At 48.3% G+C, this 121,231-nt stretch overlaps 3 protein-coding genes and 1 long non-coding RNA gene across 4 annotated transcripts; 3 read left to right on the top strand and 1 right to left on the bottom strand.

The window, feature by feature from the left end:
- Positions 1–7,574: 7,574 nt before the first annotated feature.
- On the top strand, positions 7,575–37,167 carry LOC140719904 (C-type lectin domain family 4 member A-like). Its single transcript, XM_073034829.1, has 8 exons — positions 7,575–7,614; positions 11,378–11,461; positions 12,218–12,286; positions 19,887–20,003; positions 20,890–21,021; positions 34,997–35,139; positions 35,862–35,926; positions 36,978–37,167. Exons 2-8 carry the CDS (start codon positions 11,401–11,403, stop codon positions 37,165–37,167), a joined length of 777 nt encoding a protein of 258 aa, XP_072890930.1. The 5' UTR covers positions 7,575–7,614; positions 11,378–11,400.
- A 6,951-nt stretch (positions 37,168–44,118) lies between these two features.
- On the top strand, positions 44,119–70,436 carry LOC140719902 (uncharacterized). Its single transcript, XM_073034828.1, has 10 exons — positions 44,119–44,257; positions 44,825–45,004; positions 47,055–47,123; positions 48,107–48,226; positions 54,379–54,498; positions 62,104–62,220; positions 63,792–64,163; positions 69,057–69,205; positions 69,652–69,713; positions 70,179–70,436. The coding sequence occupies exons 1-10, from the start codon at positions 44,119–44,121 to the stop codon at positions 70,372–70,374; spliced, it is 1,524 nt and encodes a 507-aa protein (XP_072890929.1). The 3' UTR covers positions 70,375–70,436.
- A 9,684-nt stretch (positions 70,437–80,120) lies between these two features.
- LOC140719901 (uncharacterized) lies at positions 80,121–97,006 on the top strand. The gene is made up of 5 exons (XM_073034827.1): positions 80,121–80,203; positions 92,591–92,806; positions 95,245–95,387; positions 95,752–95,816; positions 96,814–97,006. Exons 1-5 carry the CDS (start codon positions 80,200–80,202, stop codon positions 97,004–97,006), a joined length of 621 nt encoding a protein of 206 aa, XP_072890928.1. The 5' UTR covers positions 80,121–80,199.
- Positions 97,007–102,320: 5,314 nt separating this feature from the next.
- Positions 102,321–104,188, bottom strand: LOC140719869 (uncharacterized). The gene is made up of 3 exons (XR_012097033.1): positions 104,076–104,188; positions 103,392–103,456; positions 102,321–102,524 (listed from the first exon to the last, which is right to left on the bottom strand). It is a non-coding gene; the product is annotated as an uncharacterized lncRNA (long non-coding RNA).
- Positions 104,189–121,231: the final 17,043 nt, after the last annotated feature.

Here is a 121,231-nt window from a genome sequence, read left to right as displayed (position 1 = left end):
TTTCAGGTCATCTCCCCTTCCTTCCTCATCCCTCAGAACACTATTCCTCCCCTATGATTCATAAGAGGGTGTGTGAGCAGCCGGAAGGCCTGGACCGTATAGGTACCAATGACATCAGTATGAATATCATAGAAAATAGAGCATTGAATAGTACAGCACAGTACAGACCCTTCGCCCACAATGTTTGCCTACCATTAAACCCCTGCCTCCCGTATAACCCCCACCTTAAATTCCTCCATATACCTGTATTTTTGTCTCTTAAATCTCCTTAGTGGATCTGCCACCACCACTGAATCAGGCAGTGCATTCGGACCACCAATAACTCTCTGAGTGAAAAACCTTCTTCTAATATACCCCTTGAACTTTCCACCCCTTACCTTAATGCCTTGTCCTCTTTTATTGAGCCAGTGATGTCCTGGGGGAGAGGCGCTGGCTGTCCACTCCATCTATTCCTCTTAATATATTGTATACCTCTATCATGTCTCCTCTCATCCTCCGTCTCTCCAAAGAATATTACCCTATCTAACTTAATCTCTGATCATAATGCATACTCTGTAAACCAGGCAGCATCCTGGTAAATCTCCTCTGTACCATTTCCGATGTTTCCACATCCTTCCTATAATGAGGTGACCAGAACTGGCCAGGTGGTCTGACCAGAGCTTTATGAAGCTACATCGTTATCTCGCGAATCATTTTGTCCTTCTAAAGTGTACCACCCCACATTTCTCGTGGTTGAACTCCATCTGCCACTTCTCAGCCCACTTCGGCATCCTATCAATGTCTCTCTGCAATCTTCGACAATCCTCAACACTATCCACAACACCACCAACCTTTGTGTCGTCTGCATACTTGCCAACCCACCCTTCTACCCCCACATCCAGGTCGTTAGTAAAAATCACGAATAATAGAGGTCCCAGATATGATCCTTGTGGGACATCACTAGTCACAACCCTCCATTCCGAATGTACTTCCCCGACCACGACTCTCTGCTTTCTGCAGCCCTTACAATTCCGAAATTCCGAAATTAGCTGGTCAGCTTCCCTGGATCCCATGCCTTCTGACTTTCTGAATAGGCCTACCATGTGGAACCTTGTCAAATGCCTTACCTAACCCATGTAGATCACATCCACTGCACTAACCTCATCTATATGCCTGGCCGTCTTCTCAATGAACTCTATCAGGTTTGTTAGACACGATCTGCCCTTCACAAAGCCATGCTGACTGTCTCTGATCAGACCATGATTCTCTAAATGACCATAGATCCTATATCAAAGAATCTTTTCCAACAGCATTCCCACCACAGACGTCAGGCATAATTTAAAGAGCAAACACGAGGAAATCTGCAGATGCTGGAAAATCAAACAACACAGACAAAATGCTGGTGGAACACAGCGGGTCAGGCAGCATCTATAAGGAGAAGCACTGTCGATGTTTCTCCTTTAGATGCTGCCTGGCCTGCTGTGTTCCACCGGCATTATGTGTGTGTCGTCTGGTCTATAATTATCCAGACTATCCCTACTAACTTTTTTGAACAAGTGGACAACATTCGCCTCCCTCCAATCCTCCGGTATCTTTTCCGTTGACACCAAGGACATAAAGATCCTAGCCAAAGGCTCAGCAACCTCTTTCTTCGCTTCGTGGATCAGCCTGGGGAATATTCCGTCAGGCCCTGGGGAATTATCCGTCCTAATGCATTTTAACAACTCCAGCACCTCCTCTCCCTTAATATGAACATGCTCTGGAACATCTACCTTACTCATATTGTCCTCAGCGTCAACAATTTCCCTCTGATTGCTGAATACCGTAGAAAGGTATTCGCTAAGGACCTCGCTGAATTCCACAGAGTCCAGGCACACCTTCCCAACTTTATCTCTAATCGAACCTACACTCACTCCTGTCATCCTTTAGTTCTTCATATACTTGAAGAATGCCCTGGGATTTTTCTTTGCCCTACCCGCCAAGGCCATCTCATTCCCCTTCTTGCTCTTATCACCCCTTTCTGAAGCTCCTTTTTTGCTAATCTATATTCCTCTGTAGACCCATTTGCTTCTTGCTTCCTAAACCTCATGTATGCTGTCTTCTTCCACCTGACTAGATTTTTCGCCTCACTTCTCACCCACTGTTCCTTCACCGTGCCATTCTTTATCTTCCTCACCGGGACGAATTTATCCCTAATATCGTGCAAGAGATCTTTTCACATCGACTACATGTGCATAGTACATTTCCCTGCAGAAACATCATCCCGATTCACTGCCGAAAGTTCTAGCCTTCTAGCCTCATAATTTGCCCTTCCCCAATTAAAAACTTCCTGTCCTCTCCGATTCAATCCCTTTGCATGATAATACTAAATGCCAGGGAGCGGTGGTCACTGTCCCCCCAGAAGCTCACACTCTAACAGATCTACGACCTGACCTGATTCGTTACCTAATACTAGATCTAGTACGGCATCCCCCCCTACTCGGCCTGTCAACGTACTGGACACGAAGGAAACACGAGGAAATCTGCAGATGCTGGACATTCGACAACACTCACAAAATGCTGGTGGAACACAGCAGACCAGGTAGCATCTATAAGGAGAAGCACTGTCGACGTTTCTGGTCGAGACCTTTCGTCAGGACAGGTATATGTCCTGGACACACGTAACAAACTATACCCCGCCTAATCCATTGGAACTAATCAGGTGCCAATCAATATCAGGAAAGTTAAAGTCACCCATGATAACAACCCTGTTATTTTTACACCTTTCCAAAATCTGCCTTCTAATCTGCTCCTCGGTATCTCTACTGCAACTAGGGAGCCAATACTCCCAATAGAGTAACTACGTCCTTCCTGTTCTTGACTTCCACCCATACTGACTCAAAGGAGAATCCTACGACACTCCCCACCCACTTTGCAGTTGGAATAATATCCATGACCAGTAATGCCACCATCCAACCCCCCCCCACATCCTTTTTAAGCACTGAAATCCAGGAATATTGAGAATCCATTCCTGTCCTGGTGCCAGCCAAGTCTCCGTAATGGCCACTACATCATAATTCCATGTATGTATCCAAGCTCTCAGTTCCTCTTTGTTCCTGATGAATCCTGCATTGAAGTACACGCATTTTAGGCCTTCTACCTTGCGACCTTTACACCCTTTATTCTGCTACTCTTTCCTCAAAGCCTCTCTATATGTTAGATCTGGCTTTACTCCATGAACTTCGTCCACTGCTCTATCTCTCCGGTCCCATTCCCATTGCAAATTAGTTTAAACTCTCCCGGACCATGCTAGCAAACCTACCTGCAAGGATATTGCTCCCGCTCGAGTTCAGGTGAAATCCATCCAATCTGTACAGTTCCCACCTTCCCCAGAGGAGATCACAGTGATCCAAAAATCTAAAACCCTGCCCGCTGCACCAAATCCTCAGCCACGCATTCAACTGCCATCTCCTCCAATTCTTACCATCACTATCACGTAGCACTGGCAGCAATCCTGAGAACGCCACCTTTGAGGTCCTGTTCTTCAGCCTTCTGCCTAGTTCCCGAAACTCACACTTCAGGACCTGATCCCTCTTCCTGCCTATGTCGTTGGTACCAACATGTATCACGACTTCTGGTTGCTTTCCCTCTTGTACCAGGATGTCTTGGCACCTGGTCAGAGACATCCCGGATCCTGGCACCCGGGAGGCAACAAACCTTGTGGGCGTCCTTCGAACGTCCACAAAATCTGTCTGCTCACCGTCGCTCTCTCTCCTCTGACTGTCACCCAACGACCTGTTTCCGGTCCCTACCTCCCTGTAGCTCTCATCTATGACTACCTAATACTCCCTCATGAGTCGAAGGTTATGCAGCTGTTGCTCCAGATTCCTTACACTGTCTTCCAAATCGGCCAGCCGCAAGCACTTCTGGCAGATGTGACTGCGGGAGAGAGAAATCCGTCCAATAATGACACATCTCATGTGAGAGGCACATCACCGTCTCAGAAAGCATTGTAAAGCCTAACTAGGAGCAAGCTCGTCTTCAATCCTTCCCGCGAAAACGACTTGGGTCAGAGCCTCAAAGCACCACTGCTTCACTGGCCTGCTGACTCACTGGCCGATCAGCTAGGGCAAACCGTATATTTATTTCGAGCCATAGATCCATAAAACATTACAGCACAGAAACAGGCCTTTTGGCCTTCTTGGCTGTGCCGAACCATTTTTCTGCCGAGTCCCACTGACCTGCACCTGGACCATATCCTTCATCCATGTACCAGTCCCAGTCTTTTTTCTTAAATGTTAAAACTGAGCCCGCATTTACCACTTCATCTGGCTGCTCATTCCATACACCCACCACTCACCCTAATGCCCCCCAATATTCCCTTTAAACTTTACCCCCTTCAACCTTAACCCATGTCCTCTGTTCGTTTTCTCTCCCCTGGGCCTCGGTGGAAACACCTATTGTACATTATTGTATATACCTCTATCAAATCTCCCTTCATTCTTCTTCGCCCCAGGGAATAAAGCCCAAACCTGTTCAACCTTTCTCTGTAACTCTGTTTCGCAAGGTCTGGCAACATCCTTTTAAATCTTCTCTACACTTTTTCAAACTTAATACCCTTCCTGTAATTCGGTGACCAAAACTTCACATAATACTTCAAATGCGGCCTCAACATTACATTCCAACTCTTATACTCAGTACTTTGATTTATAAAGGCCAATGTACCAGAAGCTCTCTTTACGACCCTATCTACTTGTGAAGCCACTTTTCGTGAATTATGTCTCTGTACTCCCAGATTGCTCTGTTCTACTGGACTCCTCAGTGTCCTACCGTTTTCCTTGCATGTTCTACCTTGGTTTGTCCTTCCGAAGTGCAGTACCTCACACATGTCCGCATTAAACTCCATTTGCCATTTTTCAGCCCATTCCTCTAACTGGACCAAATCCCTCTGCAAGCTTTGAAAACCTTCCTCACTGTCAACTACACCTCCAATCTTTGTATCAACAGCAAATTTGCGGGACCAATCGGCCACATTATCATGCGGATCATTGATATAAATGACAAATATCAATGGACCCAGAACTTATTCCTGTGGCACACCACTAGTCACAGGTCTCCACTCAGAGAATCAATCCTCCACTACCACTCTCTGACTTCTCCCATTGAGCCAATGTCTAATCCAATTTACTACCTCACCATGTACACCTAGCGACTGAATCTACCTAACTATCCTCGCATGCGGGAGCTTGTCAAAGGACTTACTGAAGTCCATGTATACAACATGAACTGCTTTCATTTCATCCACTTTCTTGAAACCTCCTCGAAAAACGCTAATAGATTTGTTAAGCATGTAGAGGTGTTGACCTCTACGCAAAAAGACCTGTTGACTCTCCCTAATAAGTCACTGTCTATCTAAATACTTGTAGATCCTATCTCTTAGTACTCCTTCCAATAATTTACCTGCTACCGACGTCAAATTTACCGGCCTATAATTTCCCGGATTACTTTTAGGACCTTCTTTAAACAATGGAACAACATGAGCGATCCTCCAATCTTCCGGCACCTCATCCGCAGATACCGACACTTTAATTATACTTGCAGGGTCCCTGCAATTTCAACACAAGTCTCCTTTAACGTCCGAGAAAATACCCTGTCAGGTCCTGGGGCTTTATCTCCTCTGATTTGCCTCAAGATAGGAAACAGCTCCAGCTCTTCAATCTGTAAATGTTCCGTGACCTCATTACTCGTTTGCCTCATGTCCATTGACTCCGTGGTAGTTTCTTTCGTAACAACTGACGCAAAATAAAAAAAAAAAATAAGATCTCCTCCATTTATTTTGGTTCAATACATAGCCGACCACTCTGATCTTCAAAAGGAATAGTTTTAACCCTTACTATCCTTTTGCTCTTCATATACCTGTAGAATCTCTTTGGATTATCCTTCAGCTTGACTGCCAAAGCTCCCTCACGTCTTCTTTTAGCCCTCCTGAATTGGTTCTTAAGTTGTTGTTTTTTTTTGCACTTTTTACAGTCTTCGAGTAACTTCCTCCCTGTTTCCTATACTTGTCATACATCCTTCTCTTCTTTATCAGCGTTCCAATATCCCTAGAAAACCAAGTTTCCATATTCTTATTCACTTTTCCTTTAATCATGAATCCTTTAATTCAAAGTCTGTTCTCTCAAAATTTCTCCTTGGAAGGCCTTCCACGTACCAACGACATTCTTGCAAGAGAACAACCTGTCCCGTTCTACGGGTTTTATTTATTTTTTCTTATTTCTTCAAAATAGGCCTTTTTCAAGTTTAGAAACTCAACCCGAGCGCTTGATCTATCTTTATCAATGATCAAGTTAAAACTAATGTTGTTATAATCATTGGAACCAAAGTGTTCCCCTGTACACACTTTTTCACTTGGCATAACTCGTTTCTTAATAGGAAATCTAATATTGCATCCTCTCCAGTCAATACCTCTATATATTGATTCAGAAAACTTTCTTGAACGTATTTTACAAACACTAACCCGTCTAGAAATTTAACAGTATGGGAGTCCCAATCATTATGTAAAAATTAAAATTCCCCGTTATCACAACTTTATGTTTACTGCAGTTGTCTGCTATCTCTCTGCAGACCTGCTGCTCCAATTTTCGCTGACTGTTGGGTGGTCTATAATACAACCCTATTAATGTGGTTATACCATTCCTGTTTCTCAGCTCCACCCATATGGCCTCGGCAGACAAGCCCTCTAATCTGCGCTGCCTGAGCACTGCTGTAACATTTTCCCTGACTAGCAATGCCACGACTCCCCACCCTTGATCACTCTGCCTCTATTACAGCTGAAACATCGGAACCCTGAGACATTAAGCTGTCAGTCCTACCCCTCGTGCAGCAAGTTTCACTAATGGCTATAATGTCATGATACCATGTGTCAATCCACGCCCTCAGCTCGTCTGCCTTCCCCACAATACTCGTCGCATTGAAATAGACACTCCTCAGAAGTTTATTACCAAAACACACAACTCTTCTATTTGTGACGTTGCATGAACCTTTAACACCATTTATTTTCACTCCCGCTCCACTATCTACTCAGGCACTCTGGTTCCAATCCCCCTGTGAATATAGATTAAACGCCCACCAAAATCACTAACAAACCTCCCTTCAGTGGTATTGGTCCTCCTGTGGTTCAGGTGTACGCCTTAACTTTTGTACAGGTCCCACATTCCCAGTGAACCGGAAATCTGAAACTCTGCCCCAAATTCCAGTTCCTCAGACACGCGTTCATCCTTCAGAGCATCCTGTTCTTACCCGCACTGGCACATGGCACAGGTAGCAATCCTGAGATTACAACCTTTGAAGTCCTGCTTTTTAACTTCCTACCATGCTCTCTATACTCACTCTTCAGGACCTCCTCACTCCTTCTTCCTACTGTTGGTTCACCCTCTGGCCGTTCACCCTCCCAGTTCAGAATGCTGTGCACACGATCAGGGACATCCCTGACCCTGGCACCCGGGAGGAAACAAACCATCTGGGAGTCTCTGTCACGATTACAGAGCCTCCTGTCTGTACCTCTAACTATCGAGTCCCTTATCACTACCGCTCTCCTTTTCTTCACTGCAGAACCAGACTCAGTGCCAGAGATCATTCTGCCGAAACTTGTACCAGGTAAGTCACTATGCAAATCGGTATACGTGCTGTTGAGGACAATGGCGACAGGTGAGCCCTGCTTTGCCTGCCCTTTCCACTTCCCTGGCCTGACGGTAACCCAATTGCCTGTGCGCTGCTCCTTTGGCAAAGCTACCTCCCAGTAGTTACTATCTATAAACTTCTCATTCTCCGGAATGATCCAGAGGTCATCCAGCTCCTGCTCCAGTTCACAAACATGGTTTGACAGGAGCTGCAGCTGGATGCACCTCTTGCAGGTGTCGCTGTCAGGGACGCCAGAGGTCTCGCTGACTTCTCACTTCCTGCAAGAGGAGCATTCCAGCATCCTGCCTTGCATTGTCTCTACTCTAAACGAGCAAAATAAAATTTAACGGATTAAGGGAGCTAGGACATTACTCTCAGGGAAGAAGGAGGATGAGAGTAGACATGATAGAGGTGTACAAGATATTAAGAGGAATAGACAGTGTGCACAGCGGCGCCTCTTCCCCAGGGTACCACTGCTCAATACAAGAGGACCTGGCTTTAAGGTAAGGGGTGGAAAGTTAGAGTGGGATATTAGAGGAAGGTTTGTTTTACCCAGAGGGTGGTTGGTGCGTGTAATGCACTGCCTGAGTAAGTGGTGGAGACAGATACACTAGTGAAATTTATGAGACTACTAGACAGGTGTATGGAGGAAATTATGGTGGAGTGTTATATGGGAGGCAGAGTTTGAAGATCGGCACAACATTTTGGGCCGAATGTCATGCACTGTGCTATATTGTTCTTTGACTGAGGAGGACAGTGAGTTAGAAAAACATAGGAGTGATGGGTAGAGCGAGGGAGCTGGGGAAAGGAGCGAACCTGAACCATATTAGAGGCATCATGGAGGGTAGAGAGGGAGTGCGAAAGGGCAAATGGGCAGAGATGTACAGGGGGATAGCGGGGAAAAAGAGATGGGAGAGTGAAGACTAAGGTTGTTCGGAGAGAGAGAAAGGAGGCGATAGAAAGGGAGATGAGAGGAGGGGGGAAGAAACTTTTAGTGAGGTGGAAAAGCGTACATTGAGAGGGAAACGAAGATGTGCGGTAGGGATACTGGGAGGTGAGAGAGAGGAGGAAAGGTTGGGGAAGGGGAGAAGCAGGGGAGTAGGATGTGGGAAGAATGGAGGGCAGTGGTGGGGGCGAGAAGGTGAAGGCGACAGAGGGAGGGAGACAGATGAGGAAGGAGGACATCAACGGGACTGAGGCGGGGAAGGGGCAAGGAGGGGACAATAGAGATTTTGGAGGTGGAGGAGAGAGAAGACCGTAAGACCATAAGACTAAAAGCCAAAGGAGCCTAAGTCGGCCATTCGGCCCATCGAGTCTGCTCTGCCATTTCATCATGAGCTGATCCAATCTCCCCTTTAGTCCCACTCCCCCGCCTTCTCACCATAACCTTGGATGCATTGACTATTCAGATACCTATCAATCTCTGCCTTAAATACACCCAATGACAGCCTCCACTGCCGCCCGTGGCAACAAATTCCACAGATTCCGCACCCTCTGGCTAAAAAAACAAAATAGCAGGAGAGGTGAAAATAAGTGAAGGTGAGCCAGTGGGTCTGAGGAGTGAGGTCAGGACGTCCGTCACCTCCGGCCACCTCCGTAAATCATTCCCGCAACTCCCGTTCCGTAATTCCTCTCCTGTTCCTCGGTGCGCCGGAGGGATTACCCCATACCGTACGGTCATGGGAGTACCCTCTCCTCGTCCTTCTCCTCTTCCCCACTCGTCCCCCTCTAATATCATTCTCCACTCTGACCCTCCGCGACCTCTCCGGCGCTCTCTCCCTCACCTTAACTGTCCTGTGTGAAAGGCGGCGGCTCCCGCAGAGGGAAATCGGGAGGTGAAGGGGGTGCGAAAGGTGGGGGGTGAAAAAGAATTGGAACGCGAAAGGTGGAGGAAACTCGTCCTTGGAATCCCGGCTCCTGGGGAAGTCCGGAAAAGCTGCCTGGCCTTCGCAATTCCACTCGTCCTCCCACCCCGGAGGGAGGTGACTGCCCACCAGCGTGGTGCGATGCCCGAGTGGACAGGACGGGTGGGGCTCCCTCAACACAGCGCTCCGCAGTGCTGTACCCAGCACGACATCGGGAACTGAGGAGAGCCGTGTAGAGGGAAAGTGATGGAGGGGAATGGAGGAAGGGAGGAAGCGAGCGGGAGGGGAGAAGTAAGAATGACGGAGGTGCATGAGGAAAGGGGAGAGAAGCGGTGAAGGGAGGGCGGACAGGTGTGGGGAAGGGAAGGTAGGTGTTGGACGGGGTGTTGAGATGAGGGAAATGGAGAGGTTGAGAGGTGGTGGGGAGGGAGGAGAGGCAAGGAGGGAAGAAAGTGCAGATACGGGCGATGTTGGGACAGGGGAGAGAGGGAGTGAGTGTGGCAGACGTAAGTAGGAGAGAGGGCAAAAGGAAAAGAGGAACGATGTGGTACAAGAGAAGGGGAGGATTGGGTGGAGGATTTAGGAAGGGAGGGATGGATATTGGGCGACGGAGGGTGAGGGCGGGAATTGGGAAGAAGGGAGAGTGATTCCGGCAGACGGCTGTAAGTCCCGGGCTGAACTTTACCAAATTCACAAACACCACCCCCCACCCCCGAAAAAGCGGAATGGAGAGGGATTATGCAGGGAACTGTGATCGGGGTGCAAAAAGTGGATAGGCTGGGGGGGTATCTCCAGTTTGGGGGTGACACGGCTGGTGGAGAGGAGAAAGAGAAAGCCGCAGACAAATGGGGAAGTGGGTTGAGAGTGGGGGAAGGTGGGAGAGAAGGAAGAGAGGTATGGTGGAGACAAAGGTGTGTGAGAGCGAAGTGTCATGGAATAAAGAATGGAAGATAGAGTGCCCCACTGGAAGAGAAAGACGAGTACACCCCGTGGGGGACACGAGTTTCCAGGGGAGCTGTTCACGTTACTCGGAAGGAGGGGGAGCTCACTCACCTCGGTGGGGCATGGGTGTTTGTCCTGGGGCTGTGGTTTCTCGCAGACAGAGCGTCTGAAGTACCGACGATGAGCAGGAGCAGTGGGAGTGCCCTTTGCGCAAACCATGAACCAACCGGGAGATGTAAATCTCCTGAAGAATAGAGGCTCTGTATGAGTGAAACAAATCACATCGACTTTCCTTCCACCCGCCCTCCTTCTCTACCTCCCACCGTCTAATCGTTTCGTCTCTCTCCCCATTCGACTGCTCTCTCCATTATCGTCTACATTCCTTCTCCCTCATCCCTCCCTTTCCTGTACTCCTCTTTCTTCTCTCTACCAAACACTCTCTCCTTCCTATCCTCCTCTCCGCTCCTCTCATTCCATTCCTGCCTCTCTTCCTCCCGTTTACACATCCCCACATTTCTCCCTCTCTCTCCCAAACCCCTCTCCCTCTATTTCTCTACCCATCATCCTCTTCCTCCGTTTTCTCATCTCCATCGCTCTTATCTTCCCTTCACTTCCGCCTTACTCCCATCACTTCCCTCTCCCCCTCCACCCACTCACTCCACAATACCCACTTCTCTCTCCGCCAACACCCGATCACTCCCCCCTCTCCCTCCCCCTCTTTCAACCCACTCTCACTACTCTTCTCTGCGCCACTCTTATCTCCGTGGGCCACACTCTCGAACACTCTCAATCCCTCTCCACGGCACCTCCCCCACCGCCTGCTCTCGGTTCCTCTTTATCAGCTGCTCATCTCGTGTTTGTTGGCGTCGGTCTGACTCCCCTGTCAAAACAGGCTTCCTTTGACAACGGTTAATTCTCCTTCCTGAGCTCAGAGACGCAGAGGATCCTCGACGGGATGGACGACAGCGAGACTTACATGAATGTGAAGTTCACAAAAACACGCTCTTCTTCCCGAGGTGAGTGGGGCAGAGAGACGGAGGGAGGGAGATTCACTCTGTGGCTGACCCCGGGAGTGTGTGATGCGACGGTGTGGAGGGAGATTCACTCTGTGTCTGACCCCGGGAGAGTGTGATGGGACGGTGCGGAGGGAGCTTCACTCTGTGTCTGACCCCGGGAGTGTGTGATGGGACGGTGCGGAGGGAGCCCACTAAAATCTATTTTTTATCCCCTCTCGCCCCTTCGTTCTTCTCTCCCTTCTCTTACTCTGTACAATACTTATCTCTTCCCACATTTTCTCTCCCTTTCCCTCTCACGCTCATTCTTCTTGCCCTCTCTTCTCCGCTCTCTTGTCCTCACTCTGACCCTTGTCCACCATCACCCTCTCTCATTTCTCTGTCTCCCTTCTCCCCATGTTGTTCTCTTTCTCTCGCTCCCCTCTAACGCCCCCTCCTCTCTCTCCCTACTAAACCACAGACTCCCACCCTGCCCACTCTCCCCCGCCATGTCTCTCACGCTATTCCCTCTATTCCTTCTCTCCCACTCTCTCTTTTTCTCTTCCTCCCTCCCTTCTTTCCTGCCTCCATCTCGCTTACACATTCAGCCCGCTCGCTAACTATCTCCGAGCCTCTCTCTACTCCTTCTACACCGAGATGAACATTCGGAAAGCGAACGCCTCATCAATACAGAAACAGGTCTGTTACTCCACTGTGCACCTCACTGTCCCCGAATCTCTGCTGCGCTCTCACTCTTCCTTGTCTATCTTTCTCTCGCAGACCATCAGACCTCCACCAACACAAAGCTGAACATTCGGAAAGTCGAACCCCTCATCAATATACAAACAGGTCAGTGATGCAACAACGACGTCATTCTGGAGGGCTCACATGTCATACTCCGAAAGGCCCTAGAGTATAATGTATTCGTCTCCACCAATTCTCTGGCAGCTCCATCCGCAGACTGACCACCATCTGGGTAACAAACGGTTGTCAATCGGCTCACCAGTTGAATCTTTTTTCCCCTCTCTCCTCATACCAGTGCGCTCTGGCTCCCGATTGTCCAGATCTAGGGGATATAATTGCACCCATTCACTCTGTCTGTGCTCCTCATGGCTTTATATACCCCTGAAAGGTCATCCCTGCGCTACAAGGAATAAAGTCGCAATCACAACCTCTTTCCCGAACTCAGACCCTGGAGTCCCGGCAACGTCGTCGTGAATCTCCCCGTGCACTCATTTCCAGTTTGATGACATCTGTCCGGGAACAGGACGGCCAACACTGAACACCGTACTCCACGTGTATCGACGTCATGTACAACTGCAACATGGTCACCTGACTCCTGTACTCGGTGACACTCTGATGAAGGTCTGCGTTCAGACCCATTCTTCACCGCCCTGTCTACCTGTGACTTCACTTTCTGGGAACCGTGTTCCTGGACCGCGGGTACTTCTGTTCTCCAACACTCATCAGTGTTCCTCCGGAACTCTGTGAAAGTCCGACCCTGGGCTGTCTGACTGAAATACCATAACTCGCACTGATCCGACTTAAACTGCATTTGCTTCTGCTAGTGACGGATTCCCAGTCTGAGAAAGGAACTGCAACCTTAAACCTTCCCTCCTCACACCGCCCCAATTGTGTATCAGTCGGTCAATCGTGCCTGCACCGCGCCCATCTTCCAGCGCGGTATACCATCTGGGACATTGTTAAAATCTGGGTACATTACATCTACCATCCCGATTTGGTCGGTCCTCCGCAATCAAATAAGTCAGAAATATCTCCTGGGTTCCACATCATCATCCAGAGCAGGCAACCATCTAAGCACTTGTTCATATCGTGTTAAATACGATACATACGCTACCGGTGCTTGACATGTCATCTCCGGTAAAATCAGCCCGACAACTCACCCCGGGTCTCACAACATTCAGAATCTCCCTGCCTCTTCTATCTTCCACCATCCCTCTATTCCCTTCTCCCTCCCTCTGTCACTGCTCCGTTCCTCCTACGTCTCTCCCTACCTCCCTCTCTTCCATCTTCCAGAGCGATCAACTATCTGCGACCTTGTGAAGGGACTTGTCAAATTCAGCGTACATTATGCCTACCAATCTGCAGAAATCAGTCAGTAAACTCTCCCTGGTCCCCACACCATTCTACAGATTAGCTTACAACTGGAAACAATAAACGCCTTATTGAGTTCCCTACACATCAGGTCTACCACCCTGCTCTCATGAACCGTCCTGGTTCCTCAATCCTCATATTGAAACTGCAGAACACTGTGGACACAGCTGAGCACATCGCGGCAACCTGCCTCCCCTCCAGGAACTCTGTCCGCACCTCCTGCTGTCATCATCATCAAAGAACCAACCCCACTACCCGGTCACGCTGTCTTCTGCACCCAGCCCATGGGAAAGAAGATACGAAAGCATGTCTCACTAGAACATAGAACATAGAAATTTATAGCACATTACAGGCGCTTCGGCCCACAATGTTGTGCCGACCGATCACTCAACCTATTCTCATAATGTACGCTATCCAATCCAGGCAACTACCTTGTAAATCTCCTCTGTACTCTCGCTACAGTGTCCACATCCTTCATGTAGTGCGGTGAGCACAACTGAACACAGTGCTCCAAGTGGGATCTGACCACGGTCTTCTATAGATGTAACTAGGCTCAAGGAGGGTTTCTATCCAACTGTTATCAGGCTATCGAACAGTCCCATATTAGGAAATTAGGGACGCTGAACCTCACAATCGTCACCTCGTGGCTCTTCCACCTTACTGTCTGCCTGCATGCACTTTCTCTGTAACTGTGACACTTTATTCTGCATTCTGTGACTGATGCACCGCCTTATATTCCAGCGAAGTGATCTGTATCTCTGGAAGTTACTGGGACTTGTCTTGTTTCTGATGAAAATAAGTGATATGGTTGAAAACGTAGATGGGGGCTTCGTAGTTCTACACATGATACATGAAGTTAAATGGTGTTGTGGACCGTGTAGAAGATCTGCAAAGATTTCAGTAGGATGTGGATCAGTTTCTGATATGGGTTGGAGAAATGGCAGGATGAGCTTAACCCGGACAAACTCAGAAGTTGAACTTCGGTAAGTCAAATGGTAAGAGATGGCGCACTATTAACGACAAGAACCAATACAGTGTTGATTATCATAGTGATGCCGGGGTCCAGTTCCATTGTTCGTGGCCATGCTTACTGACAGGGACGTATGCAGGTACATAGCATTCCTGCCTGTATTACGCTGCATCACGCGTATTATATGAGGATTGGGAAACTTTTAGAAACTTGCAGGAGGAAACTAAGAAGGTCACTAGGAAGGAAAAGATGAATTATGAAAGGAAGCTGGCAGCGAATATCAAAGAAGATACTAAAATAATGGCATGTTGTAGAAAGCTAATGGCATGTTGTCCTTCATAACAAGCAGAGTTGAGTATATGAGCAAAGAGGTCGTTCTGCCGTTGAACAGGGCCCAGGTGACACCACTCGGAGTACTGTGTGCAGTTTTGGTCTCCAATTTTGAGGTTGGTCATTCTTGGTATTGAGGTAGTGCAGTGTAGGTTCACGAGGTTAATTCCCGGGTTGGCGACACTGTCATACATTGAAAGATTGGAGCGACTGGACTTGTATACACCAGGATTTGGAAAGATGAGAAGGCATCTGATTGAACCATATAAAGGTGTGAAGGGATTGTACACGCTAAAGGCAGTAAATATGTTCCCGAAGTTGGGGGAGTAGAGAACTAGAAGCCACCGTTGAAGAATAAGGGGTAGGCCATTTAGAGGATTTTTTTTTCACCCAGCGAATTGTGGAACTGTGGAATGCTCTGCCTCAGGGGGCAGTGCAGATCAGTTCTCGGGATGCTTTCAGGAAACAGTTAGATAGAGCTCTTAAAGATAGCGGAGTCAAGGGATACGGGGAAAATGCAAGAACGGGATACTGATTGTGGATGATCAGCCATGATCGCAGTAAATGGGCGCTGCTAGCTCGAAGGGCCGAATGGCCTTCTCCTGCACCTATTGTCTATCGTCTACTAAATGTTTTTTTTTAATGTATATGAAGGGTAAAAGAGAGTCAAGGGTAGATATTTGACAAACAGAAAACGTTGCTGGGGATATTGTAATGAGAGACCCAGAGAAGACACAGGAACTGAATGTATCCTTTGCACTGGATTTCACAGTGGAAGGTCTGCAGTATACCAGACATTCAAGAGTGTCAGGGAAATGAAGTCTCTGCAATGAAAGTTACGACTGAGAAGATGCTCAGGAAGCTTAATGGTCTGAGGGTGGGTAAATCTACTGGACCGACGGAATGCAGCCTCGGGTTCAGAAGAAAGTAGCTGGAGTGATTGCGGAGGCAATGATCTTCCAGGAATCGATAGATTCTGGCATTGTACCGGATGACTGGAAAATTGCAAATGTTACTCCGCTATTTAGGTAGGGTGTACGCAGCAGAAAGGAAACTATAGAACTGTTAGCCTGACAGCAGAGTTTGGAAAGTTGTTGGAATCCATTGATATAGACAAACTGTGCGCTCTAATCCTCGATTCTCCAAGTCTATGGAAAATGACTCTGCGCATTCACATTGTTTGTGCCCCACGTGGTTTTATAAACCTCTGTACGTCACCCATGAACTCCAAGGTATAAAATCCTAACCTCCCCGAATTATCTCTATAACTCGGTCCCTCGAGTCTCGGCAATATTCCCGTAAAGCTCCTTCTGCAATCTTTGCTGCTCAGTGGCATTTCTCCTAGCGCAGGTGGACAAACACTGTTCTCCAAGGGTGACCTACCCTACATCTTGTACAACTGCAAAGTCATCTCTCGACTCCTGTATTCAGAGCCCTGATTGATGAAGATGCAATCTTCACCGCCATATCCAACCTTGACCTCAATTTCTGGGAACCGTTTATCCGTAGCCGTGAGTGCATCTATTCTATAACACTTACCATTGTTCCTCCTGTTCACTGTGAATGCCCCACCCTAGCTTGTCTTTCTGAAATACAACAGTTCGCACTGATCTCAGTCCATAACCGCCCATTCCTTTCCTGTCCGCATACCTATCCAATTTTTTTTATTTAAATGACAATAACGAACCTGCCTCCACCACTACTCCTGGAATCTCGTTCCACACAGAGCTACCACTCTCTGTGTAAGAGGTCCACCCTCGTGTTACCCATAAACTTTCGCACCTTAACTCTCAACTCATGTCCTCTTGTTTGAACCTCCACTACTCTTAATGAAAAACGGCTATCCACGTCAACTCTATGTATCCCCCTCATAATTTTAAATACCTCTATCAAGACCCCCCTCAATCTTCTCTGCTCCAAAGAACAAAGAGCTAACATGTTCAACCTGTCTCTGTATCTCAGCTGTTGAAACCCAGGAAACATTCTAGTAAATGTCCTCCATACTCTCTGTATTTTGTTGAAATTTTTCCTATAATTCGGTGACCAGAACTGTACACAATAGTCCATATTTGGCCTGATCAATTCCTTGTACAATTTTAACATTACATCCCAACTCCTATACTCAATGCTCTAATTTGTAAAGGCCAGCATTCCAAAAGCTTTCTTCACCACCCTATACACATGGGATTACACCTTCAGGGAACAATGCACAATTATTCCTAGATCATTCTGTTCTACTGCATTCCTCAGTGCTCTCATATTGACCATGTATATCCTATTTTGATTTGTCCTACCAAAATGTAGCATCTCACACTTAACAGCATTAAACTCCATGTGCCATCTTTCAACCCATTCTTCTAACTCGCCTGAATCTCTCTGCAAGATTTGAAAACCTACTTCATTCCCCACAACGCCACCTATCTTAGTATCATCTGCATACTTAATAATCCAACTTAACACCCCAACATCCAGATAATTAATGTATATGACAAAAAAAAAATGGACCCAGTACAGATCCCTGAGGCACACCACTACTCACCGGCCTCCAACCTGACAAACAGTTATCCACCACTACTCTCTGGCGTCTCCCATCCAGCCATGTGAATCCATTTTACTTCTTCAATATCAATACCGACTGATCCTTCCTAACTGACCTTACGTGTGGTACTTTGTCAAAGGCCTTACTGAAATCCATATAGACAACATCCACTGCTTTACACTCGTCAACTTTCCTTGTAAACCCTACAAAAAATTCAATAAGATTTGTCAAACATGACCTTCCACGCATAAATCCATTTGACTGTTCCTAATCAGAGCGTGTCTATCCTGATAATTATATATACAATCTCTAAGAATACTATCCATTAATTTATACACCACTGACGTCAAACATACAGGCTGATAATTGCTCGGTTTAATCTTATAACTTTTTTTAAACAATGGATCCACATGAGCAATACGCCAATCCTACGGAACAATCCCCGTTTCTAATGTAATTTGAAATATTTTGTCAGTGCCTCTGATATTTCTGCACCAACTTCACTCAAGTTCCTAGGTAAATCCCAACTGGACCAGGAGACTTATCGACTTTTATAATTTTTAAAAGCGCTAGTATTTTTATAATCATAGTTTCCATAACTACCCTACTAGTTTCCCTTACCTTACACAAATCAATATCCTTCTCTTTAGTGAATACCGAAGAAAAGAAAACGTTCAAAATTTCCCCCCTCTCTTTTGACACCACACATGATTCTCTAAGGGACGAATTTTATCCGTCACTGTCATTTTGCTTTTCATATAACTGTAGAAATCATTTGGATTTACTTTCACCTTACTTGCCAAAGCAACCTCATAGCTTCTTTTAGCTTTTCTAATTTATTTCTTTAGATATTTTTTACATACTTTATATTCCTCGAGCACCACATTTACACCATGCTACCTATATTTATTATAGATATCTCTCCTTTATCCGAGCAAAGTTTCCAATATCCCATGAAAACCATAGCCCTCTAAAACCTTTAACCTTTCCTTTCAACCTAACAGGAACATAAAAATTCTGTACCCTCAAAATATCACATTTAAATGACCGCCATTTCTCTATAACATCCTTCCCCTAAAACAAATTGTCCCAATCCACTCCTCCTAAATCCTTTCGCATCTCCTCAAATTTAGCCATTCTCCGATCAAAAATCTCAACCCTGGGTCCAGTCCTATCCTGCTCCATAATTATATTGAAAGTAATGGCATTGTGATCACTGGATCCGAAGTGCTCCCCAACACAAACCTCCGTCACCTGACCTATTTCATTCCCTAACAGAAGATCCAACACGGCCCCTTCTCTCGTTTGTTCCCCAAGTATTGCTGCAAAAACTATCCTGCACACATTATACAGACTCCGAACTATCCATCCCTTTGACTGTATGGGCTTCATAGTCTATGTGTGGAAAATTCAAATCTCCCACAATCACAGCCTTGTGTTTACTACAAATATCTGCCACCTCCTTGCACATTTGTTCCTCCTATTCTCGTTCCCCGTTAGGTTGTCTATAATACACCCCTATAAATGTACTACACCTTTCCCATTCCCATTCCTTAATTCCACCCAGAAGCACGACGAGCCCTCTAATCTATCCTGCCAGAGCAACGTTGTAATATTTTCTATGACAAGCAAAGAAACACCTCCCCCTCTTGTCCCTCTGATTCTATCACACCTGAAGCAACGAAATCCAAGAATATTTAGTTGCCAATCACCCCGGTCCTGCAATCATGTTTCACTAATAGCTACAACATCGTATTTCCATGTATCAATCCATGCTCTAAGCTCATCCACATTTCTTACAATGCTCCCAGCATTAAAATAAATGCATTTAAGAAATTCCCAAACTCGTCCTCTCTGTTTATCTCTAACAGTACAAAGAACTTTACTGTCTTCTTTTTCTTCCTTCTCCCATACATCTGTTCCTACACTCTGGTTCCCCTCCCCCCTCATAGCTAGTTTAAATCCCGAGCCTCACCTGCCTCTGAGCAAACCTTACCCTGCAACAAGTCCCTGACCTCCCGCACCATTCCAGTAACTGTAAAATCCGATCCCTCAACTCCTGAAAGCCTCCTCAGCCATGTCTGCAGCCACGTGTTGATCAGCACTATCTTACTATTTCTAAACCCACCTGAACGTGGCACTAGTAGCAATCCTGAGATTGCTCTCCTGGAGGTCCTGTCCTTTAACTTAAATCGAGCCCAAGCTCTTAAGCCTTCACATTGCTCCCGGCTCACTCTTGTGCCTGCTGTACAAGTCTGTGTTCCTTTTAAATCTTCCGCTCTTCACTGCCCGACGTCACACGCCTGCGCAGTCCCGCATCTCTTACCCCAATGAGAAAAAAAAATCAAAATGGCTCCCTCTTCTCACGCCGCCATTCGCTCTCTCCCTTCTCTTTTCGTTTTCTTTCTCCCATTCTCTCACATTTTCCCGCCCATCGCTCCCCTCTCACCATAACCTTACTTCTACTTCTGTTCATCTGAATGGTCTCTCCACAGGTCCGCATAAACAGGAGCCGAACGAGAACTTCGGAAATAGACCGGACCGTAGAATCTGCATACTCTGCCTAGTTACGTCCATCCTCTTCACGATAGTGGTCGGGCTGTCGATCCATGGTGAGTCAAACGGACTCTGGTTGGAGTCAGACCGTAAACTAACAGTGTGGAATGAAACGTGAGTGTAAAACCTCACAGTGACACGGACTCACTGCTCAACGTGTCACAACACGTACCTCAGCATGACACCGACACTTACCTCACAGTGACACGGAGACACCACTCACTGTGACACGTACACGCTCCTCAATGTGGCCCGTCCGGCTCCGCACCGTGACAAAGACTCACACTACACTGTCACACCCCTTACTGAGACGGTATAACATAACACCGATGCACCACTCACAGAGGGAATTACCCACACCTCACCCTGACACAAGCAAACCCTTACCGCAATAGCGACACAGAAATTCACAGCGAAACCCACATAGTACACTCCGTGACATCGGCGCACACCTCAGCGTGACACCATCACACCTACCGTAGCGATGACATGCCTCTCACCGTGACAAAGACACACCCCACACCATGACACAGATACTCCAACACCGTCACACCACAAGGTCCCTCACACTGACATTTCTGTCGCCATGACATCGAGATGCACTTCATTGTGTCCCGGTATACCTCCCTCCGGGGCACAGGAACTCCTAGCACAGTGACAACGACACGATCCTCACAGGAACTCTGAGATACTCCGTACGATACTGACGCAGAACCCCATGGTAACAACAAAAACATCACCAGGACATTGATAAACCCTCAGCGTGACACAGACACGTCCCTCAACCTGGCGCCGACACCTCTCACTGTGCCCTTAGCACATCCTTCACTGTGACAACCTTCACCGTGGCACTGACACAACACTCTCTGTGACCCGTTCGGTAGCGTGACGCTGACTCACGTGTCACTGTAAACGCTAAACATCCTTCACCATCTCTCTCAGTATCGCAGATTCGTCAGTCTCTTAAACGAATGCACAGCGATCTCCATCACCAGTTCACTGAGATGGAAACGAAGTACAGATCTATCAACGAAACCAAGGCTCAAATCTGTGAATTTTTGATCAGCAGAAGAGGTGAGGCATCATCCCCCACTTTCACCCGCTCCTCATCACAGGGCAGGCATGGAGAGAGGAAGTGTGTGAACAGATGGTAATAGAGGGTGATTCACTATGTGTTTGACCCGGTGATAGGGTGATGGGGCTGCGTGGAGGAAGTTTCACTCTGTCACTGAATCCAGGAGAGTGTGATGGGACGGTGTGGAGGGAGATTTACTCTGTGTCTGACCCCGGGAGTGTGTGATGGGACGGTGTGGAGGGAGATTCACTCTGTGTCTGACGCCGGGAGTGTGTGATGGGACGGTGTGGATAGAGCTTCACTCTGTCTGACTCCGAGATTGCGTGATGGGACAGTGCAGAGGGACTTTCATTCTATTTGACACCGGTTTCTGTAATTGGATATTGTGGATGGAGTCTCACCCCGTGACTGTGCCATGGGAGGAGGTGGAGGTAGCATTGCTTTGTGTGAGAACTCAGGTGTGTGTGATAGGACGGTTCAGAGACAGCTTCACTCTGTGACTCGCCAGGAACTGTGTGATGGGAGGTAAGGAGTGAGATTCACACTGTGTTAAACTCGGGAATATGTGATCGGACCGTGTAGAGGCAGCTTCCCTCTGTTTCTGACACTTTGCTCTGTGGTGTGTTGAGAATCCTTAGAGGGACAATCTCTCTCATTCTCAGACAGCGGGTGAGCTAAAAACGCTATCAGGTAGAGAGGGGCATAGTCATATCTTCGGCAGTTTGAACAGGGCGTTCAAGCGCCTGAAGGTCCGCCTCGGAGACAGCAGGAGAGTTTAAGGAAAACGAACAGATTAACGGAGCGGGAGACAGAGTAGGAAGGCTTTCACTCCAGAGGCTTCGGTGAGCAGAGACTGAGGACGAGATTGCTCCCTGTGAGGTAAGGCCAGGTATGGTCCGTTAATTAATCTATTTAGTTTAGAATTAGGTATTGGAGGCAGCAGTTAGGGCAGCTGAGTGCTCAGTTTGCGGAATGTGGGAAATCAGGGCGAGCGCTTTTGTCCCTGATGACTACACCTGTAATAGGTGCATCCAGCTGCACCTTCTAACAAACCAGGTTAGGGAACTGGAGCTGGAGCTGGATCAACTTCGGATCATTCGTGACACAGAGGCAGAAATAGACAAGAGCTTCAGGGAGATAGTCACCCCTAAGAGTCAGGAGACTGGTAGATGGGTGACTGTCATGAGAGGGAAGGGGAAGAGACAGGAAGAGCAGAGCACCCCTGTGGCCGTTCCCATCAACAATAAATACACCGTTTTGGATGCTGTTAGTGGGGACGACCTACCAGGGACAAGATGCAGTGGTCACGTCTCTGGCACCGAGACTGGACCCTCAGCTCAGAAGGGAAGGAGGGAAAAGAGGAGAGCAGTAGTGGTAGGGGATTCAATAGTTGGGGGGGGGCAGATAAGAGGTTCTGTGGGAGAGATTGAGAATCTCGGATAGTCTGTTGCTTCCCTGGTGACAGGGTCCGCCATATCTCGATCGAGTTCTCAGTATTCTCAAGAGGGAGGGTGAGCAGCAAGATGTTGTTGTCTATATAGGGACCAGTGACGTGGATAGGAAGAAGGAGGAGGTCCTGCAAAAGGAGTTCAGGGTGTTAGGTGCAAGTTGAAACAGAGGACCGCCAGGGTTGGAATCTCAGGATTACTACCAGTGCCGCTTGCTAGTGAGGCGGGAAATAGGTGATAATGCAGCTAAATAGGTGGCTAAGGAGTTGGTGCAGGAGGGAGGGCTTCATGTATCTGGACAATTGGGTCTGGTACCTCTTCCGACGGGACTGGTTGCAACTGAACTGTAGCGGGACTAAACTCCTTGCGGGAAGTTTTGCCAGCGCTGCTCCGTGAGTTTTAAACTAGATTTGCAAGGGGAGGGGAACCAGAGTGTTAGAACAGATAGCGAGGTGGAGGAGGGTAAAAGTCATACGAGAACTGCAAGTACAGTACATGGAGTAAAACCAGATCTAGCATTTGAGGAAAGAGAAACAGAATAAAGGTTGTAAAGGTAGTTAGGTAGAAGGGCTAAAGTGCGTGTACTTCAATGCAAAAAACATCAGGAACAAAGGGGATGAATTGAGAGCTTGGATACATACATGGAATTATGATGTAGTGGCCATTACAGAGACTTGACTGGTACCAGGGCCGGATTGGATTCTCAATATTCCTGAATTTCAGTGCTTTAACAGGGATGGGCGGGGGCGGAGGGTGGAGTGGCGACATTACTGGTCAGGGATACTACGACAGCTACAGAAAAGTTGGGTAATGTTGCCGGATCCTCTTTTGAATCAGTATGGATGGAAGCCAGGAATAGGAAGGGAGCCGTTCCTCTGTTGGGAATATTCTATAGGCCCCTTGGTAGCAGCAGAGTGACCGAGGAGCAGATTGGGAGGCAGATTTTGGAAAGGTGCAAAAACAACAGGGTTGTTATCATAGGTGACTTTTACTTCCCTAATATTGATTGGCACTAAATTAGTTCCAATTGTTTAGATGGGCAGAGTTTGTTAAGTGTGTTTTCAGGACGGATTCTTGTCACAGTATGTTAAGAGGCCGACCGGGGGAATGTCATACTGGTTCTAATATAAGGTAACGAACCAAGTCAGGTCACAGATTTCAGTGGGTGAGCATCTGGGGGGCAGAGATCACTGCATTATCAAGGAAACGGACTGAATCAGAGAGGATCGTCTTTTTTTAATGGGGAACGGAAAACTATGAGGCTATAAGGCAAGAACTTGCGTGTGTATTGGGATGACGTTTTGCAGGGAAATGAACTGTGGACACGTGGTCGATATTTCGGGATCTCTTGCAGGATGTTAGGAATAAATTTGTCCCGGTGAGGAAAATAAAGAACGGTAGGGTGAAGGAACCATGAGTGACAAGTGAGGTGGGAAATCATTTCAGGTGGAAAAAGGCAGCCTGCATGAGGTTCAGGACGCGAGGATCAGATGTTTTTATTGAGGAATTTAGTGTAGCAAAAAAGGAGCTTAAGAAGCAAACTTTGAAGGGGTGAGGCAGGAACAAGCGAGAGAAAATTGGAAACAGATGTTCAAAGGGGAAAGCACAGAAGTAATGTGGGAGAAGTTTAGGGACCACTTGAGCTGGGTTCAGGATAGGTTTGCCCCACTGAGGCAAGGAAAAATGGTAGGAAAAGGGAAACGTGGCTGACGAAACATGTGAGGCAAGTCGTCAAGAGGCAAAAGGAAGCATAAGCTAGATATAACAAGAAGCAAGTAAGAGGGACTTATGAGAAATATAGCCAGGAAGGAGCTAAGGAAAGGACTTAGGAGAGCACGAAGGGGACATGAAAAGGCCTTGGCATGTAGGATTAAGGAGATCCCCAAGGCGTTCTATGCGTATGTGAAGAATAGGAGGATGACGAGAACGAAGATGGGACCGCAAAAGAATAAAGAGGGCAACATTTGCCAGGAAGTGGAGGAGGTTGGGGAGGTCCAACATTAATACTTTGTTTCAGTATTCACAAGAGAAAAGGATCTTGTTCAGGATGAATTGGAGGTACAGCGGGCCTGTGTGCTGGACAATGTGGAGATTAAGGAAGAAGAAGTGCTGGATCTTCTTAAATACATTCAGATTGATAAATCCCCAGGGCCGGTTATGATGCACATCAGGTTGTTGTGGGAAGAAAGAGAAGAGATCGCAAGGCCCTTCAGGAGAAACTCATCCAGAAAGTCATAAGGCATGGGATAAGTGGAGCCTTGGCTGTTTGGATAAAATAAAAACTGGCTTAAAGGAAGAAAGCAGAGGGTGGAAGGTAAGTGTTCTGCCTGGAGGTCGGTGACTAGTAGAGTGCCGCAGGGATCTGTCCATGAACCCATGCTATTTGAGATTTTTATTAATGATCTGGATGCAGAGGCGGAAGGATGCGTGAGTAAGTTTGCGGATGACACGAAAATTGGAGCAGTTGTGGATGAAGCTGCAGGTTGTCAAAGGTTACAAGAGGAAGCTGCAGGTTGTCAAAGGTTACAAGAGGATATAGACAGGCTGCAGAGTTGGGCAGAAAAATGGCAGTTGGAATTCAATCCGGGCAAGTGTGAGGTGATGCATTTTCGAAGGACAAACCAGAAGACTGAGTACAGGACTCATGATCAGTTACTTAAGAATGTAAATGAACAAAGGGATCTTGGGGTTCAAATCAATACATCCCTCTAGGTAGCTGCACAGGTTGATAGGGTATTTAAAAAGGCCTATGGGATGCTAGGCTTCATTAACAAGGGGATTGAGTTCAAGAGTAGAGAGATCATGTTGCAACTCTACAAATCTCTGGTGAGACCGCACTCTGAGTATCGTGTTCAATTCCGGTCACCTCATTATAGGAAGGATGTGGCAGCTATCGAGAGGGTGCAGAGGAGATTTACCAGGATGTTGCCTGGTTTGGTAGAGAAGTCATATGAAGCAAGGTTAGCAGAGCTGGGACTTTTCTCTTTGGAGCGTAGAAGAAAGAGAGGGATCTTGATAGAGGTCTACAAGAGGGATAGATACGGTGGATAATCAGTACCTGTTTCCCAGGGCGCCAATAGCAAACACCAGAGGGCATATCTTGTAGGGAGGTTTAGGGGAGACATCTGGGGTAAGTTTTTTACACAGAAGTTTGTTAGTGCCTGGAATGACTTGCCAGGAATGGTGGTGGAGGATAAAACAGTAGAGGTATTTAAGAACCTCCTGGACAGGCACATGGATGAAAGAAAAATTGAGGGTTATGGGGTTGTGTGGGTTTAATACTGTTTAAGAAATATATGGGTCGGCACAACATGGAGGGCTGAAGGGCCTGTACTCCACTGTAATGTTCTATATTTCTATGGTTCTAAGGTAGCTTAATGGCATGTAATGGTTAGGTTGTATAATACATCGCTGAGACCGAATTTGGAGTATTGTGTGCAGTTTCGGTCACCTAATTCCAGGAAGGATATTAATAAGGTTGAAAGAGTGCAGAGAAGGATGTTGCTGGGACTTGAGAAACTGAGTTACAGAGAAACGTTGAATAGGTTTGGACTTTATCCCTGGAGCACAGGAGAAAAAGGGGTGATTTGACAGAGGTGTATAAAATTATGTGGGTATAGATAGAGTGAATGCAAGCAGATTTTTCTTTCCACTGAGGCCAGGGGAGAAATAAAAGAAAAAAAAAACAGAGGTCGTCGGATAAGGGTGAAGGGGGAAAAGATTAAAGGGAACATTAGGTGGGGCTTCTTCACACAGAGAGTGGCGGGAGTGTGGAATGAGCTGCCAGATGAAGTGGTGAATGCGGGCTCACTTTTGACAGTTAAGAAAATCTTGGATAGGTACATGGATGAGAGGGGTTTGGAGGGATATGGCCCAGGTGCAGGTCTGTGGGACTCGGCAGAAAAATGGTTCGGCACAGCCAAGAAGGGCCAAAAAGCCTGTTTCTGTGCTGTAATGTTCTATAGTTCTATGTTTCTAAGGGGCTGAGGAGAGCAAGAAGGGGGTATGAGAAGGCGTTGGTGAATAGGGTAAAGGGAAACCCTAAGGCATTCTTTTATTATGTGTAGAACAAAGGGATGACAGGACTGAAAGTAGGACCGATTAGAGATAAAGGTGGGCAGATGTACATGGAGACTGTGGAATTGAGGGAGTTCCTCACAAATACTTGTTTCAGTATTCAGAAATGAGGGACAGCTTGATGACGGTGAGGACAATATGAGTGAGGTTGAAGATCTGGAGCATTTTTGATATTAAACGAGAAGAGGTGTAGGAGTTGTTAAAATGCACTAGCACGGATAAGTCCCCAGGGCCTGACTGAATATTCCCCAGGCTGCTCCAAGAGGCGAGGGAAGTGATTGCTGAGCTTCTGGCTAGGGTCTTTATGCCCTCGTAGTCCACGGGGATGGCACCAGTGGATTGGAGGGAGGCGGATATTATCCGCTTCTTCATAAAAGGTAGTAGAGATAGTCCGGGTAATTATAGACCAGCGAGCCTTTCGTCTGTGTTGGGAAAGCTGTTGGAAAAGATTCTTAGAGATAGGATCTATGGGCATTTAGTGATTTAGATGCATATCATATTTTTTACTGAGTTAAGTATTGTATGTAATTAGTTTTGCTACAACAAGTGTATGGGACATTGGAAAAAAGTTGAATTTCCCCATGGGGGTGAATAAAGTATCTATCTATCTATCTATCTATCTATCTATCTATCTATCTATCTATCTATCTATCTATCTATCTATCTATCTATCTATCTATCTATCTATCTATCTAATCATGGTCTGATCAGGGACAGTCAGCATGGCTTTGTGAAGAGCAGATTGTGCCTAACAAGCCTGAGAGAGTTCTTTGAGGAGGACAAGTCATATAGATGAGGGTAGTGCAGTGGATGTGCTCTCCATGGATTTTAGTAAGGCATTTGACAAGGATCCACATGGTAGGCTTATTCGGAAAGTCAGAAGGCATGGAATCCAGGGAAACTTGACCAGGTGGATTCAGAATTGGCTTGCCTGCAGAAAGCAGAGGGTCGTGGTGGAGGGAATACATTCAGACTGGACGGTTGTGAGCAGTGGTGTCCCACAAGGATCTGTTCTGGGACCTCTACTTTTCCTGATTTTTATTAACCACCTAGATGAGAGGTAGAATGGTGGCTTACCAAATTTGCAGACTACACAAAGGTTGGTGGTGTTGTGGATTGTGTAGAGAATTGTCAACGATTGCAGAGAGACATTGATAGGATTCAGAAGTGGGCTGAGATGGAGTTCAACCCGGAGTGCGAGGTGCTACACTTTGGAATGACAAATTCCAAGGCAGTGTTCAAAGTAAAAGGCAGGATACTTGGTAGTGTGGAGGAGCAGAGGGATCTGGGGGTACATGTCCACAGATCCATGAATGTTGCCACACAGGTAGATAGGGTTGTTAAGAAAGCTTATGGGGTGTTAGCTTTCATAAGTTGAGGGATAGAGTTTAAGAGTCGCGAGGTAATGATGCAGCTCTATAAAACGCTGGTTCGGCCACACTTGGAGTACTGTGTACTGTCCTAGTCGCCTCACTATAGAAATGATATGGAAGCATTGGAAAGGGTGCAGAGGAGATTTACCAGGATGCTACCCGATTTTGAGAGCATGGATTATGATTAGAGAATAAGGGGCTTAGGGCTTTACTCTTTGGAGAGACAAAATATGAGAGGAGACATGATAGAGGAATGCAAAATATTAAGAGTAGATGGAGTGGACAGCGGCGCCTCATCCCCAGGGCACCAGTGCTCAATACAAGAGGACATGGCTTTGAGGTAAGGGGTGGGAAGGAGTGGTTGGTGCGTGGAATGCACTGCCTGAATCAGTGGTGGAGCTGAAATTTAAGACACTACTCGATAGGTATGTGGAGGAATTTAATTTGCGGTGATATATGATGGCAGGGTTTAAGGGTCGGTATAACATAATGTGTCAAAAGTCCTGTACTATCGTGCACTATTCTACGTTCTATGTCTAAGTCAATTTCGCGTCTGTGCTGAGGAATTTTCTTTCCGTGGAGTGTGTGATGGGGACGTGGAGAGAGTGATTAACACTGTGTCTGACCCAGGCTGTCTGTTATTGTGCAAGGCGCTTGAATCTATGTCTCACTCCGTGTGTGTATGATAGGTCTCTGTGTTTGACACATTGTGCGTGTGGTGAGGAGATATGTCGGACAGTGGGGTGGGTGGATGCACTTGGGGGGGAGGGTCATGCGTGTGTCTGACACCGGGAACGGTTACGTGTGTCTGGATACTGTTTTGCTCTGTCTGAAACCAGTGGTGTGTGATAGGACGGTGCGGAGGGAGCTTACTCGTTTTTTGGCCCGTATGTTGTGTAATGTCACTAGGTAGAAGGAACAGCATACTGTGTTTGACCACGGAAGTATGCGGCGGAATGGTGCAGAGAGTGTTTCATTTCCTCTCTGATCACGGGCGGGGGACCAGACGGTGTGGAGGGAGATTGCCTCAGTGTCTGATCCCGGGTGAGGACGGTGCTGAGGGAGTTTCATTCCGTGTCTCTTCCGGCTGTGTGATGAGACGGTGTGGAGGGAATTTCACTCTGTGTCTGTCCGCAAGAACGTGTGATGTGACAGTGAGCAGCGGACAGTCTGAACCCACACATGTATGATGGGACCGTAGGGAGAGAGAGCTTCACGCTGTGTCTGACCTCCGTTGTAACAGTGTAAGGGAGTTTCTCTTTGTGTTTGTCTCCTGGATTCCGTGATGGGATACCGCTGAAGGAGATTCCCCACAGTGTCTGGCAAAGGATTGGATGATTGGAAGTTCCTGTGTCTCACCCCAGAAGTGCGTCACTGGACGGTGTGGATTGAAATTCTGTTTTTATGTGTCCCTCAGGCAGTCTGTGATAGGATGGTGGGAAGGAAATGTGTAATTGACACCTGTAGTTTATGATGGGACGGTGTTGACGGAGCTAAACCTTACAACTTGAGTCTGCCACCAGTAGAGTGTGCTAGGACAGTGAAAACGCATATTCAGTCTATGGGAGGGTGTGGAGGGTGTTTTTATCTGACCCCGGAAACAGGTAATGGGCAGTTTAGAGGGAGCCTCAGGTTGTGTCTGACCCCAGGGATCTGTGTTGGGACGTTGTGGAGGGAGCTTCACTCTGTGTCTAACCCTGTGTGTGAACGATGGTACGGTATAGAGCAAGCTTTACTTTGTGACTGATGCAGTGTTTTTGCGATGGGATGCTATGCAGCGAGCATCACTCTGTGTCTGACTCAAGGAATGTGTCTTGGGAGAGTCTGGAGGGAGCTTCACTCCGTGTCTTATACTGGGAGTGTCTGATGGGAGAGTGCCATGCGATGCTCGCACTGTGTTCAACCCCTGGGATTGAGATGGGAGTGTATGGAGAGGAGCGTTACTCTTCGCCTGACGTCCATGTTCTGTGAAAGGATGTTGTGGAAGATGCCTCAATCTGTGACTGACACAGTGTGCGTGTGAAGGAATGCTACGGAGGGAGCATCACTCTATATCTGATCCTTGGCGTGTGTGTTGGGATTGTGTGGAAGTGCTCCACTCTGTGTTGAGCACCGTGTTGTGTGAGGGTGTGGCGGTTGCAATTACCAGCCACACCATCAACCGGGCATATTAAAGTGTCCCGTAGCCGACCATCCCCCCGATCATCTGGCAAACGACTGAGCTTTTGCATTCACCGCCCATTCTCTAGTTCGTACCTCTATGTATTGTTGCAAACAAAAACAAACAAGCAAACAAACAAACAATCCTGCTCACACTTTACAGACTCCAATCCCCCCAGTTATTTTACAGAATGGGCTTCCCGATGCTTACTACAAATATCTGCTATCTCCCTACAAATGTGCTGCTCCAATTCTCGCTCCCCATTAGGTGGTCTATAATACACCCCTATAAGTTTTACTACAACATTCTCATTCCTCAATTCGACCCAAATACTCTCCCTAGACGAGCCCTCTAATCTATAATGCCAGAGCATCGTTGTAATATTTTCTGGAACAAGCAATACTACATCTCCCTCTCTTGCCCCTCCGATTCTATCATACCTGAAACTGCGAATTCCAGGAATATTTAGTTGCCAATCACACTCCTCCTGCAACCATGTTTAACTAATTGCTACAACATGATATTTCCAGGTATCATTCCATGCTCTAGGCCCATCCACCTTTCTTTCAGTGCTCCTAAAATTAAAATGAATACATTTAAGAAATTCGCCACCAATTCCACTCTGTTTATCCCTAACTGTGCAAACAACTTTAGTATCTTTTGTTTCTTACTTCTCCCCTACATCTTCAGTCTGAGCGCTCCCCTTCTCTATCACCTGCCTATCCACCCTCACACACTGTCTACAACCTTTCTCTAATCCTGAACTAATCTCCTCTCTGCTAGTCTCCTCAATGTGATTCCCAGCCCCAACCATTCTAGTTTAAAGTCTCTCCAGTAGCCTTAGCAAATCTCTGCGGCAGGATATTGGTCCCCAGAGGATTCAAGTGCAATCCGCCCTTTTTGTACAGGTCACACCTGCCTCAAAAGAGGTCCCAATGATGAAGAAACTTGAATCCCTGCCCCTTGCTCCAATCCCTCAGGAACGCATTTATCCTCTACCTCATTTCATTCCTACTCTCACTGTCGCGTGGCATCGGCAGCAATCCCGAGATTTCTACCTTTGCGGTCCTTCTTCTCAACACCCTTCCTAACTCCCTATATTCTCCTTTCAGGATCTCTTCCCTTTTTCCCACCTCCGTCAGTGGTACCTATATGTACCACGGCCTCTGGCTCCTCACCCTCCCACTTCAGGATATCCTGGACGCGATCAGAAACATCACGGATCATGGCACCAGGGAGGCAAACTACTATCCGTGCCTCCTGACTGCGTCAACAGAATCGCCTATCTGACCCCCTAAATATCGAATCACCTAGTACTACTGCCATCCTCTTCCTTTCCCTACCGTTCTGAGCTACAGGACCGGACTCAAAGCCTCTCCTGCTTCCTCCAGGTAGGCTGTCTCTCCCCCCCCCCCTCAACAGTACTCAAACTGGAGTACTTATTGTCAAGGGGTTCAGCCACTGGGGTACTCTCTAGTATCCGACTCTTCCCCTTCCCTCTCCTAACCGTGACCCACTTGTCTACCTCCCGTTGCCCTGGTGTGACCATCTGCCTGTAACTCCTCTCTATCAACTCATCACTCTCCCTGACCAGACCAAGGTCATGGAGCTGCAGCTGCAGATCCCTGACACGGTCCCTGAGGAGCTGCAGCTTGGCGCACCTGGCGGAAATATGGACGTCTGGGAGGCTAGGAATTTCCAGGACCTCCCACTTTCGACACCGAGAATAGCAAGCTGCCCTCACACTCATGACTCCTCCTTTCCTCAAATAACAGGAAAAATTGAAAACTACATCTACTTTTCCTCGTCCGTTTCTGCCTAAGCCCGTTGAGCCAAAGCCCTTAAGCCTCCACTTTGCTCCTTGCTCGTTCCGCTCCCCGCAAAACGACCCTGCCCGCTGTATAAGGCTGTGTTCCTTTTAATCCTTTCACGCTTCACTGCCGACGACACACGCCTGCCAGTTTATAACCCTGATGAGAAGAAAAAATCAAAATGGCTCCTGTAGCACTCCAGTTCTGATTCTCAGACTTCCTTCTCCAAATCTTCTCCAAGTGAAGGAAATCTAACCCAGGATTAGTGTTGTGCCTGGAATGCTAGATGTGGGGACCCTGGGAGACTCCCAGGCTCCTGAAGGATTATAACTCCAGCTGGTGCATAAGGTAAGGCTCCTTAAGATCGTGTTAGGGATCAGGAGCTGCAACTGGATGACTTTTAGCTAATTAGGGAAAGTGAGGAGGTGATTGATAATACCTATATTAGATAGTGGGCATCACCGCTGTGACAGTCCCACCACCCCCGAAATCGATATACCGCTTTAGATACTGTTGGAGAGGTTGACCTGAACGAAGAAGACCACGGCGAACGGTACTCTAGCACTCTGCCCATTGCCGTGATCAAGAGAGCAAGGAGAAGTAAAAACAAAAGATACGGCGTGCAGGGAAGCAAAGAGTAGTGGGAAAACTGAGGACTGGATGACTTTTAAAACAATACAGAAGGAAACTGAGAAAGTCATTAGGGAAGAAAACATGAATTAGAAAGGGAAGTTGGCAATTAACATAAAAGGGATACTAAGAGTTTTTTTTAACATATGAAGACACGGAGCGACACGGGTAGATACAGTACTGACTGAAAATGATACTGGAGAAATAATGAAAAACAGAAGGTAGAGGAACTAAATGAGTATTTTGCATCAGTCTTCACAGTGGAAGACATTAGCAACATACCTGATAGCCAGCGGTAGCAGAGACTGGAATTACGTACAGACAAGATTACTGGAGGGAAAGTGCTTGGGAAGCTAAATGGACTAAGGATAGATAAGTCTCTTGGACTGGATAAGGTTCAAACACGGGTTCTAACGGAGGTGGCTTTGGAGATTGTGCAGGCATTGGAAATGATCTTCTGGGGATTAATAGACTCTGGTATGGTTCCTGGGGACTGGAAGGTCGCAAACGTACTGCCGCTATTTATGAAAGGAGGGAGGCAGCAAAAAGTAAACTACAGACCTACTAGTCTGACATCGGTGGTTGGAAAGTTATTGGAGTCGATCCTCAAGGATGAGGTTATGAAATCCCTCCAGGTACATGACAAGATAGGCCCAAGCCAGCATGGTTTCATGAAGGAAAGATCCTGCTTCACTATCCATTACAATTTGTTGAGGTAATCTGAAATAAGATTGACAAGGGAGAGGCTGTGAATGTTGAGTATTTGGATTTTCAAAAGGCCTATGAATAAGGTGCCGCATAAGAGGTTGCTTAATAAGATGAGGGCCCATGGAATTACAGGAAAGATATCGGAATGGGTGGAGCATTGGCTGACAGGCAGAAAGCAAATTGTGGGAATAAAGGGATCCTATTCTGCTTGGTTGCCGGTTACTAGTGGCGGTCCGCAGGGGTCGGTGATGGGGGCGCTACTTTTTACACTGTTTTTCTATGTTTTAGATTACGGATTAAATGGTTTTGTGGCTAGGTTTGCGGATGACACCAAGATAGGTGGAGGAGCAGGGAGTGTTGAAGATACGGAAAGGTTGCAGAGAGACTTGGTCAGTTTAGGAGAGAGGGCAAAGAAATGGCAGATGAGATGCAATATTGAGAAATGTACGGTTGTACATTTTGGATGAAGAAAAGATCGGACTGATTATTATTTAGATGGGGAGAAAATTCAAAAATCCGAAGTGCAAAGGGACTTGAGGGTCCTCGTGCCAGGATACCCTAAAGGTTAACCAGCAGGTTGGATCGGCAGTAAGGAAAGCGAATGCTATGTTGGCATTCATTTCAAGAGCAACAATGTATAGGATTAAGGAGGTGTTCATGAGGCTCTATAGGGCACTGCAGAGTACTCATCTGGAACACAGTGTGCGGTTTCGGGCCCCTAAGAAGGGATGTACTGATGTTGGGGATAGTTCAGAGAAGATTTACGAGGATGATTCCTGGAATGCAGGAGCTAACATATGAAGAACGTTTATCGGCCCTTGAACTGCAATCCTTAGAGTATAGAGGAATGAGAGGGTATCTCATTGAAAAGGTTGGACGCAGTAGATGTGGAAAACCTGTTCCTCTTGGTGGGGTGTGTCCAGGACAACTGGCCACAGTCTTAGAATTAGACGGTACCATTTAATACAGAGATGAAGAGAATTTTTTTACAGCGAGAGGATAGTGGATTTATTAATCACAAGGCAAAGAGGGAGAGGAGATGGTCGTCTGTTGTTGATCTCGGAAATGTGCGACGAGACGTACGGCAAGAACGACACCCACTGTCTGGCGGGCAGTGCGTCAAGGGACAGTGTGGCGGAGAGACACCTAGTGTCTGAACCCGGGAGTGCGATATAGCGGCGCCACAGGGGGAGCTTCACTCTGCGTTCTGTAGCACGAGCGGGGAAGCACTGATCCCGAATATGATTGACGTAACAGGGTGGAGGGGGATTCACTCTGAGTCTGACACCGGGAGTGTGTGATGCAAGGGTGTGGAGGGGGATTCACTCTGTTTCTGACACCCGGGAGTGTGTGATGGGACGGTGTGGAGGAAGATTCACTCGGTGTCTGACCCCGGGAGTGTTTGATGGGACGGTGTGGAGGGAGATTCACTCTGTGTCTGACCACGGGAGTGTGTGATGGGACGGTGTGGAGGGAGATTCACTCTGTGTCTGACCCCGGGAGTGTGTGATGGGAGAATGTGGAGGGAGATTCACTCTGTGTCTGACAGCGGGAGTGTGTGATGGGAGGGTGTGGAGGGAGATTCACTCGGTATCTGACCACGGGAGTGTGTGATGGGACGGTGTGGATGGAGATTCACTCTGTGTCTGACACCGGGAGTGTGGGATGGGACGGTGTGGAGGGAGATTCACTCTGTGTCTGACACCGGGAGTGTGCGATGGGAGGGTGTGGAGGGAGATTCACTGTATCTTGTTCCTGATTTCCAGAGCAAGCGTGTTCCCAGGACTGGATCAGAAATGCAGACCTGTGTTATTTCATATCCACGTTTACAATACCTTACGGTGAAGCGAAAGAACTGTGTTCTCACTTGCATTCAAAGCTTCTTGAAATAAATTCAACTGAGGAAGAGGTATGTGTGAGATCGACAGAATATATATCCACAACAGAATTCATGTTACCTCCGCACCGTCCCATCACACACTCCCGGAGTCAGAAACAGAGTGAATCTCCCTCCACATTGTCCCATCACACACTCCCGGGGTCAGACACAGAATGAATCTCCCTCCATACCGTCCCTTCACAAACTCCCGGGTCAGACACAGAGTGAAGCTCCATCAACACCATCCCATCACAAACTCGCGGAGTCAGACCCAGAATGTAGCTCCCTCCACACCGTCCCATCTCACACTCCCTATGTCTGATCCAGAGTAAAGCTCACTGCATACTATCACATCACACACACCAGCTGTCAGACACAGAATGAAGCTCCCTCCAGACCTTCCCATTACACAATCCCGGGATCTGACTCAGAGTGAATTACCCGCCGAACCATCCCATCACACACTGCCGAGGTCAGACACAGAGAGCAACCCCCTCCACACTGTCTCATCACGCACTCTGGGGGTCAGACACAGAGTGAATCTGCCTCCGCACCGTCCCATCACACACTCCCGGGGTCAGACAGAGATAGAAGCGCCCTCCACACTGCCTGTTCACACAATCCCGAGTTCTGGCACAGATTGAAACTGCCTCCACGACGTCCCAATGCACTCTCCCGGTGTCAGACAGTGAATGTCGCTCCTTAGATTGTGCTCGATTTCAATCATTAACGATAGCAACTTAATTTCACAGAAATTTGTTAGCAAAGCTGTCGAAGACCAAGACAGTGCATTCTGGGTTGGAAAATGCAAAGTCGGGTGAGATTTGTTGGCATATAAGTCTTTCAAGAGAGAACGGGCCATGCGTTCTATTCGGGGAGAAGGGAGCGGACGGTGGGATTATTTTAGGTAAAGGTACAGGGCTGTTGGGTGAGCGTGAGGGGGTGGGGATACAAGTATCTTGGGACAGACGCAGCCCTAAGGTAGAAATTGGATCGGTGGGAGCACATAGTGAATCAAACCTGCCTGTGGGGAAATTAGTACAGTGGGATTAGTTTGGAGACTGACAGGGTTCCATGGAGAAACAGTCGGTGTGTGGGAGTAACCTGGGGACGACCGCGGGGCCGTGGGGAGAGGCCGGGGCTTTGGAAATAATTTGTGGAGATACATGGGCCTGTGGGAAGAAAGAGGGATCGTGCGGCTATTTCGGAGACTGTCACAACTCCGTGAAGAGAGAGTTGGGCAGGGGATTAATCTGGGGCTGACAGGGCTGCAGAGTGTGCGTCAGTGAAAGTGTTTTGCAAACTGGTACAGCTAGGTGGGGAGAGAGAGGGGCAGCGTGAGTATTTTGAGAACCGACACCGGTCGGTGAGGAGACATTGAGTCTGTGGGAGTATTTTGGGGACTAACACCGGTCGGTGAGGAGAGATTGAGTCAGTGGGAGTATTTTGAGAACCGACACTGGTCGGTGAGGAGGGATTGAGACAGTGGGAGTATTTTGGGGGCAGACACCGGTCGGTCAAGAGAGACTGTGTCAGGGGGTGTATTTTGGGGACAGACACCGGACGGTGAGGAGAGATTGGGTCAGTGGGAGTATTTTGGGGACAGACACCGGTCGGTGAGGAGAGATTGGGTCAGTGGGAGTATTTTGAGGACTGACACCGGTCGATGTGGAGAGATCGAGGCAATGGGAGTATTTTGGGGACTGACACCGGTCGGTGAGGAGAGATTGCGTCAGTTGGAGTATTTTGAGGACTGACACCGGTCGGTGTGGAGAGATTGAGACAATGGGAGTATTTTGGGGACTGACACCGGACTGTCTGCTGGAGTTGTGCTGTCCCTTTTGAAATTGTTTATCCTTCGTTGACAGGGAAGCGGCCTCTAACGTCGTGTACAAGGTGAACGCTGGAAAGTTCGAATGCAGTGAATGTAAATCCGGTTTGCTTGGCAGTTGCAAAAATGATCAGCACCGTTTCATTTGTGAGAAGCCCGCTCCTTTGTGCCCGGATATTCCTGAAAAGATCCGGGATCGCTGTCAAAAACCCGTGTCGCCGACTTAAATCAAGTGGCATTATTCTCTTACCTCTATTCCAGCTCTCTCCCAGACTCTGACAAACCCATCCGCTCTGACCCTCGCCCCTACACTATTCTGCTCTCTCTGCCTATGGCACTCTTACTCTGCATCTCGCTCTCTCTTTACCCTCGTTCCTTCAAACTCTTTCTCTCTCAGAACTCCTCCACTGCCGTCTCCCCCTATTTAATCCCCATTTTCCTATCCCTTACTTTCCGGCCTCCCGCTACCTGTATTAAAGGACTTTACCTCATGTTTACCACCTTATCATTATCTGTGACTTATCCACCATGAGCGTTGTATCTTTGCAGGATCAGTGCGTCGCAAGAATGCAAAATTTATGTAAGTTTTAAGACGTTAATAAATACTGCAAAAATGTGGTCGTGGTGCTCTTGTGTCTTTTCCCGATGGTAGCAATGAGCAGGGAGCTTCTCCCCGGAGTGAGGGGCCTCAGTGATGGATGCCGCCTTTTCGAGGGTTCGCATCCTCGATGTTGGGGAGGGTTGTACCCGTGTTGGAGCTGGTTGAGTCAACACCACTCTGCCGCCTTTGGCTACCTTGTGTATTGCAGCTTCCGTACCAGGCGGCGATGCAATAATTCCCAGCGATCATTTGTTGGTCTTCAATGAAAGACCAAACCTTCTCAAACGGCTAACGTTGTAATTCCTTCTGTAACGAGAGACCTATGGTGGTGATGGGAAATGTAGAGTATGGTCTGGAATACACTGAAACTCAGACTCGAAATAAACAAGACGACAGCAAATGCATCTGAAGTTTATATCGCAAAGAATAGTTCTCGAAGTGGATCTCCTACGGTTGAGCACTGAGTGCTCAGCACGGGGACGTCAACGACAGACTTTCCATGAAGCAATGTTCACAGGCAATAATTGTCAGTCTGAGTCTTAAAAGGGAAGTGACATCTCATCACACTCCGGGGAATGGACGTGCCAACACTTGGTTGCCTGGCGCTGTTCAGTCGGGAACATGACACCTTCTCCGTGTTTGCATGAATGTGTTGGTCCCACCAGGACAGATCCACTGAGATGCTGACACCCGGCAGCACAGGAATCTAAAATCAGACCATGAGATATAGGAGCAGAATTAGGCCATCGAGTCTGCTGCGCCATTTCATCATGTCTGATCCAGGTCCGTCCCCCACACCCCCAATCTCCTGCCTTTTCACCGTATTCCTTCATGCCCTGAATAATCAAGAATCTGTCAACCTCTGACTTCAATACCCCCAATCACGGATTCCACAGCCGCCTGTGTAACCTGTTCTACATATTTACCAAACTCTGGCTGAATACATTCCTCCCAGTCTCCGTTCTAAACGGACGGATCTCCATTGCGTTGTGGGTCCACAGGTCTCGCCACGGGGAACCTTCTCTCCACACCTACTTTGTCGAAGCCTTTGAACATTCGATCGATTTCAACAACAACCCTCTCCCCGCCGCCCCTCATTCTTCTGAGTTCCAGCCATCAAACGCTCCTGATCTGATCAGCGTTTCAATTCCGGAATGATTCCCGTGATCTTCCTCTCAACCCTTCCCAATGCAAGCTCATCTGGCCGGTATAGATAAGGGACCCAGAACCGCTCACAGTATTTCCAAGTGAGGCCTCACCAGTGCTTTATAAAGTCTCAACGCTACATCCTTGTTTTCATATTCTAATCCTCTCGACAAGAATGCGAACATTGTATTTGGCTTCCTCGCCAGGGACTCCACCTGGAAATGATCCTTTAGGGAATCCTGCACGATGTCTACCAAGTCCCTTTGCAACTCATGTGTTTGAATTCTCTCACCATTTATTAAACAATCTATGCCTTTATATCTTCTAACAAAGTGCATGGCCATACACATCCCGACACTGTGATCCACCCGCCGCTTCTTTCCCCATTCGCCCAATTTCTCTGAACCCTTCTGTAGCCTCTCTGCTTCCTCGACCCCGCCTGTAGATCGGTGACGTCACTGCGGATCTGAACTGACTGAGGTTTCCCGATGAGGATGTTACAGAGGGAGGTTCACTGGCCCAGGATCTGAAGGGACGATTATGCTGAGCGCCGAGCTGTTGTCAGTCAACAGCAGCCTAACGGTGGTGTTGAATTGTCCAGGTGGTCCATGGTCCAGGGGAAAGCAAATTAGATTGTATCCGCGGTAGACCTATAGTGGAGTTCGTCACATTATAGTGGCCATGTCCTTGCTGGAGAAAGGGTTGACTTTGGGTATGACCAGCCTCTCTAAACACTCAATCACTGTATCTGTGAGAGTCACTGGGCGATTGTTGTTAAGGCAGCTCTCCCTACTCTTCTCGGGCACTGGTGTGATTGTCCCCGTTTGAAGCAGGGGGGAAATTCCGACTGAAGCAGAGGGAGATTGAGGATTGTCTGGGACTCTCCGCCCTACTCTATAGTCCTCCGTCACCTTATCCCTTAAATTCACCCCTCCTTGTCTCCGCCAGACCCTGTATCACCTATCACCCTGTATTTCTCTGTCACCCACTCCCTCCGAGATCCTCATTCCCTGAAACGCGCCTCTTCCCCTACTGCACCACGGCTCCGTCAGGCCGGTTCAAATGTCTCTCTGTCTGTTTTCACAGAGAAATACGGGTGTAATGGCGGAGTGTTAACGTCTGGTGCTATCACGCTCTCCTTCCACTGGGTATCGATCTCTTGGTTTTGAGCCTCTCTACCTCTCATCACCCCCGACCAGTGACTGAAAACTCAACATCCCTTCACTGCCCTCCCCTCTCCTCCGCTACCCACCCCATCCCCTTGCTCTACAGTTGGCGACACACACATATTATCTCTGAGGCAGAGACAGAGTTCAAGACCACAGGAAGGCCGAAGCGCTGTTGATTGCTGAGAGAGGAAAGCGGGCAGAGAGGAAGCTTCTCTCTTTTTCTGATCCCGGGAGTGTGTGATGGGACAACGCTTAGGGAGCTTCACTCTGTGCCTGACCACGGGAGTGTGTGATAGGACAGTGTGGAGCGAGATTCAATCTGTTCCTGACCCCGGGAGTGTGTGATGGGACAACGCTTAGGGAGCTTCACTCTGTGCCTGACCCCGGGAGTGGGTGATGGGACAGTGTGGAGCGAGATTCACTCTGTGTCTGACCCAGGGAGTGTGTGATGGGACGGTGTGGAGGGAGATTCACTCTGTGTCTGACCCCGGGAGTGTGTGATGGGACGGTGTGGACGGAGATTCACCCGGTGTGTGACCTCGGGAGTGTGTAATGGAACAGTGTGGAGGGAGATTCTCTCTGTTTCTAATCCCGGGAGTGTTCGATGGGACGGTGTGGAGGGTGATTCACTCTTAGCCTGACCCCGGGAGTCTGTAATGGGACGGTGGATAGGGAAATTCACTCTGTGTTTGACCCCCGAAGTGTGTGCATGGGCATTGATGAGGTTCTCCGTGTAACTCTTTCTGTCTCACTCTCTCTCCCTGCGCCAGTCCGAACAATCCCCACCAGCTCCCTCTCTACACGTCCATCATTTCCAAAGATACGTTCTCTTTTCCCCGCGCATCTGACTTACAATAGAGAGTGTGACCGATCCCGATTGCGATGATAAAAATTGTGACGAGGACGTACCTGTCCAGTGGGGGCGCCTTTCCAGGAAACGGAACAGTTATCGGATATCCGTCAGGCGCGAGGTCAGTGCGGGCGAAAGTGATTGGGAAGAGAGAAAGTATGAGAGTGAGGCTGGTGGAGAAAGGGAGAGGGGAGAGTGAAAGAGAGGGCTGAGTGAAGAGCATAGTGAGAAAGATAGGGATGGGGAAAGAGTGGGTAGAGTGCGGAAGTGATCTGGACAGCGGAGAGAAATTGCAGCATATTTGGGATATTCATGGAGGATAGAGAGGGGGGGGGGGTTAGTGACGGGGAGGCAGCGAACGAATCGGAGAATAAGTTTAGACCGAGAGAAACGGTCTCAGATTGAAAGGGAAGGCAGGAAGCTTGAGAAAGAGAGAGTGGGAGAGGGAGGAGAGGGGTGAAAGGAAGGAGGTTGGGGAGGGAAAGGGTGTGGGAGAGAGATAGGGAGTGGGGAAGGGCACATGGGCATCGTTAGAGAGTGGGGTAGCGGCGTAAAAGAGAGTCGGGAGAGTGTGAGGAATGTGGGGATCGAGATGACGAAGGGTGGTCGTAGAGGGGGAAAGGAGACGATAGAGACAGTGATGATGGCGAGAAGCGTAATATGGAGGGGGAAGAGAAAGTTCGAGACGGTTGTAGAGGGAGGCTGTGTGACAGTTGCAGATGCAACTGCGAGGGAGAGGGAGGAAGTGAAACGGATAGAGAATCCGTGGCTGGCGGGCAGGGAAGGAGAGTGAGAGACAGGGAGGAAGGAGCGTGAGGACGGAGAGGGGAGGAACCGTGAGATGGAAAAGATCAGATAGGGAGAGGGAGGCAGAGTGGGAAAAAAACTTCTGATTTAAATGGAGAGGAGAGTGAGACAGCGAGGGTGGAAGAAGAGGTAGGGCAGACGATGTTGTTGTAGCGAGTAGGAGAGTGAGGTTCCGGGGAATCGACTCTATCCCTCACCTTGCCGTGCGCCGCCATCCGCCGGGATATTTCCGTTCCTGATTTTCCGAGCCTTCGCAGAGAGGCAGAGACCCACAGTCAGAGACGGCAGGAGTGGAGGACAGGGTAACGAGGCAGAACTCTCCCAGTTGTTAGCCAACCCACAACCCTCCTCACTTCCAACATCCCCCTCTCACCATTCTACCCCGTCTGTCTCTAACTTCTCTTTGAGAATCTCCTCCTCCTTCTGAGCGAGGGACCCACGAGGTAGGGGGGAGAGATTTTCTTGCCTTTATTGTTCAGCCCCACCGGCACCCTCTACTCCACTCCTGATGTTGATCCGAGGCTCCAACCTGTCCGCACTATAACTCGACAACGATCCCTCCCCACTCCCCCCCGGTTCTTATCTCCTTCTGTCCCGTTGCTGATTGCCTCCCCCTCTGGAAACATTAATTCCCTCTCACGCATCTCATCTCTCCACTTCACTCCCATGAAACTACCGCCCTCACATATCTCTTGCATGTCCCTCCCTACCCCTCTCTCCATTCCCTCATCCTCTGCACCACCATTCGTCCCTGTATTGCAAAACTCGCCCCCCTTTCCCTTGCTCTCCCCGCCTTTCCACAAAGAAATGCAGAGGACAATCTGAAACTCTTCCTAACGCCGAGATACAAGAGAAAGGAGGTGCGCCGGGTGGAGGGAGTGGGTGGGTGCGGTCCCTCTGTCTGAGGTGAAGGGAGGGTGGGAGGGATGGATGCAACGGGCGGGAGATATGAGTAGGGAGAGAAGGGTAGTGATGAGGGAGGGTGGGGCAGAGGTAGAGGGAGGGGTGCGGTAAAGGGAAAGGGAGAGAGGAGTGTGGGGAGTGGGAAGTGGGACAGGAAGAGAAAGGCGAAGGGCTGAGATATGTATAGTGGGAGGAAGCGGAAAGGGGAGGTTAGGGAAAGGGAAATGAGTGAAAGAGGTGACGTAAGGTAGCGGTGGATTAGGGAGGGAGGTTGAGGTACAGCAGTAGGGAGAAAGAGAAGAGGGAGAGAGGATCGTGGGGAGTGGGAAAACGGATACTGAGAGGGCGGGATGGAGGGCAGGAGCGATATAGGGAGGGTGGAGAGAGAGGCGAGAAGTGTGGGGAAGGGAAGAAGCAGGGGAGTAGGATGTGGGAGAAATGGAGGGGTGTGGTGGGGCGAGAAGGTGAAGGCGACAGAGGGAGGGAGACAGATGAGGGAGGGGACCAAGGGGACGGAGGCAAGTGGTGGGGCAAGGAGGGGACAAAGCAGATTTTGGAGGTGGAGGAGAGAGAAGGGGAGGTGAATATAAGTGTGGGTGAGCGAGTGGGAGGGAGGAATGAGGTCACGGGATCGCTCATTTTCCGCCTCCTCTGTGAATCATTCCCGCATCCCCCGAATTAGCGCGACGCCGTAGGTATCCTCTCCCGTTCTTCGGTGCGGCAGAGGGATTACCCGATAGAGGACCGGCATGGACGTTCCCTCTCCTCCTCTTTATCCTCTTCCCCACTCGTCCCCCTCTAATCTCCGTCTTCCCCGCTCTGACCCCTTCACGGCCTCTCTGTCTCTCTCTTCCTCGCCTTCACGGTCCTTTGTGAAAGGCGGCCGATCCTGTAGAGGGACATCGGGAGGTGAAGGGGGTGAGAAAGGAGGGGGAGCGCGTAAGGTGGAGGAAACTCGTCCTTGGAATCGAGGCTCCTGGGGAAGTCCGGAAAAGTTGCCTGGCCTCCTCAATTCCACTCGTCCTCCTGCCCCGGAGGGAGGTGACTGCCCACCAGCGTGGAGCGATGCCCGAGTGGACAAGTCGGCGTGGAGCTCCCTCATCACAGCGCTCCGCAGGGGAGGCGCCTACGGAGTGGGCGGGTCCCAGCTCGATATCGGGAACTGTGGAGAGCGGAGCAGAGAGGGAGGGATGGAGGGGAACGCAGGAAGGTTGTGAGAGAGAGATGGGAGGGTGCTGAGATCGAAGTAAATTGGAGGATGACGGAGGAGAATGAGGAAAGGGGAGGGAAGAGGTGAAGAGAAGGCGGACAGGAGTGGGGAAGGGAAGGACGTTATGGGCGAGGGTGTTGAGGTGAGGGAACTGGAGAGGTTGGGAGGTGATGGGGAGGAAGGGAAGGCAAGGAGTGGAGAAATTGCAGATACGGGCGATGTTGGGAGAGGAGAGAGAGAGAGGGAGATTGGCAGATGAAGGTAGGTGGGAATGGGCAAAAGGGAATGAGAAAAGATCTGTTGCAAAAGAAGGGGGAGGATTGTGTGGAGGAGTAACGAAGGGAGGGAGGGATAGAGGGCGAAGGAGGAAAGGTGGAGGTCGGGCAATTGGAAGAAGGGAGAGACGGCTGGAAATCCCGGGCTAAACGTTAGCTAATTTACAAACCTCCCCCACCACCCCCACCCACGGAAATGTGGGGAGCTGTGGTCGGGATGCAAGGGTGGTTGGGCCTCATTTTCCGCCACCTCCGTGAATCATTCCCGCAGCCCCCGGATCAGCGCGACGCTGTAGGCATCCTCTCCCGTTCTACGGTGCGCCAGAGAGATTACCCGATAGAGGACGGGCATGGAAGTACCCTCTCCTCCTCCTTCTCCTCTTCCCCACTCGACCCCTCTAATCTCCGTCTCCGCTGTGACCCCATTCACGACCTCTCTGGAGCTCTCTTCCTTGCTCTCTCCCTCCATCGTCTACATTCCTTCTCCCTCACCCCTCCCTTTGCTGCACTCCGCTTTCCTCTCTGTAACAATCTCTCGCCCCTTCCTATCCTCCTCTCCGCACCTCTCAATTCATCTCTCTCTCTTCCTCACGTTAAACGCGCCCACATTTCTCCCTCTCTCCCAATCTCCTCCCCCTCTATTTCTCTACCCATCTTCCTCATCCCCTCCCGTTTTCTCATCTCCATCATTATCCCTTCACTCCTACCTCTCTCCCATCACTCCCCTCAACCCCCGCAGTCCACTGCCACCCACTTTTCTCTCCGCCCACACTCTATATCCCCCTCTCTTCATCCCCCTCTTTCTCCTCACTCCCACTACTCTTCCCACCGCCACTCTTATCTCGGTCGACCACCCTCTAGTACACTCTCAATCCCTCACCACAGCACCTCCCCACCCCCAGCTCTCGGTTCCTCTTTATCAGCTGCTCAACTCGTGTTTGTTGGCGTCGGTCTGACTCCCTTGTCAACACAGGCTTCCTCTGACAACGGTTGCTTCCCCTTCCTGAGCTCAGAGACGCAGATAATCCTCGACAGAATGGACGACAGCGAGTCTTACAAGAATAAGAAACCCACAAAAAATGCCGCACGGGCTGCATCCCAAGGTGAGTGGGGCAGAAAGACGGAGGGAGGGAGTTTCAATCTGAGACTGACTCCAAAAGCGTGTGATGAACAGTATGGATAGAAACCCTTCTGCGTTCGAACACGGGGGTTTGTGATGGCGCAGTGGGGAGAGAGATTCACTCTGAGTCTGACCCCGGGATTGGGTGATGGGACGGTGTGGAGGGAGATTCACTCTGTGTCTGACCCCGGGATTGTGTGATGGGACGGTGTGGAGGGAGATTCACTCTGTATCTGACCCCGGGATTGTGTGATGGGACGGTGTGGAGGGAGATTCACTCTGTATCTGACCACGGGATTGTGTGATGGGACGGTGTGGAGGGAGCTTCACTCTGTGTCTGACCCCGGGATTGTGTGATGGGACGGTGTGGAGGGAGATTCACTCTGTATCTGACCCCGGGAATGTGTGCTGGGACGGTGTGGAGGAGATTCACACTGTGTTTGACCCCGGGAGAGTGTGATGGGCCGGTGTTGAGCGAGTGTCACTCCGTTTCCGAACCCGGGTGTCCGTGCTGGGTCGATGATGAGAAAGCCTCAGCAAATTTCTGAACGTGCTGTATCGTGCGTGGGGCCGAAAGTCAGGACCCTCACTGTGCCCCAGGTCGCTAGAGATGGAGGTCAGTTGCATTACTTTTGCCTTTACTGTGTTCTTGTAATGTGTCCAATCCTGTCGTGAAAACTCAGGGCAAACTGACAGCTGACCCTAATGATTCGCTGTTTGAGAATATGTCGGAGGGAGCGTTCAGGAGAGGCGACTAGAGGAGCAATATGAGGGCGTGGCGCGCTTTGAGAACGGAGGCGTGGAGCGACCGGCATGTGAGGGCGGTATAGAGACAGCAGTGTGGAGTGAGGTGTAGAGAGAGTGGTGTGGGAGAACGGAACAGTGTGGGAGGGGCAGTGCTGTGGAAGTGTCTTGGTCGGGGCGGTGGGTGGAAGGGTGACTGAGGGGGGAGTGTTCAGCGGGCGAAAGGAGGCGGGGCTGTGGAATGGCAGGTGAATAATGAGCGCCGTGGGTAGGGTGGTGTTTAGAGAGGGCAAAGAGAGATGTCGTGATGAGGGAGACCTCTAAAATGTATTTTAATCTCCTCAAGCCTCTCCGCTCCCCTCTCCCAACTCTCACTCTGCACAAGCCTTATCTCGTCCCACCTTCTCTCTCCCTTTCTCTGTCACGCTCATTCATCTGTTTCCTGTCTCTTCTCCCGTCGATCCCTCTTTTCCCATCTCATCCACTCTCCCTTCTCTTGTCCTCACTCTTTGCTCTCTCATTATTCTCCCCATTCTGCTCTCTCTCTAACGCCCCTCCCCTCGCTCTCACTCCTTCAACCACTCTCTCCGTACCCCCTCTCCCCCTACCCTGTCTCTCACGGTATCGTTCCCTCTATTTCCTCTCTCCAAACCTCTCTCCCTTTCCCTCCTTCTTTCCCTCCTCTCTTGCCTCCGTCGCGCTCTCATTCTGCCCGCTCTCTAACCATAACCAAGTCTCTCTCTACTGCTTCTTCCCCATTAACTCTTCCGTCTCTCATTGCTCACTTTCTCAATCCTCTCCCCTCTGTTACCCTCCCCCGGTCTCTCACACTCGCTCTCCCTTCTACACTCTTTCCCTCACTCTCTCACTCCATTTGTCTCTTCCAACCTCCCTCTCCCACATTTCTTCACCCTTTCGTTTCTATTCTCTCACCCCTCTGTTTCGCATCTGAATCTTACTCTCCGCACTGACAACCTCACTCCCTTTACATCATTTTATCCCCTCTTTCTCCCCTATCTCTCCTTGTTCTCTGCCCCCTATTCTATTCCATTTTCCCGCCCTTCGCCCCTATTCGATCACCCCTCTCTTAACCACTCCATCCATCCATTTCAGCCTCTCTGTCTTCGTACTCCGTCTCGCTTCCCCCACTTGCCTTTTTCCCGTCATCCCACTCGCTGTCCCCAACCTTCTTTTCCCTCTCTGTCTGTACTCTTTTCCTTTCCCTCTGCATCTCACTGTCCCTGATTCTCTACCGCACTCACTCTTCCTTGTCTATCTCTCTCTCGCAGACCATCTGACCTCCACCTACACCGAGCTGAATATTCGGAAATTCGAACCCCTCATCAATATACAAACAGGTCAGTGATGCAACAACGACGTCATTCTGGAGGGCTCACAGGTCATACTCCCAAATGCCCAAGTGTGTGAGGTATTCGTGTCCATCAATTCCTTGGCAGCTTGTTCCACAGACTGACTACCACCTGGGTAACAAACTGTTGAATCTATTTCCCCCCTCTCTCCTTATACCTGTGCGCTCTGGCCGTCGATTGTCCAGGTCTAGCGGAAATAATTGCACCCATTCACTCTGTTTATGCTCCTCGTGGCTTTATATACCGCTCAAAGGTCCCCCCTGCGCTACAAGGAATAACGTTGCAATCTACCCAACCTTTTTCCCTAACTCAGTCCCTGGATTTCCGGAAACGTCGTCGTAAATCTTCCCGAGCACTCATTTCCAGTTCGATGTCATATTTCCGGGAACAGAACATCCAACACTGAACAACGTACTCCACGTGCGACCTCACCGAAGTCCTGTACAAATGCAACATGGTCGCCCGACTCCTGTAGTCAGTGACATTCCGATGAAGGTCTGCGTTCAGACGCATTCTTCACCGTCCTGTCTTCCTGTGATTTCACTGTCTGGGAATCGTGTTCCTGGACCGCGGGTCCTTCCGTTCTCCAACACTCCTCAGTGTTCCTCCGGAACGCTGTGAAAGTCGGACCCTGGGCTGTCTGACAGAAATACCATAGTTCGCACTTATCCGACTTAAACTGCATTTGTTTCTGCTAGTGAGGGGTTCCCAGACCGAGAAAGGAACAGCAACATTAAACCTTTTCTCCACGCACAGAGCCAATTGTATATCACTTGTATGTCTTCATCTCTCGCACTATTTCCTCTCTCCATCCATCCCTCTCTCTGTTGTTCTGTCTCCACGTCTTTCTCTACTCACTTCCTCATCTCCATCATAATACATCCCTGTCTCTCACTCCGCCTCCCCATTCTCTCCCTGATCCTAGCCCTTCTGTTTGTCCCTATCTCACATTCTCTTCCATTCTCTCCCAGATGGTCAGGACCCCACCTACTCTCAGCTGAAACTTCGCCAAAATGAACTTCTCATCGCTAAGGATGCAGATCCTCCTGTTGCGTCGGGACCAGGACAAATGCCAGTGACTGCTCAGGCAGGTCAGAGTTCACATTGATGACGCCATTCTGAGGGGGGGTCACGTGCTATACGCACAAGTGTACAAGCACTAATATATCTGAATCGACCATTTCTCTGGTCGTTCCTTCCAAAGACCGCCTGATTAAAAAAAATTCACTTTAGTCCGCAGTTAAATCTCTTTCTACTATCACCTCAGAACTGTGCGTCCTGATCCTCGATTCTGCAAGTGTATAGAAAATGACTCTGCGCATTCACCTTCCCTTGCCCCACATGGTTTTTAAACCTTTGTCAGTCACCCATGAAAGCCAAGGTATAAAATCCTAACCGCCCCCCTCACATTAAATTCCTCAATATGCCTGTTTAGTAGACTCTTCAACTTCACTAGTGTATCTGCCTCCACCACTGACTCGGGCAGTGCATTCCACGTACCAACCAATTTCTGTGTGAAAGACCTTCCTCTAATATCCCCCTTGAACTTCCCTCCCCTTACCTTAAAGCCATGTTCTGTTGTACTAAGCAGTGGTGCCCTGGGGAAGAGGCGCTGGATGTCCACTCTGTCTATTCCTCTTAATATCTTGTACATTTCTATCATGACCCCTCTCATCCTCCTTCTCTCCAAAGAGTAAAGCCTTAGCTCCCTTAATCTCTGATCATAATCCATACTCTCGAAACTAGGCAGCATCCTGGTAAATCTCCTCTGTACCCTTTCCAATGCCTCCACATCCTTCCTATAGTGAAGAGACCAGAACTGGACACAGTACCCCAAGTGTGGCGTAACTAGAATTTTATATAGCTGCATCATTACATCGCGTTTCTTGAACTCTATCCCTTGATTTATGAAAGCTAACACCACATAAGCTTTCATAACTACACTATCTACCTGTGAGACAACTTTCAGGGGACTTTGTATATGTACCCCCATATCCCTCTGCTCCTCCACACTACCTAGTGTCCTATCATTTACTTTGATCTCTGCCTTGGAGTTTGTCCTTCCAAAGTGTACCACCTCACACTTCTCCGGGTAGAACTCCATCTGCCACTTCTCAGCCCTGTTCTGCATTGCCTCAATGTCTGTCTGCAATCTTGAAAAATCCTCTGCACTATCTACAACACCACCGACCTCTATCGTCTGCAAACTTTCCAACCCACACTTCTACCCCCACATCCAGGTCGCTAATAAAAATCACGAGACGTAGGGGTCCCAAAACAGATCCTTGTGGGACACCACCAGTCACAACCCTCCAATCTGAATGTAATTCCTCCACCGCGGCTCTCTGCCTTCTGCAGGCAAGCCAATTCTGAATCCACCTGGCCAGCCGTCCCTGGATCCCATGCATTCCGACTTTCTAAATAAGACTACCGTGTTGAACCTTGTCAAATACCTTATTAAAATCCAGGTAGATCACATCTACTGCACTAACCTCATCTATATGCCTGGTCACCTCCTCACAGAACTCTATCAGTCTTGTTAGACACAGATCAGTCTTTCACAAAGCCATGCGGACTGTCCTTGATCAGACCATGATTCTCTAAATGCCTACAGATTCTCTCTCTAAGAATCTTTTCCAACAGCTTTCCCACCACAGACGTAAGGCTCACTGGTCTATAATTACCCGGACTATCCCTATTACATTTTTGAACAAGGGGACAACACTCGCCTACCTCTAATCCTCTGGTACCATTCCCGTGGATAACAGGGACATAAAGATCCTAGCCAGAGTCTCAGCAATCTCTACCCTCAAGGAGCAGTCTGGGGAATATTCTGTCAGGCCCCGGGGACTTATCCGTCCTAATGTATTTTAACAACTCCAACAACTCCTCTCCTTTAATATCAACATGCACCAGAACATCAACCTGACTCATATTGTCCTCACCGTCATCAAGTTCCCTCCCTGTGGTGAGTACCGAAGGGTCCATTGAGGACCTCGCTCACTTCCACAGCCTCCATCCCACTTTTATCTCAAATCGGTTCTCCCTTCACTCCTGTCATCCTTCTGATAATTGAAGAATGCCTACCCTACTCGCCAAGGTCTTCTCCTGCCTACTTCATGCTCTTTTCAGTCCCTTAATAAGCTCCTTTCATGCTACCCTATACTCCTCAATAGACCCATGTGATCCTTCCTTCCTAAACCTCATGTCTGCTGCCTTCTTCCACCTCACTAGATTTTCCATCTCACTTGTCACCCATGGCTCCTTCACACTATCATTTTTTTATCTTCCTCACCAGGGCAGATTTATCCCAAACTTCCTGCAAGACATCCTTAAGCATCGACCACATGTCCGTAGTAGAAGTCCCTGCAAAAACATCATTTCAATTCACACCCGCAAGTTCTAGCCTTATAGCCTCATAATTTGCCGTTCCCCAAATAATTTTTTTGCTGTCCTCTCTGATTCTGTCCTTATCCATGATAACGCTAAAGGCCAGGGACCAGACCCTGTTCGTTACCTAATACTAGATCTAGTATTGCATTGACTCGGCGGTGGGAGCACAGTTTGAGGGTTGAAGTTCGTTTCTCAGACTGGAGGCCGGTCACTAGCCATGTTTACCAGAATGCATTCACCCTAGTCGGCCTGTCAACATACTGTGACAGGAATCCATCCTGGACACACTTAACAAACTCTGCCCCATCTACACCCTTGGAACTAGTCAAGTGCCAATCAATATTAGGGACTCAAAAGAGGATCCTGCTACATTACCAACCCTTTCTGTAGGTGTAACAGTATTCCTGACCAGTAATGCCAACCTCCTCCTCTACCCCATTTCTATCCCTTTTAAAGCACTGAAATCCAGGAATATTGAGAATCCATTCCTGCCCTGGTGCCAGGCAAGTCTGATTAATAGCCGCTACATCATAATTCCATGTATGTATCCAAGCTCTCAGTTCAACACCTTTGTTCCTGATGCTTCTTGCATTGAAGTACACACACTTTAGCCCTTCTATCCTACTACCTTTACAGCTTTTATTCTGCTTCTCTTTCCTCAAAGCCTATCTATATGTTAGATCTGTCTTTACTCCATGCACTTCTTTCACTGCACTATCGCTCCGAGTCCCATCCCGCTTGCAAATTAGTTTAAACCCTCCCGAAGCATGCTAGCAAACTGCAAGCTTATCAAACGCGTATTGTGTAATCTGTTACAAATGTTCGATATAGTTGACAAAGATCCTTGGTCCCACTAGCGACATTCTGGTAAACATGGCTAGTGACCGGCCTCCAGTCTGAGAAACGAACTTTTACCCTCAAAGTTTGCTCCCACCGCCGAGTCAATTTTATATTGTATGATCAGCCATGATCGCAGTGAATAGCGGTGCTGGCTAGAAGGGCCGAATGGCCTACTCCTGCACCTACTGTCTATTGTCAATTGTCTATTGTCTATATCCAGTCAGCCATCCCTCCCTTTGTCGTACACCAACTTTCAGAGCGGTAGACCATCTGGGACTTTGTTAAATCTGTGTATGTTACATCTACCAACCGGATCAGTCCTCCGCAGTTAAATTAGTCAGACAGATCTCTTTCACATCATCTTCCAGAGCAGTCTACTATCTGACCATTTATCCATAGCCCTTTTCAACTCTACGTACGATACACCTACCACCCGTGCTTGTTCTGTCCTCCCTGTCAAATTATCCGACAACTCTCTCTAGGTCTCACGCAATCTAGTATCTCCCTTCCCCCACTATCTTCCACACTCCATATCTTCCCCTCGCCCTCCCTGTCTATCCGCTCCATTGCTTCTCCGTCCCTACCGCTGTCCCTTCCTTCCATTTTCCAGTGGGGCATACAACCTGGGAAATTGAGAGTCAGCATACATTATCTCTGCCAATGCGCACAAATCAGTCAGACAAATTTCGCTGTGCCTCCCATCATTTTACAGAGTAGCCCACCAACTAGAAACGTTAAATGCGTTATAGAGTTCCCTATTCGTCAAGTGTACTTCCCTGTTCTCATGAAACGCCCTGGTTCCTCGCTCACAATACAGAAACTGCTTCACCCATGACCGCAAGTAACTGCTAAGCGTTGTTCCTCACTCACAGTATAGAAACTGCTTCACACGTGACCGCAAGTAACTGCTGAGCGTTGTTCCTCACTCGAAATGTTGAAACCGCTTCACCCGTGACCGCATGAAACTGCTAACCGCTGTGGAAAGAGCTGAGCCTATCTCGGAAACCAGCTTCCCTTCCATGAACTCCGTCCAGAATTCCTGACTCCTCGATAAAGCAGCCAGAAGCATCACAGAATCACCTCCAGCAACGCTGGAGGGACGGCGGATCTTTGTCAACTATATCGACCGTTTGTAACAAATTACACAATACGCGGTTGGTGAACTTGCAGATTGCTAGCATGGTTCGGGAGGGTTTAAAGTAATTTGCAAGGGGGACGGGACCCGGAGCGGTAGAGCTGTGAAAGAAGTGCATGGAGTAAAGTCAGATCTTCCATCGGAGGGGAGATGCGAAGGCATGTCTCACTAGGTTGAAGGACAGCTTCCACCCCAGTGTTATCAGACTATTGAACCACCCTCTACCATGATGTGTACACTTGACCTCGCAATCTGCTTTCCCTTTGCCGCTGCACCTTATTCTCTGCCTGCACTGCACATTCTCGATTCTGTAACATTCTGCATTCTGTGATTGATTTACGTTGCTCCGCTGCCATGAAGTGATCGGTATCTCTGGATGGTACTGGCACCTCTGCTGTCTGTGATGTTTGTGAATGACCCGGATGACAATTTAGATGAGTGGTTTGGTTAGAGGGTCATGAGCAGCCTCCGGAGATGTTGAACGAGAGGTCTGACAGAGGTTTCTACGGTCACAAGAGACACAGACTGCCCACAGAGAGTACCTTTTAACAAAGATGAAATGTCTAATACCAGAGTGAATGCATTCGGGACAACATTGTAGGCCTGTTTCTGTATTCCGCTGGGTGGTCTCTGCTCTATACCTCGAAATCATAAAACATTTCACCAACTCTACGAGGCAGGACATGATAAACACACAAAGCCTAGTTGAATATCCAGATTTCCATCCACATCTTTGCCACAAACAGCAGCAGTCGTAGGACGGATCCTTGCATTACACCAGGAGTCACGGTCTACCAACTAGCGTCCACCGCTCTCTGAGGTCTGCACACAACCTAACTCTGAGCCCAAATTCCCAGTTCACTGCGAATTCCAGTCAACACAATCTTGTCAATGTACTTCCCATGAAAGGGACGTGGCCAAATGCCCGTCTAAAGTCATGTGTTTAACGTGTTTAACCGTGATCCCTTTCTACATCGATAGGGAAGGGTCGTGCCGCTAACTGTCTCCTGTCCCTCCACATTTGACTGTCCAGAGCTCAGAACCTCACTCTTACCCGCAGTAAACTCCGTGTGCCATTTCTCCACCCATCTACAGCTGATCCCCATCCCAACGAATCCATCAGCGATGTTCTACACTCTCCACAACACCACCAATCTGTGTGCCGGCAGCGATTTGAGCAAATCGGTCTCGGGTGGAACGGACCAGCTCCTTGCAGTCAGTGGCGGGACTACACCCGGGTCTGTGGTACTGTAAACCGCCACGTTACCGTACCGCCCGTCCTCTTCCAAGCAGCCACGACACAAAGAAACAGAATGGAGCGCAAAAATCACCACAACATTTTAGTCCCCAGAAGACCGTCGTATATCCAGTGTGTGGAAATTGTAGAAAGCTTGCAAATAATACAACTATGAAAAACAACCCTCTCTCGCATGAAATCTCTCTCGCTCACTCTGTCCCTCTCCTTCTCCGTCCCATTCCCCCTTCACTCTACCCCTGTCTCCCTCAATTGCACTGCCGCTCTCACACTGGTCTCTCCCCATTCACTCAAAACCTCTCTCCCTCTGTTCCCTCCGCCACATTCCCTCCCATTCTCGCCTTGTTCTGTCGCCCCAAATTTATTCAATATTCCCGCTCACCACATCACTCTGTCGCCATCCACCCCCCCCCACATCGATCCGTTCTGCCCTCTCTCTTCTACTTGGAATCCTCGTCTTTACCGCTCACTTCCCCCTCTTCCTCACCTTCTCTCCTTACCTCTCAGCCTTCTCGCTCCGTGTCTCCTCTCTCTGCTCTGTCTCCCTGTCCTCACTCCCATCATTCTCTACCGCCTTCAGTTTCTCACCCTCCCTCACATTCTCTCTCTTTCTCTCCCAGACAGTCTAACATCCACCTACTCAGTGCTGAAGCTTGGGAGACACGATCTTCTCATCGATGAGGATGAAAACACTCCAGTCGCCGCCGGACCCGCCAGACTATCTGTGCCTGTAGAGGCAGGTCAGAGTTCACAGTATTAACGTCAGTATGAAGGGGTCACGTGCTATACGCACAGATGTTCAAGTTCTAATGCATCAACATCGATCACTTCCTCTGGCAGCTCGTTCCATAGACAGACCACCATCTCAATAAGAAAAGAAAAGGTTTCACTCGTGTCCCCAGTTACACCACCTTCTACAGTCACCTGAGCCCTGTGGGCCCTGGTTCTCGATTTTCTAAACCAAGAGGAAAACGACTTTGTGCATTCACCTTGTCTGGCCCCTATGCGCTCCGAGGTATAAACAGACAAGCTGTCTAACTTATCACCAGAATTCAGTTACTCGAGTTCCTGCAATGTCCTTGTAAATCTCCTCTACACTCTCTCCAGCTCAGTGGCTTCTTATCTGGAGCAAGACGACGGCAACGGAACAATCTACTCCAAGTGTAGCTTCACTAACGACTTGTACAATTCCAATGTGACCTCCATACTCCTGCACTCATTGCCCTGACTGATGAAGGGCGGCGTGTCAGACGACATCCCCACCGCCCTGTCTACCTGTGACCTCACTTCCTGGCAACCGTGCACCTCGAGCCCTGGGTCCCTCTGTTCCACATCACTCCCCACCGCCCTGTCTACCTGTGACCTCACTTCCTGGCAACCGTGCACCACGAGCCCTGGGTCCCTCTGTTCCACATCATTCCCCAGGGTCCCCGTCTATCTGTGACTTCCCTTTCTGGCAACCGTGCACCTCGCGCCTTGGGTCCCTCTGTTCCACATCACTCCCCAGGGTCCCTGTCTACCTGTGACTTCAATTTCTGGGAAGCGTGCACCTCGAGCCCTGGGACCCTCTGTTCCACATCACTCCCCACCGCCCTGTCTACCTGTGACCTCACTTCCTGGCAACCGTGCACCTCGAGCCCTGGGTCCTTCTGTTCCACATCACTCCCCAGCGTCACTGTCTACCTATGACTTCACTTTCTGGCAACCGTGCACCTCGAGCACTGGGTCCCTCTGTTCCACATCACTCCCCAGGGTCCCTGTCCACCTGTGACTTCACTTTCAGCAACCGTGTACCCGTAGCCCTGGGTCCCTCTGTACCACATCACTCCCCAGGGTCCCTGTCTACCTGTGACTTCACTTTCTGGCAACCGTGCACCTCGAGCCCTGGGTCCCTCTGTTCCACATCACGCCCCAGGGTCCCTGTCTACCTGTGACTCCACTTTCAGCAACCGTGTACCTGTAGCCCTGCGTCACGCTGTTCCTTAACAATTCTCAAGTTTCCTCACCTGCACCGTGAAAGTCCAACTCTGTTGTTTGCCCTGCTAATATACAACAGCGCAAACTAAATTGCATGTTCTCCTGTTCAGCCGAATTCCCAGCCGAATCGAGATCCCACTGTAAGAGATAACTGTCTTCACTGTTTAACACGCCTTCAACGTCGTCTGCAAGCTCACCTACCGTGTATTGTATAATCTGCTATAAATTGTCGATATAGTTGAGAAAGATCGCGGGTCCCACCACCGACCGCCCGTGAGCAGCGCCAGTGACGGGCTTCCAGTCTAAGACATTAACTGTAACCCTAGACCTTGTTGCCGAGCCATTCTTATATCTGATCATCCATCCCTGCGTGTGTCGCACATCATCTCCCAGAGCAGTATGCCATCTGGGACGTTATTAATATCTGTGTACATTGCATCCAGCATCTCGACCTGATCAATCCTCCACAATCAAATTAGCCATACAGATCTCCTTGGGTTCCACAACATCTCCAGACCAGTCTACCATCTGAGCCCTTGTTAATAGCTTTGGTCAAACCTCTGTATGATACACCTACTACCAGTTCCTCGTATGTCCTCCCCAGTCAAATCCGCACGACAATTCTCCCTGTATCTCACGTCACCTGTCATCTCCTTCCCCATTCTCTCCTCTACGCTCACTACCTTTCCCTCTCCGGCCCATTTGCACCGCTCCATTCCTTCTCCGTCTCTCCCTACATTCCTCTCTCCCATCTTCCAGACAGATCTACCATCTGAGATCTTGATACGGGACTTGTCAAGCGTCCATTATGTCTATCAATCCGGTCATATCAGTCTTTAACACCCCCCCCCCCCCCATTCAGCAGAGTAGTCTACCAGGGGGAAGAAATGTCTTATCGTCTTCCATTTTCACCATTTCTACTACCCTGTTCTCATGAAAAGTCTTGGTTCACTAAAAAATATAAACACTGCTCCGCCCATGACCGCAAGAAACGGCAGAGCGCGGTGGAAAGAGCTGAGCCCAGCTCCGAAACCAGCCTACCCTCCATGAACCCTTTCTAAACACACTGCTGATTCTGTAAAGCAGCCAGCATCATCAAAAAACCTCCTCCACCCGCCCCGAACATTCTCACTTCTGTACACACCCATCGGACTGTTCGCAAAATGTGCCTACTTTAGAAATTACATCGTGTTGCACATTGCCCTCTATTTTTCTAAGCAACATGTACCTTTCCAGGAGTCTCTTAAAAGACCCTATCGTCTTCGCATTCACCACCGCCAGCGGCAGCCCATTCCACGCACTTACCACTCACTGAGTTAAAAAAAAAACTCACCCCTGACATCTGTTCTGTACTTACCTTTAACCTCATAAAAATTGTGTCTTCTCCTGTCAGTGTTTCAGGCTCTTGGAGAAAGCCTCTGACTATTCACACGATCAATGTTTCTTATCATCTTATACACCTCTATCAGGTCACATCTCATCCTCCGTCGCTCCAAGGAGAAAAGGCCCAGTTCACACAAGGTACTCTCCTAAGGCACTCTCCCCAAACCAGGCCAGATCCTTGTAATCTCCTCTGCACTTTTATCTATAATTTCCACATACATCCTGGAGTGAGGGGACCAGAACTGAGCAGAGTACACCAAGTGGGATCTGAGCAGAGTATTATATAGCTGTAACATTACCTGTTGACTCTTCAATTCAATCCCACGGTTGATGACGACCAATGCACCGTATGCCTTTTTAACCACAAGTTCAACCTGTCCAACAGCTTTGAGTGTCCAATGGACTTGGATCCCAGGATCCCGCTGATCTTCCACACTGCCAAGAGACTTACGATTAAGTCTATATTCTAACATCATACTTGACCTCGAAAAATAATGCACCTCACACTTATCTGAGTTGAACTCCATCAGCTACTTCTCAGCCCAGTTTGGCATAGGGTATCATACCAATGTCTTGCTGCAATCCATATCCACTACATCTACTGTTCTCCCTTCATCAATGTGTTCAGACACATCCTCAAAAAATTCAATCAGGTTCGTAAAGCACGACCTGCCTTTGACTAAGCCATACTGACTATTCCTAATCATATTATGTCTCTCCAAACGTTCATAAATCCGGCCTCTCAGGATCTTTTCCAGCTACTTACCAACCACTGAAGTAAGACTATCTGGTCTATAATTGCCTCAGCTATCTCTACTCTCCTTTAATTGGAGAACAACATCTGCAACCATACGATCCTTCGGAACCTCTCCCGTCCCCATTGATGATGCTTCTCCCTATAGATGCAGCCTGGCCTGCTGGTGTTTTGCTTGAATTTCCAGTATCTGCAGATTTTATCGTGTTTGTGTTTTTAAACTCTTTCCTAACCTGCTTGTTCCAATGGTGAAATGCAATGCAATGCAATGGTTCCAATGTAATGGTGAAGGAGATAGAAATGTTTTATCTATCTCCAAAATGCTCTTCCACTAAGAGACATGATACCTAACCAGGTTCGTTTTCCAATATCAGATCAAGTACAGCCTCTCCTCCTGCAGGCTTATCTACAATTTGTGTCAAGAAACTTTTCTGAAGGCACCTTACAATCTCTATCCTACCTAAACCCCTTGATCCAGGGGGATGCCAATAAACATTCGGGAAATTCTAATCTCCCACCACGACAACTCTGTCATTATTACACCTTTCCTGAATAGGTCGCCCCATCTGCTCCTCAATATCGTGTAACTATTCTGTGCTCTATAAAAAAGTCCAAGTAGATTTATTAACTCCTTCCTGCTTCTATCATCAGACTCAGTAGACAATCCCGCGATGACTTCCTCCTTTTCTGTTGCGGTGACACGATCTCTGATCAGCAGAGCCAGGGCCCCAAAACATTTGATTCCCGCACTGTCCTTTCTGAGGCATCTAAAGCCTGGCGCATGTTTGTCTTATTTTGATTAGTCCCAGCAAAGTGTAGCACCTCATACTTATCAGCATTAAAGTCCATCTGCATTCTTTCAGCCCACTCTTCTAACTGGCCTAAATCTCTCTGAAAGTTTTAAAAACCAACTTCATTATCTACAAAGCCACCTATCTTAGTATCATCTGCAGACTTACTAATCCAATTTACCACCCCATCATCCAGATCATTAATGTATATGGCAAACAACATTGGACCCAGTACAGATCCCTGAGGCACACCACTAGTCACCGGACTCCAACCCGACAAATAGTTATTCACCACTACTCTTTTGGCATCTCCTATTCAGCCACTGTTTACTCCATTTTACTACTTCAATATTAATACCTAACGATTCAACCTTCCGAACCAACCTTCCGTGTGGAAATTTGTAAAAGGCCTTACTGAAGTCCATTTGGACGACATCCACTGCTTTACCCTCGTCAACTTTCGTAGTAACCTCTTCACAAAATTCCATAAGATTTGTCAAACACGCACAAATCCATGCTGACTGTTCCGTATCAGACCCTGTCTATATAGATAATTATATATACCACCTCTAAGAATACTTTCCATTAATTTACCCACCACTGACGTCAAACGTACAGGCTGATAATTGATAGGTGTACTATTAGAACTATTTTTAAATACTGCAACCACATGAGAAGTACGCCAATCCTCCATCACCATCCCCGTTTCGAATGATATTTGAAATATTTCTGTCAGAACCCCTGCTATTTCTACACGGACTTCCCTCAAGGTCATAGGGAATATCCTGTCAGCACCCGGAGACTTATCCACCTTTATGTTCCTTAAAAGCGCTAGTACTTCCTGCTCTTTGATCATCATAGTTTCAATAACTACCCTACTTGTTTCTCTTATATTACACAATTCAATATCCTTCTCCTTCGTGAATACCGAAGAGAAGAAATTGTTCCAAATCTCCCCCATATCTTTCGGCTCCACACATAGCTGTCCACTCTGATTCTCTAAGGGACCAACGTTATCCCTCGCTATCCTTTTGCTGTCAATATAACTGTAGAACCACTTTCGATTTATTTTCACCTAACCTGCCAAAGCAAACTCATGTCTTCTTTTAGCTTTTCTAATTTCCTTCTTCAGATTCTTTTTACATTCTTTATATTCCTCGAGCACCTGATTTACTCCGTGCTGCCAATATTTATTGTAGTTCTCTCTCTGTTTCCGAACCATGTCTCCAATATCCCTCGAAAACCATGGCTCTCTCAAACTATTAACCTTTCCTTTCAACCTAACGGGAATATAAATATTCTACCATCAACATTTCAACTTTTAATGACCTCCATTTCTCTATTACATCCTTCCCATAAATCAGAGAGAAGGACAGATTGCCCTGCGGGGAATCTGTCTTGTTTTGTCTTTGCCTTCGTCGGAAAAGTCAGGCCGTTCTGCCGTTACCGACGGATGATCCTGCCCCACCTTGGTGTGGAGTGAATGTTGAGTCTCGGCTTGTCGAAGGATAGGTCCCGACTCCATGTCTATGTACTGTCCAGTCTCATGTTAGTGTCTTGTTAAAGAGGAGTCCCGGCTTGTCGAAGGATAAGTCCCGGCTCCATGTCTATGTACTGTCCAGTGTCATGTTAGTGTCTTGTTAAAGAGGAGTCCCGGCTTATCGAAGGATAAGTCCCGGCTCTGTGTTGAGGTACAGTTCCTAGTCTGCCTAGAAGCTCCAGCCTCAGAGTTATTCAAGCCCCAAGCTCCCCAAGCCCAAAGCCTCGATTTCCAAGAACCCCCGCCTCAACCCTCGAGCACCAAGAATCCCAATCTCAAGCCTCAAGCTCCCAGAACCCAGGCCTCGTCACGTCTTCGCCTGGATTGGGGTCCGAGCCCGAGTCAAGACTCGGTCCTTGTCCAGTCACGGGCTCGGAGTCCACGCCAAGGCTCCTTGCCCACAATGCCTCGTCCTGGTCCTGTTTTCCTAGCCTAGTCTGCGACCTGTCCCGTCCGTTAGTTTTGTCCCGTCCTGTTCCTAGTACTTCAGTGTCTGTGTCCTGCATTTGAGTCTATACCCAACGCCCCACCCCCACACCCTTATGACACTGGGACCTACAAAATTCTGAAGAGTTGTCTACAAAGTGAAAAAATTACTGTCTTCCCTGTTCTCATGAAACGTCCTGGTTCCTCACTAAAAATATAAAGACTGCTCCGCCCATGACCGCTGGAAACTGCAGAGCGTTGTGGAAAGAGCTGAGCCCAGCTCCGAAACCAGCCTCCCCTCCATGAACTCTGACTGCACTTCCTGCTGCCTCGGGAAAGCAGCCAGCATCGTCAAAAAAATGGCTCCACCCACCCCGAACATTCTCTCCTCTGCACGCTCCCATCGGAGGGAAAATGCGAAAGCATGTACCCGGAGGTTCAAGGACAGCTTCTACACTACAGTAATCAGACTATCGAACGGACCCCTAATACGATAAGATGTACTCTTGACCTCAAATCTTCCTCTTCGCGGCTTTTGAACCTTATAGTCCGCCTGTACTGCAATTTCTCTGTAATTTCGATACTTTATTCTGCATTCTGTGATTGAGTAACCTTCTTCTGCTCCAATTAAGTGAACTGTATCTATGGATGTGGGTGGGATCTCTCCTGTCTGTGATGTATATAAACGATCTGGATGGGAATGTAGATGAGTGGTTTGGTATGTTTGTAGATGATACGTTTATGGGTGTTGTGGATCACTTAGAGGACCTGCAATTAATTCCGGAGGACATGGATCAGTTTCTGATATGTGATGGAGGAATATTAAATGCTGTTTAACCCGGACAAACTTAAAATGTTGCACCTTGGTAGGTCAAATATTCAGAGATAACACACTATTCAAGCCAAAACCTTCAAGTGTGTTGTTTAGCAGCGGGATCCTGTAGTCCTATGCATTGGTTCATGGATCCTATCCATTCTGATAGGACGGCGAAGAAGGCTTATATCACTCTTGCCATTATCAGTTGGGGCACAGAGTTTAAAATTTCAGCTGTTAAAATGCAACTTCATAAAAACAAAAATCACTAGTTAGGCTGAATCAGGTGTATTGTATACAGTTCAGGTCACCCCATTATCGGAAGGATGTCAGGGCGTTGGGAGCCTCCGGAGAGGTTTAACAGAACTCTGCCGGGATTCGATGGCATGTGTTACAACGAGAGGTCGGACACCTGGGTCGCTTCCTCTGGAGCGGAGGAGGCTCAGGGGAGATCTGACTGATCTCTGGAATCCGTCAGACGCCTGTCAGCCTTTGCCAAGTCAAGGAGTTTGGATTCTCGGTGATGACGGCTGAAAGTAGATGAGATTGAGGGAGGGAGGGGTGATCGTGGTGGAGGGAGAGAACGCAAATGGGGGTGGAAGGGAGTCCCAGTGGGGAAGATGGCTGAATAAACACACACGCTGAATGGGCTCTCTACAGGTGCGCAGAAACAGGAGCCGAAACAGAACATCGGCAATGGATGCTGCCGTAAGATCTGCCTACTCTGCCCAGTTACGATCGGCTTCGTTGCGATAGTGGCCGGGCTCTCGATCTATGGTGAGTAGAACGGCATCCGGGTGTTGTCATACCGTAAACAAGCAGAGTGGAATGAAATGTTAGCGCAAAAAGCTCACACTGACAACGACACACCCCTCACTGTGACGTCAAAAAGCCCCTCACAGTGACACCGACACGTTCCTCACCGTGACAGCGGCAAGACCCTCGCCGTGACACAGACGTTACCCTCAACAGAGCATAGAGAAGACCCTTACCATTATTATGACAGTACCCTCATACCGTGCACGACAGTACACTTGCCGTGACACCGACACATCTCTCACCGCGACACTAACACAGCCTTCACCGTGAGATCTACACACCCTGCTCTGTGACATCGACACTCCCCTCTCCATGCCACCAACATTCCCGACACTCCCAACACCGTGACACCGTCCAGCCCACACCATTACACCAACACTCCCCTAACCGTGACATTTACCCCACATTGTAACGCTGACACTGTCACGTCCCTCACCGTGACACGGTAGACCCCACCGGGACATCGTCATAGACACTCCCTCTCACTGTGCCATGGACACTCCCTCTCACTGTGACATCGACACTCCCTCTCACTGTGACATCGACACTCCCTCTCCATGCCACCAACATTCCCGACACTCCCAACACCGTGACACCGTCCAGCCCACACCATTACACCAACACTCCCCTAACCGTGACACTTACCCCACATCGTAACACTGACACTGTCACGTCCCTCACCGTGACACCGACAGACCCCACCGGGACATCGTCATGGACAGTCCCCCTCACTGTGACATGGACACTCCCTCTCACTGTGACACCGACTCTCCCTTTACTGTGACACCGCTACCTCCCTGAACAGTGACACCGAGACTGCGAACAGTGACACTGAACCGACACTCCCCTCACTGTGACACCGACTCTCCCTTTACTGTGACACCGCTACTTCCCTGAACGTGACACCGAGACTGCGAACAGTGACACCGAGACTGCGAACAGTGACACCAAACCGACACTCCCCTCACTGTGACACCGAAGTACCTCTCACCATGACACTTACATGCAACTCACCGTGACACCATCAAGCCCACACCATTACACCGACACTCCCTCTCACCGTGACACTTACACAACCCACACCGCAACACTGATACTCCCCTCACAGTGACACCACCACACTCCTCACCGTGTCACCGACGCTCTCCTCACTGTGACACCGGCACAAACCTCTCCGTGACAATGATGCAACCTTTTGCGTGAAACCAGCACTGCCCACATCGTGACATCGACAGGCTCCTCACTGTGACACAAACAGACATATCACTGTGACACTCACACACCCTTCACTGTGACACTCACACACCACTCACTGTGACACAAACAGACTTATCACTGTGATACTCACACACCCCTCACTGTGACACAGAAACATACCTCAGTGTGAAACCGACACTCCACACACCGTGACATCGACACTACTCAGACCTCGTCACAGACAGACTTCTCACTGTGACACAGACACTCCCCTCATCTGACACAGACTCACCTCACACCGTTTCACTGACACCCTTTACTATCACTCTCAGTATTACAGACTCGTCAGTCACTGATCACCTCCGAGCGAAACTCCCGGAGACTTTGGGAACAACATCAGGAGATGAACAGGACACAGCGCCAATGTCAACAGCAAGTCCATGAGTTGAACTCCACCCTTGAATCCAGGACATCTGAGAACTCCCTCCTGGATCTCTCTCAGAGAACCTGTCTGAATAATCTTTCCGCTATGAACAACAACCTCACTATCCTCGAAAACAACATTTCCGTCCTCAACTCGGATCTCTCGGAGCTGAATCGAACGCACAGCGATCTCCGTCATCAGTTCAATCAGCTCGAAATGAATTACAGAAACATCACCGAAAACAAAGCTCAGATTTGCCAATACCTCACCAGGAGAACAGGTGAGACGACATCCCCCGTTTCAACTGCTCAATATAACAGGGGGTGAGGAGGGAAGATGTGGAGAGTTTCACTACATCACTTAGCCCGGGAGTATGTGATGGGACAGTGTGGAGGGAGATTGACTCTGTGTCTGACACCGGGAGTGTGTGATTGGACGGTCTGGAGGGAGATTCACTCTGTGTCTGACCCCGGGTGTGTGTGATGGTACGGTGTGGAGGGAGTTTCACTCTGTGTCTGATCCCGGGAGTGTGTGATGGGACGGTGTGGAGGGAGTTTCACTCTGTATTTGACCCTGGAAAATGTGATGGGACGGTGTGGAAGGAGAGACACCTAGTGTCTGAGCCCGGGGGTGTGTTAGGGGGAAGCGCTATGTTTAGTAGAAGAAGGAAAAACCATGAAGGAGGTGATAGGGAACTGGAGGAGGAGGAAGAGTGAAACTGGGATGCGGGAAGGGAAGGGGAGGGAATTACTGGAAGGTGGAGAATTCAGGGGAGCTTCGTTCTGTGTCTGACCCTGGAAAGTGTGAGGGGACGTTGTGCAAACAGCGACACCCACTGTCTGATGGCGGGATTGTCAGATTCGGCTGGTCGGGTACTGTATTACATCACTTTGCGTCTGATCCTGACAGTGTGAAGAGATGATGCATCACGAGCTTCTCTCTGCGTTTGACCTCTCTGTGATTGCTCGGAAGAAGCGGGTTTTGCTCTCTGTTTGACCACTTGAATGAGTGACGTGACTGTGTGGAGTGAGCTTCGCTCCACGTCTGATCCCAAAAGAATGTGACAGGACGATGTGGAGGGAGTTTCTCATCGACCCCGGGTGTGTGTGATGGAACGATGTCGATGAAGATTCACTCTGTGTCTGACCCCTCGAGTTTGTGATTGGACGTTGGGGAGGGAGATTAACTCAGCGTCTGTCCCCGGGAGTATGTGATGGGACGGTGTGGAGGGAGATTAACTCTGTGTCTGACCCCGGGATTGTGTGATGGGACTGTGTGGAGAGATTTTCACTCTGTGTTTGACACTGGAAAATGTGATGGGACCGTGTGATATGATCGGCATCTAGTGTCTGAACCCGGGAGTGTGTTATAGGACGGTGTAGAGGGAGCTTAAGCACAAAATACTCTGCAGATGTGAAACAGGTTAGAAAGAAGATCAAGATCAGAGTTATGGGAAGCAGCGAGGGGATAGGCAGGAAAGGTAAATAAGCCTCCCCTATGGATGTTGCGGTGTTAGGAGATCAAGTCACATGAAGCAAGGTTAGCTGAGCTGGGACTTTTTTCTTTGGAGCGTAGAAGAATGAGAGGAGACTTGATAGAGGTCTGCAAGATTATGAGAGGCATAAATAGGGTGGATAGTCAGTACCTGTTTCCCAGGGCGCCAATAGGCTAAAACATTCGGGGTATTTAAGAGCCTTTTGGACAAGCACATGGATGAAAGAAAAATGGAGTGTTATGGGGTAGTGTGGGTTTAATCTTTTAGTTTAGTCTTTTTTAAAATATTATATTGGTCGGCACAACATGGAAGGCTGAAGAGCCTGCATTGTGCTGTTGTGTTCTACGGTTCTAAGGAATGTAATGGAAAAGCACTATGGACAGTAGAAGGAAGCGGAACCATGAGGGATTTGATAGGGAGCTGGAGGAGGAGGAAACATAGAAACACAGAAAATAGGTGCAGGATTACGCCATTCGGCCCCTCGAGCCAGCACCGCCATTCAGTATCATCATGGCTGATCATCCAACTCAGAACCCTGTACCTGCTTTCTCTCCATACCCCCTGATCCCTTTAGCCAAAAGGGCCATACTTAACTTCCTCTTAAATATAGCCAATGAACCGGTCTGAACTGTTTCTTGTGGCAGAGAATTCCACAGATTCACCACTCTCTGTGTGAAGAAGCTTTTCCTCATCTCGGTCCTGACAGGCTTTGCCCTTTGACCCCTCGTACTGGACTTCCCCAACATCGGATACAATCTTCCGGCATCTATCCTGTCCAATCCCTTTCGAATTTTATATGGTTCAATAAGACCCCCCCCCCCCCCGCTAATCTTCTGAATTCCAGTGATTAAAACTGTAATGTGGGAAGGGAGGGGAAGGGAATTACTGGAAGTTGGAAAATTCAAGGGAGTTTCGTTCTGTGTCTGAACCTGGAAAGTGAGAAGCGACGGTAGGCAAACAGCGACACCTAATGTCTGATGCCGGGACTGCGTGATGCGGCCGGTCGGATACTGTAATACTTCAATTTGCGTCTGATCCTGACTGTTTGATGAGATGATGCATCAGTTGCTTCTCTCTGCGTTTGACCTCTCTGTGATAGCTTGGAAAAAGCGGGTTTTGCTCTCCGTTTGACTACTAGAATGAGTGACGTGACTGTGTGGAGTGAGATTCTCTCCACGTCTGATCCCAAAAGAATGTGATAGGAAGTTGTGGAGAGAGTTTCACATTGACACCAGATGTGTGTGATGGGACGGTGTGGAGGGAGATTCACTGGGTGTCTGAACCAGGGAGTGCGTGATGGGACGGTGTGGAGGGACATTCACTCTCTGTCTGACCCCTGGTGTGTGTGATGGGACGGTGTGGAGGGAGATTTACTCTGTGTCTGACCTCTTGAGTTTGTGATCGGACGGTGCAGAGGAAGATTCATTCTGTGTCTGACCCCGGGAGTGTGTGATGGGGCGGTGTGGAGGGACATTCACTCTGTGTCTGACCACGGGAGTGTGTGATGGGACGGAGTTGAGGGAGATACACCGTGTGTCTGACCCCGGGAGTGTGTGATGGGACGGTGTGGAGGGAGATTCACTCTGTGTTTGATACTGGAAAATGTGATGGGACCGTGTGGAATGAGCAATATCTAGTGTCTGAGCCCGGGAGTGTGTTAGAGGACGGTGTGGAGGGAGCTTAAACACAAAGTGCTCTGCAGATGCTGCATTCAATGCAACACGCACAACACGGTTGATGAACTTAGCAGGTCGGGCAGCTTCCGTGGAAAGGAACAGTCAACGTTTTATGACCGTGACCCTTCGTCAGGACTGAGTGGTGGGGCAGGGGCTCTATAGAGAACCTGGGGGAAGGGTGGGAAGGATAAAGATGGTAGGTGCTAGATGAGAAAAAAGTAAGAGGGAAGATGAAGACGAGGGTTATGGGAAACAGCAAAGGGATAGGCAGGAGAGGTAAAGAAGCCTCCCCTGTAGATGTTGCCTGATGTGGAGATCAAGTCGTATGAGGCAAGGGTAGCAGAGCTGGGACTTTTCTCTTTGGAGCGTAGAAGAATGAGAGGGGACTTGATAGAGGTCTACAAGATTATGAGAGGCATAGATATGGTGGCTAGTCAGTACCTGTTTCCCAGTGCACCAATAGCAAACAACAGAGGGCACATGTAAAAAGTAAGGGAGGGACGTTTAGTGGAGACCACAGGGGTATGATTTTTTACTCAGAGGGTTTGTGAGCGCCTGGTATAACTTGCCAGCGATGGTGGTGGAGGCTAAAACATTTGGGGCATTTAAAAGCCTCTTGGACAGGCACATGTTTGATAGAGAAATGGAGGATTACTGGGTAGTGTGGGTTTAGTACATTGTTTTAAGGATTATATGGGACGGCACAACATGGAGGGTTGAAGGGCCTGCATTGTGCAGTTGTGGTCTATGGTTCTAACGAATGTATGGGGAAAGCTCTATGTGTAGTAGAAGGAGGCGGAACCATGATGGAGGTGATAGGGAGCTGGAGGAGGAGGAAGAGTGAAACTGGGATGCGGGAAGGGAAGGGGAGGGAATTACTGGAAGGTGGAGAATTCAGGGGAGCTTCGTTCTGTGTCTGACCTTGGAAAGTGTGAAGGGACGTTGTGCAAACAGCGACACCTACTGTCTGATGCCGGGATTGTCAGATTCGGCTGGTCGGGTACTGTATTACATCACTTTGCGTCTGACCCTGACTGCGTGAAGAGATGATGCATCAGGAGCTTCTCTCTGCGTTTGACCTCCCTGTGATTGCTCGGAAGAAGCGGGTTTTGCTCTCTGTTTGACTACTAGAATGAGTGACGTGACTGTGCGGAGTGAGCTTCGCTCCACGTCTGATCCCAAAAGAATGTGATAGATCGATGTGGAGGGAGCTTCACATCGACACCGGAGTGTGTGATGAAACGGTGTGGCGGGAGATTCAGTATGTGTCTAAACCGGTAAGTGTGTGATGGGACGGCGTGCTGGGAGATTCACTCTGTGTCTGACCGCGGGAGTATCTGAAGCGACGGTGTGGAGGGAGATTCACACTGTGCCTGAGACAGGGTATGTGTGATGGGATGGTGTGGTGGGAGATTCACTCTGTGCCTGAACCCGGGAGTGTGTGATGGACGGTGTGGAGGGAGATTCACTCCGTGTCCGACCGCGGGAGTGTGTGATAGGACGTTGTGGAGGGAGCTTCACTGTGTGTCTGACCTCAGGAGTGTGTGATGGAACAGTGTGGAGGGAGCTTCACTCTGTGACTGAACACGGGATTGTGTGATGGGATGGTGCTGAGGGAGATTCACTCTGTGTCTGACCCCGGGAGTATGTGATGGGACGGTGTGGAGGGAGAATCACTCTGTGTCTGACCCCGGGATTGTGTGATGGGACGGTGTGGAGAGAGATTCACTCTGTGTCTGACCCCGGGAGTGTGTGATGGGACGGTGTGGAGGGAGATTCATTCTGTGTCTGACCTCAGGAGTGTGTGATGGAACGGTCTGGAGGGAGATTCACTCTGTGTCTGACCCTGGGCGTGTGTGATGGGACGGTGTGGAGGGAGCTTCACTCTGTGACTGAACACGGGAGTGTGTGATGGGATGGTATTGAGGGAGGTTAACTTTTTCTGATCCCAGTTGATGCAACGGGATTTATTGGGGGAGATTCATGATTTCTTTATCCTTAGTTGCAGAGCAAACGTGTCCCCAGATCTGGATGAAATATGAAGACCGGTGTTATTTCATATCCAAGACCGCAAATACTTATGATGGAGCGAGGCAACATTGTTCAGAACTTGATTCAGGGCTCCTCGAAATAAATTCAAACAAGGAAAAGGTATGTCTTACCGTGAGAAGAAATATCAATAATCAGGAGATCCCGGGATGAGACACACAGTGATTCTCCCTCCACACAATCCTACACCCCCTCACCTCCCCCCCACCCTCCTGGGAAGATCCTTCCACACTGGCCCGTCGCACACTACCGGGATCAGACAGAGAGTGAATTCCCCTCCACGCTGTCATATCACACACTCCCGGGATCCAACACATAGTGAATCTCTCTCTACACCATCCCATCACACTCTCCCGGGGTAAGGCACAGAGTGAATCTCCCTCCGCACCGTCCCATCACACACTCCCGAGGTCAGACTCAGAGTGAATCTCCCTCCACACTCCCGAGCTCAGTCAATGGGTGTTTCCCTCTCTGTACCGTCCCTTCACATGGATATGCATTGAGAGAGTCTGGTTCTAAACATTAACTGAAGTGATTTCATTTCACAGAATTTTGTTTCTAATGCTGTCTATCAATCTGTATCATACTGGATCGGAAAATGCGCGGACAGGTGAGGTTTGGACTGTTGCAGCTCTGTGGTGTGGGAGTGGGTCAGTGGTATTATTTTGGAGACTGAAACGAGGTCGTTTGGAGAGAGTGGGACAGTGGGATTAGTTTGAGTTCTGACACAGATCTGTAGGGAGAGAGGGAGTCAGTGAGTTCAGTTTGGAGAAAGACTTGGTGTTGTGGGGAGAGTGGAACAATGGGATTAGTTTGATGACTGACAGAGGGTTGTCCAGAGAGTGTGAGGAAGTGGGATTAATTTGGGAGATTATTCGGGATTTTAGGGGAGCGCGATGTAATGGGATTCGTACAGCCTGGGGCTGTGGGTAGAGCGAGGTATCATGGCATTAGTTCCGACGCTGACAGGGAACTGTGGGGAGAGCGCAGATCAGAGGTATTAGTTTGGCGACGTCTCCGGTTGTCTGCTGGAGCTGTTTTGTCTCTGTTGACATTGTCTAACCCTCTTTGACAGGTATGTGGCCTCTGAACTTCTGTACAAGATGTCCTATGGATCGAGCAGCTGCAGTAACTGCGGCTCGTACGGGAGTTATAATTGCAAATGGAAACACAGATTCATCTGCGAGAAGTCGGCACATTTATACCCGGATATTCCTGAAGAGATCCGAGGTTTCTGTCAACAGCCCGTGGGGCCGACTTCAGTCAACTGACGACACCTCACTTCTCCCCATTCAATCCACGCAACTCTCAAACCCTTTCTACTGATTTTCTCTTTTTACCCTTCTTCTCTCTAACTCACTCCCTTTCCACCCCTCCTCTCCCCCTCGGACCCCAGACTCTGCCTCTCCTCTCTCGGTTCTCTCCACACACTCTCACCTCAATTCTGTGCACTCTGTCTCACAATTTCCCAACCCAGGGGAAAAAGACTGTGCACATTCACCCTATCTGTGCCCCTCCTGGCTTCATACCCACGCTCCAAGGAATATAAACACATCCTTCTTGTCTTCTCTCCATGACTCAGAGCCTCGAGCCCCGGCAACATCCTCATTTATCTCCCCCCGAACTCTTTCCACCTCAGTGGCATCTTTCCTACAGGAGGGCGACCGGAACTGAACACCGCCCTCCAAGCGCGGCCGCAGTGACGCCTTCTACAACTTCAACGTGAGCTCAGCACGCTGCAAAGATGTAAAATTAACATAAATTGGGAAATTAATAAATACTGCATAAAGGTGAATACCGAGGGACTGCTTAAGTGTTCAGAGAGCTTTCGCAATCTGATGGCGGAGGGGAAGCAAGTGTTTGTAAATTGTTGAGTTTTCAGACGCCTGTGCCCCCTCCCCGATGGTACCGATGAGCACAGGGCATTTCCCGACGGGAGTCCGGGGAATTTCACCGTCATTTCCTCGGTGATGGATGTGGTCTTCCCGAGACATTCCTTGTTGAACATGTTCTCGGTGGAGGGGAGGGTTGCTAACAGGCAATAATTGGCAGTCTGAGCCCTCAAGGGAAAGTGACAGCGACACACACTCCGGGGAATGGACGTGCTGAAACCTGGATGTTCAGTGGGGAACATGGCACCTTCTTCGTGTTTGAATGAATGAGCTATGTCGAACCAGATGGATTCAGCATTCTGCTCCTCAAATCTTACCGTATATTGTCTCTCACTGTCTCTCTAATCTCACCCTAAATTGAGAGCGCTAATCCACCTCCTTGACTTTCCTGCTTATCTTTCGGTATTACCCGATGTCTTTGGATACTGAACTCCCAATCCTCTTCACCCTGCAGCCACGTCTCTATAATGGCCACTAAATCATTCCCATTTGTACTAATTTGTACAAGTTCACCGACCTTATTTGAAAAACTACGGACATTCAGATAAAGTGACTTTACACTCATTGTGCCTTTAAAATCTTGTCACATTTCTCTCTTTACACTTGAATTTTCTTCGCTTCAATTCACTCCACTCTTACTTTTTGCTTTTTATACCTTTTATGTTTCTATCACAATGGAATGAAGGGAATTACGGAGGCATGAGAGAGGAGCTTGCCCAGGTGGATTGGAGGAGGTTACTGGGGGCGATCACGGCAGGGCAGCGTTGGGTGAAGTTTCTGGGAACATTTCACAAGGCGCAGGATAGATATGCCCCAGAGATAGAGAAGTTCTCATATGGCATCCGCGGCTGACGAGAGAAATTAAGGACTACATTAAAGTCAAGGGAAGGGCATGTAAGTTAGCAACAGTGAGTGTGAAGTTGGATGATGAAGTCGATTTCAAAATCAGCCTTACCTGGCTGAGAAAATATCAGTCTGTGTTACTAAGTATAAGGTTGGGGTCCTTTGAGAGGAATCAGAAAATAAGTGAACGTCAGCATAGCGTCTGTGAGTGTGCATCTTGCCGGACAAGCCTGTTAGAGTTCTCAGAGGGAGTAACAAACCGAGTGGACACAGGAGAGGCAGTGGGTGTCACTGTGAGTGTCTGTGAGTGTGAATCTTGCCGGACAAGCCTGTTGGAGTTCCCAGAGGGAGTAACAAACCGAGTGGACACACGAGAGGCAGTGGATGTCACTGTCAGTGTCTGTGAGTGCGAATCTGCTACTTCAACACTGCTTGTTGATCGGAGCTGGTATGGCCGATCTACACCGAGTGTGGTTTCCCGATGAGGAAGTAAAACATTCTGTTGCAGAGAGAGAGATGCAATGCCCGGGATTTGGAGCTTGTTGATAAGAACTGAGGAAATGATTGTGCTGAATTCCTGGGCGTCTCAATAAACCGCAGCATGATGTAGGTATTGCAATTGTCCAGATCGTCCAAGGCCCAGTGGGGAGAAAGCGATATCCTTTCCCATTTGACTACCAACAACATAGGTAGGACCAGTGACGAGGGAGGACAGGGAGTTCGGTTAAAGGCAGAATCTCCAGGGTAGTGATCTCAGTTTTCAAACTCGAACCACGTGCTACTCAGGCAAGATCCGGCAAGATTATACAGTTTGAAAAAAAAAACATAAAAACATAGAAAACCTACAGCATAATACAGGCCCCTTGGCCCACAAAGTTGAGCCGAACATGTCCCTACCTTAGAAATTACTAGGGTTACCCATAGCCCTCTATTTTTCTGAGCTCCATATACCTATCCAAAAGTCTCTTAAAAGGCTGTATCGCATCCGCCTCCATCGTCGTTGCCGGCAGCCCATTCCTCGCACTCAGGGTAAAAAGTTTAACCCTGTCGTCTCCTTTGTTCCAACTCCAGAGCACCTTAAACCTATGTGCTCTAGTGGAAAATATTTCATCCCTGAGGGAAAAAAAAGCCTCTGACTATCTACACGATTAATGCCTCTCATTATTTTATACACCTCTAATTGCATACACTCATGGGTGACAACTAGTTCCAGAGAGATCGGAAGCAGAGTGCCAGAACAATTATTGGAGAGGCTGTCGAGGCGGACTGTGGGAAAAACTCAAACAGAGGTAGTATTCAGATGGTCGAGGTCAGTGCAAATATTGTCCTGGGCTGCACACATTTCAATGCAGAAGGATCGGCATTGGCTGACAATAGTGCTGAAGATGAGGTAACTGGTTACAAACAGAGGCAATGTGTACTGAGGAGAGGGTGTTGAGGGGGGCAAAATTGCAGTCAATCGGCAGTGTGGGGAAAGAGTGGGTCAGTGGGAATTGTTTGAGGACCGATACAGAGCTGTGGCAGAGAGTGGATTTTTGGGACTAGTTTGGAGGTTGACACAGGACTGTGCGGAGACAGTGAGGCAGTAGGGAAATAGGGAAATCGTGTGATTAGTTTGGAGGCTGACAAAGGATTGTGAGGAGAGGGCGGTTTAATGGCAATAGTTTGGCGATGGTCTCGGGTGTCGTCTGGAGCTGTTTTGTCTCTGTTGAACATGTTTAACGCTCTCCGACAGCAATGTGGCCGCTGGTCTCTTGTACAGGATTAACTCAGGAATGTACGCCTGTAGTGAGTGCGACTCGTCCGTACGGGGTTGCCATTGCAATCGGGCTCAACGTTTCGTCTGCGATAAGGCTGTACCTTTGTGCTGGGATATCCCTGTAAAGTTCCAGGGTCTCTGTCAACAGACCCTGGGACCGACTTGAATCAAGTGACAACCTCGTATTTTTCCGCCTTCTCTCTCCTCCACGCACTCAAGCGATCGTCCCAAATTCCCGCCTCATCTTCTCTACCCTCCCTCGTAATATATTCGCTTCCTCTTGTTGCAACCCCATTCTCCCCACCACACACCCACAAACCTATCTCCCCATATGTACCATTTTTTCTCATAATATCCCCATGTCCCGTTGTTCGCCACTTCGACACCCTCTCTGCCCCCAGCTCTCTCCTCCCCTATATCCTCGCCCTTTCTCACCCGCTCTCTTTCTCCGCTCCCCCTGCAAAACTCTTTCCCCTCCATTCCCCTTGCTCTCCCTTTCACCATCCTACTCTCTCCCTCCCCTCTGTTCACTCGAACTCCTCCGGCTCCCCGATCTCTCGCACCCATCTCTAACCACTCAGATCAATACTATACCCTCTTTCTCTCGATTCCCCCACCCCTGTTAAAGATTCTGTGCGCATTCACTCTGTCTCTGCCTCTCAGCTCCGAATGTTCACCCCCAAGACTGTGAGGACAAAAATCCCAACCTTCCTGATCTCTCTTCATAACTCAATGTATGAACTCTCACCAATGTCTTGTACAACTGCAACGTGCCCTCCCGGCTCCCGTACTCAGTGCCCAGACCCGTGGAGCCCTGCGTGTCAAATGTCCCGTCCACCCGCATCGGATATTTTACACCGGAATCACTACTTGATGTATTATGTGTAACTTATACGGACTGGGATTTGTTCTTTCGCTACAACAGTATGCGTAAAATGCAAAATTAGTGTTAATTAAATATAGATGGTAAATACAACACAAATGTCGAGTTAATGCTCATGTGTTCGAAGATGTAATGGTGCAGGGGAAGAAGCTGTCCCTTAAATCGATGTGTGTGGGTGTTCAGGCTCAAGTGACTCCTCCCTGATGATAGCAACGAGCATGGAGCTTCTCCCGGGTGGGGGGGGGGGGGGCGGGTTGTCCTCCGTGATGGATGCCGCACTTTCAAGGCATCGCCTCTTGAAAATGTCATGGATAGTGGGGAGGGGTGTTGACTGAGTCCGGAACACTCTGTAGCTTCCTGCGGTTCTGTGTGTAGCAAACCCCACAACAGGCGGAGATGCGACATGACAGAACACTCTCCACCGTAAATCCATTGAAGTATCACTGAGAGACCGCATGTCCTCAAATCCTAAAGCTGTGATCCCTTCTGCAATAAGACAGCTATGGATCGTGTTGAACCCTACTGCAGAGGAAGGTCTGGAATTAATTCAGAACCAGACTCGAAGTAAACAAGACGAAGCTAACACAAACCAAAGACGACATGACAGACAGTAGCCGGGAAATGGAACTCATACGGTTGAGCAATGAGTGCTCGGCAAGATGACTTTTGGTTCTAACTTTCCATGAAGGAATGTGGCAGTGAATAATTGCCAGTCTCAGTTTTGAAGGGACAGCGACAGGTAACCGAAGTCCATGGACTGGACGTTCCGGAAGTTCATTCGGCCACGTGACAACTTATTTGTGTTTGCGTGAACGTGTTGGATCCACTATAGATCCTTTGAGTTGCTGACACACAGTAACCCAGGAACTTCAATTAAACCCACACGACATAGGAGCAGAATTAGGACATCGGGACTGCTCGCCATTTCATCATGGCTGATTCATTCTCCTCTCAGTTCCAGTCTACCGCCTTCTCCAGCTACACCTTCCTGCCTTGAATAATAAGACATTTTTCAAAAAAAGCCTTAAGGTTCCGAATGTCTCGGCCTCCACCGTTGCCTGCGTTTTGGGTTCCGCAGATTCACCGCTCTCTGGCGCAGAAGATCCGCCTCATTTCCATTATAAAAGATGTCTTCTATTCTAAGCTCTGTCATCTGGTCCTAGACTGCCCTATAAAAAGAAGAAAATCTTTCCACATCCACTCTGTCATGGCATTTCATCATCAGAGAGCTTTCAATAGTTGATCACACATTCTACTGAATTCTAGCGAGCACAGTCCCCAGAGACATCAAACTGCCTTCATATGACCAGCCGTCCAATCCTGGAATCATGTTCGTGAATCTGATTTGAACCCTTTCCAATAGGAGCTCATACTTTGTTCGATAAGGCATCAAAACCTGCTCACAATGCTGCAAACGTGGCCTCACAGTTCCTTATTAGGTCTTAAAATTACATCCACTTTTCTACATTCCAGTCCTCTCGAAATGAATGGTTGGAGGGGAACGGCACATAATTTCTGAACCGTAAGAGCGTGACGAGACGAGGAAGAGGAGGTTTCACTTTGTGTCTGCAAACAGGGAAAATGTGATGTTAGAGTGTGGACGGGGCCTCAGCCCATGTCTGACCACGGGTGGTGTGATGGAACATTGCTAATTGAGCGTCACTCAGTGTCTGACCACCGGAGACTGTGATGGGACGGTGTGGAAGGAGCTTCAATTTGTGTGTGAACACGGGAATGTGTGATGGGACGGTGTAGAGGCAGCTTCACTCTGTTTCTGACTCCGGAAGTTTGTGATGGGACGGTGTGGAGGGAGATTCACTCTGTGTCCGACCCCCGGAGTGTGTGATGGAATGGTGTGGAGGGAGATTTACTGTGTGTCTAACCCCGGGAGTGTCTGCTGGGACGGTGTGGAGGGAGATTCACTTTGTGTCTGACCACTGGAGTAAGTGTTGGGACGGTGTGGAGGGTGATTTACTCTGTGTCAGACCCCGGGAGTGTGTGATGGGACGGGGTGGAGGGGGATTCACTCTTTGTCAGACCCCGGGACTGTGTGATGTGACGGTGCGGAGGGAGATTCACTCTGTGTCTGACCCCGGGATTGTGTGATGGGACGGTGAGGATGGAGATTCACTCTGTGTCTGACCCCGGGAGTGTGTAATGCTGGTGTATGAAGGGAGCCGTTGGGACAGCTTCCAATCAGATACTAGGAGCGAGAAGAATGTGTGTTTTCAAAAGCAGCCCCTCGCATTTGTTTGACCAACAACAAATCAACGAAACTGTTTCATTAGCAAGGGAAAATAAAAATAAGGCAGGTGCAAACACTTGGTAAGTTTGGTTTCAGTATATTGATTGTTTCCTTCTTTATAATTGAACAGTTAAAGCAGAACACATGCCTTGCAGGAGAGTTGAATGCTCCGCTTGTAAGACGTGGCACGAAATGGAGACCTCCAGTGTCTCTGACGACTTTATCTGTGGGAAGGGCATCCAGATGCAGTGTCGAACAGTCCCCATTAATGGTCTGGAACTGGAACGGGATGATCTCGGGATCATTCGTTAATCTGTGGAGCTGATAGAGGGGACATATGGAAGTTAGTTTGACCCAATGTGCAGTTCACAGGAAACTTGGTGACAGTCAGGAGGATGAAACCGGTTTAAAAGCCAGGCCCAGTGCAGAGTGCCTGCTGTGGGCAATCTCTTCAATAATACGTATACCACTTTTCCTACTTCTGGGTGGGAGGAGAGCGGTGCTGATGTACAATTAGAAATATGTCTGACAGGTCAGGACTCCAACGATGAGATCAGTTCAGTGGCTCAGAAGGCAAGGGAGGATAATGCAGATTAACACGTGACTAAGGTGTTGGAGCAGGAATGAGGAACATAGACAGCTGGATCTTTGGATTCTCTTTCAAGGAAGTTGCGACCTGTGCATAAGATACGGTTTCTATGCAATCCAAGAGAAATCGTCATTCAACTATACGTGAATATCAATGAATATACAGATATATAGAAAACCTACAGCAAAATACTGGTCTTTCGGCCTATGATTTTTTGCCGAACTTGTCGCTAGCCTAGAAATTACTAGGCTTACCTATAGCACTCTATTTTCCTAAGCTCCATATCCAAAATTCTTTTAAAAGACGCTTTCGTATCTGCCTCCAACACCATTGCCGGCAGCCCATTCCACGCACTCATCACTCTCTGAGTAAAACAACTTACCCCTGACATATCCTCTGTACCTACTCCCTAGCATCTTAATCTGTGTCCTCTTGTGTCAAACATTTTATCCCTGGGGAAATCTCGCTGACTGTCCATACGACCATTGCCTCTCATTATCTTGTACACCTCTATCAGGTCACATCTCATCCTCCGTAGCTCCAGGGAGAAAATATCGAGTTCACTCAACCTATTATGAGGTCTAGGCCTCATATGGAGCCAGTGATCATTAATGGAGAACGTGTGGAGCAGGTTAAGACCTACAAGTATCTGGGAGTACAGTTAGACGAGAAGCTTGACTGGACTGCCAACACAGATGCCTTGTGCAGGAAGGCACAGAGTCGAATGTACTTCCTAAGAAGGTTGGCGTCATTCAATGTCTTTAGTGAGATGCTGAAGATGTTCTATAGGTCAGTTGTGGAGAGCGCCCTCTTCTTTGTGGTGGCGTGTTGGGGAGGAAGCATTAAGAAGAGGGACGCCTCACGTCTTAATAAGCTGGTAAGGAAGGCGGGCTCTGTCGTGGGCAAAAGACTGGAGAGTTTAACATCGGTAGCTGAGCGAAGGGCGCTGAGTAGGCTACGGTCAATTATGGATAACTCTGAACATCCTCTACATAGCACCATCCAGAGACAGAGAAGCAGTTTCAGTGACAGGTTACTATCAATGCAATGCTCCTCAGACAGGATGAAGAGGTCAATACTCCCCAATGCCATTAGGCTTTACAATTCTACCTCCAGGACTTAAGAACTTTTTAAAAGCTATTAATGCTTTTTGAGACGGTGATTTAGATGCATATCATATTTTTTTATTTTTTTTTTACTGAGTTAAGTATTGTATGTAATTAGTTTTGCTACAGCAAGTGTATGGGACATTGGAAAAAAGTTGAATTTCCCCATGGGGATGAATAAAGTATCTATCTATCTATCTATCTATTCTCATAAGGCATGCTCCCCAATCCAGGCAACATCCTTGTAAATCTCCTCTGCAACCTTTATATGGCTTCCACATCAGGCAACCAGAACTGAGCATAGTACTCCATGAGTGGTCTGACCAGGGTCCTATATAGCTGCAACATTACCTCCCGGCTCCTGAATTCAGTCCCACAATTGTTAAAGGCCAATACACCATAGGCTTTCTCAAACACAGAGTCCACAGATCTCTCTGATCCTCCACAGAGCCAAGAGTCTAACCATGAATTCTATCTGTATATCCTTCCTGTTGTGAGGCGACAGAGTCACGACCTGCATTGTAACTCTAAAACACTCTTCCCCGTAAACATAACACCCTCCTCTCCAAAACACCTCCCCAACTCCATCAAACCCTCCCACTCCTACACAACTCCCAGTTACATAGAACATAGAATAGTACAGCACATTACAGGCCCTGCGGCCCACAATGTCGTGCCGACCTTCAAACACTGTGTCCCATATAACCCCACAACTTAAATTCCTCCATATACCTGTCCAGTAGACTCTTAAACTTCGCTAGTGTCTCTGCCTCCACCACTGACTCAGGCAGTGCATTCCACGCACCAAACACTCTCTGAGCAGAAAACCTTCCTCTAATATCCCCCTTGAGCTTCCCTCCCGTTACCATAAAGCCATGTCCTCTTGTACTGAGCAGTGGTGCCCTGGGGAAGAGGCGCTGGCTGTCCACTCTGCTTATTCCTCTTAATTTCTTGTACACCTCTATCATGTCAACTCTCATCCTCCTCTGGAAAGTGTAAAGCCCTAGCTCCCTTAATCTCTGATCATTGTGCATACTCTCTAAACCAGGCAGCATCCTGGTAATTCTACTCTGTACCCTTTCCAATGCTTCCACATCCCTCTTATAGTGAAGCGACCAGAACTGGACACAGTACTCCAAGAGTGGCCTAACCAGAGTTTTATCCAGCTGCATCATTGCCTCGGGATCCTTAGATTCTGTCCCTCGACTTATGAAAGCTAACACCCCATAAGCTTTCTTAACTACCCTGTCTCCTCTGTACCCTTTCCCGTGATACACTGTCTCCACTACACTACTTCCGTCTCCGTCATCCATCCCTCGGTTACATGCAACCCCGTCTCTGTGACCCAGTGACTTTCCTGTACATTGCACCTTCTCCATCATGCCGGGCGTTCCCTACGCCCCTCCCCGTCTTCGTGATACACTCCAACTGCTAAACACTCCCTATCTACGACGCCCCCCTCCTCAGCTCCCTATTCTCCCCTCTCTATGTGTCTCAGGCAATTGTGGGGAGTATGAGGAAGAGATGGCGTTTAGTATTACACTTCCCCCTTTCCACGATATCTTGTGAGCTTCTCCAATGCTCTCTATGCACAGGCTGGTCATGTGGTTGCACACCACTTGTATCAGGATCTGCAATCGTAACACCCTTTCCCTGGCCTCCTCTCTCCTCCCCTTCCTTCCTCTTCCCGCAGTACACCAACTGGTCACAAACACACACTCACCATCTCCGAGAGACACACACACAATTCGAGACCACCGGAACGCCGAAAGGCTGGGTATGGGTGAGTGGGGAGAACGGAGGAGGGAGAGGGTTGCGAACTGTTTCTGACTCCAGTAGAGTGTGCTGCGATGGTGCGGGAGTTACTTCACATGTCTCACCCCGGGAGTTTGTGATGGATCGTTGCGCAGGGAGCGTTACTCTGTGTATGTTTCCAGGCCTGTGTGATGGTGTTGTACGGAGGGAATCTCGCTCTGTCTCTGACTCATAGTCATGGGTCAGTGGATTTCGGTGTTTAAAAAGACTCCGATCAGATGTAGGGAGCAAGGAAATGGTAACTCACAAGTTCTTCTCCAAAGGCTGCAATTAGAACGCTCTTTCTGTGGCCTCCAGTTATCTCCCCATCCTTCCTCTTCCCTCAGCACACCATTCCTTCTCTATGATTCTTAAATGGGTGAGTGAGCAGCCAGAGGTCCTGGTCCATAACGGTACCAAGGACATCGGTATGAATATAGTGGTGGATTTCCAGAGTGAGATCAGGGATTTACCAATCAAATTAAAGGACAGGACAACTGCCCGTCTCCGTGAGGCCAGGCATAGGAAGACCCTACAGATTAGCACGTGGCTAAAGTGTTGACGTAGATGGGAGAGTTTCAAAATTTGACATCATTGTGTTTTTTCAAAGGAAGGTGGGATCTGTACAAAAGAGATGGAGGACGGTTTGCACATAAACTGGAGGGGAACTGATTGTTTGCCAGCACTGGACATGAGAGTTTTCGTGTGAGTTGGTGAATTCGAATAGCAGGGGGATGGGATTCAGAGTTCCAGAGCAGATAGCGGAGTTGGTGTGGAGATAGATGTTGTAAAGACCTCAGACGGAGACGGGAATCAAAGGGTTATTTCAAAGCACGAGCTTTAAAGAAAGACAGCTGAGCTGCTCAGGGCAGGGATCCACACACTGAGATATGGTATTCCGGCCATGACTGAGACGTGGTTGCAAGAGGAGAAAGCGGAACAGCGCGTAATTTCGGGGTTCCGTATTTTCAGGCGTGGGAAAGCGGAAGGAATTACAGGAGAAGGGGTGACATGACTGGGCAGAGAAAATGTCACGCAGTTCACAGTCAGAACAGACAAGAGAACTCGTCCAAGTGAGGCTTTATCGGTGGAAATGAGGAATAAGAAATGTATGGCCGTGATCATGAGGCTACATTGTAGTCCAGACAACATTCTGCTGGATTAGGATAAACAAACCTGTAGAGAGATCGCAGACTGTTGCTGAAGTATAAGATTCTAATAGCGGGATATTTCAGCTTTCCACGTGTTAACTGAGTCCCAAAATGCAAAAAGACCAGTGGGAGAGAGTTTGTCAAATTGTTCAGGGAAGATTCCTTAATCAGTACGGAGAAGTCCCAACGAGAGAGAGAGAGCAATACTTTATCTCCTACTGCGGAATGAGACAAGCCAGTTGTCACAGGTTTGTGCAAGGGATCGCCTTTAATCTAGTGATCAAATTGCCATTCATTTCAAGGAGGTTATGAAAAAGGATTGGTCCGGCCCTCGGGTTTGGATTCTAAATTGGAGAATGGCGAATTTTACCTTCGATCAGAATGAATCTGCAAAGTGTGGATTTGGTCAAGTTGTTTTTTGTCTGGTAAAGGTGCTTTTGTTAAGTTGAAACCCAAGCGCAGTTTAATCTCAGTGTAGAATGGAACGACCTATACAGTGAATAGTGAGAAGTGTTAAAGGAGAGAGGGATTTTAGTGTACTAAAAGTCTGCCAAAGGACTGACACACGCGTCACCTCAGCAACGACACACCTTTTAACGTGACACCGACACGTCCTTCATCGTGACACTGATACAGCGTCACGGCCTGCGTCATAATACTGACACACACCTCCCCGCCTCTATTGGCCGTCTCCTCGCTAACAAAACTCCATGTCTGCGTAACGAAACCACCTCCTTATCCTTCCGCGCATGCGGCACACAGCCCTCTCCTACAACTCAGCCCGTTTCCGTTATCACATACCTCCAATGCACCCCTCCATGCCTCCATGAGCCACTCGACGGCACCCCTCCTGCTCTGACTTCAGAGCGAAGATTGATGAGGGAGTGGGAGAGTTAAGGTCTGTTGTCACTTCTCCCTGTTTCCACCCGAATATCGACCTCTCGCTTCTCAAACTCTCCAGTGCTCTGTGCGGTTGATCCGATCAAGTGGTTCCACTCCAATTTCCTGCAGTGGCTGTAATCTCATCACCTCTTCGCAGCAAAGCGCTCTCCAACCACTCCGGCTTCTGTTCTCAACACAGCATCCTCTCTCTCTCTCTCTCCATCTCTCTCTCTCTCTCTCTCTCTCTCTCTCTCTCTCTCTCTCTCTCTCTCTCTCTCTCTCTCTCTCACACACACACACACACACACACACACGCACACACACTCACAGACACACCCACACACACACACACACACACACACACACACACACACACACACACACACACACACACACACACACACACACACACACACACACACACACACACTCACTCTGCTGGAACGCCGAAGTGCTGGCGATGGTGAGAGGGGAGGGAGCTTCGGCATTTATTTTCTGAAACCCGGTAGCGTGAGCCTGGATGGAACATGGGGAAAGGGGCGGACTTCACAAAATGTCTGATCCCAAGAGAGTGATACGTGACAGTGTGTATGGAGCTCCCCTCTGTGGCTGAACCCTGGCAGTGTGTGATGCGACGGTGTGGAGGGAGAATTACTCAGTGTCTAACTCCGGGTGTGTGTGCGTTAGAGCGTTGTGTAGTAAGCTTCATTTCTTGACTGACGCCCAGAATGTATTTGGGACGAGAAAGAGGGAGCTTCTCTCTGTGTCTGTACACGGGTGTGATAGCACAATGTGGAGAGATCTTCACTGCATGCTTAACCAAGGAATCTTGTACTGGGTCATTGTGGGAGAGGTCTCACTGGGTCCGACTCCGTGAGGGTGATGGGATGGTATGGAGTGACCCTCTCTCTGAGTCTGAGTCAGAGAGGCAGGTGATTTCGGTGTCTCCAAACAGAGATCAGGAGCCAGATAAATGTCACTCACACGGCTCGGCGAGTGGCCATGAAAAGCAACAATTAGAGAAAGAATCTGCATTTAAACAGCAACTACTCAGAGTCCTGGATTCATTAGCAAGAGCAAATAAATATATGGCCGGTGCAAGCGGAGAGGCCATTACTGGAGTGGGCAGTGCTTTCGTGGGGATTTGGTGCTTTCGCTCTTTCAAACTTCAAGGAGAGTACAGGGTGAGAGAAGGCACAGAACTGTTTATAGATTTCTTTCAGTGAATTTATTGTTTCCTTCCTTATAATCGGACAGTTGAAGCAGTAGGCAATGTCTGGCCGGAGCTTTGAAAACTCCTTTTGTCGGACACGAGACGGCAGGGAGATCTCCAGTGTCTCTGATGACTTCACCAGTGAGAAGTGCATTCGGATGCCGCTTCTAACACTCGGGGTTAAGGAGCTGGACCTGGAACTGAATGAACTCCGGGTTATTGGGGCAGCTGAGGGGGTGATAAGGAGGGCATATTGTGAAGTAGTTAGACCAATCGTGTAGGACTGAGGAAACTGGGTAATAGTCAGGAGGCTGGATGGGGATAAACACCAGAAAAGAACATTCTTGTGACCAAACTCCTCTGTAAAAGGTGGATTGGGAGAGGCTATTTTTCTGCAAAGGTATAGCGGGTAATTTGAAGCACAAGCGCCATTTAAACTCCGTGCCCAAAGGAAAGGCCCAGACCGTCAGCGGTGGGAAGTGTTGAGTGAGAGGGCGACTTCAGTGTACACTGTTGGGATACACACATTGTGAATACTGTGGAGAGTCGGGGAAACGAGCGAAATGACAGATACGAATTGGGACAGAGTTTAACGGTTCCGAGTGCATACATTGGGGTCTGGTCCCCGGTTACGGGAAGAGTGTGGGGGTCTTCGGAGAGCATGCAGAAGAAATGCACTGGGACGCTGCCTGGAATAGACAGTATAATCTATAAGCAGATAGACCAGACCAACTGTGCAATCCTCCAGACCGGCGGAGTCTGTGGGGAGACTGATACAGGTCTGTATCATCACGAGAGACACAGGTAAACGAGGCAACCGGTTTATTAGTCTAGAGTGGCAGAGACTGAGGTGGGAGGAGATACAGGTCTATATCATTAACCATACAATCATATAACCATATCACAATTACAGCACGGAAACAGGCCATCTCGGACTAGCCCTCCTAGTCCGTGCCGAACTCTTAATCTCACCTAGTCCCACCTACCCGCACTCAGCCCATATCCCTCCACTCCTTCCCTGTCCATATACCTATCCAATTTTACCGTAAATGACACAACTGAACTGGCCTCTACTACTTCTACAGGAAGCTCATTCCGCACAGCTATTAGTCTCTGAGTAAAGAAATACCCCCTCGTGTTTCCCTTAAACTTTTGCCCCCTAACTCTCAAATCATGTTCTCTCGTTTGAATCTCCCCTACTCTCAATGGAAACAGCCTATTCACGTCAACTCTATATACCCCTCTCAAAATTTTAAATACCTCGATCAAATCCCCCTCAACCTTCTACACTCCAATGAATAGAGCCCTAACTTGTTCAACCTTTCTCTGCAACTTAAGTGCTGAAACCCAGGTAACAGCCTAGTAAATCGTCTCTGCACTCTCTCTAATTTATTGATATCTTTCCTATAATTCGGTGACCAGAACTGTACACAATATTCCAAATTTGGCCTTACCAAAGCCTTGAACAATTTTAACATTACATCCCAACTTCTGTACTCAATGCTCTGATTTATAAAGGCCAGCGTTCCAAAAGCCTTCTTCACCACCCTATCTACATGAGACTCCACATTCAGGGAACTATGCACTGTTATTCCTAGATCTCTCTGTTCCACTGCATTCCTCAATGCCCTACCATTTACCCTGTATGCTCTATTTGGATTATTCCTGCCAAAATGTAGAACCTCACACTTCTCAGCATTAAACTCCATCTGCCAACGTTCGGCCCATTCTTCTAACCGGCATAAATCTCCCTACAAGCTTTGAAAACCCACCTCATTATCCACAACACCTGCTACCTTAGTATAATCGGCATACTTACTAATCTTTACCACCCGATCATCCAGATCATTTATGTATATTACTAACTACATTGGGCCCAAAACAGATCCCTGATGCACACCGCTAGTCACCGGCCTCCATCCCGATAAACAATTATCCACCACTAAGTCACCGGCCTCCATCCCGATAAACAATTATCTACCACAATTATTATTATGAGAGATACAGGGAGACCAGACATACGGTGTGTTAGTCGATAGCGGCGGGGACTGAGGTAGGAGGAGATACAGGTCTATATCATTATGAGAGATGCAGGGAAACCAGACAGAAGGTGTATTAGTCTAGAGCGGTGGGGACTGAGGTGGGAGGAGATACAGGTCTATATCATTATGAGAGATACAGGGAGACCAGACAGAATGTGTATTAGTCTAGAGCGGCGGAGACTGTGGTGGGAGGAGATACAGGTCTATATCATTATGAGAGATACAGGGAGACCAGACAGACCATGTATTAGTCTAGAGCGGCGGAGACTGTGGTGGGAGGAGATACAGGTCTATATCTTTACGAGAGATACAGGGAGACCAGACAGACGGTGTATTAGTCTAGAGCGGTGGGGACTGAGGTGGGAGGAGATACAGGTCTATATCATTATGAGAGATACAGGGAGACCAGACAGACGGTGTATTAGTCTAGAGCGGTGGAGACTGAGGGGTGAGGAGATACAGGTCTATATCATTATGAGAGATACAGGGAGACCAGACAGACGGTGTATTTCTCTGGAACGGTGACAGGCAGGAGCGTGTACAGGGATTGGAGGGAGATGGACATTGCTTAGGCCGAAAGGACTTCACTGGTATAGCAGAAAATTGTTGCCGAAGGGCCTGTTCGTTTCTGTAATTTCCCTTCACTGTTCTTCAGGAGTGGAGATACTGATTTGAATTCAGAGATTGGGAAGAGCAGGGGTGGACATGATCAGAGAAAATGACTATTGACAAAGTCAAGGAACGATTTTTCCACAGACGACATGGGAAGTGAACGACCCGCACGGGGAGACCGATCAGACTCAAGCATATGGCTAATCTGCGTTTTAACAGCGACCCTCATTATCACGGGTATCTGCTGGAGGATTCATGGTGAGTTTAACACCGGTCAGAACGACCAAGCCGCAGAGAATAAAAATGGTTACTGAAACAACGACTCATTCCTAACATTAACCCGAAACACCTTCACTCTGATACCAAGACACCCCTCACTGTGGTACTGACGGGCCGCTTACAATGACTAGGACACATCCCTCACCGTGATCCCGACACAACCCCCATCAACACAGAGCTCAACGTGATACCGACACACAACTAACAATCAAGAACCATAGAACATTACAGCACAGAAACAGGCTTTTCGGCCCTTCTTGGCTGTGCCGAACTATTGTTACTGCCTAGTACCACTGACCTTCATCTAGACTATATCCCTGCATAGCCCACTCATCCATATAGCTGTCCAAGCTTTTTCTTAAATGATAAAAGTGAGCCTGAATTCACCACTTCAATTGGCAGCTCATTCCACACTCCCACTACTCTCTGTGTGAAGAAGCCCCCGCTACTGAGCCCTCTAAACATTTCACGCTTCACCCTTAACCCATGTCCTTTGTTTCTTTTTTCTCCCCTAAACTCAGTTGAAAAATCCTGCTTGTATTCACTCTATCGATACACACCATTATTTTATATATCTCTATCAAATCACCACTCAGTCTTCAACACTCCAGGGAATAAAACCATAACCTATTCAACCTTTCTCTGCAACTCAGTTTCTCAAGTCCCGGCAACATCCTAGTAAACCTTCTCTGCACTCTTTCAACCTTATTAATATCCTTCCTCTAATTAGTTGACCAAAACTACACGCAACACTCAAATTCGGCCTCATCAATGTCTTATAAACCTCGCCATTACATTCCAACTCTTATTCTCAGTCCTTTGACTTATAAAGTTCAATTTGCCGAGAGATCTGTTTACGACCCTATCTACCTGTGATGCCACTTTTGGGGAATTATGTACCTGTATTCCCAGATCCCTCTGATCTTCTGCACTCCTCTGTGCCCTACCATTTACCTTTGTTTGCTCTACATTTTTTTTTTTGCCTTCCAAGGTGCAATACCTCGCACTTGTCTGCATTGGGGTCTCCATCTTTCATTTGACATCCCATTTTTCCAGCTGGTCCAAATCCCTCTGCAAGCTTTCAAAATCTTCCTCACCGTCCACTACACCACCAGTCTTTGTATCATCTGCAAATTTGCTTATCCAGTTCACCACATTATCATCCAGTTCATTGATATAGATGACAAATAACAATGGACCCAGCACTGATCCCTGTGACATACCACTAGTCACAGGCCTCCACTCAGAGAATCAATTCTCCACTAACACTCTCTGACTTCTCCCATTCAGCCAATGTCTAATCCAATTTACTACCTCACTATGTATACCTAGCGACTGAATCTTCCTAACTAACCTCCCTTGCGGGACTTTGTTAAAGACCATACTGAAGTCCATGTAGTCAACATCCACCGCCTTCTCTTCATCTACTTTCTTGGTAACCCTCTCGAAAAACTCTGATAGATTGGTTAAACATGACCTACCACGCACAAAGCCATGTTGACTCTCCCTAATAAATTCCTGTCTGTAGATCCTATCTCTTAGTACTCCTTCCAATAAGTTACCTACTACTGACGTCAAACCTACTGGCCTATAATTTCCAGGATTACATTTACAGTTTTTTTTTAAACAACGGAACAACATGAGCTACCCTCCAATCCTCCGGCACCTCACCCGTGGATACCAAAATTTCCAATATATCTGTCCGGGCTCCTACAATTTCAACACTACTCTCCTTCAAGGTCCGAGGGAACACGCTGTCTGTTCCTGGGGAATTATTTACTCTGATTTGCCTCAAGACAGCAAGCACATCCTCCTCTTCAACTGTTGAGGGTCTGTGACCTCACTACTTGTTTGCCTTATTTCCATAGACTCCTTGCAGTTCCTTAGTAAATACATTTGCTAAAAAAAAACCAATGAAGATCTCCCCCATTTCTTTTGGCTCCATACATAGCCGAATGTTCTGTTCTTCAAGAGGACCAATTTTATCACTCACTTTGAAAACTTCTCAAGCACCTTATTTTCTCCTTCTTGCTTATAACTTTCATACATCTATTCTTCTTCTTTATCAGATTTCCAATATCCCTCGAAAACCAAGGTCCCTATTCTTATTCCCTTTGCATTTAATCCTGACAGGAAGACACAAACTCTGCACTCGTAAAATTTCTCCTTTGAAGGCCTCCCACTTACAAATCACATCCTTGTTGGACAACAACCTGTTCCAATCCACGCTTTTTCGATCATTTCTCATTTCTTCAAATTCGCCCTTTTTCCAGTTTAGTATCTCAACTGGAAGATCTGATCTATCTTTATCCATGGCCAAGTTCAAAATAATGATGTTATGAACACTAGATACAAAGTGTTCCCCTACACACACTACCGTGACTTGTCCTAAACCGTTACCTAATAGGAGATCTAATATTGCATCATATCTAGTTGGTACATCTATAAATTGATTTGAAGAACTTTCCTGAACACAGTTTACAAACTCTGACCGGTCTAGACCTTTAACAGTATGGAAGCTCCAATCAATATGTGGAAAATTAAAACCTCCTACTATCACAACTTTATGCTTCCTGCAGTTGTCTGCCATCTCTCTGCAGTTTTGCAGCTCCAATTCTCGCTGACAGTTGTGTGTTCTATAATACAATCCCATTAATGTGGTCATACCTTTCCTGTTTCTCAGTTCCACCCAGATGGCCTCGGTAGACAAGCCCTCTAATCTATCCTGCCTGAGCACTGCTGTAAAATCTTCTCTGACTAGCAATTCCAACACCCAACCTTCATCCCTTTGGCTCTACCACCTTTGAAACATCGTATCCCTTGAACATGAAGCCGCTAATCCTGCCCCCCCTGTAGCCAAGTTTCACTAATGGCTATAAACTCATAATTCCATGTGTTAATCCACGCCCTCAGCTCGTCCGCCTTCCTCAAAATACTCCTCGTTTTTAAATATGCACACTGCAGATTGTTACCACCCCAGACAACCCTGCTATTTACACCTGGTTTAAATCCAGTTTAAAATTCCCCAATTGCACTAGCAAACCTACCTACAAGGATATGGGTCCCCCGTAGGTCAGGTGTAAACCCTCTCTCTTGTACTGGTCCCACCTGCCCAGAGGACGTCCTAAAGATCCAAAAATCTGAAACCCTGCCCCCTACATCAGTTCCTCAACCACGTGTGTATCCTCCAGAGCATCCTACACTTTTCCTCACTGGCATGTGGCACAGAAAGCAATCTTGAGATCACTACCCTCGAGGTCTTGCTTTTTAACTTCCATTCAAGCTCTCTATACTCACTCTTCAGGACCTCCTCACTCTTTCTTCCTACGTTATTGGTACCGATGAGAGCCATGATATCTGGCTGCTCACCCTCCCACTTCGGAATGCTGTGCACGAGATCAGAGACATCCCTGACCCTGGCACCCGGGAGGCAACAAACCATCCGGGAGTGTCCGTCAGAACTGCAGAACCTCCTGTTTGTACCTCTAACTATCGAGTCCCCTATCACTACCGCTCTCCTCATCTGCCCCCTCCCTTCTTCACTGCAGAACCAGACTCAGTGCCAGAGATCCGGTAGCCGCAGCTTGTCCCAGGTAAGTCATCCCTCCCAACAGCATCCAAATCTGTATACATGTTGTTAAGGGGAATACACAGGGTATCCCTGCTCTGTCTGCCCTTCCCCCCTTCCTCGCCTGACGATAGCCCAATTACCTGTGCCCTGCTTCTTTGGCGTAACTACCTGCCTGAACCGACAAATTATAAACTCCTCATTCTCGGGAATGATCCGAAGGTCATCCAGCTCCTGCTCCAGTTCCCTAACGCGGTTTGTTAGGAGCTGCAGCTGGATGCACTTCCTGCAGGTGTCGTTGTCAGGGACAGCGGAGGTCTCCCTGACTTCCCGCATCCTGCAAGAAGAGCATTCCACATCCTGCCTGACATTCTCTCTACTCTAAACTAACGAAACAAAACTTACCGGAACCTACATTTGATAAGGTTCCACGCGGTAGGCTTATTCAGAAAGTCAGAGGATATGGACTCCAGGGAAGTTTGGCCAGGTGGATTCAGAATTGGCTTGCCTGAAGAAAGCAGAGAGTCGTGGTGGGGGGAGTACATTCGGATTGGAGGGCTGTTACTGGTGGTTTCCCAATAAGATCGGTTCTGGGACCCCTACTTTTCGTGAATTTAATTAACGACCTGGATGTGGGGGTGGAAGTCTGGGTTGGCAAGTTTTCAAACGACACGAAGGTTTGTGCTGTTGCGGATCATGTACAGGATTGTCAAAGATTGCAGAGAGACATTGACAAGATGCAGAAGTGGGCTGAGAAGTGGCGGATGCAGTTCCTCTCGGAGAAGTGTGAGGTGGTACACTTTGGAAAGACAAACTCTAAGGCAGAGTACAATGTAAATGGCAGGATAACTGGTACTGTGGAGGAGCCGAGGGATCTGCGGGTATATGCCTACAGAACCCTGAAAGTTGCCTCACAAGTATGATAGGGTAGTTAAGAAAGCTTATGGAGTGTTAGCTTTCATAAGTCGATGGATAGAGTTTAAGCGACGCGATGTAATGATACAGCTCTATAAAACTCTGGTTAGGCCACACTTGGAGTACTGTGTCCAGTTCTGGTCCCATCACTAGAGGAAGGATGTGGAAGCATTAGAAAGTGTACAGAGGAGATTTATGAGGATGCTGTCTGGTTTAGAGAGTATGGATTATGAACAAAGATTAAGAAAGTTAGGGCTTGACTCTTTGGAGAGAATGAGGATGAGAGGAGACACGATAGTGGTATACAGGATATTAAGAGGAATAGATAGAGTGGACAGCCTGCGCCTCTTCCCCAGGGCACCACTGCTGAATACAAGAGGACATGGCTTTAAGGTAAGGGGTGGGATGTTCAAGGGGGATATTAGCGGTAGGTTTTTTACTCAGAGAGTGGTTGGTGCGAGGAATGCACTGCCTGAGTCAGTGGTGGAGGCTGATACACTAGTGAAGTTTAAGAGACTACTAGACAGGCATATGGAGGAATTTGAAATGGGGGTTTATATGGGACGCTTGGTTTAAGCGTCGACAAAACATTGTGGGCCGAAAGGATTGTACTGTATTACTCTATGTTCTATGTTCCATAAGACGGACACACAGTAACAGTGATATAAACACGGCCTTTACAGTAACACAATCAAGACTCGTCCTGACACCGACACGCCAGTTACCATTACAACAACGCTGTCACGATCCCGACCTTCAACGAGACATAGATACACTCCTAACCGCGACATTGACACGAACATCGCCGTGACACGCACATGGCAGTCACACTGACCGCATGGTACCCTTCAGTAACATCGACATACCCCTGCCGCTGTTACTGATAAACTCCTCAATGGGACACCGAAACACACTTCACAGTGACACCGACACGCTCTTCACCGTGACACTGAAGTACCATACACCGTGACATCTTCACGCTCCTCAATGTGATCCACTCCGCCCCGCACCGTGACAAAGATTCAGAAGTCACTGTAACACCCCATACCGTGACGGTATCACCCCTCAACATTACACAAATGCACCGCTCACTGAGGCAATTACCCGCACCTCACCCTGACACAGGCAAACCCCTGAACGTGATACCAACACGTAAATTCACAATGACACCGCCATAGTACTCTCTCTCTCACACACCTCAGCGTGACCCTCTCACACAAACCGTGGCAGGGACATATCCGTCACCGTGACACAGACACAGCCCTGTCTGTGAGACCAGCACACGCCACACCGTGACACACATACTCTACCCACGGTGACAAAACAAGGCTCCTCACCCTGACATTTTCCTCGCCTTGACATCGAGATACACTTCATTGTGACCCGGCACACCTCCCGCCGGGGCACAGAATCTCCTATCACATTGACACGGACACGTTCCTCAAAGCAACTCAGACATTCCTCGCGCGATGCTGACACAGATCCCCATGGTAACAACAACAAAACCTTCACCGGAACATTGATAACCCCTCGGAGTGACACAGACACGCCCCACAAGGTGGCGCCGACGCCTCTCACTGTGCCACCAGCACATCCTTCACTGTGACACCCTTCACCGTGACACTGACACAACACTCTCTGTGACCCGTTCGGTAGCGTGACGCTGACTCACGTGTCACTGTAAACGCTAAACATCCTTCACCATCTCTCTCAGTGTCACAGATTCGTCAGTCTACGTTCACCTGCGACCGAAACTACCATGAGATAAACTCAACCGTTAAATCCAAGCTTTCTGTGCTCAACTCGAATCTGTCCGATCTTAAACGAATGCACAGAGATCTCCGTCACCAGTTCACTGAGATGGAAACGAAGTACAGATCTGTCAACGAAACCAAGGCTCAAATTTGTGAATTGTTGACCAGCAGAAGAGGTGAGACATCATCTCCCTCTTTCACCCGCTCCTCGTCACAGGCAGGCATGGACAGAGAAAGCTTCGCACTGTGTTTAACATCAGGAGTGTGTGAAGAGATGGTATGGAGGGTGATTCACTCTGTGTTTGAGCCGGTGAGTGTGTGATGGGGCTGCGTGCAGGAAGTGTCACTCCATCGGTGAATCCAGGACAGTGTGAGGGGAAGTTGTGGAGGGAGTTTTACTGTGTCTGACAGCGGGATTGTGTGATATGACAGTGCAGAGGGTCCTTCATTCGCTGTGACACCAGACTATCCGATTGGATGTTATGAAGGGAGTCTGAGCCGGTGACTGTGCCATGGGACCTTGTGGGCGAAACTTCGCTTTGTGTGTGAACACAGGGGGGTGTGTTGGAACGGTTCAGAGAGATCCTCACTCTGTGACTCGACAGGAAGTGTGTGATGGGACGTAACGATGGAGATTCCCACTGTGTTATACTCGGGATTGTGTGATGGGACCGTTTGGAGGGAGCTTCACTCTGTGTCTGACCTCGGGAGTGTGTGAAGAGATGGTATGGAGGGTGATTCACTCTGTGTTTGACCCGGTGAGTGTGTGATGGGGCTGCATGGAGGAAGTTTCACTCCATCACTTAATCCAGGACAGTGTAATGGGACGTTGTGGAGATGGATTCACTCTGTGTCTGACCACGGGATTGTGAGACGTAACATTACAGCTTCATTCTATGTCTCACTCCGGGAATGTCTGATGGGACAGTATGGATCCAAATTCAATCTGTGTCTGACAGCGGGAGTGTGTTGGGACAGTGTCCACGTGACATCAGACTGTGTGGCTGAATATTGTGGAGGGAGTCTGACACGTGAATATGCCATGGGAGGGTATGGGCGGAATTTCGCTTTGTGTGAGAACACGGGAGGGTGTGATGGGACGGTTCAAAGAAAGCCTCACTCTGTGACTCGCCAGGAAGTGCGATAGGACGTAAGGAGGGAGATTCATACTGTGTTAGACTAGGGTGTATGTGTGATGGGACCGTGTGGAGGCAGCTTCCCTCTGTGTCTGACACTTTGCTCTGTGGTGTGTTGAGAAGCTGTAGAGGGAGAATCACTCTCTCTCTGACATTTGTCGTGTGTGCTGAGGAAGTTTATTTCCGTGTCTGACCGCTGGAGAGTGTGATGGTGCCATGGAGAGAGAGATTCACACTGTGTCTGACCAAGGCTTTGTGTGACTGGACTTTGTGGAGGGATCTAAATTCTGTTCCCTGACACAGGGAGAGTGTGAGGCGCGATGTGGAGGGAGACTTATTATTTGTCTGATCCCTGTGATTGACGCCGGGTGTGTGTGATGAGACGGTGTGGATGGAGTAAAACCCAGAATCTGACCCCGGAAGTGTGTGACAGAAAACCTCACTCCACGTCTGATCGCTGGAATGTGTGATGAGGCCATGCAGTTACTGGAGGGAGTTTACCTCTGTATCTGATTCCGAGAGAGTGCGGTGAGACGGTGCGGACTGCGCACATTGTTTTTGACCCTGCGCCTGTATCATGGGAGAGCGAGAAAGAGCTTCAATCCATGTCTATCTCCGTGTGTCAGTAATCGGACGGTGCTGAATGAGCTACCCTGTGTCTGATCCCTGGAGTGTGCGATTGGACACTGTGACAACAGCTAACTCGGAGTCTCACTCCGCGAATGTGTGATGGGACACCGTGGAGGGAGCTTAACTATGTGTCTGTACGCGACAGCGTGTGATTTGACCGCGTGCAGTCTAAACCTATTTGTGTGTTGGAGCAGGAGAGAGAGAGAGAGAGAGAGAGAGAGAGAGAGAGAGAGAGAGAGAGAGAGAGAGAGAGAGAGAGAGAGAGAGAGAGAGATGGGGGAGGGGAGGAAACCACTCTGGACTCTGGGCCTGACCCAGAGGCTGTGTGACGAGGCGCTGTGGAGTGGACCCCAATCCACTTCAAGGGTCTCTGATGGGACGGTGTGGAGGGAGCATCGCTTTGTTTCTGACACACTGAGTATGTGATGGGATGGTGTGGCGCGAGGATCATTCTGTGTTTGACCCAGTGAGTGTATCAATGGGAGGGGGCAGAGGTAGCCTCAATGTGTGCCTGATCCTGTGAATCTGTGATGGGACGTTGTGGAGGGAACTTCATTCTTTGCCTCTTCCCAGGCATTTGCGACAGGAAAGTGTGGTTCGAGGTTCACTCTGTGTCTTGAATCCGTGAGTGTGTGATGGATGGTTTTGAGGGAAGGTCACTGTGCCTGATCCTTGGTAATATGCGAATGGACGGTGTGGGGGGAGATTCACTCTGTGCCTGAACTCAGGTGTGCGTGATGGGATCGCATGGAGTGAAATTCACTCTGTGAGTCTCTGCGGTAGTGTGTGATGGTTAAGTGTGAAGAGAGATTCACTCTGTCTCACTGTTCCATGTTCCTGATTTCCAGAGCAAACGTGTTTTAAGGACTGTGTCACAAGTACAGACCGGCGGTATTACGTATCCACGTTTGAAATATCTTTCTACAGAGCGATTCAAGAATGTTCAAACCGTGACTCAAGGCTGCTGGAAATCAATTCAAGGGAGGAAGCGGTACGTGTCACATCACGAGAGGATCCTACAGTAACACAGGAATCATCACACACTCCCGGCGTCACACACAGATTGAACCTCCCTCCATAACGTCTCATCACACACTCCCCGTGACAGACACAGATTGAATCTCCCGCCACAACGTCCCATCAACCACTCCCGGGGTCAGACACAGAGTGAATCTCCTTCCACACCGTTCCCTCACACACCGGTGTCAGATACAGAGTGAATCTCCCTCAACACAGTCCCATCACACACTCCCGGGGTCAGACACAGAGTGAATCTCCCTCCACACCATCCTATCACATTCTCCCGTAAACAGTTATCGATTCTCGGCATTAATCAAAGGAATTTAATTTTACAGAGTTTTGTTTTCCGCTCTCTTATTGCCCGAAACCTCGTGTACTGGATTGGACAATGCACAGACGGGTGAGATTAGGACTGATCTGTGGGGTGGGAGAGGGGGAATGAGACTGTCCTGAGGGGAGAAAATGCGATTAGTTTACTGGCTGAAGTAGATTTGTGAGTAGAGGGTGGGGGACTGGGATTTGTTATCGGGAGAGGACGATACAAGGGGAATATTTTAGGGAGCGATACGCGTCTGTCACGTGACAGGACAGTGAAATACTTTGACGATTGTCAGTGGGCTCCGGGGATTATTTCACTGGGATTATTTTGGGTACTGACGCAGGGCTGTGGGGATTGGGAGATGCAGTGAAATTAGTTTGGAGTCTGACACAGATCTGTGGGGAGCAGGAGGCAGAGTCGGATTAGTTTGGCGACAGGCCTTACTCTGTGAGAAAGAATTATGCAGCAGGATCAGTTTGGGGTCTGACACTGATCTGGGGGGAGATGGTGGGACAACTGGATTATATTGGAGACCGATACGGGGATGTGGGTACAGAGTCGGTCAGTGGGTCCAGATTGCGGACTGACGCAGGGCTGAGGGAACGGTGGGGGGCAATGAGATTAACCTGGAGACGGACAGGAATTGTCGGGAGAGGAAGGAGCCGTGGGATCGATTTGGGTATCGACACGGTGCTGCAGGAAGAGAGTGTGCCTATGGGATTTATTTGGGGAACGCGTATGTCTGTGTGGGGGGGTTTATTGGGATACTGGGATTTGTTTGGGGACTGGAATAGATCTGACGGGATAAAGTGGGTGTGTTCGATTCGCACTGAGACTGCTACAGGACTGTGGAGACCGCGGGACGACGGACCGGAGGCTGTGGGGGAGGTGGTGTAGTTGGATTAATTAGGTGACTGACACAGAGCAGAGGGGAGAAATTGGGGCACGGGAATTATTCTGAGAACGACACAGGGCTGTGGTGATTGCCCGGATTTAGTGGGATTCGTTTGGCGACGGTCTCGTGTTCTGCCGGATCTGTTTTGTCGCAGTTCAATTTTTTTTAACTATTTATCGATAGGAATGATGCCTATGGTCTGCTCTACAATGTGTCCTCCGGAAGGGCCTCCTGCAGTGTATGTAAATCGAGTGAATGGAGTGACTATTGCCTTCATGATAAACACCATTTCATCTGCGAGAAGTCTGCCCCATGCTGCTCGGATATTCCTGCAAAGATCCAGCTTCTCTGTCAACAGCCCGGAGAGCAGACTTGAATCAAATGATTACCCTGTCTTTCACTTCCTTATCCCTCCTCCACTCTCACTCAGCCCATCCTTTCAAAATCCTCCCTGCAGGCTCTGTCCCTACCTGCTACTCTATTCTCCTCTTTTCGCAACCCCATTCTCCCCACCACACATGGAAAACCCCGATCTCCATCTATCCTCTTCTTTCTCGCCATCCCTACCTCATCTCGCTCTTCCCCACTCCCACTAACACTCTCTACCCCCTCTCCTCATCCTACTTCCTCGACCTTTCTCCAACCGCTATTTCACCACTCTCTCTTCCAACCTCTTTATTTTTCTGTTCCTTCCCCCCCCCCACCGCACTCTCCCTCTCCTTTCCGTTCATTCTAACACCTGCGTCTCTCTGATCTCTCTCTTTCTATCTCCTTCCCACCCACTCTCACCTCAATCCGGTGCCGTCTCGTTCAAGATACCCCAACTCTGGGTGAAAGTCTGCGCGCATTCCCGCTGTCTATGCCGCTCTTTAGTTTATGCAACTCTGCAAGGTTACAACTACGCTCCAGGGAATAAAGACCCCGTCCTTTCTCCATCTCTGTCCCTCCAGTCCGGCAATATTCCTGAAAATCTCCCTGTACATTCTTTCCTGCTCAATGGCATTTTTCCCAGTGCAGGGCGACCAAAACCGTGCGTGCTCACTGACGTCCTGTACCACGGCAACGTGACCTCCCGACACCTGTACTCAGAGCCCTGACCAGTGAAGACCAGCGGGCCAAGTGTCCTGTACCACTGCATCGTGACCTCCCGACACCTGTACTCAGTGTCCTGACCAGTGAAGACCAGCGGGCCAAGTGTCCTGTCCACTCGCATCGGGTGTTTTCCAAAGGAATCGCTATTTGATTTATTATCTGAGAGTGACATGGCCTGGATTTGTTTTTGCTGCATCAGTAACGCGCAAAGATGTAAAATTAATTTCAATTACAAATATTAATAAATACCGGAATAAATGTCGAGTTAGTTCTCGTGCGTTCAGAGATGCGATGGCGCAATGGAAAAAGATGTTCCCATTGCATCTCTGTCTTTTGGATTTTCTCCCCGATTAGAAAATCGTCTGCACATTTATTTCTACAACTCATGTGCACGGCCATGCATGTTCCAACATTGTGTTTAATTTGTCAAAGTAAATTCTACTCATCTGTTCAAGTTCTTCTGCATCCTGCCTTTGTCCTGAACACTACCTGCCCCGCCAACAATCTACGTATCATGTGCATACTTGGCAAAGTTGCTTTCTTTCCATCATTTAAATAATTTATATACAGCATGTAAACACCGACCCTGCGGAACACCACCAGTCGCTGGCAGCCAAATGATCCCTTTATTCCTACTCTCTGCCTCCCACCAACCAGCCAAATCTCTGACCATGTTAGTAACTTTCCTCTAATACCATAGGGTCTTAACTTGGTAAACATCCTCATTATTGGCACTGTGACGTATCCTGTAACGGTTTAAAAAGAACCAGCAGAAATGGACACACCTGGGATCTGAGTCTTCCGTTATAAACTCCATTTAATAATAACTACGCGATAAAGTAATATAAAACAAGATAAGGTAAACAGGTTAGCAGAGTTTATGCATATATAAGTGAGTAAATAAAGTTCCCAAGCCTCTCCCAGCTCAGATGATTAGATGATACAGTCTTACGGTGGTATGGTCGCTTGTCAGTTCAGATCTGGAATTTGGTTTCGGTAGAGTTGGAGAGAGAGAGGATTTTGTTTTGTCCTCCCAGTGCTGATGCCGACGATCATCCACGTTGTCCTCCTGTTCCCGAAACTTATTGAAAGTCACCAACTTGTGACCACAAAAAGAAAACCGTCTTCTGTGGTGGAGTTATCAGCCCAGGCGAGAGTTAAACACACCGACAGCTCGCCACCGGTCACTCCTCTGTCCACACTGTGAGCACAACCCACCCTCGTCGTGGACACACAGAACTCACCAGTGTCTTCCTTGTCTCTGGGGTGTCGTGTGTCTCTGGGGTGTCGTGTGTCTCTGGGGTGTCGTGTGTCTCTGGTGAGTCCGATGATAAATCCAACTGATCATGTATATATATCACAAGGCGGAACATGAGCTGTCCATCATATAGCTCCGCCTTTCAGTTTCCAAGGCAACTCACAGACTCTTTTTTTAAGGAGCAGTCCACTTTAGAACGATACTTCAGATATCGTCACACCTCCCTCCCTTTTAGAAAAAAAGATGAAATAGCAATTTTTGTTGTCTTAGCTATCGAGTATACAGCTAACAGCAATACATGTGTAATTATCAAGTAATGCAGCAAAGCAATACAAATTCAAACTTAATATCTAGACAGTCTGCTACAATATTGTCAGTACCATTCACGTCTTATATTTCCATGTCAATAGACAATAAACAATGAATAGGTGCAGGAGTAGGCCATTCGGCCCTTCTAGCCATCCCCGCCATTCACTGTGATCATGGCTGATCATATACAATCAGTACCCTGTTCCTGCCCTTTCCCCACATCCTTTGACCCTGCTATCTATAAGAGCTCTATCTACCTCTCTCTTGAAAGCATCCAGAGACTTGGCCTCCATTGCCTTCTGGGACAAAGCATTCCACATATCCACCAAACTCTGGGTGAAAAGGTTTTTCCGCATCTCTGTTCTAAATTGCCTACCCCTTATTCTTAAACTGTGGCCTATAGTTCGGGACTCACCCATCAGCGGAAACATGCATCCTGCCTCCGGCGTGTCCAATCCCCTAATAATCTTGTATGTCTCAATCAGATCCCCTCTCATACTTCTAAATTCCAGCGTATACAAGCCCAGTCGCTCCAATCCTTCAACATACAACAGTTCCGCCAATCCGGGAATTAACGTTGTGAACCTACGTTGCACTTCCTCAATGGCAAGAATGTCCTTCCTCAAATTTGGAGACCAAAACTGCACACAATACTCCAGATGGGGTCTCACCAGGGCCCTGTACAGCTGCAGAAGGACCTCTTTACTCCTATGCTCAATTCCTCTTGGTATAAAGGCCAGCATGCCATTAGCTTTCTTCACCGCCTGCTGTACCTGCATGCTTGCTTTCATTGACTGATGGACAAGGACACCTAGATGTCGTTGTACTTCCCTTTTTCCTAACTTGACTCCATTTAGATAGTAGTCTTCCTGTTCTTGCCACCAAAGTGGATAACCTCACATTTATCCACATTAAACTGTAACCGCCATACGGTCGCCCATTCACAAGCTCAACAAGCTTGTATAATACAACTCCACAAGCTCCAGATCCTGGGCCAGTGAACCTCCCTCTGTAACTGGATGATGGACATCCTCATCGGGAAACCTCAGTCAGCTCAGATCGGCAGTGACGTCACCGATCTACAGGTCGGGTCGAGGAAGCAGAGAGGCTACAGTAGGGTTCAGAGGGATTGGGCGAATGGGGAAAGAAGCAGCGGGTGGATCACAGTGTCGGGATGTGTATGGCCATGCACTTTGGTAGAAGATATAAAGGCATAGACTGTTTAATAAATGGTGAGAGAATTCAAACACATGAGTTGCAAAGGGACTTGGTAGACATCGTGCAGGATTCCCTAAAGGATCATTTCCAGGTGGAGTCCCTGGCGAGGAAGCCAAATACAATGTTCGCATTCTTGTCGAGAGGATTAGAATATGAAAACAAGGATGTAGCGTTGAGAATTTATAAAGCACTGGTGAGGCCTCACTTGGAAATACTGTGAGCGGTTCTGGGTACCTTATCTATACCGACCAGATGAGCTTGCATTGGGAAGGGTTGAGAGGAAGATCACGGGAATGATTCCGGGATTGAAACGCTGATCAGATCAGGAGCGTTTGATGGCTGGAACTCAGAAGAATGAAGGGGCGGCGGGGAGAGGGTTGTTGTTGAAATCGATCGAATGTTCAAAGGCTTCGACAAAGTAGGTGTGGAGAGAAGGTTCCCCGTGGCGAGACCGGTGGACCCACATCGCAATGGAGATCCGTTCTTTTAGAACGGAGACTGGGAGGAATGTATTCAGCCAGAGTTTGGTAAATATGTAGAACAGGTTACACAGCCGGCTGTGGAATCCGTGATTGGGGGTATTGAAGTCAGAGGTTGACAGATTCTTGATTATTCAGGGCATGAAGGTATCCGGTGAAAAGGCAGGAGATTGGGGGTGTGGGGGACGGAGCTGGATCAGACATGATGAAATGGCGCAGCAGACTCGATGGCTTAATTCTGCTCCGATATCTCATGGGCTGATTTTAGGTTCCAGTGTTGCCGGGTGTCAGCATCTCAGTGGATCTGTCCTGGTGGGACCAACACATTCATGCAAACACGGAGAAGGTGTCATGTTCCCGACTGAACAGCGCCAGGCAACCAAGTTTCGGCACGTCCATTCCCCGGAGTGTGATGAGATGTCACTTCCCCTTTTAAGACTCAGACTGACAATTATTGCCTGTCAACATTACTTCATGGAAAGTCTGTCGTTGACGTCCCCGTGCTGAGCACTCAGTGCTCAACCGTAGGAGATCCACTTCGAGAACTATTCTTTGCGATATAAACTTCAGATGCATTTGCTGTCGTCTTGTTTATTTCGAGTCTGAGTTTCAGTGTATTCCAGAACATACTCTACACTTCCCATCACCACCATAGATCTCTCGTTACAGAAGGAATTACAACGTTAGCCGTTTGAGAAGGTTTGGTCTTTCATTGAAGACCAACAAATGATCGCTGGGAATTATTGCATCGCCGCCTGGTACGGAAGCTGCAATACACAAGGTAGCCAAAGGCGGCAGAGTGGTGTTGACTCAACCAGCTCCATCACGGGTACAACCCTCCCCAACATCGAGGATGCGAACCCTCGAAAAGGCGGCATCCATCACTGAGGCCCCTCACCCCGGGGAGAAGCTCCCTGCTCATTGCTACCATCGGGAAAAGACACAAGAGCACCACGACCACATTTTTGCAGTAATTATTAACGTTTTAAAATTACATTAATTTTGCATTCTTGCGACGCACTGATCCTGCAAAGATACAACGCTCATGGTGGATAAGTCACAGATAATGATAAGGTGGTAAACATGAGGTACAGTCCTTTAATACAGGTAGCGGGAGGCCTGAAAGTAAGGGATAGGAAAATGGGGATGAAATAGGGGGAGACGGCAGTGGAGGAGTTCTGAGAGAGAAAGAGTTTGAAGGAACGAGGGTAAAGAGAGAGCAAGATGCAGAGTAAGAGTGCCATAGGTAGAGAGAGGAGATTAGTGTAGGGGCGAGGGTCAGAGCGGATGGGTTTGTCAGAGTCTGGGAGAGAGCTGGAATTGGGGTAAGAGAATAATGCCAGTTGATTTAAGTCGGCTCCACGGGTTTTTGACAGAGATCCCGGATCTTTTCAGGAATATCCGGGCACAAAGGAGCGGGCTTCTCACAAATGAAACGGTGCTGATCATTTTTGCAACTGCCAAGCAAACCGGATTTACATTCACTGCATTCGAACTTTCCAGCGTTCACCTTGTACACGACGTTAGAGGCCGCTTCCCTGTCAACGAAGGATAAACAATTTCAAAAGGGACAGCACAACTCCAGCAGACAGTCCGGTGTCAGTCCCCAAAATACTCCCATTGTCTCAATCTCTCCACACCGACCGGTGTCAGTCCTCAAAATACACCCCCTGACTCAGTCTCTCTTGACCGACCGGTGTCTGCCCCCAAAATACTCCCACTGACTTAATCCCTCCTCACCGACCAGTGTCGGTTCTCAAAATACTCCCACTGTCTCAATCTCTCCTCACCGATCGGTGTCAGTCCCCAAAATACTCCCACAGACTAAATGTCTCCTCACCGACCGGTGTCGGTTCTCAAAATACTCACACTGCCCCTCTCTCTCCCCACCTAGCTGTACCAGTTTGCAAAACACTTTCACTGACGTACACTCTGCAGCCCTGTCAGCCCCAGATTAATCCCCTGTCCAACCCTCTCTTCACGGAGTTGTGACAGACTCCGAAATAGCCGCACGATCCCTCTTTCTTCCCACAGGCCCATGTATCTCCCCAAATTATTCCCAAAGCCCCAACCTCTCCCCACGGCCCCGCGTTAGTCCCCAGGTTACTCCCACACACCGACTGTTTCTCCATGGAACCCTGTCAGTCTCCAAACTAATCCCACTGTTCTATTTTCCCCACAGGAGGTTTGATTCACTAAAATGCTCCCACCGATCCAGTTTCTACCTTAGGGCTGCGTCTGTCCCAAGATACTTGTACCCCCACACCCTCACGCTCACCCAACAGCCCTGTACCTTTACCTAAAATAATCCCACCGTCCGCTCCCTTCTCGCATCAAGTATCAGTCCCCGAATAGAACCCATGGCCCGTTCTCTTTTGAAAGACTTATATGCCAACAAATCTCACCCGACTTTGCATTTTCCAACCCAGAATGCACTGTCTTGGTCTTCGACAGCTTTGGTAACAAATTTCTGTGAAATTAAATTGCTATCGTTAATGATTGAAATCGAGCACAATCTAAGGAGCGACATTCACTGTCTGACACCGGGAGAGAGCGCTGGGACGTCGTGGAGGGAGTTTCAATCTGTGTCAGAACTCGGGATTGTGTGAACAGGCAGTGTAGAGGGCGCTTCTATCTCTGTCTGACCCCGGGAGTGTGTGATGGGACGGTGCGGAGGCAGATTCAGTCTGTGTCTGACCCCCAGAGTGCGTGATGAGAAAGTGTGGAGCGGGTTGCTCTCTGTGTCTGACCTCGGCAGTGTGTGATGGAATGGTTCGGCGGGTAATTCACTCTGAGTAAGATCCCGGGATTGTGTAATGGGAAGGTGTGGAGGGAGCTTCATTCTGGGTCTGACAGCTGGTGTGTGTGATGGGATAGTGTGCAGTGAGCTTTACTCTGGATCTGACATAGGGAGTGTGAGATGGGACGGTGTGGAGGGAGATTCACTCTGTGTCTGAACCCGGGAGTGTGTGATGGGACAATGTGGAGGGAGATTCACTCTGTTTCTGACTCCGGGAGTGTGTGATGGGACGGTGCGGAGGGAACTTGAATTCTGTTGTGGATATATATTCTGTCGATCTGACACATACCTCTTCCTCAGTTGAATTTATTTCAAGTAGCTTTGAATGCAAGTGAGAACAAAGTTCTTTCGCTTCACCGTAAGGTATTGTAAACGTGGATATGAAATAACACAGGTCTTCATTTCTGATCCAGTCCTTGGAACACGCTTGCTCTGGAAATCAGGAACAAGATACAGTGAATCTCCCTCCACACCCTCCCATCACACACTCCCGGTGTCAGATACAGAGTGAAGCTCCCTCCACTCCGTCACATCCCACACTCCCGGGGTCAGACACAGAGTGAATCTCCCTCCACACCGTCACATCCCACACTCCCGGGGTCAGACACAGAGGAATCTCCATCCACACCCTCCCATCACACACTCCCGGTGTCAGACACAGAGTGAATCTTCCTCCGCACCCTCCCATCCCACACTCCCGGGGTCAGACACAGAGTGAATCTCCATCCACACCGTCCCATCACACACTCCCGTGGTCAGACACAGAGTGAATCTCCCTCCACACCGTCACATCCCACACTCCCGGGGTCAGACACAGAGTGAATCTCCATCCACACCCTCCCATCACACACTCCCGGTGTCAGACACAGAGTGAATCTTCCTCCACACCCTCCCATCACACACTCCCGTGGTCAGACACAGAGTGAATCTCCCTCCACACCCTCCCATCAAACACTCTCGGGGTCAGACACAGAGTGAATCTTCCTCCACACCGTCCCATCACACACTCCCGGGTGTCAGAACCAGAGTGAATCCCGTTCCACACCCTTGCATCACATACTCCCGGTGTCAGACACAGAGTGAAGCTCCTCCACAAGGTCCCATCACACACTTCCGGAGTCAGACCCAGAGTGAATCCCCATCCACATTGTTACGTCACTCATATTCGGTATCAGTGCTACCCCGCTCGTGCTACAGAACGCAGAGTGAAGCTCCCCCTGTGGCGCCGCTATTTCGCACTCCCGGGTTCAGACACTAGGTGTCTCTCCGCCACACTGTCCCTTGACGCACTGCCCGCCAGACAGTGGGTGTCGTTCTTGCCGTACGTCTCGTCGCACATTTCCGAGATTAACAACAGACTACCGCCTCCTCTCCCTCTTTGCCTTGTGATTAATAAATCCACTATCCTCTCGCTGTAAAAAAATTCTCTTCATCTCTGTACTAAATGGGTACCGTCTAATTCTAAGACTGTGGCCTGTTGTCCTGGACACACCCCACCAAGAGAAACAGGTTTTCCACATCTACTCCGTCCAACCCTTTCAATGAGATACCCTCTCATTCCTCTATACTCTAAGGATTGCAGTTCAAGGGCCGATAAACGTTCTTCATATGTTAGCTCCTGCATTCCAGGAATCATCCTCGTAAATCTTCTCTGAACTATCTCCAACATCAGTACATCCCTTCTTAGGGGCCCGAAACTGCACACTGTGTTCCAGATGAGTACTCTGCAGTGCCCTATAGAGCCTCATGAACACCTCCTTAATCCTATACATTGTTGCTCTTGAAATGAATGCCAACATAGCATTCGCTTTCCTTACTGCCGATTCAACCTGCTGGTTAACCTTTAGGGTATCCTGCACGAGGACCCTCAAGTCCCTTTGCACTTCGGATTTTTGAATTTTCTCCCCATCTAAATAATAATCAGTCCGTTCTTTTCTTCATCCAAAATGTACAACCGTACATTTCTCAATATTGCATCTCATCTGCCATTTCTTTGCCCTCTCTCCTAAACTGACCAAGTCTCTCTGCAACCTTTCCGTATCTTCAACACTCCCTGCTCCTCCACCTATCTTGGTGTCATCCGCAAACCTAGCCACAAAACCACTTAATCCGTAATCTAAAACATAGAAAAACAGTGTAAAAAGTACCGCCCCCATCACCGACCCCTGCGGAACGCCACTAGTAACCGGCAACCAAGCAGAATAGGATCCCTTTATTCCCACCATTTGCTTTCTGCCTGTCAGCCAATGCTCCACCCATTCCTATATCTTTCCTGTAATTCCATGGGCTCTCATCATATTAAGCAGCCTCTTATGCGGAACCCTATTCATAGGCCTTTTGAAAATCCAAATACACAACATCCACAGCCTCTCCCTTGTCAATTTTATTTCAGATTACCTCAACAAATTGCAATGGATAGTGAAGCAGGATCTTTCCTTCATGAAACCATGCTGGCTTGGGCCTATCTTGTCATGTACCTGGAGGGATTTCATAACCTCATCCTTGAGGATTGACTCCAATAACTTTCCAACCACCGATGTCAGACTAGTAGGTCTGTAGTTTACTTTTTGCTGCCTCCCTCCTTTCTTAAATAGCGGCAGTACGTTTGCGACCTTCCAGTCCCCAGGAACCATACCAGAGTCTATTAATCCCCAGAAGATCATTTCCAATGCCTGCACAATCTCCAAAGCCACCTCCGTTAGAACCCGTGGTTGAACCTTATCCAGTCCAAGAGACTTATCTATCCTTAGTCCATTTAGCTTCCCAAGCACTTTCTCTCCAGTAATCTTGTCTGTACGTAATTCCAGTCTCTGAGACCGCTGGCTATCAGGTATGTTGCTAATGTCTTCCACTGTGAAGACTGATGCAAAATACTCATTTAGTTCCTCTACCTTCTGTTTTTCATTATTTCTCCAGTATCATTTTCAGTCAGTCCTGTATCTACCCGTGTCGCTCCGTGTCTTCATATGTTAAAAAAAACTCTTAGTATCCCTTTTATGTTAATTGCCAACTTCCTTTTGTAATTCATGTTTTCTTCCCTAATGACTTTCTCAGTTTCCTTCCGTATTGTTTTAAAAGTCATCCAGTCCTCAGTTTTCCCACTACTCTTTGCTTCCCTGTACGCCGTATCTTTTGTTTTTACTTCTCCTTGCTCTCTTGATCACGGCAATGGGCAGAGTGCTAGAGTACCGTTCGCCGTGGTCTTCTTCGTTCAGGTCAACCTCTCCAACAGTATCTAAAGCGATATATCGATTTCGGGGGTGGGGGGACTGTCACAGCGGTGATGCCCACGATCTAATATAGGTATTATCAATCACCTCCTCACTTTCCCTAATTAGCTAAAAGTCATCCAGTTGCAGCTCCTGATCCCTAACACGATCTTAAGGAGCCTGACCTTATGCACCAGCTGGAGTTGTAATCCTTCAGGAGCCTGGGAGTCTCCCAGGGTCCCCACATCTAGCATTCCAGTCTCAACACTAATCTTGGGTTAGATTTCCTTCACTTGGAGAAGATTTGGAGAAGGAAGTCTGAGAATCAGAACGGGAGTGCTACAGGAGCCATTTTGATTTTTTCTTCTCATCGGGGTTATAAACTGCGCAGGCGTGTGTCGTCGGCAGTGAAGCATGAAAGGATTAAAAAGAACAAAGCCTTATACAACAGGCAGGGTCGTTTTGCGGGGAGCGGAACGAGAAAGGAGCAAAGTGGAGGCTTAGGGGCTTTGGCTCAACGGGCTTAGGCAGAAACGGACGAGGAAAAGTAGATGTAGTTTTCAAATTTTCCTGTTATTTGAGGAAAGGAGGAATCATGAGTGAGTGCAGCTTGCTATTCTCGGTGTCGAAAGTGGGAGGTCCTGGAAATTCCTAGACTCCCGGACGTCCATATATCCGCCAGGTGCGCCAAGCTGCAGCTCCTAAGGGACCGTGTCAGGGATCTGGAGCTGCAGTTCCATGACCTTGGTCTGGTCAGGGGGAGTGAGGAGTTGATAAAGAGGACTTAGAGGCAGATGGTCACACCAGGGCAACGGGAGGCAGACAAGTGGGTCACGGTTAGGAGAGGGAAGGGGAAGAGTCGGATACTAGAGAGTACCCCAGTGGCTGTACCCCTTGACAATAAGTACTCCAGTTTGAGTACTGTTGAGGGGGGGGGGGGGAGACAGCCTACCTGGAGGAAGCAGGAGTGGCTTTGAGTCCGGTCCTGTAGCTCAGAACGGTAGGGAAAGGAAGAGGATGGCAGTAGTACTAGGTGATTCGATATTTAGAGTGTCAGATAGGCGATTCTGTTGACGCAGTCAGGGGGCACAGATGGTAGTTTGCCTCCCTGGTGCCATGATCCGGGATGTTTCTGATCGCGTCCAGGATATCCTGAAGTGGGAGGGTGAGGAGCCAGAGGCCGTGGTACATATAGGTACCACTGACGGAGGTGGGGAAAAGGGAAGATATCCTGAAAGAAGAATATAGGGAGTTACGAAGGGTGTTGAGAATAAGGACCGCAAAGGTAGAAATCTCGGGATTGCTGCCGATGCCACGCGACAGTGAGAGTAGGAATGAAATGAGGTAGAGGATAAATGCGTTCCTGAGGGATTGGAGCAAGGGGCAGGGATTCAAGTTTCTTCATCATTGGGACCTCTTTTGAGGCAGGTGTGACCTGTACAAAAAGGGCGGATTGCACTTGAATCCTCGGGGGACCAATATCCTGGCGGAGAGATTTGCTAAGGCTACTGGAGAGACTTTAAACTAGAATGGTTGGGGCTGGGAATCACATTGAGGAGACCAGGAGAGAGGAGATTAGTTCAGGATTAGAGAAAGGTTGTAGACAGTGTGTGAGGGTGGATAGGCAGGTGATAGAGAAGGGGAGCGCTCAGACTGAAGATATAGGGGAGAAGTAAGAAACATAAGATAGTAAAGTTGTTTGCACCGTTAGGGATAAACAGAGTGGAAGAGGTGGCGAATTTCTTAAATGTATTCATTTTAATTCTAGGAGCACTGTAAGAAAGGTGGATGGGCCTAGAGCATGGAATGATACCTGGAAATATGATGTTGTAGCAATTAGTTAAACATGGTTGCAGGAGGAGTGTGATTGGCAACTAAATATTCCTGGAATTCGTAGTTTCAGGTATGATAAAATCGGAGGGGCAAGAGAGGGAGATGTAGTATTGCGTGTTCCAGAAAATATTACAATGATGCTCTGGCAGGATAGATTAGAGGGCTTGTCTAGGGAGAGTATTTGGGTCGAATTGAGGAATGAGAAAGTTGTAGTAAAACTTATAGGGGTGTATTATAGACCACCTAATGGGGAGCGAGAATTGGAGCAGCACATTTGTAGGGAGATAGCAGATATTTGTAGTAAGCATCGGGAAGCCCATTCTGTAAAAGAGCTGGGTGGATTGGAGTCTGTAAAGTTTGAGCAGGATAGTTTGTTTGTTTGCTTGTTTGTTTTTGTTTGCAACAATACATAGAGGTACGAACAAGAGAATGGGCAGTGAATGCAAAAGCTCAGTCGTCTGCCAGATGATCGGGGGGATGGTCGGCTACGGGACACTTTAATATGCCCGGTTGTTGGTGTGGCTGGTAATTGCAACCACCACACCCTCACACAACACGGTGCTCAACACAGAGTGGAACACTTCCACACAATCCCAACACAAACACCAAGGATCAGATATAGAGTGTTACTCCCTCCGGAGCATTCCTTCACACGCACACTGTGTCAGTCACAGAGTGAGGCATCTTCCACAACATCCTTTCACAGAACATGGACGTCAGGTGAAGAGTAAAGCTCCTCTCCATACACTCCCATCTCAATCCCAGGGGTTGAACACAGTGCGAGCATCGCATGGCACTCTCCCATCAGACACTCCCGGTATAAGACACGGAGTGAAGCTCCCTCCAGACTCTCCCAAGACTCATTCCTGGGGTCAGACACAGAGTGATGCTCGCTGCATAGCATCCCATCGCAAAAACACTGCATCAGACGCAAAGTAAAGCTTGCTCTATACCGTACCATCATTCACTCCCAGGGTTAGACACAGAGTGAAGCTCCCTCCACAACGTCCTAACACACATTCCTGGAGTCAGAAACAACCTGAGGCTCCCTCTAAACTGCCCATTACCCGTTTCCGGGGTCAGATAAACACACCTTCCACACCCTCCCATAGACTGAATATGCGTTTTCACTGTCCCAGCATACTCTACTGGTGGCAGACTCAAGTTGTAAGGTTTAGCTCCGTCAACACCGTCCCATCATAAAATACAGGTGTCAATTACTCATTTCCTTCCCACCATCCTATCACAGACTGCCGGAGGGACACATAAAAACAGAATTTCAATCCACACTGTCCAGTGACGCACTTCTGGTGTGAGACACAGGAACTTCCAATCACCCAATCCTTTGCCACTGTGTGGAATCTCCTTCAGCGGTGTCCCATCACGGAATCCAGGAGACAAACACAAAGAGAAACTCCCTTACACTGTTACAACGGAGGTCAGACACAGCGTGAAGCTCTCTGTCCCTACCGCCCCATCATACATGTGTGGGTTCAGACTGCCCGCTGCTCACTGTCACATCACACGTTCTTGCGGACAGACACAGAGTGAAATTCCCTCCACACCGTCTCATCACACAGCCGGAAGAGACACGGAATGAAACCCCCTCAGCACCGTCCTCGCCCTGGATCAGACACAGAGACAATCTCCCTCCACCCGCCTGTGATCAGAGAGGAAATGTAACACTGTCTGCACCATCCCGCCGCATCACACACTCACAGGTCAAACACAAAGTGAATCACCGTCCATACCATAACCATACACTCCCGATGTCAAGCACAGAGTGACGCATCCTCTCTCCATGCCTGCCCTGTGATGAGGAGCGGGTGAAAGAGGGGGATGATGCCTCACCTCGTCTGCTGATCAAAAATGCACAGATTTGAGCCTTGGTTTCGTTGATAGATCTGTACTTCGTTTCCATCTCAGTGAACTGGTGACGGAGATCGCTGTGCATTCGTTTAAGAGACTGACGAATCTGCGATACTGAGAGAGATGGTGAAGGATGTTTAGCGTTTACAGTGACACGTGAGTCAGCGTCACGCTACCGAACGGGTCACGGAGAGTGTTGTGTCAGTGTCACGGTGAATGGTGTCACAGTGAAGGATGTGCTGGGGGCACAGTGAGAGGTGTGAGCGCCAGGTTGAGTGACGTGTCTGTGTCACGCTGAGGGTTTATCAATGTCCTGGTGATGTTTTTGTTGTTACCATGGGGTTCTGCGTCTGTTTCATGCGGAGTATGTCAGAGTTCCTGTGAGGAACGTGTCGTTGCCACTGTGTTAGGAGTTCCTGTGCCCCGGAGGGAGGTATATCGGGAAACAATGAAGTGCACCTACATGTCATGGCGACAGAAATGTCAGTGTGAGGGGCCTTGAGGTGTGACTGTGTTGGGGTATCTGAGAAATGGTCTGTGTCACGGTGAGAGGCATGTCATCGCTACGGTAGGTGTGCCAGTGTCACGCTGAGGTGTGCGCCGATGTCACGGAGTGCACTATGTGGGTTTCGCTGTAAATTTCAGTGTCGCTATTGCGGCAAGGGTTTGCTTGTGTCAGGGTGAGGTGTGGGTAATTACCTCTGTGAGTGGTGCATCGGTGTTATGTTATACCGTCTCAGTAAGTGGTGTGACAGTGACGTGTGAGTCTTTGTCACGGTGCGGAGCCGGACGGGTCATGTTGAGGAGCGTGTACGTGTCACAGTGAGTGGTGTCTCCGTGTCACGGTGAGGTACGTGTCAGTGTGATGTTGAGGTACGTGTTGTGACACGTTGAGCAGCGAGTCCGTGTTACTGTGAGGTTTTACACTCACGTTTCATTCCACACTGTTAGTTTACAGTCTGACTCCAACCAGAGTCCGTTCGACTCACCATGGATCGACAGCCCGACCACTATCGTGAAGAGGATGGACGTAACTAGGCAGAGTATGCAGATTCTACGGTCCGGTCTATTTCCGAAGTTCTCGTTCGGCTCCTGTTTATGCGGACCTGTGGAGAGACCATTCAGATGAACAGAAGTAGAAGTAAGGTTATGGTGAGAGGGGAGCGATGGGCGGGAAAATGTGAGCGAATGGGGGAAAGAAAACGAAAAAAGAAAGGAGAGAGCGAATGCCGGTTTGCGAAGAGGGAGCCATTTTGATTTTTTTTATTCTCATTGCGGGTAAGAGATGCGAGACTGCGCAGGCGTGTGACTTCGGGCAGTGAAGAGCGGAAGATTTAAAAGGAACACGGACTTATACAGCAGGCACAAGAGTGAGCCGGGAGCAGTGTGAAGGCTTAAGAGCTTGGGCTCGATTTAAGTTAAAGGACAGGACCTCCAGTAGAGCAATCTCAGGATTGCTACTAGTTCCACGTACAGGTGGGTTTAGAAATAGTAAGATAGTGCAGATCAACACATGGCTGAAGACATGGTGCAGGAGGGAGGGCTTAAGATTTATAGATAATTTGGCATTTTTCCAGGGAAGGTGGGACCTGTTCCGGCAGGACGGTTTACATCTGAAATGGAGGGGAACAAGTATTGTTGCAGGTAAGTATGCCAGAGAGGCTCCGGTGGATTTAAACTAGCTATGAGGGGGGGGGGGGGGGGGAGGGAACCAGAGTGTAGGAACAGCTGTATGGGAGAAGAAACAAAAAGAAGACAGTAATGTTCTTTGTACTGTTAGAGATAAACAGTGAGGACGGGGCTGGGAATTTCTTAAATACATTTATTTTAATGCTGGGAGTATTCTAAGAAAGGCGGATGAGCTCAGAGCATTGATTGATACATGGAAATACGATGTTGTAGCTATTAGTGAAACATGATTGCAGGAGCGGGGTGATTGGCAACTAAATATTCCTGGATTTCGTTGCTTCAGGTGTGATAGAATCAGAGGGACAAGAGGGGGAGGTGTTGCGTTGCTTGTCATAGAAAATATTACAACGTTGCTCTGGCAGGATAGATTAGAGGGCTCGTCGTGCTTTTGGGTGGAATTAAGGAATAGGAATGGGAAAGGTGTAGTACATTTATAGGGGTGTATTATAGGCAACCTAACGGGGAACGAGAACAGGCGGAACAAATGTGCAAGGAGGTGGCAGATATTTGTAGTAAACACAAGGCTGTGATTGTGGGAGATTTGAATTTTCCACACATAGACTATGAAGCCCATACAGTCAAAGGGATGGATAGTTCGGAGTCTGTATAATGTGAGCAGGATAGTTTTTTGCAGCAATACTTGGGGAACAAACTAGAGAAGGGGCAGTGTAGAATCTTCTGATAAGGAATTAAATAGGTCAGGTGACGGAGGTATGTGTTGGGGAGCACATGGGATCCAGTGATCAGAATGCCAGTACATTCAATATAATTAGGGAGCAGGATAGGACTGGACCCAGGGTTGAGATTTTTGATCGGAGAAAGGCTAAATTTGAGGAGCTGCGTAAGGATTTAGGAGGAGTGGATTGGGACAATTGGTTTTATGGGAAGGATGGAATAGAGAAATGGCGGCCATTTAAATGTGATATTTTGAGGGTACAGAATTTTTATGTTCCTCTTAGGTTGAAAGGAAAGGTTAAAGGTTTGAGAGGGCTATGGATTTCATGGGATATTGGAAACTTTGCTCGGATAAAGGAGAGATATCTGTAATAAATATAGGTAGCATGGTGTAAATGTGGTGCTCGAGGAATATAAAGTATGTAAAAAAATCTAAAGAAATAAATTAGAAAAGCTAAAAGAAGCTATGAGGTTGTTTTGGCAAGTAAGGTGAAAGTAAATCCAAATGATTTCTACAGTTATATGAAAAGCAAAAGGACAGTGACGGATAAAATTCGTCCCTTAGAGAATCATGTGTGGAGCCAAAAGAGAGGGGGGGAAATTTTGAACTTATTCTTTTCTTCGGTATTCACTAAAGAGAAGGATATTGATTTGTGTAAGGTAAGGGAAACTAGTAGGGTAGTTATGGAAACTATGATTATAAAATTACTGGCGCTTTTAAAACATATAACAATCGACAAGTCTCCTGGTCCAGTTGGGATTTCCTTAGGACCTTGAGTGAAGTTGGTGCAGAAATATCAGAGGCACTGACAAAATATTTCAAATTACATTAGAAACGGGGATTGTTCCGGAGGATTGGCGTATTGCTCATGTGGATCCATTGTTTAAAAAAAGTTATAAGATTTAACCGAGCAATTATCAGCCTGTATGTTTGACGTCAGTGGTGTATAAATTAATGGATAGTATTCTTAGAGATAGTATATATAATTATCAGGATAGACACGCTCTGATTAGAAACAGTCAAATGGATTTATGCGTGGAAGGTCATGTTTGACAAATCTTATTGATTTTTTTGCAGGAGTTACAAGGAAAGTTGACGAGTGTAAAGCAGTGGATGTTGTCTATATGGATTTCAGTAAGGCCTTTGACAAAGTACCACACGTAAGGTCAGTTAGGAAGGATCAGTCGGTATTGATATTGAAGAAGTAAAATGGATTCACATGGCTGGATGGGAGACGCCAGAGAGTAGTGGTGGATAACTGTTTGTCAGGGTGGAGGCCGGTGAGTAGTGGTGTGCCTCAGGGATCTGTACTGGGTCCATGTTTTGTCATATACATTAATTATCTGGATGTTGGGGTGTTAAGTTGGATTATTAAGTATGCAGATGATACTAAGATAGGTGGCGTTGTGGGGAATGAAGTAGGTTTTCAAATCTTGCAGAGAGATTCAGGCGAGTTAGAAGAATGGGTTGAAAGATGGCACATGGAGTTTAATGCTGTTAAGTGTGAGATGCTACATTTTGGTAGGACAAATCAAAATAGGATATACATGGTCAATATTAGAGCACTGAGGAACGCAGTAGAACAGAATGATCTAGGAATAATTGTGCATTGTTCCCTGAAGGTGTAATCCCATGTGTATAGGGTGGTGAAGAAAGCTTTTGGAATGCTGGCCTTTACAAATTAGAGCATTGAGTATAGGAGTTGGGATGTAATGTTAAAATTGTACAAGGAATTGATCAGGCCAAATATGGACTATTGTGTACAGTTCTGGTCACCGAATTATAGGAAAAATTTCAACAAAATAGAGAGAGTATGGAGGACATTTACTAGAATGTTTCCTGGGTTTCAACAGCTGAGATACAGAGACAGGTTGAACATGTTAGCTCTTTGTTCTTTGGAGCAGAGAAGATTGAGGGGGGGTCTTGATAGAGGTATTTAAAATTATGAGGGGGATACATAGAGTTGACGTGGATAGCCGTTTTTCATTAAGAGTAGTGGAGGTTCAAACAAGAGGACATGAGTTGAGAGTTAAGGTGCGAAAGTTTATGGGTAACACGAGGGTGGACCTCTTACACAGAGAGTGGTAGCTCTGTGTGGAACGAGATTCCAGGAGTAGTGGTGGAGGCAGGTTCGTTATTGTCATTTAAATAAAAAAAATTGGATAGGTATGCGGACAGGAAAGGAATGGGCGGTTATGGACTGAGATCAGTGCGAACTGTTGTATTTCAGAAAGACAAGCTAGGGTTGGGCATTCACAGTGAACAGGAGGAACAATGGGAAGTGTTATAGAATAGATGCACTCACGGCTACGGATAAACGGTTCCCAGAAATTGAGGTCAAGGTTGGATATGGCGGTGAAGATTGCATCTTCATCAATCAGGGCTCTGAATACAGGAGTCGAGAGATGACTTTGCAGTTGTACAAGATGTAGGGTAGGTCACCCTTGGAGAACAGTGTTTGTCCACCTGCGCTAGGAGAAATGCCACTGAGCAGCAAAGATTGCAGAAGGAGCTTTACGGGAATATTGCCGAGACTCGAGGGACCGAGTTATAGAGATAATTCGGGGAGGTTAGGATTTTATACCTTGGAGTTCATGGGTGACGTACAGAGGTTTATAAAACCACGTGGGGCACAAACAATGTGAATGCGCAGAGTCATTTTCTATAGACTTGGAGAATCGAGGATTAGAGCGCACAGTTTGTCTATATCAATGGATTCCAACAACTTTCCAAACTCTGCTGTCAGGCTAACAGTTCTATAGTTTCCTTTCTGCTGCGTACACCCTACCTAAATAGCGGAGTAACATTTGCAATTTCCAGTCATCCGGTACAATGCCAGAATCTATCGATTCCTGGAAGATCATTGTCTCCGCAATCACTCCAGCTACTTTCTTCTGAACCCGAGGGTGCATTCCGTCGGTCCAGTAGATTTACCCACCCTCAGACCATTAAGCTTCCTGAGCATCTTCTCAGTCGTAACTTTCATTGCAGAGACTTCATTTCCCTGACACTCTTGAATGTCTGGTATACTGCAGACCTTCCACTGTGAAGTCCAGTGCAAAGGATACATTCAGTTCCTGTGTCTTCTCTGGGTCTCTCATTACAATATCCCCAGCAACGTTTTCTGTTTGTCAAATATCTACCCTTGACTCTCTTTTACCCTTCATATACATAAAAAAAAACATTTAGTAGACGATAGACAATAGGTGCAGGAGAAGGCCATTCGGCCCTTCGAGCTAGCAGCGCCCATTTACTGCGATCATGGCTGATCATCCACAATCAGTATCCCGTTCTTGCCTTTTCCCCGTATCCCTTGACTCCGCTATCTTTAAGAGCTCTATCTAACTTGAAAGCATCCCGAGAACTGATCTGCACTGCCCCCTGAGGCAGAGCATTCCACAGTTCCACAATTCGCTGGGTGAAAAAAAAAATCCTCTAAATGGCCTACCCCTTATTCTTCAACGGTGGCTTCTAGTTCTCTACTCCCCCAACTTCGGGAACATGTTTACTGCGTTTAGCGTGTACAATCCCTTCACGCCGTTATATGGTTCAATCAGATCCCCTCTCATATTTCCAAATCCTGGTGTATACAAGTCCAGTCGCTCCAGTCTTTCAACGTATGACAGTGTCGCCAACCCGGGAATTAACCTCGTGAACCTACACTGCACTACCTCAATAGCAAGAATGACCAACCTCAAAATTGGAGACCAAAACTGCACACAGTACTCCGAGTGGTGTCACCTGGGCCCTGTTCAACGGCAGAACGACCTCTTTGCTCATATACTCAACTCTGCTTGTTATGAAGGACAACATGCCATTAGCTTTCTATAACATGCCATTATTTTAGTATCTTCTTTGATATTCGCTGCCAGCTTCCTTTCATAATTCATCTTTTCCTTTCTAGTGACCTTCTTAGTTTCCTCCTGCAAGTTTCTAAAAGCTTCCCAATCCTCATATAATACGCGTGATGCAGCCTAATACAGGCAGGAATGCTATGTACCTGCATAAGTCCCTGTCAGTAAGCATGGCCGCGAACAATGAAACTAGACCCCGGCATCACTCTGATAATCAACAGTTTTGGTTCTTGTCTTTAATAATGCGCTATCTCTTACCATTTGACTTACCGAAGTTCAAATTCTGAGTTTGTCCGGGTTAAGCTCATCCTGCCATTTCTCCAACCCATATCAGAAACTGATCCACATCCTACTGAAATCTTTGCAGATCTTCTACACGGTCCACAACACCACTGAACTTCATGTATCATGTGTAGAACTACAAAGCCCCCATCTACGTTTTCAACCATATCACTTATTTTCATCAGAAACAGGACAAGTCCCAGTAACTTCCAGAGATACAGATCACTTCGCTGGGATATAAGGCGGTGCATCGGTCACAGAATGCAGAATAAAGTGTCACAGTTACAGAGAAAGTGCATGCAGGCAGACAGTAAGGTGGAAGAGCCACGAGGTGACGATTGTGTGGTTCAGCGTCCCTAATGCCCTAATATGGGACTGTTCGATAGTCTGATAACAGTTGGATAGAAACCCTCCTTGAGCCTAGTTACAGATATAGAAGACCGTGGTCAGATCCCACTTGGAGCACTGTGTTCAGTTGTGCTCTCCGCACTACGGGAAGGATGTGGACACTGTAGCGAGAGTACAGAGGAGATTTACAAGGTAGTTGCCCGGATTGGATGGCGTATATTATGAGAATAGGTTGAGTGATCCGTCGGCACAACATTGTGGGCCGAAGCGCCTGTAATGTGCTATAAATTTCTATGTTCTATGTTCTAGGGAGACTTGCTTTCGTATCTTCTTTCCCATGGGGTGGGTGCAGAAGACAGCATGACCGGGTAGTGGGGTTGGTTCTTTGCTGATGATGACAGCAGGAGGTGTGGACAGAGTTCCTGGAGGGGAGGCAGGTTGCCGAGATGTGCTCAGCTGTGACCACAGTGTTCTGCAGTTTCTATATGAGGATTGAGGAATCAGGACGGTTCATGAGAGCAGGGTGGTAGACCTGATGTGTAGGGAACTTCATAAGGCGTTTATTGTTTCCAGTTGTAAGCTAATCTGTAGAATGGTAGGGGGTCCAGGGAGAGTTTACTGACTGATTTCTGCAGATTGGTAGGCATAATGTAAGCTGAATTTGACAAGTCCCTTCACAAGGTCGCAGATAGTTGATCGCTCTGGAAGATGGAAGAGAGGGAGGTAGGGAGAGAAGGAACGGAGCAGTGACAGAGGGAGGAGAAGGGAGGATAGAGATAGTGGAAAATAGAAGAGGCAGGGAGAGTCTAGATGGTGTGAGACCCGGGGTGAGTTGTCGGTCTGATTTTACCGGAGATGACATGTCAAGCACGGGTAGCGTATGTATCGTATTTAACACGGATATGAACAAGTGCTTAGATGGTTGTCTGCTCTGGATGATGATGTGGAACCCAGGAGATATTTCTGACTTATTTGATTGCGGAGGACCGATCAAATGGTGATGGTAGATTTAATGTACCCAGATTTTAACAATGTCCCAGATGGTATACCGCTCTGGAAGATGGGCGCTGTGCAGGCACGATTGACTGACTGATACACAATTGGGGCGGTGTGAGGAGGAAAGGTTTAAGGTTGCAGTTCCTTTCTCAGACTGGGAACCCGTCACTAGCAGAAGCAAATGCAGTTTAAGTCGGATAAGTGCGAGTTATCGTATTTCAGTCAGACAGCCCAGGGTCGGACATTCACAGCGTTCCGGAGAAACACTGAGGAGTGTTAGAGAACAGAAGGTCCCGCGGTACAGGAGCACGGTTCCCAGAATGTGAAGTCACAGGTAGACAGGACGGTGAAGAATGCGTCTGAACGCAGACCTTCATCAGACTGTCACTGAGTACAGGAGTCGGGCGAACATGATGCAGTTGTACATGACGTCGATACACGTGGAATACGGTGTTCAGTGATGGTCGTCCTGCTCCCGGACAGATGCCATCGAACTGGAAATGAGTACACGGGGAGATTTACGACGACGTTGCCGGGACTCCAGGGACTGAGTTAGGGAAAGAGGTTGGGTTGATTGCGACTTTATTCCTTGTAGCGCAGGGATGACCTTTCAGGGGTATATACAGCCACGAGGAGCACAGACAGATTGAACGGGTGCAATTATTTCCCCTGGACTTGGACAATCGAGGACCAGAGCGCGCAGGTATAAGGAGAGAGGGGAAAAAAGTTTCAACTGGTGAGCCGATTGACAACCGTTTGTTACCCAGATGGTGGTCAGTCTGTGGAACGAGCTGCCAGGGAATTGGTGGAGAAGAATGCCTCACACAATAGGGCCTTTGGGAGTATGACATGTGAGCCCTCCATAATGACGTCGTTGTTGCATCACTGACCTGTTTGTATATTGATGAGGGGTTCGACTTTCCGAATGTTCAGCTTTGTGTTGGTGGAGGTCTGATGGTCTGCGAGAGAGAGATAGACAAGGAAGAGTGAGAGTGCAGCAGAGATTCGGGGACAGTGAGGTGCAGAGTAGAGTAACTGACCTGTTTCTGTATTGATGAGGCGTTCGCTTTCCGAATGTTCATCTCGGTATAGAAGGAGTAGAGAGAGGCTCGGAGATAGTTAGCGAGCGGGCTGAATGTGTAAGCCAGATGGAGGCAGGAAAGGAGGGAAAGAGGAAGGGAAAGAGAGAGAGTGGGAGAGAAGGAATAGAGGGAATAGCGTGAGAGACATGGCGGGGTAGAGTGGGCAGGGAGGAGTCTGTGGTTTAGTAGAGAGAGAGAGGAGGGGGTGTTAGAGGGGAGCGAGAGAAAGAGAACAACATGGGGAGAAAGGAGACAGAGAAAAGAGAGAGGTTGATGGTGGAAAAGGGTCAGTGTGAGGACAGGAGAGCGGAGAAGAGAGGGAAAGAAGAATGAGCGTGAGAGGGAAAGGGAGAGAAAAGGTGGGAAGAGATGTATTGTGCAGAGTGAGAGAAGGGAGAGGAGAGCGAAGGGGCGAGATGGGGTTAAATATATTTTACTGGGCTCCCGGCGCACCGTCCCATCACACACTCCTGGGGTCCGACACAGAGTGAATCTCCCTCCCTCCGTCTCTCTGCCCCACTCACCTCGGGAAGGAGACCGTGTTTTTGTGAACTGCACATTCATGTAAGTCGCACTGTTGTCCATCCTGTCGAGGATTCTCTGCGTCTCTTAGCTCAGGAAGGAGAAGTAACTGTTGTCAAAGGAAACCCGTGTTTACAGGGAGTTTGTCCGGCAGCAACAAAAAACAGATGATGTGCAGATAAAGGGAGAGGCCGAGAGCAGGGGAGGAGTAGGCGCCGTGGAGAGGGATTGAGAGTGTGCGAGAGGGTGGCCCACGGAGATATGAGTGGCTATGGGAAGAGTAGTGAGAATGGGGAGAAAGAGGGGGGGGGGAGATGGGGGAGTAATCGAGTGTTGGCGGTACTGTGGAGTGAGTGGGTGGAGGGGGAGAGGAAAGTGAAGAGAGAGGCGGAAGTGAAGGGAAGATGAGGGATGAACGGAGGAAGAGGAAGATGGGTAGAGAAATCGAGGGAGAGGAGTTGGGAGAGAGAAGGAAAAATGGCGACGTGTAAACGGGAGGAAGAGAGCGAGGGATGGAATGAGAGGAACGGAGAGGAGGATAGGAAGGAGAGAGTGTTTGGTAGAGAGTAGAAAGAGGAGTGCAGGAAAGGGAGGGATGAGGGAGAAGGATTGTAGACGATGAGGGAGGGAGTAGTCGAATGGGGAGAGAGGAATGGACGGTGGGAGGTAGAGAAGGAGGGCGGGTGGAAGGAAAGTCGATGTGATTTGTTTCACTCATACAGAGCCTCTATTCTTCAGGAGATTTACATCTCCCGGTTGTTTCATGGTTTGCGCAAAGGACACTCCCACTGCTCCTGCTCATCGTCGGTACTTCAGACGTCTGTCTGTCAGAAACCACAGCCCCAGGACAAACACCCATGCCCCACCGAGGTGATTGAGCTCCCCCTCCTTCCGAGTAACGTGAACAGCTCCCCTGGACACTCGTGTCCCCCACGGGGTGTCCTCGTCTTTCTCTTCCAGTGGGGCACTCTATCTTCCCTTCTTTATCACATGACGAACTCTCTCTCTCTCGCCCCTTTCCCTCCACCATTCCTCTCTTCCCTTCTCTCCCACATTCCTCCCCTCTCACCACTTCCCCATTATCT

Source organism: Hemitrygon akajei, unplaced genomic scaffold (genome assembly GCF_048418815.1).
Source record: "Hemitrygon akajei unplaced genomic scaffold, sHemAka1.3 Scf000033, whole genome shotgun sequence".
Lineage (NCBI taxonomy): Eukaryota > Metazoa > Chordata > Chondrichthyes > Myliobatiformes > Dasyatidae > Hemitrygon > Hemitrygon akajei.
The sequence above is the reverse complement of the archived record's forward strand: the minus strand, read 5'-3'. Positions and strand labels throughout refer to the sequence as shown.

What these genes read in the sequence shown, in the direction of transcription:
- LOC140719901 (XM_073034827.1), top strand. An exon ending in ATTGTTGACCAGCAGAAGAG is followed by an intron (nt 92,807 to 95,244) that starts GTGAGACATCAT and finishes CCTGATTTCCAG; the next exon opens with AGCAAACGTGTTTTAAGGAC. An exon ending in TCAATTCAAGGGAGGAAGCG is followed by an intron (nt 95,388 to 95,751) that starts GTACGTGTCACA and finishes TTAATTTTACAG; the next exon opens with AGTTTTGTTTTCCGCTCTCT.
- LOC140719904 (XM_073034829.1), top strand. Translation starts at nt 11,401, where the DNA reads ATGGACGACAGCGAGACTTACATGAATGTGAAGTTCACAAAAACACGC. An exon ending in CCTCATCAATATACAAACAG is followed by an intron (nt 12,287 to 19,886) that starts GTCAGTGATGCA and finishes GTCTCTCCACAG; the next exon opens with GTCCGCATAAACAGGAGCCG. An exon ending in TAAATTCAACTGAGGAAGAG is followed by an intron (nt 35,140 to 35,861) that starts GTATGTGTGAGA and finishes TTAATTTCACAG; the next exon opens with AAATTTGTTAGCAAAGCTGT.
- LOC140719902 (XM_073034828.1), top strand. Translation starts at nt 44,119, where the DNA reads ATGCAAGGGTGGTTGGGCCTCATTTTCCGCCACCTCCGTGAATCATTC. An exon ending in ATCTGTGCCTGTAGAGGCAG is followed by an intron (nt 54,499 to 62,103) that starts GTCAGAGTTCAC and finishes GGCTCTCTACAG; the next exon opens with GTGCGCAGAAACAGGAGCCG. An exon ending in ATACCTCACCAGGAGAACAG is followed by an intron (nt 64,164 to 69,056) that starts GTGAGACGACAT and finishes CTTTATCCTTAG; the next exon opens with TTGCAGAGCAAACGTGTCCC.